Source organism: Bufo bufo, chromosome 1 (assembly GCF_905171765.1).
Source record: "Bufo bufo chromosome 1, aBufBuf1.1, whole genome shotgun sequence".
Taxonomy (NCBI): Eukaryota; Metazoa; Chordata; class Amphibia; order Anura; family Bufonidae; genus Bufo; species Bufo bufo.
This window is the reverse complement of record NC_053389.1, coordinates 799458562-799602740: the sequence shown is the minus strand read 5'-3', so window position 1 is coordinate 799602740 and position 144179 is coordinate 799458562. Positions and strand designations below refer to the sequence as shown.

The 144179-nt window shown below is 44.8% G+C and overlaps 1 protein-coding gene, 1 long non-coding RNA gene and 2 other non-coding genes across 7 annotated transcripts; all 4 read left to right on the top strand.

Moving 5' to 3' along the window:
- The first annotated feature begins 4699 nt into the window (after window positions 1-4699).
- Window positions 4700-4835, top strand: LOC120987445. The gene has a single exon (XR_005776046.1). It is a non-coding gene; the product is annotated as a U8 small nucleolar RNA (small nucleolar RNA).
- Window positions 4836-22986: 18151 nt separating this feature from the next.
- LOC120987458 lies at window positions 22987-23122 on the top strand. Its single transcript, XR_005776057.1, has one exon. It is a non-coding gene; the product is annotated as a U8 small nucleolar RNA (small nucleolar RNA).
- Window positions 23123-66203: 43081 nt separating this feature from the next.
- On the top strand, window positions 66204-111600 carry ACHE (acetylcholinesterase (Cartwright blood group)). Of its 4 annotated transcripts, none has more exons than XM_040415135.1 (4): window positions 66204-66400; window positions 102633-104165; window positions 104279-104448; window positions 109797-111600. In XM_040415135.1, the coding sequence occupies exons 2-4, from the start codon at window positions 102655-102657 to the stop codon at window positions 109916-109918; spliced, it is 1803 nt and encodes a 600-aa protein (XP_040271069.1). In that variant the 5' UTR covers window positions 66204-66400; window positions 102633-102654; the 3' UTR covers window positions 109919-111600. The 4 variants fall into 4 exon arrangements, with proteins under 4 accessions (XP_040271069.1, XP_040271068.1, XP_040271067.1 ...); XM_040415134.1 differs by lacking the exon at window positions 66204-66400 and adding an exon at window positions 96734-96836; XM_040415133.1 differs by lacking the exon at window positions 66204-66400 and adding an exon at window positions 102153-102266.
- LOC120986511 lies at window positions 107932-108865 on the top strand. The gene is made up of 2 exons (XR_005775690.1): window positions 107932-108705; window positions 108743-108865. It is a non-coding gene; the product is annotated as an uncharacterized LOC120986511 (long non-coding RNA).
- Window positions 111601-144179: the final 32579 nt, after the last annotated feature.

The window sequence follows — 144179 nt, the reverse complement described above, 5'->3', positions numbered from 1 at the left end:
GTGGGAGCTTCCTGAGAATCAGAAGGCGCTAATGCGTTTTTTGGGCTTTGCCAATTATTATTATAATTATTATTACAGGAAATTTATTTTGAATTATTCCTCTGTTGTTAAACCACTCACTGATATGACCAGAAAGGGGGTAGATTTTTCTTCCTGGTCGGTAGAGGCGCGTAAGGCCTTTTCTAATATCAAGGAGAGTTTTGCTTCCGCTCCCATCCTGGTACAACCTGATATTTCGTTACCCTTCATAGTTGAGGTTGATGCTTCTGAAGTAGGGGTGGGTGCGGTCTTGTCTCAGGGTTCCTCTCCTGCCAAATGGCAACCATGTGCCTTTTTCTCGAGGAAACTCTCCTCCGCAGAAAGAAATTATGATGTGGGAGATAGGGAATTGTTGGCCATCAAGTTGGCTTTTGAGGAATGGCGCCATTGGCTAGAGGGAGCCAGACACCCTATTACCGTGTTTACTGACCATAAAAATCTGGCCTACTTGGAGTCAGCCAAGCGTCTGAACCCGAGACAGGCCAGTTGGTCTTTGTTCTTTTCAAGGTTTAATTTTGTTGTCACGTTCCGCCCTGGGGTTAAGAATGTGAAGGCAGATGCCCTGTCACGTTGTTTTCCGGGAGGTGGGAATTTTGAAGACCCGGGTCCCATTTTGGCTGAAGGTGTGGTGGTCTCTGCTCTTTTTCCTGAATTGGAGGCAGAGGTGCAGGCAGCCCAGTCAGAGGCTCCTGATCTTTGTCCTCCTGGGAGGTTGTTTGTGCCTCTCGCTTTGAGACACAAGATTTTTAAGGAACACCACGATACGGTCCTTGCTGGGCACCCGGGGGCAAGAGCCACACTGGATCTCATCGCTCGGAGATTCTGGTGGCCTGCGCTTCGTAAGTCGGTTGAGAGTTTTGTGGCAGCTTGCGAGACTTGCGCTCGTGCCAAAGTCCCTCATTCACGGCCATCAGGTCCTCTCCTTCCCTTACCCATTCCTTCCCGTCCTTGGACACATCTGTCCATGGACTTCATAACGGACTTGCCTCGTTCCTCGGGGAAGACTGGGATTCTGGTGGTGGTGGACCGTTTTAGCAAAATGGTGCATTTCATCCCTTTTCCTGGTTTGCTAAGACGCTGGCGCAGGCATTTATTGACCACATTGTCAAATTGCATGGTATTCCTTCAGACATAGTCTCTGATAGGGGCACGCAGTTTGTTTCCAGATTCTGGAAGGCTTTCTGTTTTCGCTTGGGGGTTCGGTTGTCATTCTCTTCTGCTTTCCACCCGCAGTCGAATGGCCAGACAGAGCGCGTCAATCAGAATCTGGAGACATATCTGCGCTGTTTTGTGGCGGAGAATCAGGAGGATTGGTGTTCTTTTTTGTCCCTTGCTGAGTTTGCTTTAAATAACCGTCGTCAGGAGTCCTCTGATAAGTCACCATTTTTTGGTGCATATGGGTTTCATCCGCAGTTTGGGACTTTCTCGGGAGAGGGGTCTTCTGGTTTACCTGATGAGGACAGATTCTCCTCGTCTTTGTCATCTATTTGGCAAAAGATTCAGGATAATCTAAAGAGCATGAGTGAGAGATATAAGCGTGTGGCAGATAAGAGACGTGTGCCTGGTCCGGACCTGAATGTTGGTGATCTGGTGTGGTTGTCTACCAAGAATATCAAATTGAAGGTTCCCTCCTGGAAGTTGGGTCCTAGGTTTATTGGGCCTTACAAGATCCTGTCTGTCTTCAATCCTGTTGCCTACCGTCTTGATCTTCCTCAGACTTGGAAGATCCATAATGTTTTTCATAAGTCCTTATTGAAACCTTATGTTCAACCTATTGTACCCTCGCCTTTGCCTCCTCCTCCGATTATGGTTGATGGAAATCTTGATTTTCAGGTCTCTAGGATTGTGGATTCTCGTCTTGTCCGCGGTTCCCTCCAGTACCTCGTTCATTGGGAGGGTTATGGTCCTGAGGAGAGGATGTGGGTCCCAGTGACGGACATTAAGGCCACTCGTCTCATCAGGGCTTTCCATAGGTCCCATCCTGAGAAGGTGGGCCCTGAGTGTCCGGAGTCCACTCGTAGAGGGAGGGGTACTGTCACAACCAGACAGTTGAGAAGCTCTGACAGGAGCCTTTCAGATCCTCCTCCTTGAATTTCTTTGTTTTGGTTGAGTTCCTCATCTCGTTAGTCTATCTCAGCTGTCATGCAGTTGGACTGATTGCTGCCATTTAAGTTCCTCCCCAGAATGCAGTAGTGTGCGGCTTATACAACTTCCTGGAGTGTGTGTGCATGCTGTTCCTAGTTCTCAGTCCACAGTCCCCAGTCGTCTGCAAGATAAGTGCTGTTTATGTATTTATGATTTTCTGTTTTCTGTATCCAGCTGACCCTGACTCCCTCCGTGTCTGTGTAGGGAGCCGGTGGTCGTATCCCCTCACTATTGTAGGGTCTTCAGGTGTAAGATAGTCGAGGTACGTGGATATGCGCCCATCCACCTTTGGGGTGGTCGCATAGGCTGAGCAATAAGGGAGAGCGACAGGTCTCATGCAGGGGTCTCCCTTTTGTTCCTTAGTTGTGGATCCAGTGAGTCATTGTTTATATTGTATTGTCTTGTTTCCTGTACACCATCCGTGACAGGCACTATGTGGGCGCAGTTTGGCACTATGGCTGCAAATTTATACATATGTAAAAAGTGGAGATTTTTACTAGTGCAGGTTTTGAAAATCTGGCAAATTGCCCCTTTATTATCTCACACAAACTTCAGAGTGTTAGGCTGGGTTCACACGGGCGTTGCGGGAAAATGTGCTGGTGCGTTGCGGGAACACCCGCGATTTTTCCGCACGAGTGCAAAACATTGTAATGCGTTTTGCACTCGCGTGAGAAAAACGCGCATGTTTGGTACCCAAACCCGAACTTCTTCACAGAAGTTTGGGCTTGGGATCAGTGTTCTGTAGACAGTGTATAGCCAATATTATTTAATAATTATGTATAAATCAGGGATAATATCTGACACTGGAAAAGCTGGGTAATAACGCAATGTAGATCGTGAGTTATTACCCAGCTTTCCCAGTGTCAGATATTATTCTAGTGCAGATCGCGAATATTCTAATCGCGAATTTTCCATGCAAAAGGCTACACTAATAAGCTTGTCATAAGACTCAGTCTAATATTCTTGTCAGAAGACTATGAAACCAATAGAGGGCACTACTGAGTTATGAACAGTGCCCTCTATTGGTTTCATAGTCTTCTGACAAGAATATTTGTCTTGTCATAAGACTGTGAAACCAATAGAGGGCGCTGTTCATAACTCAATAGTGCCATCTATTGGTTTTCATAGTCTTATGACAGCTGAAAAACAAGGCAGATTCTGCTCATTTGCATGTCTTTCCCATATGTCCATGTTTATGCAAATTAGTTTATACATGACAAAACTGTATAGAAAGGTTATTGAGTATTATGTTAGGACAATCGGAAAACTTTTTGTCGCCCTAATGATATTGATCTAGGTGTGCAGGTCCACCCAAGCCATCCAACACATGCAAAATAGCTTTGAGGTTTACTGGCTCTCAGTCAGATGAGAGCTGGTTTGGAATATCTCATATTGCACAAGGCTGCCGTCTGTCTCATGGATAGCTGGATGGCTTACATATACCTGGCTTTTGGAACACAGCCTTTGGGTGGTTGTACGTAATAGGAGTCTAAGATGCATCCAGCCATTCTCTTAATGCTATTTCCAATTCCAAATGGGGTTTCCATCAATTTCTAACCTTGTTTTATAAACCAGACACTCTCTTCTCTTCTGAGCAGGGGGTGCCTGATTGACTTCCATTGTACTCGGGTGCTCTGCGGAGTACACTAATATAGCAATGTGTTTGGGCTGAACACCTGAATACTTTGGTGCTCGCTCATCACTAATAGTAATTAATTGTATCTGCTTTCTCTGTGGGGAGTCCAGACATTTAGAAACGTCCTTGAGGAGTCATATGTGAACCTACTAGCTGTCCTCAAATAGTTCAACATTACAATCATATATAGCCCCGAAATACATGTTTTTCTCTACAAATAACTGTGTATGCTTGTAAGGGGGTCAGACATTTTTGGCCCTTAGTGCTATGCTTGGCTCCCTATTATAGGACGGTATAAAACAAAGTGTTCTAGCTGGTCTTTGTGGGGTCCAGGAGTCAGAAAGTGAAAGTCGGCTACCCCTCTCCACTGTGGTACTCAGTTCTTTTTTGGACCTGAAGTGGGCACAATGAGGAAGGAGAACATCAGAAGAGACATCACTGAATGTAAGAGTTGTGTGGTGCTGTATTCTCCTGTATGACTAGTAGCATTGTATGTAATGTCCATCCAAATATGTATTTAGTAGGGCTGGGGGAGGAGATGGCTTGAGAATTTGGAGCAGCCCCATTTAAATTTTTGCTTTAGGCAGCAGACAATCTAGAAGAGAATCTGCCCTACCCTATCATTCATCAGCCAAATTGTTCATCTTTCCCTCATGGCTGATTTCCCATCATTCTGTGTGATGACCAGGCCCCGGAGATGATTTATCTTGGTGTCTTCACCGTATCGTCCAGAGGCTGCAGCAGGAGACATCACTATGGACGTTATACTGGAGACATGGAGCTCCCAGTACTGCCCAGTGTATAGTTATAGTATATATCACACGTCTCCCTAATGGTGCAGAGTCCCTCCATGTGTGCACCCCCAGCTCAGCCCATATCTCATCAGTGAGGTTACTCCTTACCTGTTCCTCCACATGGGGGCGCAGTACATGATGAATGGAGGAGGCTGAGTGTGTGATTATACAAGACTCCTGCACCCCTTGTCCTGACAGCTCAGGGGGTGTTATCTTCTGATACTGTGACCTCATCCATGTGAATATCTTTCTGTGTGTGATATAAAGTATTGAAAACCGTAATAAATTCAAGATTGGACTGTTTTATAGTGTGTTTAATTTTTTTTTCATGCAGTTATTTAAATAATTTTGAGGCTTAGTTTTGGTAAATGGGATTTTATTTGTGTACTTGGGAAAATATAAAAAGAAAAAAGGCTGTTTTTCATATTTTATAGCACAAATTATCTTCCTTTGTCATTCCAGTGGGCAGGTTTGGGGTGGCCTCAATGCTACACTGATACCATTGAGGTGTCACCATGTGTTGCTGCTCTCTGGGAGGACAGAAAGGTATGGTGCGCCACAATGGTAAATACTGTAAGTCCAGAGAGTCAGGGTCTGCAATAAACCAGTGTGCTTCATTACTGGAGGAACTCCAATGCACTGAGCTAGCTTCTCCAGTCTCCTCCCTGGCAGAAGAAGGGTTTGATGCTCAGAAAACGCCTGAGCTAGCTGTCCCTCTCTCGCTCTCATATGGCTGGTATTATGGTCAAATGCTGGTGATCCAGGGTCTGTGGCAGAGTATCCCAGTCTCAGCCTCTTCCTCTGGTCACTCACGTAGTCTGGCAGAGTCTCTTCTTCTAAGCAGTGATCCCTAACTGGGGACATCTAGAGGCTCTGACTGCTCTCCTTATACACATTTCTGGCTGAACTAGAATCTTCTAGTGGGAGGGGTAGAGTGGAAAAATACAGCCTAAATAGATACAATGTTACAATTTCCATCTGTCATAGACTTGCATTAGAACTTCAATAATAGTCAATGGGAATAACTAAGCAGTTTTGCTTGACAAAAAAAAGTCTACAGACAAAATAGCTAAAGAAGACATCCAAAAGGTCAGTCTGTCTGGTTTTGGTGGTAAACAAATTTGGCATTTTCCTTCCAAACATACTCTTCTTTACCCCTTATAGTAACTGTGGAAAATGAATAGCTTCTCATTATTTGCTAGAAAGTCCCAAAAAGTCTCTTAGTATTCATTAAAGGGTTTCTATCACTTCGTATGCCATAATTAGCTCTCAGACACTAGCGATCCGCTAGTGTCTGCTCTGGCCAACCATCCTAATATAACAGCTTTTGGGGCAGCCGTTTTGCTAAAAAAAGAACTTTTATAAATATGCTAATGAGCCTCTAGGTGCTATGTGGGCGTCATTAGCACCTAGAGGCTCCGTCTACCTTCATACACAGCCACCGCCCAGCGCGTCCCTCCAGCCCTCCCATCTCCTGCTGAATGCGATCCTCCGTGTGACGCAACTGACGAATTCTCGCGCATGCGCCGTGCACGGCTGTATTCGGCGCATGCGCAGAGAATGTCTGACCGCTTCCCTGCTCAGACATCTCCACTGCGCCTGTTCCTTGGAGCACTATGACGTCATCGGCGCAGGCGCAGTGGAGATGTCTGAGCAGGGAAGCGGTCAGACATTCTCTGCGCATGCGCCGAATACAGCCGCGCACGGCGCATGCGCGAGAATTCGTCCGTTGCGTCACACGGAGGATCGCATTCATCAGGAGATGGGCGGGCTGGAGGGACGCGCTGGGCGGTGGCTGTGTATGAAGGTAGACCGAGCCTCTAGGTGCTAATGACGCCCACATAGCACCTAGAGGCTCATTAGCATATTTATAAAAGTTCTTTTTTTTGCAAAACGGCTGCCCCAAAAGCTGCTATATTAGGATGGTTGGCCAGAGCAGACACTAGCGGATCGCTAGTGTCTGAGAGCTAATTATGGCATACGAAGTGATAGAAACCCTTTAAACCTTTCTACACTACAGTACAAATACAGTGCAAATGAACAGGATATATATCACAACATAAAAAATGCAGTTACACAGTAGTAAACAGTTAGTGTAAGTTAACCGTTTAAAGTGCAATAAAGAGTTGATGACTTTACATAGGAGAAATATGGGCAAATGTCACAAACATCCAGACCTCAAAGTACCCCTGCTCCAGGGCACTACATCATCACATTCATTTTTTTATATATAATATATAGCTTATGGTCACCGAAAAAGGGGCTTAAAGTTGCAGTGTGTCCAGCATCCTTTTACTTGTTTTCTTTGTTTGTGTTTTTTACACATTGTGCCCCCCATGAGTTCATACAAGACCTCTAGGGGCATATTACATTACATTTTTTTAATTGATGATTTATTGACATATTAGCCCTGGTTACAGGGGAATACAGCCTCAGAGACGTTACTGCAGAGCAGTGGCGGATTACAATAGGGAGGTTCAGGTCGGCAGCCCCAGGCCCAGCACCACTGATGGGCCCAACGCCGACCCGAACGCCCACATACTCCGGCGAGGCACGGGAGTGCATAGTTCCCTGCCCCTCCACCGTCACCGATCACCACCATAGGCTTCAGGCCTAGTAGGCCTGAGGCCTATGCGGTAGTGAAATCCCTGCGCAGGTGGGCGTGATGACATAATCGCGCGCCTGTGCCGGGACGCAGCACTGTGATGTGTGCGCGGCTGCCTCATCTCACCTTCCTCTGCGAGCGAGCGCCTGGCCCTAGACATAGGTAAGTATTTAGCTTTTAATATTTTTTCATTTATTTATTTATTTTATTTAATGTGCCTACTTTGTGTGGTCATGTGTGGTCATGTGTGGTCATGTGGGGTGGGGACACACAGGAGGACATATTAAGAGATATCGAGTACATTGGTTGGAAATTACTATATTGGGGCTTCTGTATGGGGCAAATTACTATGTGGGGGGAAATTATTATTGAAGGATTACTATTTGGGGGCTGTGTGGGGCCAAATTATTATGGGAGGGACTACTATGTGGGGCCAAATTATTATGGGAGGGACTACTATGTGGGGGCAAATTACTATGTGGGGCAGTGTGGGGGAAACTACTGTGTTGGGGCAGTGTGGAGGAAATTACTCTGCGGGGGCAAATTACTGTGTGGGGGCAAATTACTATGTGGGTAAGTGTGGGGGCAAATTACTATGTGGGGGCAGTGTGGGGAAACTACTGTGTGGGGGAAATTACTGTGCAGGGGCAGTGTGGGGGAAATTACTGTGCGGGGGCAGTGTGGGGGAAATTACTGTGCGGGGGCAGTTTAATGGAAATTACTATTTGGGGGAAATTGCTGTGTGGGGGAAACTAGTGTGTTAGGACAGTGTGGGGAAAATTACTATGTGGGGGCAATGTGGGAGAAATTACTGTGTGGGGGCAGTTTGGGGGAAAATACTGTGTGGGGGCAAATTACTATGGGTGAATTCTATGTGGGGGCAGTGTGGGGGAAATTACTATATGGGGCATTGCTATTGGGGAGGCACTGTAGGGGGTAATTGTATTATTTCTGGAGACACTATACAGGGATTATTGCCTGGAGCACAATATAGGGTGTTATTATTACTGGGGGCCCTCTAGGGGACAGTATAGCTGCTGTGGACACTATAGGGACATTTGGGGTAATTTATCAAACTGGTGTAAATTTGATCTGGCTTAGTTGCCCATAGCAGCCAATCAGGTCCGACCATTCATTTTTGACAGCTCTTTTTGGAATCCAATTCTACTTTACACCAGTTTGATAAATTACCCCAATTATGTCTATTAGGGTCACAATTTTTTAGCAGTATAGTTCCTGGGACATTGGGGAGCACAACAGGCATTTGAATTAGGAGTGGCAGCAGGATGAGGAGGTTGATGGAAAAATTGAGAAATCTAATGTGTCTGTATTACAATCTCTGTAGAGACGAGATGCGGCTGAAAGAATTTGCCATGGCGGTCTGGGTCAAGTGGAGGGGAAGAGGAAAGAGAAGGTCTACATGACAGAAGATGTCACTGGATGTAAGAGGTATGTGGTGATGTATTCTCCTTCATGTCTTTTTTATTATAATTATATGTATTGTAAATTTGGTGACCAAATTTTTCAGTTTAGGACCCAATTTGGAGTACTTTGGAGTTTGTTTTTTTTTGTCTCAAGATGTCCTATGAACTAGGAAGAGACTGTGGCGCTCACGAAGCACTGCAGCCTCTTCATACAAAAAAAATTAATAAACTAAAATGGAGGGAGGGGCCCAAGTTGGGTAGACAGCCCCGGGCCTATCATGCACTTAATCTGCTCCTGCTGCAGAGATGATCTGGGGTCTGCTAAGACCCAGCAGCTCCTGCTGTTACCTGGAACCCACCAATCACCTATTCACCAGGCTGGGAGCAGATAGCCCTTGCATGAGATACATGGCACTCGAGTGATGGGGAAGGGATGGTAATGAATCATCTCTGCCTTCTTTGTGAGGAGCCTGGCTGTTAATGACAACTGACTTCAAGGTTCTGCACAATGTCCGTGCAGCTGAAACTCAGCAAGGACATTTAGAAACGTCCTTGCAGAGTCATATGTGGACCCACTAGTGGTCCTCAAGTAGTTAATTATTACAATCATGTTTTTTCTACAAATAACTCTGTATGCTTGAAAGGGGGTCAGATCTTACAGGACAGGATCATTTTGGCCCTTAGTGGTATGGCATCCCACTCTAGGATTGCAGAAGGGAACAGTCGGACACAGGCATAAAATAAAATATTCTAGCTGGTATTTGTGGTTCCAACCTGGTGTAGAAATCTGGATGTACAAGTCCGATACTTACCTCCACTGTGGTTCTCAGTTTCTTTCTGGAGCTATGTCCTGAGGTGATGTGACATTGGGGAAACAACTCTCACCTCCACTTGCTAGCTAACTACATGCAGGGTTACACTGGTTTTCTCTCTCTCTCTCTCTCTCTCTCAAGCTCAGCAGTCTTTCAGCCTTTTCCCTCTCCCTGCTGCATGCTTCTGACTCTCAGTCTGCAGGGAATTGCTACTTATCATCTCGCAGGCACTTACTACAGCTCACAGACCTATATAAATACTGTAGGTCACTTGGTCAAAATGGTCCTCTGCCCCTGACAGCAAATTATACAATGGCAATAATGCAGTTAGTCTTTAGGTGGCAGCATAACCACAGCACTGTTTACTGCATACAAAAACTACAGGTATATGGTCAAAAGTATGAGCACACATGTCTTGATCATTGAATTCAGGTGTTTCTTCCAGTAGGCATGGCCCCTGGTCCCATTCATTTCTATAGGGCAGACGGAAATAGCCAAGCTAGCGCTCGGCTATTTTCAGCAGCCCCATAGAAATGAATGGAGGGCGGCTGCACATGTGCATGCGCCCTCCGTTCATTTCCCCGCTCTGTTCTCATTGTAGGTGTGGGTCCCAGAGGTGGGACCTGCACCTATCAGACAATGGGGGCATATTCTAGTGATAAGCCCCCATTGTCTGTGATGGGAATACCCCTTTAAGTCCCATGTAAATAACATCACTCCCTTTTTCAGCCGCCTTCAACACACAGTCCAATGTAAATAACATCACCCCCTCCCCAGCCACCTCCAACATTCAGTCCCATGTAAATAACATCCCTCACTCCCACAGCCGCTATGAATATACAGTCCCATATAAATAACATCCCTACCTTCAGCACTAACATACAGTCCCAGTAAATAACCACAACTCCCAGCATTGCTCTGCCTCTCCCTTCACTTACCTCTCCTCATGTAGCAGACCTTACCACAGCTTCTTCCCCACATTTCTCCTCTTCACTGCCGTCCTCTCCTGCACTGGTCACATGACTGTGACATCATCGCAGGTCCTCAATCACTGCCTGTTTTACTGGTTGACACGACCTGTGATGTCATCACAGGTCCTTCAGCTTTTCCAGTGCATTAGATTCAATTGTATGGCCGTCCTGAGGACTTACAGTTGAATCTAGCAAGCAGGCAGGACATTTGGGGCCTGGGACAAAACATCAGGGGCACAGGCCCCGAATGTTTCAACCTAGCAACGCCTCTGCTTGCAAGGTCTCAGTATCTGAAGATGACTTATTCTGCCACAGATGTACGTTAGGGAAGTCTCTGACTGGTTGTGAGTGGTAATCTCTGTACAAGCAATGGTAGACAGCTGAACTCACTAATATCCATTAGGTTGTGGTACCAGTTGCATGTGAAAATCCAGTGAGGAGGATACAATGGAAATGCTTTGGTAATTTATTGAGTTTACCTTGAGCAAAGACATATAGAGGACATTAGCGGTCAAAACGAATGCTCTCACCAGCTCTGAGTCTGCTGCAGAAAAGAAAGACACAGGACCAGAACAAACAGGATATGAAACCGAAAGGGAGGAGTAGACAGAAAACAAAGGCAATGGGATTTACATAATACATTCAGGAAACCCATAACAAGAATGACCATAGGGTGGCAGCATTACATAACATGGTAATGATAGGATAACACAAATAAAGCAATTTATCTTAAATGGAAGAAATAAATGCTGGGACAGCACATGACTCCTCCAGAGTTGTCAGGACAAGGGGCGCAGAGTCTTGTGTAATCACACACTCAGTCAATGGAGTTCAAGGAGTTCAACTGACCAAGGGAAATGGAGAAACGTACAAAAGGCGCCAATCCAAGCTGAGAGTGGGTGGAGAATGTAATGTCTCGGTCGTACAGTAGTACACAATAAAATAAAGGGAAGATTAAAACAGACAGACAATGGTCACTTCCAGCAACAGTAACAGCAGGAGATTAAAAACACGAGGTTAAAAACAACAGATAAAAGCATGAGATAAAATGGATGGGAAACATACAGTGAGGCACTTACTTCACTGGGGGGTCGTCAGCAGGATAAGCACATGACGCCTGTGACGGATCCCCCCTGGCCAGGATCGTGTGCAGAATCACAGTGAATGATGGCACAGAGCTTCTGATCAAATCACCTTTAATGTACAATATATGGCTTAACGCGTTTCGGGGATCAAGGATTCCCCTTCATCGGGAGCAAGTAAAATACAGTGGTACTGTTGGCATGTCAGGTCTATAAATACACAGATCAATTACAAATTTGGCGCGAAAAAGTCCGAAACCGGAAGTGGTGGGGTGACATTTCCGGTCGGTGGAACGCAGGCTGCGTTCCAAAGGGCGGAAATGAAGTGATCATATAAGACAAGTGATAGTAAAGTGCGGTATACTACAGTTAGGGTGTAATCTGATGGCAAGTGGATTACCCTAGTGGAGCGCTTGTAGTGGAATGTGCGGGCTATGGGGACGTGACAGAGGACAAATTCTGTAGCGGAGGGATGGAGCGATCCGATGTACTTCCTCCCCGTGGAACGCTTGGTGGAACGCACGTTGGGTGGGCGGGGCTTACTGATGGTTCCGTGCGCAAGTCTCTAGCCGGCATCATGGAGAGGCCGGTGGGTGTGTGAGGCACTGCCTGTGTGGTCATGTGATATTGGTCACATGACCGGGATCAAGCTAGGAAAAAATGCTGAGTGAACTTACGGAAAGTTGATATGTGAATCATTTTGCATGCTGTAGATAGTAGCAGGTAATTGATATACATAAAAATACATAAAAATTGATCGGTATATAGAAACATAAGGTCAAGTATATACATGAACATAGCGGGGGATAGAATATCTGATCTGAAACCCTAATATATATATATATAGTATATAGAATATACAATAAGGAATGATGAATATAAATATAAAATATAAAGATAAATATGAAAAAATAATAAATAAAATAAAAATAAAAAATATATTATATATATATATACACTCACCTAAAGAATTATTAGGAACACCATACTAATACGGTGTTGGACCCCCTTTTGCCTTCAGAACTGCCTTAATTCTACGTGGCATTGATTCAACAAGGTGCTGATAGCATTCTTTAGAAATGTTGGCCCATATTGATAGGATTGCATCTTGCAGTTGATGGAGATTTGAGGGATGCACATCCAGGGCACGAAGCTCCCGTTCCACCACATCCCAAAGATGCTCTATTGGGTTGAGATCTGGTGAATGTGGGGGCCATTTTAGTACAGTGAACTCATTGTCATGTTCAAGAAACCAATTTGAAATGATTCGAGCTTTGTGACATGGTGCATTATCCTGCTGGAAGTAGCCATCAGAGGATGGATACATGTTCTCATTCTGTTTACGCCAAATTCGGACTCTACCATTTGAATGTCTCAACAGAAATCGAGACTCATCAGACCAGGCAACATTTTTCCAGTCTTCAACAGTCCAATTTTGGTGAGCTCGTGCAAATTGTAGCCTCTTTTTCCTATTTGTAGTGGAGATGAGTGGTACCCGGTGGGGTCTTCTGCTGTTGTAGCCCATCCGCCTCAAGGTTGTGCGTGTTGTGGCTTCACAAATGCTTTGCTGCATACCTCGGTTGTAACGAGTGGTTATTTCAGTCAATGTTGCTCTTCTATCAGCTTGAATCAGTCGGCCCATTCTCCTCTGACCTCTAGCATCCACAAGGCATTTTTGCCCACATGACTGCCGCATACTGGATGTTTTTCCCTTTTCACACCATTCTTTGTAAACCCTAGAAATGGTTGTGCGTGAAAATCCCAGTAACTGAGCAGATTGTGAAATACTCAGACCGGCCCGTCTGGCACCAACAACCATGCCACGCTCAAAATTGCTTAAATCACCTTTCTTTCCCATTCTGACATTCAGTTTGGAGTTCAGGAGATTGTCTTGACCAGGACCACCCCCCTAAATGCATTGAAGCAACTGCCATGTGATTGGTTGACTAGATAATTGCATTAATGAGAAATAGAACAGGTGTTCCTAATAATTCTTTAGGTGAGTGTATATGTATATATATATATATATATATATATATATATGATGAATAAAAAATATATAATAAATAATATTGGAAATCATATATATATATATATATATATATATATATAAAATATTTTTATACACATATACATAAACACCACATATGATAAATTTAAAATTACAAGAATATATGTATATATATTTAAGATTATAATAAATATATAAGTGGTACTAAGTGTGAAACACTAGCAATGGCGTGAATCACTCAATAATTAATAATTAATAGTCAATCAGCAATTGTCAATCAAACATCAATTAACCATCAATCAGTTGGATGCATCAGAAACTTGATAGGAAAGCATAATTGGTAAAGAATAAGGATGAAGTTGAAAATATAAATATATAGATTTTAATGTAGATCAATACGTGTACCTGTAAATGATACTAGCAATGAATTGGATTACTTCCTAGGTCAAGTGGAGTAATTATATATACATCTGACTGTATGGAGTGTATGGAGTACATATGGAGTATGTATGGAGTGTATATGGAATCATTGTGGAATAATAGGATATACATCCAACTATATTCATGTATTGACAAACAACATATTTCGCACTCCAATCTAGAGTGTAAATATATATTTATATAAATATGTATACGCTGTTGGGGGGAGGAGAGGAGCTAATAGGGGTGAATGTTTTAAGAAGATTGTAAGTTATAAGAAGATTGTTTTACCACTCTAACTTACAATCTTCCTAAAACATTCACCCCTATTAGCTCCTCTCCTCCCTCCAACAGCGTATACATATTTATATAAATATATATTTACACTCCAGCTGTTGCAAAACTACAACTCCCACCATGCCCTGCTGCAGGCTAATAGCTGTAGGTAGCCTGGGCATTCTGGGAGTTATAGTTTTGCAACAGCTGGAGAGCATCAGGTTGGCCATCTCTGCCTTATAGTGACTGTGGAAATCTATTAGCTTCTCATTATTTACTAGAAAGTCCCAAAAGTCTCTCAGTATTCATTAACCCTTTCAACAGTGCAGTGCAAATTCAGTGCAAATGAACAGGATATGTATCACAACAAATATATAAAATGCCGTTACTGTCATGGGTAGTGGGGAGGGGATAACACCAGACAACACACAGAAGTAATAGACCGGAGTCTAGGCCTCAAAGCTAAGGGAGAGGGATGGTGACCTCCTAGGAATCCCTAGACCTCTCCCTGACCCCTGCCAGTATGAGTAGACCCTGAAGGTGGAAATACTCATACACCGGAACCTAAGCCCTGGAGACCCTGGAAGGCCCTAGGAGTGGTGGCAGGGAATGAGACTACTGGTTCCTCCCCAGATGAAGAAACCAGCGTCTCCCTGAGGCCTAGACAACAACACAAACAAGCGAAAAACAAAATGCACTAAGCTTAAAGATGAATGGAGAAGCAGGAGATCCAAAGGAACAACACACCAGCTCAACCAACTCCAGCAGGAAATATCAACCGCATGGTAAGCAGTGTGAGTCATAACTAAATAGAGCCTCAGTAATGACCACAAGCTGCACCTGACAAGAGGTATGGTCATTACAAAACAACAACACTGCAAGGAGAAAACAGAGAGACTGTCAGATACCCTCATGTGCCGCCAGTCTCTCAGATCTTCTCACCTCTGTCATGGGAGGGACGTGACAGTACCCCCCTCTACGGGTGAACTCTGGACACCCAGGGCCGACTTTATCAGGATGCACCCTGTGAAAGGCCTTTACAAGGCGACTGGCATTAACGTCAGTCGCAGGAACCCACATTCTTTCCTCTGGACCGTAACCTTTCCAGTGCACGAGATACTGAAGAGATAGACTGAGAATTTGTGAGTTAACTGTCCTGGCAATCTGAAATTCAAGATTGCCGTCCACCAATACAGGAGCAGGAGGTAAGGAGGACGATTCAGCAGGTTCAACATATCTTTTCAGTAATGATTTGTGAAAAACATTATGAATTTTTAAAGCCTGCGGAAGTTCAAGACGAAAAGCAACCGGATTAATAATGGCAGGGATCTTATATGGCCCAATAAACCTTGGCCCCAACTTCCAAGAAGGTACCTTCAACTTAATGTTTCTTGTGGACAGCCACACAGAATTACCCATTCTCAGGTCCGGAACATTCATACGTCTCTTGTCAGCCATATGTTTATACTTTTTGCCCATTTTTTTAAAATTGTTTTGAATTTTCCGCCAAATAGATGACAATGAAGAGGAAAATCTTTCCTCTTCCGGTATACCAGAAGTCTCAGTACCAGAAAATGTGCCAAACTGCGGATGGAACCCATATGCTCCGAAAAACGGCGACTTATCAGTCGACTCCTGCCTACGGTTATTTATGGCAAACTCAGCCAACGACAAAAATGAAGACCACTCCTCCGGATTCTCTGAGACAAAACATCTCAAATAAGTCTCCAGATTCTGATTAGTGCGCTCAGTCTGTCCGTTCGACTGAGGATGAAAAGCCGAAGAGAAGCACAATTGGACCACCCGTCGAGTACAGAACGCCTTCCAGAATCTGGAAACAAACTGATTCCCCCTATCAGACACCACATCAGAAGGGATACCATGTAGTTTCACGATGTTATCGACAAACATTTGTGCGAGAGTTTTAGCATTAGGTAGACCTGATAATGCTATAAAGTGCAACATCTTGCTGAAGCGATCAACAACCACCAGAATCACAGTTTTCCCTGAAGAATTAGACAAATGAATCCACGGTCGGGACGGGATAGACAAGGGAAGTAGAGATCCTGAAGGCCGAGTATGTCACGCGCATAAGTCTCACAAACTGACACATAGCCCTCAATACATTTACGCAATCCTGGCCACCAGAATCTCCGGGAAATTAGATCAACCGTGGATCTGCTCCCAGGGTGTCCCGTAAGAACAGTACAGTGATGTTCTTGAAACACCTTGTGCCGTAGTTCCGAAGGAACAAACAACTTCCCTGGAGGATAAGAATCAAGTGCATCTCCCTGGGCCTCCAACACCTCTGCCTCAAGTTTAGGATAAAGGGCAGATACAACCACCCCATCAGCTAATATAATATCGGGCCAGGATCCTCCGAATCACAAATCCACCCCCACACCCCTGCCGGGAAAGCTACGCTACAAAGCATCCACTTTGACGTTCTTAACCCTAGGGCGATAGGTGACAATTAAATAAAATCTGGTAAAAAACAACGACCATCTGGCCTGCCATGAGTTCAGACATTTAGCCGACTCGAGATGAGCCAGATCTTTGTGATCAGTAATTACCATAATGGGATGAATCGTCCTTCCAACCAATGACGCCATTCCTCAAAAGCCAACTTAATGGCCAGCAACTCTCTATTACCTACATAATAATTTATTTAAGAAGTAGAGAGTTTTTTTGTGAAAAAAGCACATGGGCGCCATTTGCTAGACTGCTCCAACCCCTACCTCGGATGCGTCAACTTCCACAATGAATGATTGTGACACATCAGGTTAGACCAGTATAGGAGCAGAAGCAAAACACTCCTTCACAGCTGAAAAGGCTTGTAATGCCTCATCAGACCAGACTGAAATATCCACACCTTTCTTAGTTATATCTGTTAATGGTTTAACAACAGTCAATTAATTCAAGATAAATTTACGGTAGTAGTCGATGAACCCCAAAAATCGCATGAGTGATTTCAGATTTTTGGGTCGATCCCAGTCCAACACAGCACAAACTTTTTCCGGATCCATACGAAAACCCAAAGATGAGAGTAGGTAACCCAGGAATTGCACTTCCGGAACCGCAAAAACACACTTCGCCATGTTAGCATAGAATTTATTCTCCCTTAGGATCTGTAAAACCTGTCTCATGTGATCCTGATGCTTCTCCGTGTCGGGGGAATAAATTAAAATATCATCCAGATAAGCCACCACAAACCTACCCACCAGATGATGAAAGATGTCATTGATGAAATGTTGAAAAACAGCAGGAGCATTGGTCAACCCAAAAGGCATGACCATATTCTCAAAATGACCTTCAGGGGTATTAAAGGCCGTCTTCCATTTGTCCCCATCCTTTATCCTTACCAGATGATATGCCCCCCTCAAATCCAACTTAGAGAACACCTTGGCACCGACAATCTGATTAAACAAATCTGGGATCAAAGGAAGGGGATAGGGATCACGGACAGTAATGCGATTAAGCTCACTGAAGTCCAAACATGGCCTAAGAGTTCCATCCTTTTTTTTTTACAAAGAAAAACCCTGCAGCCACTGGTGATTTGGATGGTCTAATATGACCTTTTGGGTGCTTTCACACTTGCATTTGTGGATTCCGGCAGGCAGTTCCGTCGCCAAAACTGCCTGCCGGATCCGGAAATCTGTATGCACATAAAAAGCTAAGTTTTTCTTAACCCTCTTAACCCTAACATTTTTATCACCAGGTCCAGGAGTGACTTCCCCCAACTGCATCGGCTCATCATCAGACCTGAGCTCAAGCGCCTCACTACCCAAAGTTTCCGAAGAGGCCGCTTCCCCATATGATAGTGCGTCCCGAGCGAGAGGAACCTTAGATCTCTCCCTCAGGCGTCTATCAATATGTACAGCCAGAGACATGGCTGCCTCCAATGACTCTGGATATTCGTGAAATGCCAAAGCGTCCTTCAGGGTCTCGGATAACCCTTGACAGAATTGACTACGGAGGGCTGGGTCATTCCACTAAGTATCAGTTGCCCATCTCGTAAATTCAGAGCAATAGGACTCCGCAGAACGCTCTCCCTGCGGTAAGTCATGCAACTTAGTCTCGGCCAGGGAGACCCAATCTGGGCCATCGTAGATAAGTCCCAGAGCTCTGAAAAATGTATCTACCGACCGGAGGGATTGTGATCCGGTTGGCAAGGAAAAAGCCCAAGACTGAGAGTCACCTTTCAGTAATGAAATAATAATCCCCACTCTTTGACTCCCGTACCCAGAAGAGTTTGGACGTGGTCTAAAATATAGTTTGCACGACTCCCTGAACCGAATAAAGTTGTCACTTCCCCCGGAAAACCTATCCGGGAGAGCGACCTTAAGTTCAGGACAGGCCTGGTTCCCTTTGCTGGAAGCCGCCGCCTGTGGTCTCTGAAACTGAGAGACGGCCGTGCGGAGGTCAGCCACCTCCAAAGACAGTCCCTGCATACGATCGACCAGTGCAGAAACAGTATCTATCGCTGCACTGCACAAACAAAATGACGGTTTTATAATGTCACGGGTAATGGGGAGGGGATAACACACAGAAGGAATAGATCGGAGTCTAGGCCTCAAAGGTAAGGGAGAGGGATGGTGACCTCCTAGGAGTCCCTAGACCTCTCCCTAACTCCTGCCAGTATGAGTAGACCCTGAAGGTGGAAATACTCATACACCGTAACCTAAGCCCTGGAGACCCTGGAAGGCCCTAGGAGTGGTGGCAGGGAATGAGACTACACAGATGAAGGAAGCAGCGTCTCCCTGAGCCGTAGACAATAAAACAGACAAGTGAACAACAAAATGCAAAACAAAATGAGCTTAGCTTAAAGATGAATGGAGGAGCAGGAGATCCAAAGGAACAACACACCAGGTCAACCAACTCCAGCAGGAAATATCAACCGCATGGTAAGCAGTGTGAGTCAGAACTAAATAGAGCCTCAGTATTGAGCACAAGCTGCACCTGACAAGAGGTGTGGTCATTACAAAACAACAGCACTGCAAGGAGAAAACAGAGAGACTGGCAGATGCCCTCACGTGCTGCCAGTCTCTCAGATCTTCTCACCTCTGTCATGGCAGGGACCGTGACAGTTACATAGTATTAAATAGTATCTCAGTTCAAGTTAACCCTTTAAATCTCTCTCTCTCTCTCTCTCTCTCTCTCTCTCTCTGTCTCTCTCTCTCTCTCTCTCTCTCTCTCGTCATATTGTGGTGCTCTAAAATACCCTACCCTACTTATGGGACCCAGGTGAGATCTGAAGCTATAAAACAGATGGAAACATTCATAAATGAAATCTTAACCTAACTTGTGAACAAGGTCTCAGTATCAGATGGTGACACCCCCTGAGGTGCCCAATCAAAAGATGCAGGTGTCTTTTGTCATCCCAGCGTAACTACCGGGGAAGCAGGGGAAGCGACTGCTTCGGGGCCCGCCACCCGACAGCGTGTCCTGTCTATCCCTGCAGAGCTGACAGACTGAGGCACATGCTCTGAGCTACGAGACCCTTGTATTTAAATCTCATTTACATGTCTTTCAGAAAAGTTTCTCCTGGGATTCTAACTCTAAGTATCATAGTGCCATCCTCGCCCCCTAATGTGCCAGTATCAAGTGCCTCTCTCCTCCCCCCTCCATGTGCCAGTATCATGGCGCCAATAGCCCATCCCCCGTGGCAGTAAAGTAACAGTCCGGTATTTAAAAAAAAAAAAAAAAAAAACTCTTTCATATCAGAGGCAAGGCATTTACCCACACAGCTATGACAGCTGTATAACCAGTTACTTAAAAAAAATTAAAAAAAATAAGACTTCTACTGTAGGTTACTTTGATACCTAGTGTACATACACATGACAGCTGCCCCAGCACACTGTGTATGGATGTAGCAGAGCTGGGTGTGTTGGGGCAACTGTCATGTGTATGGTTGTACACTAGGTATCAAAGTTATCTACAGTAGAAGTCTTATATATATATTTTTGTTTTTAAGTAACTAGCTGTACAGCTGTCATAGCTGTGTGGTTAGGGGCTTTGCTTCTGATACAGAAGGTCATGGGTTCAAATCCCATCTTAAACTTTTCTGAAAGACAGGCTAAATAGGAACACGAGCACCAAATCTTCAATACTAGAGGCTGCTGGGAATACCGGACTGTTACTTTACTGCCACGGGGGATGGGCTATTGGCGCCATGATACTGGCACATGGAGGGGGGAGGAGAGAGGCACTTGATACTGGCACATTAGGGGGCAGGGGGAGAGGATGGCACTATGATATTGGCACATGGGGGGGAGGAGAGAGGCACTTGATACTGGCACATTAGGGGGCGAGGATGGCACTATGATACTGGCACATGGAGGGGGAGGAGAGAGGCACTTAATACTGGCACATTAGGGGTCAGGGGGAGAGGATGGCACTATGATATTGGCACATGGGGGGGAGGAGAGAGGCACTTGATACTGGCACATTAGGGGGCGAGGATGGCACTATGATACTGGCACATGGAGGGGGGAGGAGAGAGGCACTTGATACTGGCACATTAGGGGGCAGGGGGAGAGGATGGCACTATGATATTGGCACATGGGGGGGGCAAGAAATGGACGAATCATGAGGGGCAGAAATTTTAAATTTGCCCAAATGTAGATTCGCTACCGGCCCTGGATAGGTGTATAGTGTGAATCCAGCACAGTAGTGTGTGTGGTGTATGTAGCAGAGCTGTATGCGACACAGGGATGTATAATGTGCACAGCAGAGCTGTGTGTGTAGCAGAGCTGTGTATGTAAAATGTGTAACACAGGGATATATAATGTGCCACGCAGAGCTGTGTATGTAAAATGTGCAACACGTTGATATATAATGCGCCACTCAGAGCTGTGTGTGTAGCAGAGCTCTGTATGTTCATTTTTACATTAGCCATAACCTTTTTATTTTTCCATTCACATAGTCATATGAGGGCTTTTTTTGCGTGGGACAAGATGCATTTTTTAAATGTCGCCACTTAATTTACCATGTCTTGTATCAGAAAGCAGGAAAAAAATAAATTCTTTGTGGGTTAAAAAAAAATAAAACAAAAAACACACACAATTCCGCCAAGGTTTTTGAGGTTTTGACATCACGGCGTTCACTAAAAATGACGTCTTTATTCTGCGGCTCAATACGATACAAAACTTGTATAGTTTTTATTTGGTTTAATTACTTTAAAAAATTACTTTTCTATATTTCGGTCTATGTGAGGGCTTGTTTTTGTGTAACGATCAGTAGTTTTCTTGGGGGGGGGAGGGGGCCCCATACAAAAATTTGCTATGGGGCCCAGTCACTTCTAGTTACGCCCCTGATAGAGACACTCCACAACATTAGGGAGACGTGTGATACATAATATAGTGTACTGCAGCAGTTTAAGGTGGAGCACTGCCGATCAGCCTCAGAAGCCGCTAGGCCAGAAGCACATGAGGCAGTAGAACAGCGCAAGCGGTAGCGATGACGTCATTGTGACCTCTTGCACCGGGTCTTAGGTGGCCCAATTACGTGGTCACAAATAGAGATGGCCAGTTTGCAGTGTTTGGCGCGAACACATGCGATCTGCCATCTTAACTGACAAGTCCGGCGAGGCACAGGTAAGTCCTTACCTGTGCCTGTGCGCGAGCCGGTCTGAAATGAAATGCGGTCTCCGGGAGCAGGCAGTTCCGAGAAGGGCCCCCGGAGGCTGTTCTCGGAACTGCCTGCTCCCGGAGACCGCATTTCATTTCAGACCGGCGCGCGCACAGGCACAGGTAAGGACTTACCTGTGCCTCGCCGGACTTGTCAGTTAAGATGGCAGATCGCATGTGTTTGCGGGCGAACACTGCGAACTGGCCATCACTGGTCGCAAACACTTGAGTCCTGGTATTTTAGTTTTTATTATATATGGGGGCAAAACAGGGAGAGGGGCATTATAGGGTGTTCTAAAAGGGTGCCTTCTAGATCGTCCTTAATAATACTAGGGTCAAAAGGAGTGCCTTATAGAGGGGCATTATTAATATTGGACACAATATGGAAGGCATTTCTAATAATGGGGGCACTCTTGAGGAGCATTATCGCTATTGGGGACACTATTACTAATGAGGGCACTCTGGGAGAGAATTATTACTATTGGTTGGGCTTTGGGGAGCAGTGTTATTATGGGGAAACTATCTGTACGGCACGGTTATTTCTGCAGTACAGTATTTGCCGCATTGGGGAGTACCAGGATAACACGAGGGGCACGAGGGAAGGGAGAATGATGGAAAAGTGAGGGACCTAAGATGTCTGAAAAAAGTTATCATGGCGGTCTGGTCCGAACTGAGAAGATGAGGAATGATAAAGTCTACATCAGAGGAGACATCACTGGGTGTAGGAGGTGTGTGGTGCTGTATTCTACTGTATGACTGGTAGCAGTGTATGTAATGTCCATCCAAATATGAATTTAGCAGTAGGGATGGGGGGAGGGGATGGATTGAGAATTTATCACGGGTGGTGGGGGGTTTGTCATATCAATTTTCGCCTCAGGAAGCAGATGAGCTGGATCAGCCCTACCCTATCATTCATCATCCACATTCTTCCTCTTTCTCTCATGATTGATTTCCCATCATTCTGTGTGATGACCGGGCCCTGGAGATGATTTGTCTTGGCATCTTCACCGTATCGTCCATAACATCACTAGACATGGAGCTCCCAGTACTGCCCAGTGTACAGATATATTATATATCACACGTCTCCCTAATGGTGCAGAGTCCCTCCATGTGTGCGCCCCCAGCTCAGCCCATCCCCCTGTATCATCAGTGAGGTTACTCCTTACCTGTTCCTCCACATGGGGGCGCAGTACATGATGAAAGGAGGAGGCTGATCGTGTGATTATACAAGACTCCTGCACCCCTTGTCCTGACAGCTCAGGGGGTGTTATCTTCTGATACTGAGATCTCATCCATGTGAATATATTTCAGTATATAATGTTGAAAGATTTAAGGCTAGCTTTTATTTATTTATTTATTTATTGGTTTTATTTTATGTTTCTATACCAGGGAACATATAAAAAAGTTTGTTTTTCCTGTTTTTTTTTTTTTTTTTTTACACATTGTGCCCCCCATAAGCTCATACAAGACCTCGGGGGGCATGTAACATTATATTTTTTCAATTGATGGTTTAGTGACATATTAGCCATGGTCAAAGGAGGAATACAGCCTCAGAGACCTCACTGCAGAAATGATCTGGGGTCTGCTAAGACCCAGCAGCTCCTGCAGTTACCCAGAACCCAATGATCACCAGATCAATGGGCTGGGAGCAGAAGGCCCTTTCCTGACCTGTATGGCACTCATTGAGTGATGGCCTTCTCTGTGGTGAGCCTGGCCATCACAGACAACTGAATCCAAGATTCTTCACAATCTCTGTATAGCTCCAAACTCAGCAAGGACATTTAGAAACAGCCTTGCAGAGTCATATGTGGACCTACTAGCGGTCCTCAAGTGGTTAAATACTGGCCTTACAGGAAAGGATCTTTTTCACTCTTTTGGACCATCCTAGTATGGTGGAAGGGAACTGTCGGACACAGGCATAAAACAGAGTGTTCTAGCTGGTCTTTTTGGTTTCAACCTTGTGCAGGAGTCAATAAATGGAAGTCAGCTACCCCTGCTTTAGCCTCCCCCTCTCCACTGTGGTGGATGATGTGGTATTGGGGAAACAACTCTCACCTCAACTTGCTAGCTAGCTACTCAAAGCTGTTTTTTTCTTTCTCCAGCTCAGCAGTCTTCCAGCCTTGTTCAGTTCCATTACCACAGGTGTATAAAATCCAGCCCCTGGCCATACAGTCTGCCTTTACAGACAATTGTGAATGACTGGCTCATTCTAAAGATCTCACTGAATTCTGGGGTGGTCCTGTAATAGGGTTCCACTGCTACCACAAGTCAATTCCTGAAATGTCTTCCCTCCTAGATATTTCTCCATCACCTGTGAGTGGTATTATTTTAAAGTGGAAAGAACCACAGCAACTCAGCCACGAAGTGGAGACCGCGTAAAGTTAGAGAGCGGGCCGCTGGGTGCTGAGGAGCATAGTGCATAAAAGTCACCAATAGTGTTGAGCGAGCATGTTTGGCCGAACACCACGTGTGCTCGAGCACAATGCTCGAGTCAGTGTATTTAAATCTAATTTAGCCTCTATTTCTATGTAGAAGATCGCTGTACAGTGAGGGAATCCCTCAGTGTGAGTCGACGGCTTAGGAGTCCCTGCTCTGACTCCATATATAGCTATGTCCATATATGGAGTCGGTACTTGGGGACACCCTAGTGTATGGGGACACCCCGAGTGTTGGACCCCCACCTATCAGATACCAATGACTTACTGATGACCTATCCAGATGTCAGCACCCTGCAATTGCATCAAGGCACCACTAGGATGACAGACGGTGTCCTCTCACTCTGTCTAACCACCTAGATGACACAGTTGGTATGGACAGCCGCATGTAGTGGGTTAAGCATTGTACAAGGTGTGCCGCGAAACAAAGAAACCTGTTTCCCTTGTGTGGTTTGTGCAGTACAGAAGCACTAGTGGTGTTGATCAGTTCACCATGTATAGAATTGTTGGAAGATGTCCATGTACCTTTAGCCAAGCACCAAATACCATTTTTTGGACTATGACTGTTGCAATGGTGGCCCTGCCTACCACTGTCTGACTCTTCCAAGCAGGCATGGGCGCCATGTGACTTACCCTGCTTCTCCTTCTGTCCCGGCGGTCCAGACCCGCTTTCCTTCTGTTGCCCACCAGCAGCAGATCTGGCTGCCGGCATCCAATGCGTCTTCTACAGGCCACAGCCTGCACTTCTTCCCAACTCTTAAATGGCAAGTGCACAAAGAAGTTTCCTCCAGCCAATGGCTGTACCTTTTGCTGCCTGACCTACTTGGACTAGTTTCATAGATTCACACAAGCTGCCTGCTCATACTGAAGGGTCAGTATTGCCTGACCCTTCAATGCTTGGCACCAGTGTATCTGACCCCCATGGGTTAGCTGGAACTATTCCAAGAGGTAGTTGCCCGGTGGCTCCCTGCAGTGAAGTCCAGATCCCTGTATAGGAGTTAAAGGGTATATAACAGGGGACTACCAAAAAAATGTCCTTAGGTCTAGCCTAAAGTCAAAACAGTTGATTGGCTCAGTGGTTCCACATCCACTGTCTGTAACAATGAAGTTGCTGTTGGTACGGCTCATATAAATTTTCTTTGTGCCAGAACCTATTGTTCACACCTCTATTAGATAGAAGCACACTTAATCATACATGATGTACCGGAATAGGTCCACAAGACCTACCATCATATCCACTCACCGCACACTTCTATTTATCCCCATCACCCTTCAGGTGAAGCGATTTTAGTGCACCTCCTGTGTTTCTGTGAAAAAGCTTTTGTTGAATCCAGGGGCATTGCTAGGTTAAAACATTCGGGACCTGGGCCCCTGATGTTTTGTCCCAGGCCCCGAATGTCCTGCCTGCCTGCTAGATACAACTGTAAGTCCTCGGGACGGCAATACAATTGAATCAAATGCACTGGAAGATCTGAAGGACCTGTGATGACATCACAGGTCATAGGTCATGTGACCAGTAAAACAGGCAGTGGTTGAGAAGGACCTGGGATGATGTCACTATAATGTGACCAGTGCAGGAGAGGACCGCAGTGAAGAGGAGATGGGGGAAGAAGCTGAGGCAGAGCAATGCTGGGAATTGTGGTTATTTAACTGGGACTGTATGTTAGGGCTGAAGGGAGGGATGGTATTTACATGGGACTGTATATTGATGGTGGCTGTGGGAGGGAGTGATGTTATTTACATAGGACTGTATGTTGATGGCGGCTGTGGGAGGGAGTGATGTTATTTACATGGGACTAAATGTTGGAGAGGGCTGGGGCAGGGTTATGTTATTTACATGGGACTGTATGTTGAAGGCGGCTGTGGGAGGGGGTGATGTTATTTACATGAGACTGTATGTTGATGGTGGCTGTGGGAGGGAGTGATGTTTTTTACATGGGACTGAATGTTGGAGGGGGCTGTGGCAGGGTTATGTTATTTACATGGGACTGTATGTTGAAGGTGGCTGTGGGAGGGGGTGATGTTATTTACATGGGACTGCATGTCGGAGGGGGCTAGGAGAGGCAATGATGTTATTTACATAGGACTGTATGTTGATGGTGGCTTTGGGAGGGAGTTATGTTATTTACATAGGACTAAATGTTACAGGGGTCTGAGGGAGAGAGTGATGTTATTTACATGGGACTGTATGTTGAAGGTAGCTGGTTGGGGGGAATGATGTTATTTACACGGGACTGAATGTTGAGGTGATGTTTAGAGTACATGGGATTGCATGTTGGAGGCGTCTTGGGAGGGGGTGATATTATTTACATGGGACTGTATTTTGGAGGGGGCTGTAGATAGAGAGGGATGTTATTTACATGGGACTGTATATTAGAGGGGGCTGGAGAGATGCTGTGATGTTGTTTACACGGAATTCTATGGCGGAGGGAGGGAAGTAGTGTTATTTACATGGGACTGTATATTGGAGTGGCTGAAGGCAGGGGAGTGATCAGGGCCGATCCTAGGGTCACAGGCGCCTGGGTGCAGAAATATTTCTGGCGCCCCCCACATGGGCATGGTTATCTTACTAACTCCTCCCCTTTACAATGTTTCTATGGCAACAACTTCAGCCCCCAACTTCAGCCCCACGAATCGGCGGCTCGGCTTAAAAAAAAAAAAGTCAAAAAAAAAAAAGTCCCGGCGGCTCGCTCGGCCAGGGCCGGACTGGGGATAAAAACCAGCCCTGGAAAAAGTTGCACACCAGCCCCACAGCATTGCGTCATTATTTACTTGTTTATAATAGGAGAAAGCATTCATTTTAAAACACGTGTGTAAACACGAATATGAACTTTGCCCCACGATAGCTCTTTTGTAGAACCCCCATAAAAACTTACAGTTACTTGACTTGGCCCTTGGGGATCTCGGACGCCACTTCAACACTTTGGCCGGGGGCTCGGCGGAGCTGATGTTGTGCTTTAACCTAATGAGAAAGATTTCATAATAAGGATTTGGAGAAAGGGCAGAGGGATAGCAGAGCAGGGAGAGGCTGGTGCTGCTACTAGGGGGTCATACCATGGGGGAGTAATAAAGCCCACCATAATGCCCCCCCAGTAGTAATAATTCTCCTTATAATATGCAAAACATTTGTAATGCCCCCAGTTGAGCTAATGTTCCCATAATGTGCCAATATAAAATACCCCTTCTCAGTGCCCCCGTAGATGACCCCCATAGTGCCCCCCCCCTTCCCCATAGTACCCACCATAATGTGTCCCAGTATAAAATGCCCCTATACAGAGCCCCCATATAAAATATCTTCTTTTTTAGCCTCAGTAGATGCCCCTATAGTGCCCCCCAATAATCTGCAGTAAGATGTGCCCCCATAGCTGCCCCCAATCATGTGCCAGTAATAAGAGCCCCCCCACCATCATGTGCCAGTAGCCAGAGCCCCCCCATATCATGTCAGTAGCCAGAGCCCCCCCATATCATGTGTCAGTAGCCAGAGCCCCCCATATCATGTGCCAGTAGCCAGAGTGCCCCCAATCATGTGCCAGAAATAAGAGCCCCCCCACCATCATGTGCCAGTAGCCAGAGCCCCCCATATCATATGCCAGTAGCCAGAGCCCCCCCATATCATGTGCCAGTAGCCCCCCTTATGTGCCAGTAGCCCCCCTATGTGCCAGTAGCCCTCCTTATCATGTGCCAGTAGCCCCCCTTATCATGTGCCAGTAGCCCCCTTATCATGTGCCAGTAGCCCCCTTATCATGTGCCAGTAGCCCCCCTTATCATGTGCCAGTAGCCCCCCATATCATGTGCCAGTAGCCAGAGCCCCCCCCCATATCATGTGCCAGTAGCCAGAGCCCCCCCCCCATATCATGTGCCAGTAGCCAGAGCCCCCCCATATCATGTGTCAGTAGCCAGAGCCCCCCATATCATGTGCCAGTAGCCAGAGTGCCCCCAATCATGTGCCAGAAATAAGAGCCCCCCACCATCATGTGCCAGTAGCCAGAGCCCCCCCATATCATGTGCCAGTAGCCAGAGCCCCCCATATCATGTGCCAGTAGCCCCCCTTATGTGCCAGTAGCCCCCCTATGTGCCAGTAGCCCCCCTTATCATGTGCCAGTAGACCCCCTTATCATGTGCCAGTAGCCCCCTTATCATGTGCCAGTAGCCCCCCTTATCATGTGCCAGTAGCCCCCCATATCATGTGCCAGTAGCCAGAGCCCCCCCCCCTTATCATGTGCCAGTAGCCAGAGCCCCCCCCCCATATCATGTGCCAGTAGCCAGATCCCCCCCATTATCATGTGCCAGTAGCCAGAGTGCCCCCATATCATGTGCCAGTAGCCAGAGTGCCCCCATATCATGTGCCAGTAGCCCCCCATATCATGTGCCAGTAGCCCCCCTTATCATGTGCCAGCCCAGTAGTCCCCCCTTATCATGTGCCAGCCCAGTAGTCCCCCCTTATCATGTGCCAGCCCAGTAGTCCCCCCTTATCATGTGCCAGCCCAGTAGCCCCCCTTATCATGTACCAGCCCAGCCCAGTAGTCCCCCCTTATGTGCCAGCCCAGTAGCCCCCCTTATGTGGCAGCCCAGTAGCCCCCCTTATCATGTGCCAGCCCAGTATTGTACCTATATAAAAAAAAAAAAAAAATAATACACTTATACTTACCTCCAGCAATGCGATGCGATGCAGGCCGCCTCTTCCGTCTGTGTCCCTCGCTATACGGCTCAGGCGACGCGATGACGTCATCGCGCCGCCTGCACCGGCCTCTGATAGGCTGCCAGCACTAAGCCGGCAGCCTATCAGAGGAACAGGAGGGGACACACCTCTCCCTCAGCACAGGCATCTGTATTGCCGTCCTGAGGACGGCAATACAGATGACTATGGAGATGAGCGCTTCCGCAATGGAGGCGCTCATCTCCTGCTCTGCCCTGCCGCCGGCCGCCCCCACTTGTCACCAGGGCCGCGGCCTTGCGGCACTCAGGCTTGCCGGCCCACCGGGAAATTTCCCGCTATCCCGGCAGGCCAGTCCGGCCCTGCGCTCGGCGCCTTTCGGGTGACAGCGCTGGGGTGCGGGGCACCCACTGCACCCCGTGTAGGATCGGCCCTGGGAGTGATGTTATTTACATAGGACTGTATTTTGGAAGGGGCAGGAGATATGGTGTGATGTTATTTACATGGGACTGTATGGTGGAGGGAGGAATATAACTACAGGGGGAACTGCAGGGGGCATTATAAACATTGGGGGTACTTCAGGGTGAGCATTATAACAGTAGGGGGCAGTATAAATACTGGGGGCATTGTAGGGGTATTATAAATCCAGGGGACATTATAGGCGTTCTTATTACTACTGGGGGCTCTATAGGAGGGACTTATAGATCCACCTTATTTCTACTAAGAGCACTATGGGGGGCCTTATTTCTACTGGGGGCTCTGTGAGGTTATTATTAATACTAGAGGGCTCTTCTACTAATGGGGGACCGTTATCACTGTTGGGGGCACTGTAGGGGGCAGTATTACTAATGGAGGCATTCTTGGGGAGTATTTTAATGGTTGGGGGCACTGTAGGGGGCAGTATTACTAATGAGGGCATTCTGGAAGGGAATTACTATTGGGACTATGAGGAGCACTATTACTATGGGGGGCACTCCTTTTTCTTCAGGATAGTATTTGGGGGTATTGGGGGGCACAGCGAGCAGCAGTATAACACAGTGGGGATTCCAGGTTGGGGGATGATGATAGAAAATGTGAGGAAGATAAGATGTCTGTGTGTCACACTCTGCAGAGACGAGGCGAGGCTGAGAGAAGTTATCCGGACCGAATTGAGAAGATGATGACAGAGAAGATCTACATCGGAGGAGACGTCACCTGGAGGCCCTGGATGTGAGAGGTACGTGCTGCTGTATAGCTGTATAGCAAAATGTGGTGTGTGGGGGGAGGGGGGACAACTTAGAGAACTGGGCCATATTCATTGGGGCTTGGGCCCCGGATCTTTTGAGACCCTAGCAACAGTGATGGCCAGCTCGCAGTGTTTGCCGACGAACACATGCGATCTGCCATCTTTATTCCCAAGCCCGATGATGCAGAGGTAAGTCCTTCAACTGCCTGCTCCCGGTGACCGCATGTGTTTCAGAGCGGCTCGCGGCGTAGGCACAGGTAAGGACTTACCTCTGCATCGCCGGGCTTGGGAATAAAGATGGCAGATCGCATGTGTTGTTCGGCGAACACTGCGAACTGGCCATCACTGCCTAGCAACGCCCCTGGTTGAATCAATGTATAATTTTAAAATCCATCTACCCAGAAGCAAGTGCACATGTGCCAGTGGGCTCCCACCCCCAGTGAGTTCAGGCACCCTAGGGTCACACTTCTGGGGCACCTCTGCACCTTGGGTTTTCAAACAACCCTACCCATGGCTTTTATCTGGAGGCTCTGGGTCACCTACAAGTAGCTAACGTGCATGCACCCAAAGCTTCCACTCCATCCGTACACCTGCTCCATACCAGCAGTAAACTGGCAAACCACTGAACATGTACTACATTTTATCTTAGCGTGATGTTGCATAGTGTACATGACTTACCATACTTTTGGGAATAAAAGATGCAATTTTTTAGCAAGAAAAAATCTTGCAAGAAGGTGTCGGCGTCTGAAGTCAGGGTGGTTCAGCATTGCTAGACCCTGATCCAGCAGAGCTCTCGTATAGTGCTCTGCTGGATCATTGAGAGAGGCGAGATCCTGCACTCTTCTCTCTCTCCCTGCTTGACCCCGATCTGTATGATCAGTGCAGGCAGCAGAGGACTGTCAGAGTAAAAAAATAATAATACAACCTTCATGTGAAGGTCTCTAAGCTCCAAACTGCAGCTTAAAGGGGTTGTCTCATCTTAGATAGATATCCTAGCGATATGAGAGAACCCCTTTAAAGCTTTCAAGATGTCACAGGTGGGCGGGGAGTGCAAAAAGTGAGCTTTTATAAAAAAAAATGACCCTATGTCTATGTGGGTGTGTTGCGGTGCTGTGTGTGTGCAAGTGCATGTAGCAGGGCAGTGTTTGCTGGGTGCATTTAGAGCTGTGTGTGTGTGCATGTAACAGACCTGTGTGTGTATGTAGCATAGCTGTGTTGTGTGCCTTTAGCAGACCCATGCATGTAGCAGAGTGTGTTGTGTGCATGTAGCAATGTAGCAGGGATGTGTTTGTTATGTGCATTTAACAGAGAAATATATATATTGTTTATTTCCTCTTGTCTAAACCTGGGGTGTGTCTTATAGTCTGAAAAATACGCTATGTCTGCACCTGCTAGAACCAGTCTTTGAGATATGGCGTTTGAACATGTTGGAGGCCTCCAAAAGGTCAAAGCTAGGGAGAAGCTCCTTTGAATATTAACCCCTTCCCGACCAGCACCGTACATGGGAAGGACTTTAAAGATGACGTCCGCTCAGGGGCGTGGTGGGAGCGCCACAGCCGCTGGACGCATGACTGCAAACTAATGTGTGTGATTGTCAAAAACGTTGATTGCATACATGTAACCCCTCAGATGCCGAGGTCAAGAGTGACCATGGCATCCGAGAGCCCAAAAAGCTGGAAGCACGCGCTTCCAGATGGTGAGAGCGGCAGCCTTGGTGCTATGGCAGGGGCAGCACTATGAAGTGCCTTTTGCGCTGTGGCATTAGAAGAATTTTGGTATCTCTGACTTTTAATCTAACCAGACTGTCTATTTCTCTGTAATTCCTCTAGCCCCGTTCTATGGAAACAGTAGGTTTAACCGCCTCCGGACCGCCTAATGCAGGATCGCGTTCCGGAGGCGGCAGCCTGGCGCAGAGTCACGCATATACGCGTCATCTCGCGAGACGCGAGATTTCCTGTGAACGTGCGCACACAGGCGCGCGCGTTCACAGGCTCGGAAGGTAAGCGAGTGGATCTCCAGCCTGCCAGCGGCGATCGTTCGCTGGCAGGCTGGAGATGTGATTTTTTTAACCCCTAACAGGTATATTAGACGCTGTTTTGATAACAGCGTCTAATATACCTGCTACCTGGTCCTCTGGTGGTCCCTTTTGTTTGGATCGACCACCAGAGGACACAGGCAGCTCTGTAAAGTAGCACCAAACACCACTACACTACACTACACCCCCCCCCCCCCCGTCACTTACTAACCCCTTATGAACCCCTGATCACCCCTGATCACCCCATATAGACTCCCTGATCACCCCCCTGTCATTGATCACCCCCCTGTAAGGCTCCATTCAGATGTCCGTATGATTTTTACGGATCCACTGATAGACTGATTGGATCCGCAAAACGCATACGGACGTCTGAATGGAGCCTTACAGGGGGGTGATCACCCCATATAGACTCCCTGATCACCCCCCTGTCATTGATCACCCCCCTGTCATTGATCACCCCCCTGTAAGGCTGCATTCAGATGTCCGTATGATTTTTACGGATCCACTGATACATGGATCGGATCCGCAAAACACATACGGACATCTGAATGGAGCCTTACAGGGGGGTGATCACCCCATATAGACTCCCTGATCACCCCCCTGTCATTGATCACCCCCCTGTAAGGCTGCATTCAGATGTCCGTATGATTTTTACGGATCCACTGATACATGGATCGGATCCGCAAAACAAATACGGACATCTGAATGGAGCCTTACAGGGGGGTGATCAATGACGGGGGTGATCACCCCATATAGACTCCCTGATCACCCCCCTGTAAGGCTGCATTCAGATGTCCGTATGATTTTTACGGATCCACTGATACATGGATCGGATCCGCAAAACACATACGGACATCTGAATGGAGCCTTACAGGGGGGTGATCAATGACGGGGGTGATCACCCCATATAGACTCCCTGATCACCCCCCTGTCATTGATCACCCCATATAGACTCCCTGATCACCCCCCTGTCATTGATCACCCCCCTGTAAGGCTCCATTCAGACATTTTTTTGGCCCAAGTTAGCAGAATTTTTTTTTTTTTTCTTACAAAGTCTCATATTCCACTAACTTGTGTCAAAAAATAAAATCTCACATGAACTCACCATACCCCTCACGGAATCCAAATGCGTAAAATTTTTTAGACATTTATATTCCAGACTTCTTCTCACGCTTTAGGGCCCCTAGAATGCCAGGGCAGTATAAATACCCCACATGTGACCCCATTTCGGAAAGAAGACACCCCAAGGTATTCGCTGAGGGGCATATTGAGTCCATGAAAGATTTAAATTTTTGTCCCAAGTTAGCGAAAAGGGAGACTTTGTGAGAAAAAAAAAAATATATATCAATTTCCGCTAACTTGTGCCAAAAAAAAAAAAAATTCTATGAACTCGCCATGCCCCTCATTGAATACCTTGGGGTGTCTTGTTTCCAAAATGGGGTCACATGTGGGGTATTTATACTACCCTGGCATTTTATACTGCCCTGGCAGTCTGGGATCCAAATGTCTAAAAATGCCCTCATAAAAGGAATGTGGGCCCCTTTGCGCATCTAGGCTGCAAAAAAGTGTCACACATCTGGTATCGCCGTACTCAGGAGAAGTTGGGCAATGTGTTTTGGGGTGTCATTTTACATATACCCATGCTGGGTGAGATAAATATCTTGGTCAAATGCCAACTTTGTATAAAAAATGGGAAAAGTTGTCTTTTGCCGAGATATTTCTCTCACACAGCATGAGTATATGTAAAAAGACACCCTAAAACACATTGCCCAACTTCTCCTGAATACGGCGATACCACATGTGTGACACTTTTTTGCAGCCTAGGTGGGCAAAGGGGCCCACATTCCAAAGAGCACCTTTCGGATTTCACAGGTCATTTACCTACTTACCACACATTAGGGCCCCTAGAATGCCAGGGCAGTATAACTACCCCACAAGTGACCCCATTTTGGAAAGAAGACACCCCAAGGTATTCCGTGAGGGGCATGGCGAGTTCCTAGAATTTTATATTTTTTGTCACAAGTTAGCGGAAAATGATGATTTTTTTTTTTTTTTTTTTTTTCCTTACAAAGTCTCATATTCCACTAACTTGTGACAAAAAATAAAAACTTCCATGAACTCACTATGCCCATCACGAAATACCTTGGGGTGTCTTCTTTCCAAAATGGGGGCACTTGTGGGGTAGTTATACTGCCCTGGCATTTTAGGGGCCGAATGCGTGAGAAGTGGTTTGAAATCAAAATCTGTAAAAAATGGCCGATGAAATCCGAAAGGTGCTCTTTGGAATGTGGGCCCCTTTGCCCACTTAGGCTGCAAAAAAGTGTCACACATCTGGTATCCCTGTACTCAGGAGAAGTTGGGCAATGTGTTTTGGGGTGTCATTTTACATATACCCATGCTGGGTGAGAGAAATATCTTGGCAAAAGACAACTTTTCCCATTTTTTTATACAAAGTTGGCATTTGACCGAGATATTTATCTCACCCAGCATGGGTATATGTAAAATGACACCCCAAAACACATTGCCCAACTTCTCCTGAGTACAGGGATACCAGATGTGTGACACTTTTTTGCAGCCTAAGTGGGCAAAGGGGCCCACATTCCAAAGAGCACCTTTCGGATTTCATCGGCCATTTTTTACAGATTTTGATTTCAAACTACTTACCACACATTAGGGCCCCTAGAATCCCAGGGCAGTATAACTACCCCACAAGTGACCCCATTTTGGAAAGAAGACACCCCAAGGTATTCACTGATGGGCATAGTGAGTTCATGGAAGTTTTTATTTTTTGTCACAAGTTAGTGGAATATGAGACTTTGTAAGAAAAAAAAAAAAAATCATCATTTTCCGCTAACTTGTGACAAAAAATAAAAAATTCTAGGAACTCGCCATGCCCCTCACGGAATACCTTGGGGTGTCTTCTTTCCAAAATGGGGTCACTTGTGGGGTAGTTATACTGCCCTGGCATTCTAGGGGCCCAAATGTGTGGTAAGTAGTTTGAAATCAAAATCTGTAAAAAATGGCCGGTGAAATCCGAAAGGTGCTCTTTGGAATGTGGGCCCCTTTGCCCACCTAGGCTGCAAAAAAGTGTCACACATGTGGTATCGCCGTACTCAGGAGAAGTTGGGCAATGTGTTTTGGGGTGTCATTTTACATATACCCATGCTGGGTGAGAGAAATATCTTGGTCAAATGCCAACTTTGTATAAAAAAATGGGAAAAGTTGTCTTTTGCCAAGATATTTCTCTCACCCAGCATGGGTATATGTAAAATTACACCCCAAAACACATTGCCCAACTTCTCCTGAGTACGGAGATACCACATGTGTGACACTTTTTTGCAGCCTATGTGGGCAAAGGGGCCCACATTCCAAAGAGCACCTTTCGGATTTCACCGGCCATTTTTTACAGATTTTGATTTCAAACTACTTACCACACATTTGGGCCCCTAGAATGCCAGGGCAGTATAACTACCCCACAAGTGACCCCATTTTGGAAAGAAGACACCCCAAGGTATTCGCTGATGGGCATAGTGAGTTCATAGAAGTTTTTATTTTTTGTCACAAGTTAGTGGAATATGAGACTTTGTAAGAAAAAAAAAAAAATCATCATTTTCCACTAACTTGTGACAAAAAATAAAAAGTTCTATGAACTCACTATGCCCATCAGCGAATACCTTAGGGTGTCTACTTACCCAAACATTTTTTTTTATCAAAGACATGTAGAACAATAAATTTAGAGAAAAATTTATATATGGATGTCGTTTTTTTGCAAAATTTTACAACTGAAAGGGAAAAATTTCATTATTTTGCAAAAAAAATCGTTAAATTTCGATTAATAACAAAAAAAGTAAAAATGTCAGCAGCAATGAAATACCACCAAATGAAAGCTCTATTAGTGAGAAGAAAAGGAGGTAAAATTCATTTGGGTGGTAAGTTGCATGACCGAGCAATAAACGGTTAAAATAGTGTAGGTCAGAAGTGTAAATAGTGGCCTGGTCATTAAGGGTGTTTAAGCTATGGGGGCTGAGGTGGTTAAAGAGCACACCAAATGCTTGAAATAACTTTTTTATTAACTTCAACTTTCCTTCATATATAACATTGCTGCCTCCGCAGCAGATAATCCTTGTACAAAACACGTGTTGAAAAGATATCACAAAATGGCGGTATGCATAAGATGGTGGTTCAACTTTTCAATCTTGTCATTCAACATAAAATGGTGGATATATTTCTCTCTTCAGTATCTGTACTCTCACTTTAAGTCATTTAAGCACTTTATGATCTCTCTGAGAGGTATATCTAAGGTCTAACTAATAGCTCTGCTTCTAGTATGCAGTTCGCAGTGACTTTTTGCAGATTGGTTGAGTATGATCTGGTATAATGGATAGGTAGAGAGAGACGCGGCACTCACCGGTGGTTATGCTGGTTGCTTTTATTGCAGTTCAAACGGCATGCTGCGCAGGCAGGGGAGCGGGATGGCCACGATGTGCGTCGGCGACGGCCGTTTCGTGCGGAACGTGTTCATTTTGTCATTTAAACTCCCAAGCTAAAAGTCTGTCTCTAGGGGGTGTTACATACAAGGTCACACAGTTTATCAACTGTCGCACTCCTTTCGTGGTATACGTCATTTCATGTAGTTGTAGCAGGTTCTATATTGGAAAGACAATCAGGCCCTTGCTTGAACGGGAGCGCGAGCACATTAATTCCATTCGTACCGGACGAGGTTCACTTCGCCTTATTGAACATGTTCGCTCATCTCATAATGGTGATCCCTCTGGCCTCTCCTTTGCTGGCATTGAGGCGGTGGGACCCATCCTTCTGGGAGGTGATAGCCACCGCCTCCTGCTGCAACGGGAGGCCAGATGGATCATCAGGACAAGTGCCATGGGACCCCATGGCCTTAATGATAAGAACGACATGGCTGTCTTTTTGTGACCCCAACACTCTGCAACTCACGCACGGCCGCCACCCTTGCAACTCCATTCTCTACATACTGGTTACTTATAGCATCTCCGGTCATTGTCCCATATTGTCTTTTTTCCACGCAAACCTCTTGCCTTTACGTGGCATCTATTTGTCTCTTTGTGCCTTTACACTGGTCTGGCACCTGGAATTTGTCGCCTATATTAAGAATTGTATATCGATTTTTTGCATTGACTGCAATTTGATATTCCATGTAATACTATTACTAATGTCTTGTGTCTCTCTCTGATTTGTTTTGCAGCTGCGCACAGGGGAGATTCGGGATCACCATGGTGATGTCCGGCAGTTTCCCTTTAAAAAGGTTGTTCGTGCGCCTGCACGTCATATCCGGTCTGAAGAAGCGCGACTTCCGCGCGAAATGGCCGTCACCGTCGCACATCGTGGCCATCTCGCTCCCCTGCCTGCGCAGCATGCCTTTGAACTGCAATAAAAGCAACCAGCATAACCACCGGTGAGTGCCGCGTCTCTCTCTACCTATCCATTTGATCACTAGTTATTACGCTGAGCACCGCCACCTTGGTTCTTAAAGACGGCTGCATGTCCTTGGATCCTTGACAGATGAAACATATCCACAGGTGAACTTACGTAGTGCCGCTGACTTTCCTGTTTCCTCTCATCCCTTGCTACATATGATCTGGTATAGTTGTATGCAATTTGTATTGCAATATGGAATCTGAATGCTTGCAATTTGTATTCACAATTTATATTTGCAATTGTATGGTTGCAATTGTATTTGAATTTGAATTGTATTTGATTTGAATTTGCAATTGGTGGAACTGTAAGTAAACACATATATATCTAGTTCAGTATACAGTTCTAAACACAATACTAACAATAGGAACAGTATATAACTGATTTAAATACCTATTTTTGCCTCTAGTGCGACATCCTAATTATTGTATTTTTGCCTCTTGTTCCCATAAAAACACAGCTCTCAGTGGAGTGAATGTCTCTTCAGCTCCTGTCTCTGGTGAATAATAATTCTAGCAGCTCCTGCTAGGGGAATTCCCAGACAGGCTGTGTGTGAGGCTGGCTGTGATTGGTGAAAACTCTTGCTGTGTGAGAAGCTGGCTGTGATTGGTCTAGACTTCTGCCCAGTAACAACAGATTATTACTATGCATTCTGTTGTTTCTGCTGTGTCACTGCTTACCTTACATTACAAAATGAATCTTAAAGGCATATTATCTTTTTCTGCTTCTGTGAACACAAAATATAACAGTTATATGACATCCAAAACATGATGTCACAGTAAATAACTCTGCTTTTGTCTTTAACACATAAACATAGGAACTGTATTAAGCTTATTAGTAGGATTAGCTGTATACACATATTAGCTATACTAGCAACCTTGGACAGGTCCTAGCTGGCCAGCTACACACCCACCAAAACTACCTATAATTCTATGTTCTTAGTGGTAGGACTTGAACATGAATTTAAGGAATTTTCCATCAGGTTCTCAACTTCCAAGTGTCTTTTATCATTCTCAAGTAGAACAACTAACTTCTGTATAGGACATTCCAACTTGAGTGGAGTAGTGAGACGGTTTCCTTTTTTTGTCAAGTTTTGAGTCTCCTATTTGTAACAACACTCTTCTTACTAGTTTGTCTTCATCCTTTTGAACTTCTAGAACTTTTGCCAATTTCCATTGACTTCTAGGTAAATCTTACTTTTTGACTAACACTATGTCACCAACTTGGACATTTCTTCTGGGTGTTTGCCATTTACTTCTTAGCATAAGATTGGCTAAGTACTCTTTCCTCCATCTATTCCAAAACTGTTCTGATAGATATTGAACTCTTCGCCATCTCCTTTTAGTATATAAATCCTCTTTGGTGAACTTGCCAGGTGGTGGCTGTATGTAATCAGACTTAAGGTGAAGTAGATGTTTGGGAGTTAAAGGGTCCAAACTTGTTGGATCGTTGATGTTATCAACTGTAAGTGGACGACTATTAACAATAGAAATTACTTCATAGAATAGGGTCCTAAGTGAAGCATCATCTATTCTTTCAGCATTCTTTTTCAACACTGAACTTAGCACATTTCTCACAGTTCTGATTTGTCTATCCCAAACTCCTCCTGTATGGCTTGCATGTGGAGCATTAATGTGAAAATCACACTGTTTCTCTAACAAATACTCAGTTGCTTTTTCTTTATCGGTCTCTTTCAGAGCTTTCTTCAATTCATTCTTTGCTCCGACAAAATTAGATCCTTGGTCAGATCTAAGCTCTCTGACAGTACCTCTAATGGCTATGAAACATCTCAAGGCGTTGATGAATGCGTCAGTTGACATATCTTCTAACATTTCTAGGTGAATTGCTCTGGAGCTTAGACATGTAAATATTAGTCCATATCTCTTGTACTACTTGCGGTTCTGTTTGGTGATGAATGGGCCAAAAAATCCATTCCGCTATAAAGAAATGGTGGTGATGGGTTTACACGATCTACTGGTAAATCTGCCATTCTTTGTTCTTCTGTAGGTCTACGTGCCTTTCTGCAGACTACACATTTACTTATATACTTTGCTATAACTTTGCTTCCTTTCACTATCCAGTTACCACCTTCTCTCAAACAGCTTTGGGTAAAGCTTCTTCCCTGATGTAAGGATATGTTGTGGTAGTGATCAATAATCAATCTTGTGAAGGTAGAGTTTTTGGGTAGAATTGCTGGATGTTTCACTCTGCTAGGTAACGATGCATTTTCCAGTCTCCCACCCACCTTCAGTATACCATCCTGCAGAACAAGATTGAGGTTGTACAATGGGTGGTTGTTTGGAAGCCTTTTAGGGTCTTGACTAAGTCTCTTCTACTCTTCACTGTAGAATCTCTGTTGAATGAGTCTTATGACTGTTTCTTTAGCTTTTATTCTTTCTTCTACATTCAACAATTCCTTCTATCTGATTCCCTTTGCCAAACGTTGAATTCGAGCTACTACGTTTATGACTGTATTCCATTTTAAACATCTGGCTAGTCTTTCAAGTATGTCATCTTGACACTTGGCAGCAGTGCTCAATGTTTGTACAACTTTTACTTCTGGATCACCCATAGGCAATTCTGTGTAACCTTTACTGGGCATGATTTCCTTTTCCCAAAGGAACTCTGGACCGGTGAACCAGTTAGAATTTTTCATTTCTGTTACATTCAGGCCTCTTGAAGCATGATCTGCTGGGTTATACTTTGCGTCAATGTGATGCCAATGTTCTGGATTTGTTATTTCCCGAATTTTCTCAACTCTGTTGGCGACAAAGATATAGAATCTTCGAGCTTCATTGTTCATGTATCTTAGGACAACTTGTGAGTCTGTACAAAAATATTCTTCATCTATTTTCAATTCCAATTCTTCTCTCAGAAACTTGCTTACTGATGCTGAAACTACGGGTGCTGTCAGTTCAAGTCTTGGTATAGTCTGAATACTGGTAGGTGCAACTCTGGCCTTCCCCATAACCAGGGCACAGTGTATCTTTTCTTCTCCTATTACTCTGATGTAGGAGCACTGACCATAACCATAACTACTGGCATCTGAAAAATGATGAAGTTCTATTTTCTTGTACTTTCCGAAATCATGAGGTACAAAACATCTGTATATTCGAACTTCTCTTAAGTTTTGCAAGTCTCTTATCCAACTCTCCCACCTTGGCCTGAAATTTCCAGGTATGGGCGCATCCAATCCCAACTTCTGTCTGCATAATTCTTGCATTATTTATTTTCCTCTGAGGATTACTGGGGCCAAGTATCCCAATGGATCAAATATAGAAGCCACTGTTCTCTACATTCCATCCCAATCCAAGTACGTTCTGAACTGGAAGATGATCATAATTGAGATCTACATTCTTCATTGTTGCTGCACGTTCAGAGTCACTGATGGATTCCAGTACCTCTCTGTTGTTTGAGATGAATTTGCGAAGGTTTCCTCTTGCGCATAACTCTTGGCTTTCTTTCACTAGTTTGATTGCAGATTCTGTGGACTCTAGACTTATGAGACCATCATCTATATAAAAGTTTTTCTTCAGAAAATTTGCTGCTGATGGGCAATCCTTTTCATTCTGATTAGCCAGGTACTTGATACCATAATTGGCGCAACCTGGAGATGATGCTGCTCCAAACAAGTGTACTTTCATTTTGTATTCTGCTGGCTCTGTATCTGTGGAACATCTTTTCAACGTCACACATGACCGCTATGGGATACTTTCTGAATCTACAGAGTACTCCAGGCAGAGTGTTTGTAAGATCTGGTCCTTTTAGTAGATGATCATTCAATGCAACACCATTGTACTTTGCTGAGCAATCAAATACTACTCTAATCTTAGGAAAACTGAGAAGAAAAGCAAAAGCAGGGCGGCACTCACCACTGTTGTAATGAAAAAATCCTTTATTCGCGTAGTTTCATAAAAACAGCAGACAGGAGCAGGTGTGCATCAGTACGGACATAGTTGTGGCAACGGCCGTTTCGCGCCAATCTGCGCTTCGTCTGGCCTCTGACCTCACTGCGCAAACATGCGTAAGTGCCTCTTAAACACTGCGTCCGGTTGTCAAGGCGACACCGACGCTCACAGGTTGCTCTTCCATATTAAAAACACATAGTTGCACATATACAAAGTATGCAATAGCAGACATAAAGTAACGAACTTAAATGAAAACACTCATATAATTTTTGTCGTTGAGTCCCAGGGGACCGAGAGCGGCTGCCTTGATGATCCACCTGGCTTCTCTCCTTAGGAGCGCCCTGTGTCTGTCACCCCCGCAGGGCATGACAGGCTCCAGTTCGATACCAGAGAATGTTAAACAGCGCGGATCACCACCATGCATGTTGCAAACATGCTCAATGAGCCTAGGGCAGCCTTTCCCGGTCTTCAGGGAATTGAGATGTTCCCTGAATCTCCCTCAAAGAGGGGGCGTATCGTCTTCCCAATGTAAAAGGCCCCGCATTTACATTTAACCAAGTAAACCACGTATGTACTCCTGCATGTCATAAACTGAGTGGTGTTATGCGAGACCCCTCCAAACATGAGATGTTTAAGCTGGTTGTTGAAGCTGCAAAAAGAACAAAAACCACACTTGTAGTTGCCGATGTATTTATGACTAGTTAACCAATTGCTGGCTGGTCTCGCCTGCATTCTACTACGGACTAATTTGTCCTTGATAGTATGGCAACGTCTAAAGGCAATTAGAGCTCACCATGGAGGACCTCACCTCTCTAGCATAACATTGGATTTCAATGGGCGGTGTGTAATTCCTAATTTCCCCTGTGGTGGCACTGTGGGGGAATTGAATCCTTTCTGCAAGCTGATCGCTTGGGGTCCCAACTATGGGACGTGTTATTATCTCCTTATTTTCAAGGGAAACAACTAATCTTGTAAATAGAGGTGAGAAGTTGAGGAGTCCTTTAACCCCTTAAGGACTCGGCCCTATTTCACCTTACGGACTTGGCCATTTTTTGCAAATCTGACCAGTGTCACTTTAAATGCTGATAACTTTAAAACGCTTTGACTTATCCAGGCCATTCTGAGACTGTTTTTTCGTCACATATTGTACTTCATGACACTGGTTTTTTATTTATAAAAAAATACCAAATTTACCAAAAATGTGTAAAAAATTGCAAATTTCCAAGTTTCAATTTCTCTACTTCTACAGGGAGTGCAGAATTATTAGACAAATGAGTATTTTGACCACATCATCCTCTTTATGCATGTTGTCTTACTCCAAGCTGTATAGGCTCGAAAGCCTACTACCAATTAAGCATATTAGGTGATGTGCATCTCTGTAATGAGAAGGGGTGTGGTCTAATGACATCAACACCCTATATTAGGTGTGCATAATTATTAGGCAACTTCCTTTCCTTTGGCAAAATGGGTCAAAAGAAGGACTTGACAGGCTCAGAAAAGTCAAAAATAGTGAGATATCTTGCAGAGGGATGCAGCACTCTTAAAATTGGAAAAGCTTCTGAAGCGTGATCATCGAACAATCAAGCGTTTCATTCAAAATAGTCAACAGGGTCGCAAGAAGCGTGTGGAAAAACCAAGGCGCAAAATAACTGCCCATGAACTGAGAAAAGTCAAGCGTGCAGCTGCCAAGATGCCACTTGCCACCAGTTTGGCCATATTTCAGAGCTGCAACATCACTGGAGTGCCCAAAAGCACAAGGTGTGCAATACTCAGAGACATGGCCAAGGTAAGAAAGGCTGAAAGACGACCACCACTGAACAAGACACACAAGCTGAAACGTCAAGACTGGGCCAAGAAATATCTCAAGACTGATTTTTCTAAGGTTTTATGGACTGATGAAATGAGAGTGAGTCTTGATGGGCCAGATGGATGGGCCCGTGGCTGGATTGGTAAAGGGCAGAGAGCTCCAGTCCGACTCAGACGCCAGCAAGGTGGAGGTGGAGTACTGGTTTGGGCTGGTATCATCAAAGATGAGCTTGTGGGGCCTTTTCGGGTTGAGGATGGAGTCAAGCTCAACTCCCAGTCCTACTGCCAGTTTCTGGAAGACACCTTCTTCAAGCAGTGGTACAGGAAGAATTCTGCATTCTTCAAGAAAAACATGATTTTCATGCAGGACAATGCTCCATCACACGCGTCCAAGTACTCCACAGCGTGGCTGGCAAGAAAGGGTATAAAAGAAGAAAATCTAATGACATGGTCTCCTTGTTCACCTGATCTGAACCCCATTGAGAACCTGTGGTCCATCATCAAATGTGAGATTTACAAGGAGGGAAAACAGTACACCTCTCTGAACAGTGTCTGGGAGGCTGTGGTTGCTGCTGCACGCAATGTTGATGGTGAACAGATCAAAACACTGACAGAATCCATGGATGGCAGGCTTTTGAGTGTCCTTGCAAAGAAAGGTGGCTATATTGGTCACTGATTTGTTTTTGTTTTGTTTTTGAATGTCAGAAATGTATATTTGTGAATGTTGAGATGTTATATTGGTTTCACTGGTAAAAATAAATAATTGAAATGGGTATATATTTGTTTTTTGTTAAGTTGCCTAATAATTATGCACAGTAATAGTCACCTGCACACACAGATATCCCCCTAAAATAGCTAAAACTAAAAACAAACTAAAAACTACTTCCAAAAATATTCAGCTTTGATATTAATGAGTTTTTTGGGTTCATTGAGAACATGGTTGTTGTTCAATAATAAAATGAATCCTCAAAAATACAACTTGCCTAATAATTCTGCACTCCCTGTATAATACATAGTAATACCTCCAAAAATAGTTAATAATTATTACTTTACATTCCCCATATGTCTACTTCATGTTTGGATCATTTTGGGAATGATATTTTATTTTTTGGGGATGTTACAAGGCTTAGAAGTTTAGAAGCAAATTTTGAAATATTTCAGAAATTTTCAAAAACCCAATTTTTAGGGACCAGTTCAGGTCTGAAGTCACTTTGCGAGGCTTACATAATAGAAACCACCCAAAAATGACCCCATTCTATAAACTACACACCTTAAGGTATTCAAAACTGATTTTACAAACTTTGTTAACCCTTTAGGTGTTCCACAAGAATTAATGGAAAATAGAGATACAATTTCAAAATTTCCCTTTTTTGGCAGATTTTCCATTTTAATATTTTTTTCCAGTTACAAAGCAAGGGTTAACAGCCAAACCAAACTCAATATTTATGGCCCTGATTCTGTAGTTTATAGAAACACCCCATATGTGGTCGTAAACCTCTGTACGGACACACGGCAAGGCGCAGAAGGAAAGGAATGCCATACGGTCTTTGGATGGCAGATTTTGTTGGACTGGTTTTTTTGACACCATGTCCCATTTGAATCCCCCCTGATGCACCCCTAGAGTAGAAACTCCAAAAAAGTGGCCCCATTTTAGAAACTACGGGATAGGGTGGCAGTATTGTTGGTACTAGTTTAGGGTACATATGATTTTTGGTTGCTCTATATTACACTTTTTGTGAGGCAAGATAACAAGAAATAGCTGTTTTGGCACCGGTTTTATTTTTTGTTATTTACAACATTCATCTGACAGGTTAGATCATGTGATATTTTTATAGACCAGGTTGTCACGGATGCGGCGATACCTAATATGTATACTTTTTTTTATTTATGTAAGTTTTACACAATGATTTCATTTTTGAAGCAAAAAAAATCATGTTTTAGTGTTTCCATAGACTGAGACATAATTTTTTCAGTTTTTGGGCGATTACCTTGGGTAGGGTATGATTTTTGCGGGATGAGATGACGGTTTTATTGCCACTATTTTGGGGTGCGTGTGACTTTTTGATCGCTTGCTATTACACTTTTTGTGATGTAAGGTGACAAAAAATCGTTTATTTAGCACAGTTTTTATTTTAAATTTTTTACGGTGTTCATCTGAGGGGTTAGGTCATGTGACATTTTTATAGATCTGGTCGATACAGACGCGGCGATACCTAATATGTATAAAAAAAAAATATTTATGTAAGTTTTACACAAAAAAAATGATGTTTTAGTGTCTCCATATTCTGAGCCATAGTTTTTTTATTTTTTGAGGCGATTGTCTTAGGTAGGGGCTCATTTTTTGCGGGATGAGGTGACGGTTAGATTGGTACTATTTTGGTGGGCAAACGCCTTTTTGATCGCTTGCTGTTGTACTTTTTGTGATGTAAGGTGAAAAAAAAATGCTTTATTTAGCACAGTTTTTATTTTTTATGGTGTTCATCTGAGGGGTTAGGTCATGTGATATGTTTATAGAGCCGGTCGATACGGACGCGGCGATACCTAATATGTATACTTTCTTTTTCCTATTTTTTACCAATTTTTTTTAACTTTATTTGGGGAAAATTACGTTTTTGTTTATTTTTACTTGAAACTTCAAATTTTTGGTGGGGAAAACGTTATTTTTTCAACTTTTTTTTTCACTTTCTTTTTTGTCCCACTTTGGGACTTGAACTTTTGGGGGTCTAATCCTTTACAATGCATTCCAATACTTCTGTATTGGAATGCATTGGCTGTGTGTATTAGAATGCATACTGTGTGTATAACTCATACAGCTTCCGGCCTGTGAGATCCAGGGGGCTGGATCTCACAGGCTCTTCACCGGAAGGCATCGCGCTGCCTTCCATGCCATCGGGTCCCCCCCACAGCCCCATGGGGACCCGATAGCACCGCCGACCACCGCCGCCGCACCAGGTAAAAGCCGCAAACTGCAGGTCTGAATTGACCTCCCGCGCATTTAGCCGTGGTGCCTGCACAATGATTTCAGCAGGCACCGTGTTCCGATCACCGCCCGCAGGTACGTCATTGGTCCTTAAGGACTCGGGAACCATGCCGTACCGGTACGTCATGTGTCCCTAAGGGGTTAAGTGGAAACCCCTTGTGATGTCCTCCATGCCTCTGTTACCAAGACTTACTGTACATCTGTTGTCTTCACATTGCTAAGAAACGTCTAAATAACCCTGATCCCCAATTCCCACTAAAATTACAATAGTTCAGTTGAAGGACTTCATATTTCTATTTTTGGCCTGGTGGGAACTCGTCATATTACTGCTAAAATTGGAAGAAATGACACTGTAGTTCCAAGCAAGGCTCTCGGCAATTCTCCTCATTATGAGTCCCAGCCCGTCCTCTGTTTATACTGGGGATAAGCTTCTGATAAGTCAGAAATAATATCCGGTGCGCTGACTGAAGATTTATGATTTTCCATACCCAGTGATCGCAAAGTCATAGAGATGTCAAGAAGTCTGTTCAGATTATTTGTGGTGGAATATGTCACCATCAGATATAATCCCTATGAGGTCAGAATTCATCTTCATGGTAAAAGTGCATTAGAAAATATGCCCAGGAAACATTCTGCAGGAGAGAGGTCTCTGCCCATAAGAGCTTACACTTTACAGAAGAGAGGACCCTGCCCATAAGAGCTTACACTCTACAGGAGAGAGGTCTCTGCCCATAAGAGTTTACACTCTACAGGAGGAGAGGTCTCTGTCCATAAGAGCTTACACTCTACAGGAGAGAGGTCCCTGTCCATAAGAGCTCACACTCTACAGGAGAGAGGTCCCTGTCCATAAGAGCTTACACTTTACAGAAGAGAGGACCCTGCCCATAAGAGCTTACACTCTACAGGAGAGAGGTCTCTGCCCATAAGAGCTCACACTCTACAGGAGAGAGGTCCCTGCCCATAAGAGCTTACACTCTACAGGAGAGAGGTCAATGTCCATAAGAGTTTACACTCTACAGGAGAGAGGTCCCTGTCCATAAGAGCTTACACTTTACAGAAGAGAGGACTCTGCCCATAAGAGCTCACACTCTACAGGAGAGAGGTCCCTGCCCATAAGAGCTTACACTATACAGGAGAGAGATCCCTGCCCATAAGAGCTCACACTCTACAGGATAGAGGGCCCTGCCCATAAGAGCTTACACTCTACCAGAGAGAGGTCCCTGCCCATAAGAGCTTACACTTTACAGTAGGAGAGGTCTCTGCCCATAAGAGCTTACACTCTACAGGAGAGAGGTCCCTGCCCATAAGAGCTTACACTCTACAGGAGGAGAGGTCTCTGCCCATAAGAGCTCACACTCTACAGGAGAGAGGACTCAGCCAAGCTTACACTCTACAGGAGAGAGGTCCCTGCCCATAAGAGCTTACACTCTACAGGAGAGAGGTCCCTGTCCATAAGAGTTTACACTCTACAGGAGAGAAATCCATGTCCATAAGAGCTTACACTCTACAGGAGAGAGGTCCCTGCCCATAAGAGCTTACACTCTACAGGAGGAGAGGTCTCTGCCCATAAGAGCTCACACTCTACAGGAGAGAGGACTCAGCCAAGCTTACACTCTACAGGAGAGAGGTCCCTGCCCATAAGAGCTTACACTATACAGGAGAGAGGTCCCTGCCCATAAGAGCTTACACTCTACAGGAGAGAGGGCCCTGCACATAAGAGCTTACACTCTACAGGAGAGAGGTCCCTGCCCATAAGAGCTTGCACTCTACGGGAGAGAGGTCCCTGCCCATAAGAGCTTACACTCTACAGGAGGAGAGGTCCCTGTCCATAAGAGCTTACACTCTACAGGAGGAGAGGTCCCTGTCCATAAGAGCTCACACTCTACAGGAGGAGAGGTCCCTGCCCATAAGAGCTTACACTCTACAGGAGGAGAGGTCTCTGCCCATAAGAGCTTACACTCTACGGGAGAGAGGTCTCTGTCCATAAGAGCTTACACTCTACAGGAGGAGAGGGCCTTGCCCATAAGAGCTTACACTCTACAGGAGGAGAGGTCCCTGCCCATAAGAGCTTACACTCTACAGTAGGAGAGGTCTCTGTCCATAAGAGCTTACACTCTACAGGAGGAGAGGTCCCTGCCCATAAGAGCTTACACTCTACAGGAGGAGAGGTCCCTACCCATAAGAGCTTACACTCTACAGGAGGAGAGGTCCCTACCCATAAGAGCTTACACTCTACAGGAGAGAGGACTCAGTCCATAAGAGCTTACACTCTACAGGAGAGAGGTCTCTGTCCATAAGAGCTCACACTCTACAGGAGAAAGGTCCCCGCCCATAAGAGCTTACACTCTACAGGAGGAGAGGTCTCTGTCCATAAGAGCTCACACTCTACAGGAGGAGAGTCCCTGTCCATAAGAGCTTACACTTTACAGAAGAGAGGACTCTGCCCATAAGAGCTTACACTCTACAGGAGAGAGGTCCCTGTCCATAACAGCTCACAATCTACGGGAGAGAGGTCCCTGCCCATAAGAGCTTACACTCTACAGGAGGAGAGGTCCCCGCCCATAAGAGCTTACACTCTACGGGAGAGAGGTCCCTGTCCATAAGAGCTCACACTCTACTGGAGGAGAGGTCCCTGCCCATAAGAGCTTACACTCTACAGGAGGAGAGGTCTCTGCCCATAAGAGCTTACACTCTACAGTAGGAGAGGTCTCTGTCCATAAAAGCTTACACTCTACAGGAGGAGAGGTCCCTGCCCATAAGAGCTTACACTCTACAGTAGGAGAGGTCTCTGTCCATAAGAGCTCACACTCTACAGGAGGAGAGGTCTCTGTCCATAAGAGCTTACACTCTACAGGAGGAGAGGTCCCTGCCCATAAGAGCTTACACTCTACAGGAGGAGAGGTCCCTGTCCATAAGAGCTTACACTCTACAGGAGGAGAGGTCCCTGTCCATAAGAGCTTACACTCTACAGGAGGAGAGGTCCCTGTCCATAAGAGCTTACACTCTACAGGAGGAGAGGTCTCTGCCCATAAGAGCTTACACTCTACAGGAGAGAGGACTCTGTCCATAAGAGCTTACACTCTACAGGAGGAGAGGTCCCTGTCCATAAGAGCTTACACTCTACAGTAGGAGAGGTCTCTGTCCATAAGAGCTTACACTCTACAGGAGAGAGGACTCAGCCCATAAGAGCTTACACTCTACAGGAGAGAAGTCTCTGTCCATAAGAGCTCACACTCTACAGGAGGAGAGGACTCTGCCCATAAGAACTCACACTCTACAGGAGGAGAGGTCCCTGTCCATAAGAGCTTACACTCTACAGGAGGAGAGGTCCCTGCCCATAAGAGCTTACACTCTACAGGAGAGAGGTCCCTGTCCATAAGAGCTTACACTCTACAGGAGGAGAGGTCCCTGCCCATAAGAGCTCACACTCTACAGGAGAGAGGTCCCTGCCCATAAGAGCTCACACTCTACAGGAGAGAGGTCCCTGTCCATAAGAGCTTACACTCTACAGGAGAGAGGTCCCTGTCCATAAGAGCTTACACTCTACAGGAGGAGAGGACTCAGTCCATAAGAGCTTACACTCTACAGGAGGAGAGGTCCCTGCCCATAAGAGCTTACACTTTACAGAAGAGAGGACTCTGCCCATAAGAGCTTACACTCTACAGTAGGAGAGGTCTCTGCCCATAAGAGCTTACACTCTACAGTAGGAGAGGTCTCTGTCCATAAGATCTTACACTCTACAGGAGGAGAGGTCTCTGCCCATAAGAGCTTACACTCTACAGTAGGATAGGTCTCTGTCCATAAGAGCTTACACTTTACAGAAGAGAGGACTCTGCCCAGGGGCGTACATAAAAATCACTGGGCCCCATAGCAGGAATCTAAATTGGGCCCCCATTCCCCTTTTATAGCCCCTCCTTTTGTTCCATGAACTATTCTTGCTGCTGCGTTTTATAATTTATGCCATCAGGGCCGGAATGGGATTACAAAACAGCCCTGGCACACAAAAGAGCTATAATAGATGCAGTGTGTACAGGTATATAGTATATACAGCAGTGTACTGATATGTGAGGTATAATAGATGCAATGTGTACAGATATATAGTATATACAGCAGTGTACTGATATGTGAGATACGGGGTATAATATATGCAGTGTGTATAGATATATAGTATATACAGCGGTGTACTGATATGTGAGGTAGGGGTATAATATATGCAGTGTGTACAGGTATATAGTAAATACAGCAGTGTATTGACACCTCGTACCTCACATATCAGTATACTGCTGTATATACTATATATCTATCACACTGCATCTATTATACCTCGTACCTCACATATCAGTACACTGCTGTATATACTATATACCTGTACACACTGCATCTATTATACCTCGTACCTCACATATCAGTGCACTGCTGTATATACTATATACCTGTACACACTGCATCTATTATACCTCGTACCTCACATATCAGTGCACTGCTGTATATACTATATATCTGTACATATTGCATCTATAATACTGTAATATATATATATACACAGAGCAGTGTATTGATGTGAGACATAGAAGGTATAATACTGTAGATGCAGTGTTTATAGAAATATGTGGTCAGTTATACATTATGGTCGCTGTGTGTGTGAGGTACATGAGGTAGTGGTCACTGTAACTGTCTGAAGTATTATACATGAGTGAGCAATGAGTAAAAACAGGGCATGGAGGGGGGGGGGGTAAATGATGAAAAGTGGAGGACCTCCTCTTACCACTCCATTCCAGTCTGTATGGATCAATGCAGAGCTGATTGTGAACTTCTAATACTTGCTGTTAGGGGTTAAAGGACCTGTGATGATGTCATCACAGGTCCTGGCAGATATACCTTTGAAACCTAGGAACTACACCATTTTTGGTGCAGTTCCTTTTACTAGATTCTGCAGGACCTGTGATGTTGAAGATGATGTCATCACAGGTCCTGGCAGATGCACTGTTCTAACCTGGGAACTACACTTTACACTGTGCAGTTCCCTTACAGGACCTGTGACGACATCATCAAAGATCCTTTAGCTTTAGAAAGATAAACAAGAGCAATTAGGGGGCGGGGCCTCTCCTCCACGTCGGGCCCCTCTTTCTCACGGGCCCCATAGCAGCTGCGTGGTCTGCCTATATGGTAGGTATGCCACTGACTCTGTCCATAAGAACTCACACTCTACAGGAGGAGAGATCCCTGTCCATAAGAGCTTACACTTTACAGAAGAGAGGTCCCTGCCCATAAGAGCTTACACTCTACAGGAGAGAGGTCCCTGTCCATAAGAGCTCACACTCTACAGCAGAGAGGTCCCTGTCCATAAGAGCTCACACTCTACAGGAGAGAGGTCCCTGTCCATAAGAGCTTACACTCTACAGAAGAGAGGTCACTGTCCATAAGAGCTTACGCTCTACAGGAGGAGAGGTCTCTGCCCATAAGAGCTTACACTCTACAGGAGGAGAGGTCTCTGCCCATAAGAGCTCACACTCTACAGGAGAGAGGTCCCTGTCCATAAGAGCTTACACTCTACAGGAGAGAGGACTCTGCCCATAAGAGCTCACACTCTACAGGAGAGAGGTCCCTGTTCATAAGAGCTTACACTCTACAGGAGAGAGGACTCTGCCCATAAGAGCTTACACTCTACAGGAACAGAGATCCCTGTCCATAAGAGCTTACACTCTACAGGAGGAGAGGTCTCTGCCCATAAGAGCTCACAGTCTACAGGAGAGAGGTCCCTGTCCATAAGAGCTTACACTCTACAGAAGAGAGGTCACTGTCCATAAGAGTTTACACTCTACAGGAGGAGAGGTCCCTGCCCATAAGAGCTTACACTCTACAGGAGAGAGGTCCCTGTCCATAAGAGCTCACACTCTACAGGAGGAGAGGTCTCTGCCCATAAGAGCTTACACTCTACAGGAGGAGAGATCCCTGCCCATAAGAGCTTACACTCTACAGGAGGAGAGGTCTCTGCCCATAAGAGCTTACACTCTACGGGAGAGAGGTCCCTGTCCATAAGAGCTCACACTCTACAGGAGGAGAGATCCCTGTCCATAAGAGCTTACACTCTACAGGAGAGAGGTCCCTGCCCATAAGAGCTTACACTCTACAGGAGAGAGGTCCCTGTCCATAAGAGCTCACACTCTACAGGAGGAGAGGTCTCTGCCCATAAGAGCTTACACTCTACAGAAGGAGAGATCCCTGCCCATAAGAGCTTACACTCTACAGGAGGAGAGGTCTCTGCCCATAAGAGCTTACACTCTACGGGAGAGAGGTCCCTGTCCATAAGAGCTCACACTCTACAGGAGGAGAGATCCCTGTACATAAGAGCTTACACTCTACAGGAGGAGAGGTCACTGTCCATAAGAGCTTACACTCTACAGGAGAGAGGTCCCTGCCCATAAGAGCTTACACTCTACAGGAGAGAGGTCCCTGTCCATAAGAGCTCACACTCTACAGGAGGAGAGGTCTCTGCCCATAAGAGTTTACACTCTACGGGAGAGAGGTCCCTGTCCTTAAGAGCTCACACTCTACAGGAGGAGAGGTCCCTGCCCATAAGAGCTTACACTCTACGGGAGAGAGGTCCCTGTCCATAAGAGCTCACACTCTACAGGAGGAGAGGACTCTGCCCATAAGAGCTTACACTCTACAGGAGGAGAGGTCTCTGCCCATAAGAGCTTACACTCTACGGGAGAGAGGTCCCTGTCCATAAGAGCTCACACTCTACAGGAGGAGAGATCCCTGTCCATAAGAGCTTACACTTTACAGAAGAGAGGTCCCTGGCCATAAGAGCTTACACTCTACAGGAGAGAGGTCACTGTTTATAAGAGCTCACACTCTACAGAAGGAGAGGTCCCCGCCCATAGAAGCTTACACTCTACAGGAGAGAGGTCCCTGCCCATAAGAGCTTACACTCTACAGGAGAGATGTCCAGAGGTCCCTGCCCATAAGAGCTAACACTCTACAAGAGAGAGCTCCCTGCTCATAAGAGCTTACACTCTACGGGAGAGAGGTCCCTGTCCATAAGAGCTTACACTCTACGGGAGAGAAGTCCTTGCCCATAGGAGCTTACACTCTACAGGAGAGAGATACTGCCCATAAGAGCTTACACTCTACAGGAGAGAGGACTCTGCCCATAAGAGCTTACACTTTATAGGAACAGAGATCCCTGTCCATAAGAGCTTACACTCTACAGGAGGAGAGGTCTCTGCCCATAAGAGCTCACACTCTATAGGAGAGAGGTCCCTGTCCATAAGAGCTTACACTCTACAGAAGAGAGATCACTGTCCATAAGAGCTTACACTCTACAGGAGGAGAGGTCTCTGCCCATAAGAGCTTACACTCTACAGGAGAGAGATCCCTGCCCATAAGAGCTTACACTCTACAGGAGAGAGGTCCCTGTCCATAAGAGCTCACACTCTACAGGAGAGAGGACTCTGCCCATAAGAGCTCACACTCTACAGGAGCAGAGGTCCCCGCCCATAAGAGCTTACACTCTACAGGAGGAGAGGTCTCTGTCCATAAGAGCTTACACTCTACAGGAGAGAGGTCCCTGTCTATAAGAGCTCACACTCTACAGGAGAGAGGACTCTGCCCATAAGAGCTCACACTCTACAGGAGCAGAGGTCCCCGCCCATAAGAGATCACACTCTACAGGAGAGAGGACTCTGCCCATAAGAGCTCACACTCTACAGGAGAGAGGTCCCTGTCCATAAGAGCTTACACTCTACAGGAGAGAGATCCCTGCCCATAAGAGCTCACACTCTACAGGAGGAGAGGTCCCTGCCCATAAGAGCTTACACTCTACAGGAGAGAGGTCCCTGCCCATAAGAGCTTACACTCTACAGGAGAGAGGTCCCTGCCCATAAGAGCTTACACTCTACAGGAGAATGGACTCTGCCCATAAGAGCTTACACTCTACAGCAGCGGTTCTCAACCTAGGGGTCGCGACCCCTTTGGGGGTCGATCGGCCCTTTCCGGGGGGTCGCCTGAGGCTTATCGTAAAAACTCAAATCCGATGGTATATTCTAACCCCCAGGCGTTCCCATGGTGACAGGGACGCTTGCCTGGGGGTTGGAATATACAGGGCCAAGCCGCTCACAGCAGTATATTTATAAACTAATCAGTAACTACTTTAACTTTAATCATTGCTCATTGCTGAGCTCTTTACTTGGATTATAATTTATTTGGATATGGGATATCTTACTTTGTCTTAGCTCCGGTAATAGCAGGCAGTGCGGGGGGCGGGGCTCACTCACTGACGTCACGTGCCTGCTCCTCCCACTAGGCGGCGCAGGCGCGTGACGTCAGTGAGTGAGCCCCGCCCCCCGCACTGCCTGCTATTACCGGAGCTAAGACAAAGTAAGATATCCCATATCCAAATAAATTATAATCCAAGTAAAGAGCTCAGCAATGAGCAATGATTAAAGTTAAAGTAGTTACTGATTAGTTTATAAATATACGGCTGTGAGCGTCGGGGAGAGGGATCTGTGGATGGCACTGTAGGGGGATCTGTGGATGGCACTGTAGGGGGATCTGTGGATGGCACTGTTTAGGGGGGATCTGTGGATGGCACTGTTTAGGGGGGAGATCTGTGGATGGCACTGTTTAGGGGGGAGATCTGTGGATGGCACTGTTTAGGGGAGGGGGATCTGTGGATGGCACTGTTTAGGGGGGATCTGTGGATGTCTTTGTGATTAATTACTCTGCTTTAATTATGTTCAATTTGTGGCAATAAAAATACATCCTGCATATCAGATATTTACATTACAATTCATAACAGTAGCAAAATTAGTTATGACGTAGCAAGGAAAAAAATTTAATGGTTGGGGGTCACCACAACATGAGGAACTGTATTAAGGGGACACGACTTTAGAAAGGTTGAGAACCACTGCTCTACAGGAACAGAGATCCCTGCCCATAAGAGCTTACACTCTACAGGAGAGAGGTCCCTGCCCGTAAGAGCTTAAACTCTACAGGAGAGAGGTCCTTACTCATAAGAGCTTACACCCTATAGGAGAGGTCCCTGCCCATAAGAGCTTACACTCTACAGGAGGAGATGTCCCTGCTCATAAGAGCTTAAACTCTACAGGAGAGAGGTCTCTGCCAATAAGAGCTTAAACTCTACAGGAGAGAGGTCCCTGCCCATAAGAGCTTACACTCTACAGGAGAAATCTGTCCATAACAGCTCACACTCTACAGGAGGAGATGTCCTTGCTCATAAGAGCTTACACTCTACAGGAGAAATCTGCCCATAAGAGCTTACACTTTACAGGAGGAGAGACCCCTGTCCATAACAGCTCACACTCTACAGGAGAGAGGTCCCTGTCCATTAGAGCTTACACTCTACAAGTAAAGATTTGTAAACCCATATTGTCGCCCATCCCATGGTATCAGTAATGTCGCCCACTTCCATCCTCGTCCATCGTCAGTTCCTCTTAAGAACGTCAGCGATCAGGACTTGCATCTGGATGCAGCACTGTCCTCTCACTATCCTCCATGTATAGGTCTCCGTCTGCATATACTGGTTGTCCTCATCAATGAAGCTGGGACCAGTTTCGGTGAGATGGGTAACCATCCTGGGAGCACTTGGTTTCCATCCTCTTCATTGTTTGGTTTAGCTGAGAAATTGAAAAATCATGAGGATATAAAAATGTGAATTACATCATAAACCGATAGTAAAACTGCTTTCTGTGCCATGTATTTACACTTGTGGAGTCACATAGTCTCATCATTTTCTGATCTAACTGTAAACAGTGCAGTCTAAAACCAACACAATCACTGATGGACTTATAATTTACCTGTAGGTAAGGGGGTGCCAGTCTTCCCACCCCTTACCAGTGTGAGGTTATGCTGCTTTAACTGTTTTCCCTGTTTTTTTCTGCTGATTTTGTCTGCAGGTAATCTGATGTATTGAATATATGTATGCATTTTTAAATTCTACCACTAGATGGCTCTATAGTATCATAAATAGGAAAAGTTATATAAAGAGTTGTAAAGCCAGAAGTGAGTCAGTGTGTGGCTGAACCTCGGGGAAGGCGGACTAATGTACAACCCCAATGCCAGAAAAGTTGGAACTGGGCCAGGTCTACCATTGTGTAGCATCCCCTCTTCTTTTAACAACAGCATTTAAACATCTGGGAAGTGAGGAGGAGTTTTGGGAGAGGAATCTTGTCCCATACTTGTCTGGTGTAGGATTCTAGCTGCTCACCAGTCCTGGGTCTTCTTTGCTGGAATTTCCATTTGATGATACGCCAAATGTTTTCGATTGCTGATAGGTCTGGACTGCAGGCAGCCAGTTCAGCACCCGCACTCTTCTGTGAAGCCATGCTGTTGTGAAGGATGCAGTATGTGCTTTAGCATTTTCTTGCTGAAATGGTGCAAGGCCTTCCCTGAAAGAGATGTCTGGATGGCAACATATGTTGTTCTAAAACCTCTCTATACTGTTCAGCATTGATAGTGTCTTTCTAGATATGTAAGCTGCCCACGCCATAGGCACTAATGAACCCTATATCAGAGATGCAGGGTTTTAAACTGCACAATGATAACAAGCTGGATGGTCCCTTTCCTCTTAAGTCTGCAGAGCACAGAGAAGAAGCTGGACGGTCCCTCTCTTAAGTCTGCAGAACACATAGAAGAAGGTGGACTATCCCTCTCTTCTTGGGTCTGAAGAACACATATAAGAAGCTGGATGGTCCCTCTCATCTTGACTCTGCAGAACACATAGAAGAAGGTGGACAATCCCTCTCTTCTTGGGTCTGAAGAACACATATAAGAAGCTGGATGGTCCCTCTCTTCTTGACTCTGCAGAACACATAGAAGAAGGTGGACAATCCCTTTCTTCTAGGGTCTGAAGAACACCTAGAAGAAGCTGGATAGTTCCTCTCTTCTTGGCTCTGCAGAACACATAGAAGAAACTGGATAGTTCCTCTTGTCTTGAGTCTGTGGACCACATAAAAGAAGAAAGCTTCAGCACTGCAGGGCGATCTCATAAAAGTAGTTTCTTCTTTATTGCAGCATCTCCACAAAGGTGCAGTACAAAATACAATGAACAAGAACTTGCTTCCTTGTTTTGGATTAAAAACATCCTTCATCAAAGCCAAAGTGTAGTACAAATAATGTGCTAATTTAATTGCCATGGGAAACCACATGATGCTGATCCCTCAGCTAGGAGGGGTCAGAACCAAGTCAAGCAAATTACCCTGGCACATGATTAAAAAGCAGATGGAAAGCAGATGAAAAAAACAAATGAATACCGTCATATAAATACAGTATAATAATAATATATACTGAAAACTCTTAATATCAAGAACAATGAAAAAGGTTGCGCTGACAATTCATTCAATAAGGTCTCATTCACACGGTCGGCCATATGTATTTTGGGGAACGTTTGCATTTTGTATTTTACAGAACGGAACAGCTAGCCCCTAATAGAACTGTAACGGATCTCCTGGCACCCCGACTGGGTACCTCCGTTGATGGATGCTCCTAGTGCTTCCCGAGGGCTCCAAGCACTCCACTTGACACCGTAAGCACTGCCGAACCCACAAACTGCCACAGCTTGGTTGGGGTCTCGTCGTCTTCTACCCACCCTGGACCTACGACAAGGCTTCCAGGTTCCAGTGGGTGAACCTCTCTTCCTTCAGAGAGCGATGCAGGAACAAGCTCCTAAAAGAGCTCAGGGATTATAGCCATGGGAGCATAGAGCATATAGCAATCCCCAGTGTAGATGCAGCCTTTTCACCACACACATGAGACGACGCTATATGTTGAGGGTAAAACAGGAACTCTTTAATGGGGCTACATGTCAGCCTTTCATGCAGGTCTTCCAGCAAGGGACACTCCCCCTGGGGACCTTGTGGAAGACTGAGACAGTTTTTATATTAGCCAATCACATGCATTTACAGTATGGAAACACTCCCAGCAATTGTACACAAACCCCCCACTCTGCCTGTGATACACTTACCAAACACAATGGGCTAACTTAATCATTCACAGGCAGAAAATACACATTTTTCCCCAAAACACAGAAAACACCCCAAAAACCCCACATATCCCCATAAATTATACATCCCTGGATAGCACTGATCTGGGCGAACATCATATCCAGAAATCACCCAGATCCGAGCAGGGGTTCCCGAATTCCATGGAAGTCACATTTGAGCGACCGCAAGCATGGCTTTCCTGCCCAAAACTGTTCCACAGATAGGGCTACATGCACAGGAACGTTGTTTGTTTCTGTGTCCGTTAGTTTTTTTTGCGGATAGGATGCGGACCCATTCATTTCTATGGGTCTGCAAAAAATGCGGAGAGCACACTGTGTGCTGTCCGCATCAGTATGTCCATTCCTTAGCCCCGCAAAAAAAATAGAATCTGTACTATTCTTGCCCGTTTTGTTACAATGGATCCACCCCAAAAAACGGATGGCATACGGATGTCATCCATTTTTTTTTGCGGATCTGCAATTTGTGGACCGCAAAACACATACAGTCGTGTGCATGTAGCCTTAGGGCTTGTTCACACGACTGTATGGCTTTTTCAGTGTTTTGCGGGCTCGGTTTTTCGGTTTTTCAGTTTTTTGTTTCAGTAGTGTTTCCGTTCCGTTTTTCTATATGGCATATACAGTATACAGTAATTACATAGAAAAAATTGGGCTGGCCATAATATTTTCAATAGATGGTTCCGCAAAAACGGAACGGATATGGAAGACATACGGAGTACATTCCGTATGTGTTCAGTTTTTATTTGCGGACCCATTGATTTGAATGGAGCCGCGGAACGTGATTTGTGGGCAATAATAGGACATGTTATATCTTTAAACAGAACGGAAAAACGGAAATACGGAAACGGAATGCATACGGAGTACATTCAGTTTTTTTTTTTTTGCGGAACCATTGAAATGAATGGTCCGTATACGGAACTCAAAAAACGGACCGTATACGGAACTCAAAAAACGTTCGTGTGAACGAGCCCTTGTGCTGTGCGGCCGGTCTACCTTCTCCTTCAAAGAGTGTACAAATTGCACGAACAGATCCGTTTGTGCATACTTTCGTTGACAGCGTCTTGTTCGGTAGTTTGTTTGGTAAATCAAGACACGAACAAGCCTTTCTACTGAGAGAAAACAAAGAAACCATAATCCTGAGGCAAAAGGATGGCAAACAGGCCACTCCAAAGCCCAGTGGCGAGGTTATTTTCGCCACAAGAATAGTCCTATCCTTGTCCGTAATGCGGACAACAATAGGACATGTTCTATTTTTTTGCGGAACGGAAATACGGACATATGGAGTAGCTTCCGTTTTTTTTTAAAGACCCATTGAAACAAATGGTTCCGCATACGGTCTGCAAAAAAAAACGGAATGGACACGGAAACACGGAAAAAAAAATACGTTCATGTGCATGAGGCCTTGGGCTGACTTGAATGCAATACAAAAATTCTCTTCCAAAATGTATTTTTTCTATGGTGGTTCCTTTCTTGGACTGGTCTGAACGCACATTCTAACCCCAGAACAAAGAAAAAGGACTCTCTAGCTTCCCCTTTAAACCCTTCAATCCCAGAGGATTTAGCTTTTTTTGCATTTTTGTTCTTTTACTCCTGGCCATAACTTTTTTTTAATTTTTTCCACATCTTGTTTTTGGCAGGACAAGTTGAACTTTAATAGCACCATTTACTATTGCATAAACAATGTAGTGGGTGAGCGAATCAAAGTATCCAAAGTCGACTTTGATCCGAAATTCAGGGAAAATTCCCTGAAGTGGCGGTAAAAATGTAAAAAAAAAAATCATACTCACCTCACGCATTTGAGCGCGAAGAGGCCGTCACGGCCATCTTGATTGAAGATCCCGCGCGATATCTCGTGCGCAGTGACGCATGACCTATACACGCCGCTCAGCGTGATGACGTCATCATGCACTGCGTGAGATTTCGTGATGGATCCTCAAGCAAGATGGATCCTCTTCGCGTTCAAATGGATAAGATGAGTATTTTTTTTTAACTGATTAACCCCTGAAAGCCCTCATTTTTCATCTCAGAGGCCGGCATCTGAAAGGTTCAACTAACGCGAGGAGGCGCAATCGCCGTTCCCTGTCATTGCACCCGCTATTTACTAAGAAATGCACTTTGTGAAAAATAATTTGTCACAAAGCAAATTTTTGTGAAATTCGGCAAAGCAGCCAAGTCGAATTTTTAGGAACTTCGCTCATCTCTTAGTAGTGGGAGGCTGAAAAAAAAATATGAAATTTTTATCAAGTGGAAGAAATGTTAATTAAATAAAAATTGTAATAAAAAAAAAAAAGTTGCCTTTGGCCACACCCACTGCTTCATTCTGAATAGCATATTCCTTAAGGTATTCACACCAGAAAACTGGCAAACATGCACTGATAAATCTCCTGCTTCTCTTCTATTTCAAAACTGCCTGCCTGCAGCCACCACTAGGGGGAGCTCAGTGCATAGGATTTGAATACAGGTTCAAGTTCCCGGGCCGCAGGTACTCCACTGCGCCTGGCATTACAGTGGTGGCCAGAGGAGCTCCCACTGTAGCTGCTCCATTATCTCCTAGCTTGTTCCAACCTGACTGCAGAGCTCCGTCGTGATGCGCTCTGCAGTCATGATACAGTTCGGAACCACAGCATCTCATTGTCCAGTAGAAGTCAATGGGAAAATAGGTCTCTGAGATAGACCTGGAGCTCTCTTGGGTGTGATGACCACACGTGAAACATGTCCTGCTGCTTGCGGCTGCTGGCCACATGGGTATACAGCAGCATGTATTTCATAAGCGCATCACGGTCGCGCCGAGTGGTCGTATCCTTAGAGAAATCCATGAGGGGGGGTACGTGTCCTCTTTCTCTGTTCTGGGGATAGAACGTGTGTTCAGACCAGTCTCTCGAGGGGGATCTCAAAAATAAAATAAAAATTTTGGAAGAGAATCATATTGGATGTTTCTACTGGACTCAAGATGGCCTTATGGAATGAATTAGCACCACGACCTTCACTGTTATTGATATTATGAATTTCCTGTGTATATTATTACATTTGTAGGTTTGTGTTCATGTGTGGCTTGTTTTCTTGTTTTTTGCTTTTTTTTAATCATGTTCCAGGGTAATTTGCACGACTTTGAACCCAACCCCTCCTGGGGAAGGGATCGGCATCATGTGATTTTCCATAGCTTTTAAATTGCACATTACTTGTACTAGACTGTGGCTATGATAAAGGATGTTTTTCCTGTTTTAGTACGCGTGTCGCAGCAAATAGCTCCGCCCAGTGCTCACATCTACACACCCCAGTCCCCTTGGGGCCCCCACACAGAAGTTATATCTACAGTAGTATACCCCACATTGTGTCCCTCTTTTAGTAGTATCACCTGGAAATAAAATTCCCCAAAAAAACTGTAAATACTTACCTGGGCATTCTCCCGATGATCAGAGCACATCCTGTGCTCCCCAGCAGGCACGATCCGGTCAAACAGGGCCCTGCTGGGCTGATTTCCAGGCCTACACTTTCCTCCTACATGGCCCAACAGCACAATGTAAGTGTGACCACATCGTGCCTGCTTGGGGACGCCGGCAGCTGAAGCAGGGAGCGCAGATTGCATCCTAAGGACACAGAGACAGTTGAGAGCTGGACTGCCTCCCGGAACCGCAGGACAGCCACTGACATCCAGGATGGTTGGAAGGTATGCCTTTGTGGAGATGCTGCAATAAAGAAGAAACTACTTTTATGAGATCGCCCTGCAGTGCTGAAGCTTTCTTCTTTTATGTGGTCTGCAGACTCAAGACAAGAGGAACTATCCGGCTTCTTCTATGTGTTCTGCAGACCCAAAAACAGAGGAACTATCCAGCTTCTTCTATGTGTTCTGCAGACCCAAGAAGAGAGGAACTATCCAGCTTCTTCTATGTGTTCTGCAGACCTAAGAAGAGAGGGATAGTCCACCTTCTTCTATGTGTTCTGCAGACTCAAGAAGAGAGGGATTGTCCACCTTCTTCTATGTGTTCTGCAGACTCAAGAAGAGAGGGACCATACAGCTTCTTCTATGTGTTCTGAAGACCCAAGAAGAGAGGAACTATCCAGCTTCTTCTGTGTGTTCTTCAGACTTAAGAAGAGAGGGATTGTCCACCTTCTTCTATGTGTTCTGCAGACTCAAGAAGAGAGGGACCATCCAGCTTCTTCTATGTGTTCTGCAGACCCAAGAAGAGAGGAACTATCCAGCTTCTTCTAGGTGTTCTTCAGACCTAAGAAGAGAGGGATTGTCCACCTTCTTCTATGTGTTCTGCAGACTCAAGAAGAGAGGGAACATCCAGCTTCTTCTCTTCCTTTGTGCAGATGAGACGCCTCCGCTTAAAGTGGCTGAGCTGACTAATTATTTTTTAGCCCGCAGGAGACAAAATACATCTGTGGTTTCCAAAAACGAGTTCAGATTTTGATTCATCTGACCACAGTTTTCTATTTTAAATGAGCTTTGGCCCAGGAAGATGGCAGTGTTTCTGGATCATGTTGACATACGGCTTCTTCTTTGCATGATGAAGAAGTTGTGTTCACAACAATGATTTCTAGAAGTGTTCCTGAGCCCATGCAGTGATTTCCAGTGCCTGTTTTTAATGCGGTGCCTCCTGAGGGCCTGTAGATCACGAGCATCTAACACTGCCCGTTGGCCTTGTCCCTTGGATTTCTCCAGATTCTCTGAATCTTTTGATGATATTATGTACTGTAGATGGTGGGATGTTCAAAGTCATCACAATTTTACAATGAGTAACATTTTTCTGAAATTCTTTCGCCGTGTTTTTTTTTGCAGATTGGTGAACCTCTGCTCATTTCTCTGCCCCTCTAACACACTCCAGTCATTCATACCCAATGTCCCGAGTTTTTGGGGAATTTGGGGTTGTATCATTCCTGGATGCCATCAAACAGGAAGAGGAGGTGTCCGATAAGGGTGTGTTTTTGCACTTTGTGTGCGTACAGTAAGTGCATGAGAGACCTGCTGAAAGCAAGAGCAGAGGCTCTAATTCCTGGGAAAGGTAGTGCTCTGGGACTACTCCAGGACCCTCAGAGGTGCCAGAGCCTCAACATACAAGAGGCTGTGATTAAAGGGGTTTCTGAGACTTTTATGCAGATGACTTATCCTCTAGTTAGGTCATCACTGTCTGATCGGTTGGGGTCCAACACCAGAAAACTGGCAAAAATGCATTGATAAATCTCCTGCTTCTCTTCTATTTCAAAACTGCCTGCCTCCAGCCACCACTAGGGGGAGCTCAGTGCATAGGAATTAATACAACTACCATGAAAGCTGTAATATTCTCTTAGCATAGAGGCGGCTGAATGAAAAAGCAGTGTTTTCACACAGGGAAGAGAAGAACAAGTTCCCCGGGCCTCTTTTGCAGGTACTCTACTGCGCCTGGCATTACAGTGGTGGCCAGAGAAGCTTCTACTCTAGATACTCTATTATCTCCTAGTTTGTTCCAACATGGCTGCCTACAGCACATCAGAATTTGTAGTCCATCCAGGAGAATGTACACTTTAGGGTACGACCACACGGCGTGGTTTTGATGCGGTCACAGGGTCAGACTAGTCCACCAGAGGATCTTCTGATGGGCCCAGGTCTAGGAGAAAACGGAGCTGCCTTTAGAGATAATCCTTGACCACTGGGGTCTATTTCTATGATTCAAAACTTATGAGCCATTATCGATGATACAAGGGTTGGGCCCCGAGAATAATTTCCTCTGGTGGGCCCCAGGAACCACCAGTCCCACACTGTGCAGTCATGATGCAGTTAGGGACCACAACATCTCATTTTCCTGTAGAAGTCAATGGGAAAATAGGTCTCTGGGTGTCAGACCGCTACCGATCAGATACTGATGATCTATCCTGAAGGCCCCTTTAAGGCCTAGACAGGGCAAGTAGGGCGTAGCGTCCTCTAGTCCCATAGCGGCAGAGAAGGTTTGGACAGAAGCGGTCAGTCATCTTGGTTGCTACCTGATCAGGTGGGAACAGCCAGAGCTATAAGAACCCTATTTACTGTATATACCCTAGTCGAGGCCAAGTGGCTTGTTGGTAGCACCCCCCCCATGTGCTAGTATCCAGCACCTGGGTCAAATGCCCTGCCACCGTCTATCTACCACATCTGTGTGCGTCCACTGCTCCAAGTCCTCCATAAATCAGTCAATTTAACATTAAAGGGGCGGTCTGGTGGTCCCCCCCTATCTCACAGGGACAGCAGTTCAGGATCCTCATCTATTAGGGTCCATTCACATATATTCACGCATATCGTGTGTGTTTTGCGGATCCACGGATCCGCAAAACACGGACACTGGCAATGTGCGTTCCGCATTTTGCGGACCGCACATTGCCGGCACTAATAGAATATGCCTATTATTGTCCGCAATCGCGGACAAGAATAGACCATGTTCTATTTTTTTCGGGAGCGGAAATGCGGACCCGGAAGTGCGGGTCCGCATATCGTGTGGCCCCACAGAAATGAATGGGTCCGCAATTCCGTTCCGCAAAATGCTGAACAGAATTGCGGACATGTGAATGGAGCCTTAATGTAAGGAACAACCACAAAGGAGCCGTCTCTGTGCGCTGTGGGCTGATTTCAGTGGGTGTAATACCTCATTTGCCCTGTGGTGGTGCTGTAGGGATAGTGAACACTCGCTCACAGATCAGAGGCGATCACTGGGGATCACAGTGACGGCGAACCTTTAAGGGACTGGGCGCCCAAACTGCAACCCAAAACCTACTTCATTATCTCAAAGTGCCAACAAGACGATTTAACCTGAATACTGAGAAATACCCTCCAAGTGTAGCTGTGGGGGCTTAGCATAGGCTCCAGTAAAATGAATGCCCCTGTTGGCGCCCCCTAGTATTAAAAATGTCCCATTAGTGACCCCCAGTATTAATAATGCCCCAGTAGTGGCCCCCAGTATTAATAAGGCCCCAATTATTGGCCCTCAGTATTAATAATTCCCCATGAGTGGCCCCCAGTATTACTAAGGCCCCCATTAGTGTCCCCCAGTATTACTAAGGTCCCCATTAGTGGCCCCTAGTATTAATAAGGCCCCCATTAGTGGCCCCCACTATTAATATTGCCCCATTAGTGGCCCCCTCAGTATTAATAGGGCCCCCATTAGTGGCCTCTAGTATTATTAATGCCCCAGTAGTGGCCCCCAGTATTAATAGGGTCCCTATTAAAATGAATGTCCCTATTAGTGCCCCCTAGTACTATTTTTCCTCTATTAGTGGCCCCCAGTATTAATAATGCCCCCATTAGTGGCCCCCAGTATTAATAATGCCCCCAATAGTGGCCCCCAGTATTAATAGGGCCCTCATTAGTGGCCTCCAGTATTACTAATGCCCCCCAGTAGTGGCCCCCAGTATTAATTAGTGCCCCCCAGTACTATTTTCCTCTATTAGTGGCCCCCAATATTAATAGGGCCCTCATTAGTGGCCTCCATTATTACTAATGCCCCATTAGTGGGCCCCCAGTATTATTATTGCCCCCTTCCCCCCTCTGGCGCACCTGCCACCGCTGCCCTATCATAACCCTAATTGTTGAGGAACAAGAAGAAAGGATTCAGTCCCCGTGGAGAACCCCTGTAAGTCCTGCTACAGGACTGCGCCGGAGGGGCCCTCAGGTAGACAGGACGTAGCTGTACCGGCGGAGCACAGCACCGAGGACACCTGGGACGTCTGGATCCACTGCAGGACACTTCACTCAGAGATCCCCCTACTTTCCCAAGGGAGTTGGTACAGTCCGAAAGTTTCTGATTGGCCGGAAAAGTTAGAGAAGTTTGTGTGAGCGGCAGAGCTGGTCAGCCGGATGGCGGCGGAGGAGGAGGCTGCCCCCGTGTGGGGGATGGGCTGGGGGACACCGGGGCCCTGCATGTAAGGTGAGAGGGGACCACTCAGCCTCTGCTGCTGCAGAACCTCTTCTCAGCGAGGAAGTTGCATGTCTGTCACTGTGTGAAGGAGGTGCCAAGGAGGAGGAAGTAAGGGACATAAGAAATGTGGATGAGGGGTCACTATCCTGCCAGCATCCAATAATCCGGAAATTCTGATAATCCAGCATTTATTTCCAACATAAACCTCTATAGTAATAGTGAGAAGGAGACCGGACTACAGGAATAGGGAACTTCTCGTAATCCGGCATCCAGTAATCCAGACATTCTGATAATCCAGCATTTATTTACAACATAAACCTGTATAGTAATAGTGAGGAGGATGCCGGACTACAGGAATAGGGAACTTCCACTAATCCGGCATCCAATAATCCAGAAATTCTCATAATCCAGCAGCTGTTTCCAACATAAACCTGTATAGTAATAGTAAGAAGGAGACCGGACTACAGGAATAGGGAACTTCTTATAATCCGGCATCCAATAATCCAGAAATTCTGGTAATCCAGCATTTATTCCCAACATAAACCTGTATAGTAATAGTAAGAAGGAGACCAGACTACAGGAATAGAGAACTTCCTTTAATCCGGCATCCAATAATCCAGAGATTTTGATAATCTCCCTCTAACATAAACCTAGTAATAGTTAAAATAAAACCAGACTATGGAAATAATTAGTGAACGTCCTTTAATCCAGCATCCAATAATCCAGAAATTCTGATAATCCGGCACATTATTGCAACATAAACCTGTATGATAATAGTGAATATAAAACTGTTTTAAGGAAGAGTGAACTTCCATTAATCCAGAAATTCTGATAATCCACCACTTGTTTCCGACATAAACCTGTGTGATTATAGTGAGAACGAGACCGGTCTACAGGACTAGGGAACTTCCTTTAATCCGGCAACCAATAATCCAGAGATTTTAATAGTCCCCTCCAACATAAACCTGTAGAGTAATAGTGAAAATAAGACCGGACTAAAGGAATAGTCAATCTCCTTTAATTCAGAAATTCCGATAATCCAGCACTTGTTTCCGACATAAACCTGTGTGATTATAGTGAGAATGAGACCGGTCTACAGGACTAGGGAACTTCCTTTAATCCGGCAACCAATAATCCAGAGATTTTAATAGTCCCCTCCAACATAAACCTGTACAGTAATAGTGAAAATAAGACCGGACTAAAGGAATAGTCAATCTCCTTTAATCCAGAAATTCCGATAATCCAGCACTTGTTTCCGACATAAACCTGTGTGATTATAGTGAGAATGAGACCGGTCTACAGGACTAGGGAACTTCCTTTAATCCGGCAACCAATAATCCAGAGATTTTAATAGTCCCCTCCAACATAAACCTGTAGAGTAATAGTGAAAATAAGACCGGACTAAAGGAATAGTCAATCTCCTTTAATTCAGAAATTCCGATAATCCAGCACTTGTTTCCGACATAAACCTGTGTGATTATAGTGAGAATGAGACCGGTCTACAGGACTAGGGAACTTCCTTTAATCCGGCAACCAATAATCCAGAGATTTTAATAGTCCCCTCCAACATAAACCTGTACAGTAATAGTGAAAATAAGACCGGACTAAAGGAATAGTCAATCTCCTTTAATCCAGAAATTCCGATAATCCAGCACTTGCTTCCAACAAAAACTTGTATGATAATCTTCCATTTCCCAAGCCCAAGCCCAGGTCCGTATTAAAGGAATCCTAAACTTCTTTTCATCTGGACAGTCCGGCGTCTCACGCCCCCGATCCTCATATCCTGTTGGTATGGACCCATAAATCGCTGTTAATATTGGATTATAGGACCTTTATACAGCTGTTTACAGTATATTGAAAGCTGCAGGTAGTGTTACACACTGCTTTACTCAGCAGATGGCGCCATTGAGCACCGCATCAAACTCCTCCCACTGTAGAAAGGAGTCCTGTCGGGAGACACATTCAGAATAATGGCAATGCTGCATAGAATATTATACTACAAAACTGACATGACTCTGCTGCTCCCGGGCGATGGCTGCGCCAATGGTATTAAAATGAGGTGCGGGTGGAGGTGCCCTTTAAATCGGGTTGTTCTCATCATATGCCCTGTATGAAGTCTTTGGACGAGAAGAGCTTTGTGTATTTATAGATATTTGTTTGGTCAAGCCTCTATGGCAGTGATTAATGCTGATCTGTCATGTGCGGGTTTATTTTCCTTTGTGTTGCTCAGACTTGTGGGAAGATTTCTGTTTTCCATTAATCCTCTGTGTAAGATTTTCGGTGATTTCCAGAAGCTTAAATCATAGGGTTTTGGTCTTGAGCCTCCTGGATTTCTTCTTCTCGTCTATTTCTGAAGTGACTGAGCGTCGACTATTCCTGTGCATTAGACGGTTAGAACCGTGAGGTTAACTGTTACTTGCTGTGCCTCGTGTACCAATGTGCATCATAACCGCCCTTCGTTTGCACGCACTGTACCTTTAAGAGTTCACTTCTGGTAGTGTTGCACGGTATTTGCAGCGCAGCAGCAGACGGTACAGTGTGACAGCCTGCAGATGACATGTGCACACTGATTCTCCTGAGGGTGAGAAAGGCCCTGGAGAATACTAGTGCTGTGACCGGAGGCCAAGGGGCCCCAACAAGGCCATTAAGAGCAGTTTCTTTTGGAGTCTAACAGACTGCAACCAATGTGCGGTGTGCCCTCAGAGAGACTGCAACCAATGTGCGGTGTGCCCTCTAAGAGAGACTGCAACCAATGTGCGGTGTGCCCTCTAAGAGAGACTGCAACCAATGTGCGGTGTGCCCTCTAAGAGAGACTGCAACCAATGTGCGGTGTGCCCTCTAAGAGAGACTGCAACCAATGTGCGGTGTGCCCTCTAAGAGAGACTGCAACCAATGTGCGGTGTGCCCTCTCTAATCTCTCTATCTAATCTCTCTCAACCTTTTTTTCATCTCTCTGTCTAATCCCTCACCTGCAGACACGTGGAGACTACAACCAGTATGTTATGTGGCCTCCATGAGTCTGTGTCCCCTGATGAGTGACAAGACTGCAACCAATACTCTGTGTGCCCTCAAAGAAAGATATTAACAGCAATCCAGAGGATTAAGGACTGAATGTATCATCACAACACCAGGGTGCTGGAGGGTGCACACTGATGACGGGGTGCTGGAGGGTGCACACTGATGACGGGGTGCTGGAGGGTGCACACTGATGACGGGGTGCTGGAGGGTGCACACTGATGACGGGGTGCTGGAGGGTGCACACTGATGACGGGGTGCTGGAGGGTGCACACTGGTGACGGGGTGCTGGAGGGTGCACACTAGTGACGGGGTGCTGGAGGGTGCACACTGGTGACGGGGTGCTGGAGGGTGCACACTGGTGACGGGGTGCTGGAGGGTGCACACTGGTGACGGGGTGCTGGAGGGTGCACACTGATGACGGGGTGCTGGAGGGTGCACACTGATGACGGGGTGCTGGAGGGTGCACACTGGTGACGGGGTGCTGGAGGGTGCACACTGATGATAGTGTGCTGGAGGGTGCACAGTGATGACGGGGTGCTGGAGGGTGCACACTGATGACGGGGTGCTGGAGGGTGCACACTGATGATAGTGTGCTGGAGGGTGCACACTGGTGACGGGGTGCTGGAGGGTGCACACTGGTGACGGGGTGCTGGAGGGTGCACACTGGTGACGGGGTGCTGGAGGGTGCACACTGGTGACGGGGTGCTGGAGGGTGCACACTGGTGACGGGGTGCTGGAGGGTGCACACTGGTGACGGGGTGCTGGAGGGTGCACACTGGTGACGGGGTGCTGGAGGGTGCACACTGGTGACGGGGTGCTGGAGGGTGCACACTGGGGACGGGGTGCTGGAGGGTGCACACTGGGGACGGGGTGCTGGAGGGTGCACACTGGGGACGGGGTGCTGGAAGGTGCACACTGGGGACGGGGTGCTGGAGGGTGCACACTGGCGACGGGGTGCTGGAGGGTGCACACTGGCGACGGGGTGCTGGAGGGTGCACACTGGCGACGGGGTGCTGGAGGGTGCACACTGGCGACGGGGTGCTGGAGGGTGCACACTGGCGACGGGGTGCTGGAGGGTGCACACTGGCGACGGGGTGCTGGAGGGTGCACACTGGCGACGGGGTGCTGGAGGGTGCACACTGGTGAGGTCTCATTGGCTGGACAGTCAGGTTGATCGGACATAGCCAGATGCCATCATTGACTTTGGTGGGAGCCCATGTGATGTTCTGACGCGGTTCAATCCTAATTCCATATGGAGGGGCTGCTCCTGATAATTAGTCAGTGGGATTTTGGAGAGGTGCCTTGTGATTTTGGGGCCCGGCCCGGCGTCTGCCTCTATATGATGGCTGCCTCTATGACTTATCACTAGCCTTTCTTTATCTGTAATCAATGAGTTAGTTTTGGCCCGGCCGTGTGTGCGGAGGGTGTTGTATACAAATACAGTTGTGTATACGGTATATATGCTGTGGCTGTAGAACAGGTGTGGAGCGTTGTGTTAGCCGTATCCCCCGTGTGGCTCATAGTGTGACCTTCCTGTCCTAAGCCCATTTCATCCTACCCCTTTATAATGGGTCGTGGTTCTCGGGGAGTTTATATATGCTCTGGGATCAAGGCCGAGCAAACGGAACAATACGGATATTTTCTCTCTTTCTCTGCCATCTTGGTGCGGTGCCAGTGCAGCATTCAGCATTCTGAGAAATGTAACTTCTTCTTCTGCTCCTCATCCTTCCTCTCAAAGCTTGCAGTCACAGAAAACTGCAGCTGCACCTCCACACATGAAGCTGGAAGCGTACCTGATCTTTCAAATTAAGTTTACATAATGGCTGTTCATCTTTGTACAATCATAACTGTAAAGGAACAGTTATATTTAGGCTTTTTCAGCCATATTATTCCCTCTTTCAACTGCACAGCTAGATGCATTTCTCTCACAAGCGGGAATGCCTTTCTTCTGTAGGATCTGCCAGCACTGTACTGCTGTGATACCCTTTCCCTTACTTTCCACTATGTTTGTTTTTAACTCCGAAGCTCACAGAACAGATAAAGAGGAGGACATCACCCTTCCTCTCAGCTGTCCTCTGTGTATTTGTTACTGAGGATGGATCTTGCCTGACAACAGGCGGTGGATGAAAGTGAGACCCCTAGTGGCCATGACATTACAGCTTTTTTTTCAGGTGGGTGCAGGAAGATACATTTTTTAAATGGAGTGATTCTAAATTTTCTAGTTACACCTCTATCTATTAAATGAGATAATGTGAAAGTCCAGGGACCTTAGAAGGGTAGAGATGATGGTGATATGGCTACATGCTGGAGACATTAGAGGACTTTATGGTGGCATTATGAGGTTGACAATCTGTACGTATATAGGAACAGTTGTGTCTTGCATGTTTTGGAATGTTTTTTGAGGAACGCCGGCACCCCCTTATGTGTAGAAATGTTTCGGATATTGGACAAGGTTCCTTAAGTGATCAGAACCTTGACCTTCACTTCATTTTGATGTGATATATCTGACTGATGTTTCTCTAAAGTGCACACACAAAAAATTATTACTACCCGGAAACCATAAACAAGCAGGATAGTTTCTGTTGATGGATCCTATTATGGTGATATTCTATTCCAATAGTCTTCGTAACACATCTGTAGTTGCACCTATCTTCCTTCAGAAGTAGCCAAGTGTCCAAGGTTCAGTTAATCAGGTTCCTTCCACAATTTCCCAAAATTTTGTGGCATCCCTTTTTGATGATGAAAAGCATCTTGGCGAACTGAAGGAGTTATACATCTCCTACTTTTCCTTCTCTCTTTACTTTTTTCTTTCCCTTATCCCACTCTTCTTCTTCCTCCTCCACATCCGTCTTCTCTCTTGCCTTGTCTTCTTCCTCCTTCTTGTACGCTTCCTTTTCTTCCTCCTACTGCTTGTACTTTACCATCTCATTCTCCCAGTTCTTTTTCTTCTCCTCTTTATACTTATTTTCTTTCTCTCTTCCCTCCTTCGTCTCCCTTTTCTTGTCCTTTTTCCCTTTTGCTTCTAAATTCTTTCCTTTTTTCCTTTTTCTTCTTTTTTCCTTTTCCTTCTCCATATTTTCCTTATCTGTTACCTCCTGCTTTTCTGCTTCTCCTTTTCCTTCTCCCTTTCTTCTCCTTCAGCTTCACCTCTTCCATCTGCTCTGTATTATTTTCGTTTTCCTATTCATTCTTTTTCTCTCTTTTGCTTCACATTCATTGTGAAGTCTTTCTTCTCCTTTTCCTCTTTCATCCTCTTAATTTCACCTTTTCCTGTTTTCTTCCCAATCTGTTCCCTTTCACCCCTTACCTATACCTTCTCTTCTCTTCCCTTTTCATCTTTTTCTCATTTTCTTCCCTCTTCTCTTAATCCTCATTTTCATGTTCTTTTCCTTCCCCTCTTCACCCTCCTTATCTTTCCTTTTCCTGTTTTACTTCTCAATCTTTTCTATTCCACCCTTTTCCAACACCTCCTCTTCTTCTTTTTCCTTTTCTTCCTCCCATTTCTTCCCTCTTCTCTTCATCCTTGTTTGCTTCTTCTTGTCCTTCTCCTCTTTCTTTTGCTCATTGTTCTCCTTTTTATCTACTTCCTTCTACTTTGTATTTTCCTTCTTACTTTTTTCTGTTGGATTTTCCATCGTCCTCCCCTTTTCCTCTTCCACTACTGGTCATAGTGTGGGTTCCTCCACAGTACGTGTTCCACCTCTTAGACCCTATGTACACATAGGCTTATCTTAGCAGCAGTTATATTAGAATATGTTTTTTCTTGAATGTATTTGGCTTTTTATGGTGGTTTTACCAGTGATAATCTGCGTGAACCTCCATACACATGGCTCAGTGATGGTCTGGGCTTAGGAGTCCGGACCATCAGCAGCAGGCGTCGGCGGGATGTTACCCCGGCCGCTAGCTATAGAGTCACCCTTAGTATAAAATGATCACGTTATTTTTCCAGTATAGTTGCTACTAGAGTTGTTGCGATACCAAAATTTTGATTCGGTTTCGATACCATAAAAAAGTATTGCGATACTCGATACCATTCGATACCACGCGAAAAAAAGAAAACAAAAAAGCCACGTGCATCCCGCATTTTAAAAAATGGCGAATCGCGCAGATTTTTTAAAAATATTTTAATAGTTTGGACTTTTCGGACGTGGCGATGTTTATTTATTGTTTATATATTTTATGAGTAAAATTGGGAAAGGGGGTGATTTATACGTAATATTATTTATTTATTTTTACAGTTTATTTAAAAACTATTTTGGGATCTTCTAATCCCTTGTCCTAATCACCCTGATAGAGCTCTATCAGGGTGAGTAGGACCTCACACTCTCCCTGCTGCCCTTGGCATTGTGCACACAGCAGCAGGGAGGTTACCATGGCAGACAGGGTTAAGTAGCATCCTGGCTGCCATGGTAACCGATCGGAGCCCCAGGATTACACTGCTGGGGCTCCGATCAGAAGCCACTGCCACCAATGAGGATGAGCGGAGGTGCCCTTTGGCCACTGCCACCAGGATTATAATACTGAAGGGGAGGGTGCACTGCGCCACCAATGATGATTAACCCTTATTACAGGAGGCGAGCACTGTCAGCAGATCAGCGGCAGTTAACCCCTCAGGTGCCGCACCTGAGGGGTTAACTGCCGCTGATCGCAGCTCCCTGTCAGAGGCAGGATGTCGGCTGTGCGATTCTGCTGCCGGCACCCGCCTCCTGTATTAAAAGTTAAAGACCACCTTATATGGGTCCAAACTTTAAGTATTAGGCTACACAGAGCGGCGCCCAGAGATGTCCCAGCACTTACTATTATTCCTGGGCGCCTCTCCATTCGCCCGCTGTGCCCCATTACTGTCTCCTGCTCCGTATGCTAATTACTATCGGAGCAATGGGGAGGAGACATCAGCTTCTCTAGTGGGCGTTCCTTCTCCCCTGGCTGTAGCGCTGTCCAATCGCAGCGCAGGGAGAAGGAACGCCCACTAGAGAAGCTGATGTCTCCTCCCCATTGCTCCGATAGTAATTAGCATACTGAGCAGGAGACAATAATGGGGCACAGGCGCACAGCGGGCGAACGTAGCGGCGCCTAGGAATAATAGTAAGTGCTGGGACATCTCTGGGCGCCGCTCTTTGTATCCTAATACTTAAAGTTCGGACCCATATAAGGTGGTCTTTAACTTTTAATACAGGAGGCAGGTGCCGGCAGCAGAATCGCATAGCCGACATCCTGCCTCTGACAGGGAGCTGCGATCAGTGGCAGTTAACCCCTCAGGTGCGGCACCTGAGGGGTTAACTGCCGCTGATCTGCTGCCAATGCCCGCCGGACCCATGAAAAGTCCTATCATTGGTGGCGCAGTGCACTCGCCCCTCCTCCGCCCCTCTCTCCCCATTGGTGTCAGCAGCAGCACAGGGAGAGGGAGAGACTGCTTCCTTCTCCCCTGTGCTGCTGAGAGTACATGAGCGCGCCAACAGCAGCGCGCTCATGTTCAGAGATACTAGACTGCGCAGCAGCGCAGGCCAGTATTGAAAAAATGAAAATCCCGGTATCGTATCGATTGGGTATCGAAATTTCGATACCCGCAACAACCCTAGTTGCTGCGAATGACTTATGGTGATCCAATTCGGAGAAACGGAATCAGTGCGGAGACTACTGGTGACAAAGTAGAGGGTACGTTACCAAGTGCCAAGTAGGGCGACCACATGGGTTACGATAAGTCATCATTTATGGACTGATTTATGGGCCTTCTGTGGAATATACGCCCTGTGGAGTAAAGCGGGTGACATGCCCCATTTGAATGGGAGCTGTGTAATACTTGACTTCCCCTGTGGGGGCACTGCAGAAAAACTGAAGACTTTCTTTCAGGTTTCCATAGATTACAGCTGATCGGTGGGGATCGCAGCAGATAAGACACTTTAGGATAATCTTCCTACTACGGGAGAACCCTTTGAATGGACAGTGTCCGAAGTGGGGGCTCCCTCCTGTAATGGATGTGGTCAAGAAATAGACAAGCCCTTTAAGCGTCCCTCTATGTCCATCTGAAATATTAGTAGCTACATTTCGAATGCACACCCATGTTGACTTTGAGGAGTTGCCCAGAATGGCTGGGCTCTTCGGGTCATACAATAAACCTGCACCATCCATGCTCGGTCGATGCAAACTTCAAAGTCGCCGCAAATCAGGGTGTGTTCTGGTGGATCTGAGCTGCTAAACGTGGTGTGGGACATACATGAAGAGTTCTACATTGCTGGACGTGAGAAAAGCGTGGGCAGAAGCGTGCACCCCATTTTTCTGCAGACACATACACAGTGCATGCTAGGATTCCCGTATAACCCCATGCACGCCTTGCAAGGCATGCTGGTCCTCCACCAGGAGCCGCGCTCCCGTGATTGGCAGGGCCTTGAGATTTTAGTGCCAGGAAGCTTGTCTGCAATGCTCTCTGGACTTGCATTATTCTTTCTTATATTGCAGAGAGGTAATCTGCAGTGCACTATGGTGCGGGTTTATTTTTTTTGCTGCCAGTCCTCAGGAATGACCCCTGCATTGCAGCTTCGGTAATAATTCCTCCACTTGGAGGTGAGCTCATTTGCAGAGCACTTTATTAGATTACTGCAGCAGAGAGCGGCCTTGTTGTGTGGCGTGGGGGAGGCTGGAAGAAAAGATGCAGGCCGTATAGTGAACGGTTTGATGCACATAGATAAATGAGGATGTCTATCAGCGGAGGGGGGGGGTGCTGTGCTACGGACGCCCCATGTCTCCATGTAGATATGGAATTCTGAAAACTGCTGCTCCCTGTAATAAGACAGATACAGGATTAGGGGCTATAATGTCTGAACAGTTCTTATAAACAGACACCAATACTGGCGGCAAATGGAAGATGTGTGAAAGGGAGGGTCATAGACCTATATACAACACATATACATAAAACACATACATAGTATATACAGCACATATATATATATATATATATATATATATATATATATATACAGTACAGACCAAAAGTTTGGACACACCTTCTCATTCAAAGAGTTTTCTTTATTTTCATGACTATGAAAATTGTAGATTCACACTGAAGGCATCAAAACTATGAATTAACACATGTGGAATTATATACATAACAAACAAGTGTGAAACAACTGAAAATATGTCATATTCTAGGTTCTTCAAAGTTGCCACCTTTTGCTTTGATTACTGCTTTGCACACTCTTGGCATTCTCTTGATGAGCTTCAAGAGGTAGTCCCCTGAAATGGTCTTCCAACAGTCTTGAAGGAGTTCCCAGAGATGCTTAGCACTTGTTGGCCCTTTTGCCTTCACTCTGCGGTCCAGCTCACCCCAAACCATCTCCATTGGGTTCAGGTCCGGTGACTGTGGAGGCCAGGTCATCTGGCGCAGCACCCCATCACTCTCCTTAATGGTCAAATAGCCCTTACTTTCAAAGTTTTCCCAATTTTTCGGCTGACTGACTGACCTTCATTTCTTAAAGTAATGATGGCCACTCGTTTTTCTTTACTTAGCTGCTTTTTTTCTTGCCATAATACAAATTCTAACAGTCTATTCAGTAGGACTATCAGCTGTGTATCCACCTGACTTCTCCTCAACGCAACTGATGGTCCCAACCCATTTATAAGGCAAGAAATCCCACTTATTAAACCTGACAGGGCACACCTGTGAAGTGAAAACCATTTCAGGGGACTACCTCTTGAAGCTCATCAAGAGAATGCCAAGAGTGTGCAAAGCAGTAATCAAAGCAAAAGGTGGCTACTTTGAAGAACCTAGAATATGACATATTTTCAGTTGTTTCACACTTGTTTGTTATGTATATAATTCCACATGTGTTAATTCATAGTTTTGATGCCTTCATAGTCATGAAAATAAAGAAAACTCTTTGAATGAGAAGGTGTGTCCAAACTTTTGGTCTGACTCTGTACTGTATATATATACATATATACATAAAACACATACATATATATAACACATATACATAAAACACATATAGTATATAAATGTCATGTTCAGGTGTGGGAGGGAAACACCACACCGAACATAGGAGGGAAAGGGGTGAGGGAATCAGGCCTGGAAACTAGGGAAAGGAGATGGACACCTCCTAGTAAAACCCTAATCAGTCCTGACTAAGGGCTCATGCACACTACCGTATGTATTTTGCGGTCTGAAAAAGAACGGATCCGCAAAAAATACGGATGACCTCCGTGTGCATTCCGTATGAACAGACCCCAGAGGTAGGTGAGCTCATACACTGGACACCTAGTGTCCTAACTCACCCTATAGGACCCTGGTACTAATGTCAGGACGGAGACACCCTGTTCCTCCAAAAGGAAGGACGAACAGGAGTCTCCTTCAGGCCTTAATACAAATGACAGGGAAATGCAACACACAAAATAACCCCAAACAAAATACAAAAGGTAAAGGAAACACTTAACCCTTTCAGTACCGGGCCAGAGCTCTATTAGGGTGAATAGGACAAGGGATTAAATGATCCCAGGTTGTAGCCCCTAAGGGGGGAAATAGTTATTAAATAAAAAGTAAAAAATAAAAGAAAAAGTTTAAAAAAGAAAAAACTAAATATTAAGTATAAATCACCCCCTTTCCCAATTTTACATATAAAAGATATGACCAATAAAAAAATAAACATATTACATATCGACACGTCCGAAAAGTCCAAACTATTAAAATTATATTTTTTAAAAGTCCTATGTGGTAAATACCGTAATACAGTGGTCCCCAACCTTTTTTGCACCAAGGACCAGTTTCATGCAAGACAATTTTCCCAGGGACCGGGTGGGGGGGAAGGGGGCGGGGGTTCTGGGGTGGGGCTTAGGGGTGCTAGTCGGCGCTGACTGATTCACGCGCATAACAAAACACAAGGTGCATAATAAAATATATAACACTATATAAACTGACTATGGTCTCTGCTGCACCTGGTCTCTGCTGCACCTGGTCTCTGCTGCACTGGTCTCTGCTGCACTGGTCTCTGCTGCATCGGACCGTATTTTTCGCCCTATAAGACGCACCTAGGTTTTAGAGGAGAACAATAAGAAAAAAATATTTTCCATTACACCTCAAGTCAGACCAGCAATCAGACCTCAGATCAGACCCCCAATGCCTCAGATCAGCCCCCCATGTCGGCCATCTATCAGCCCCCCATGTCGGCCATCAGGCCTTATGTCAGCCCCCAGCGTAAATAAAATAAAACACTTACCTCTCCTGCTCCTGGACGCCACCGCTCCTCACCATCGCGATCCTTTTCATCCTGACGGCTGTGTATCGCAGCGCACAGTGTGAGGTCACAGAGCGCGCTCACGCTGTGCGCAGCAGCCCTGCACAGCCGAGCCGAGGACCAGGAAGCGGTGAGTACAGATCCTTCACCGCTTCCTGGTCCTCCTGTACTAATGAAGCGCTTCCAATATGGAAGCGCTTCATTTGTACCGCATTAAAGACGGCCCTGATTGCCGTGGCCCGGCAAACAATCTTCCACGGCCCGGTCCTGGGGGCGCTGCCCAGCGGTTGGGGACCGCTGCCGTAACAGAATAAAATAAAAACTGCGCGATTCGCCTTTTTTCTTGTCACCTTATACCCCTCAAAAAATAAGATCGGACTGTTCTATTATGGGCTGGACGTTACATAAAATGCGGAATGTCCGCAGCTTTTTTTGGTGTTTTATTTTTTTCGCATGGTATCGAGTATCGCAATACTTTTTTATGGTATCGAAACTGAATCAAAATTTTGGTATTGAATTTGGTACCATTTTGGGGGTACATAAGACTTTTTGATCACTTGGTATTACACTTTTTGTGAGGCAAAGTGACCAGAAAATGGCTTTTTTGATACTTATATATTTTTTATTTTATTTTTTACTGCGTTTTTTATGGGTGGATTATGTGATATTTTTATAGAGCCGGTCGATATGGACGCGGCAATACCTAATATGTCTACTTTACTTTTCTTTTTTTCCCTATTTTTTTTCCTTTATTTTGAGAAAAGGATTTTTTATTTTTTTTTGTCCCACTCTGGGAATTCAACTTTTGGGGTCTGATACCTGTTACAATGCATTACAATACTTCTGTATTGTAAGGCATTGGCTGTAAGTGTATTACACAGTGTAATACACTTACAGCTTCCTGCCTATGAGATCCATTGAGTCCCCGTCACAGCAGCGCGGGGACCCGATGGCCACCCCGCACCCGGCAGGATACCGTACGTGCCGCGGTCAGCACTGACCGTGGCAGTGCAAGGGTTAATGCGCCGGGCCCCTGCAGCTGATTGGGCAGGCGCAGCTCCTGTGCTGGGATTTCTGTCCATGTACGGCGCTGGTATCCTACGGGTTAACTTCAAGTGGCTATGGCAGCACCAGGAACTCAGCCGAGATCCACACACCAGCTATCCACAACTCCAACAGAAGATATAAACTGCACAGCATTGTGGGAAAAACAACAATATATAGAGAAGGTTAAATGACCATAATAGCCACACCTGGGGAAAGAAGGTGCGACAAGCACCAGAAACAACACAGACGTCATTTGATCCAAAAGGAAAGCATGTCAGATCTAACCACGTGTTGCCAGTCTCACCGATCTCCTGCCACCTGTCGTGGGAACGTCCGTGACAATATATACATACACATATATACAACACACATATATATATAACAAATATACTTACATATATAACAAATACATAAATATGCATAAAACACATACAGTTGCAAGAAAAAGTATGTGAACCCTTTGGAATGTTATGGATTTCTGCACAAATTGGTCATAAAATGTGATCTGATCTTCATCTAAGTCACAACAATAGACAATCACAGTCTGCTTAAACTAATAACACACAAAGAACTAAATGTTACCATGTTTTTATTGAACACACCATGTAAACATTCACAGTGCAGGTGGAAAAAGTATGTGAACCCTTGGATTTAATAACTGGTTGAACCTCCTTTGGCAGCAATAACTTCAACCAAACGTTTCCTGTAGTTGCAGATCAGACGTGCACAACGGTCAGGAGTAATTCTTGACCATTCCTCTTTACAGAACTGTTTCAGTTCAGCAATATTCTTGGGATGTCTGGTGTGAATCGCTTTCTTGAGGTCATGCCACAGCAATCAAGGCGTATTTTCTTCTGTTTAGGCCATTCTGTTGTTGATTTACGTCTATGCTTTGGGTCGTTGTCCTGTTGCAGCACCCATCTTCTGTTGAGCTTCAGCTGGTGGACAGATGGCCTTAAGTTCTCCTACAAAAGGTCTTGATAAACTTGGGAATTCATTTTTCCTTTGATGATAGCAATCCGTCCAGACCCCGACGCAGCAAAGCAGCCCCAAACCATGATGCCCCCACCACCATACTTCACAGTTGGGATGAGTTATTATTATTATTATTTATTTATTTATTTATTTTTTAAAACCATCATTTTTATTTTATTATGATTTTTGATAGTAATCACATACAATGTGTGTTGATATATAATAGAATTATGCAAAAACATATCTGATACATATCAGGTAATTATGATCTTCTAGTAGTAGATATGAGATGATGTTAGAAACATATGTACATCTATCAAGGTATCATTTTCCTTTTATATCCGATTATAGGTCATAAGTTATGATTAATAGCTAAACAAAACATACTGGAAACTCCCTCCCCCCACCCCCCTTTTCCTGTTTATCTTACTCCTTGCCCGCCTAGCATCCAAGATTGCCTTTTGTTCTTAATGTAATATCTTAAGTTCTGTTACTTTTTTTTCCCCAAATATACATGTTATTTAGAAAAAAGTGTGTACCAAGGATCTGATGGTTCCAATTTTAGAAACCACTCCATGTACTTGAAAGGTCGTACAATTTCCTGGATCTCCTCTGTCTTAAGGAAATTTGAAATATATGGTCTCCATCTTCCAAAGAAAGATTTGGTGGATTTTAGATTTGCAGTATTCAGCTTCTGATTTCTCCAATATTAAACATCTTGTGGTCATTTGAAATGACTCCAGAAATGTGTGGGGTACTTGAGTTTAGCCAGTGCTTTAACAAACTCCTTTTTGGCCGCTAGCAAAATCACGTGAAACACTGGTGGAAACTTCACTTTACATGTTTCTCTCGGTGTATGAAATAAAAATAAAATCTGGTCTAAGGGAAGTGTTATAGGAGTTTTAGTTTCAATCAAAACTAGAAGAGAGTTCCAAAATAATTTTACCTTCGGACAAGCCCATAGACCATGTGTCATATCTGCGTTTGGCATTTCGGGCAATGCATTATTTTATTTTCATCAATTTTCGCGGGATTTCTAGGAACATGGAATCCATATATCGCTCTGTGTATAACTTTGAATTGCGTCTCCTTTCCATAATTAATTTCTTATACTATATCCCTCCAATATATCATCTGGTATGGACAGTTTCGGGAACTCCTTGCGCCAACCTCTCTAGAGTTTTTGAATATCTGCGTGTCTAATTAGGATCGGCAGTGTTTGCATAGGATATAGTAATTTGCCGAAACTCATCATTTTCAGAAGATGGCATGCGACCTAAAAATGAGAACGGTAAGTTTACCCATGATTTGAGCTCAGTTATAATTTTGATGAATATTGGAGGGTAATTAAGGGAATATAAGGATTCCGAAGTTTTGCCAATACGTATCCCTAGGTATTTTATGAAGAGTGGCGCAATAGAAACTGGGGTATCTCTCTTAAAGCAGTTTTGTTGAGAGTTTGGGCCGGGGACAAATGTAGTATTTCGCATTTGGTTAAGTTTACTTTGAAGCCGGATAATTTCTCGAAGCGTGATAATAGTTCGAAAACTGATGGAAGTTCTAATTGAGGTTGTGACAAGAATATAAGCAGATCATCTGCGACTAGGGCATGCGAAAGAGCGAGATTTCCTATTTTGATCCCTGGGATTGAATCAGATTTCGCAATCTGTTTGGAAAGCAGTTCCAGGGCCAGATTGAAGAGTAGGGGTGACAATGGGCACCCTTGTCTTATACCCTTCTGCAAGTTGAAGGGCTGTGATAAATGACCTGGAATAGCAATCCTAGCTGTAGGGGTGTTATATAAAGAGGAAATATATGTCCTAAAGTGGCCTGTAAATCCCATGGCATCTAATACCTTGTTGAGCCATACCCAACTAACATTGTCAAATGCGTTCTCCGCATCTATTGCGAGTAAAGCAGGGGATGGATGAAGATGCAGTGATAATTTGATGGGATCTAGAATTGCCAGTACCTTTCTTATGTTGTATACTGCCGATCTACCCTTAATGAAACCTGTCTGATGTTCTGACACAATTTTGGGCATTATCACTAATAATCTGTCTGCCATTATCTTTGAAAGGTATTTAAGATCGTTGTCAATTAGCGAGATCGGGCGATATGATGACGGCAAGGTATTATCTCTGCCTGGCTTCGGTAAAACTTTTATATAGGCTGTGTTCATATGTGAAGGTATCGAGAGTCCCTGTAAAATTTGGTTATAGAAAGATGTGAGAATTGGGGAAACTTTGGGCTAATATTTTGTAGAATTCATTTGTATATCCATCCGGACCTGGGGCTTTACCGTTTTTCAAGTTACGTATGACGTTTAGGACTTCTTCTTCCGTAATGGGCCGGTTTAATATCGCCAAATCTTCCTCTGTAACTCGCGTCAAAGACGTTAAATATTGACGTGAATCTATCCTTTGTTCATCTGGGGTGTTAGTGGTATAAATTTATATTTCCACTATCTCCTTTGGGTTGTGACATGCTTTTCCTTGGGGATTTTTTAGAGTGGAAATCATCGAAGTGTGTTTCTGTCCCTTTGCTAAGGAAGCTAGGAGTTTACCCGATTTATTCCCAAATTTGAAAAGATGGGCTTCTCTCTTCAAACCATAAAACTCCTCTTTTTGTTTTAGCCGACTTTCCTATTCTGACTTTGTTGCTACCCACTGTTGTATGGGTATGTTTGAAACTGGGTATAAGCACTTTGCAGTGCTTTCGATAAATCTTTATTTGGATGGATTTTTTTTTTTAAGCCTCTAGTGTATGCCAGTATCTGGGGATCACAACTTTGTGAGTTAGTGTCCCAATACTCAATACACCAGTGTAAGAGCTTCTCAGAAAATTGCTCATTTTTTGATAAGTCAGATGGAAATCTCCATAAAAAATCGATACCTTTCTTAACGGAGTCTAGGAGGTCTAATATGACTGGAGAGTGATCGGAGATGACCAAATCCCCTATGTCTATGGCAGCTATTTTCCGTAATGTTTCTTCTGAAACTAAGAAATAGTCAAGCCTCGACCAAGAATTGTGTGACGAGAAGAAATGTGTGAACTCCCTCCTTTCTGGATTAAAGTTACGCCATACATCAATCAATCCCAAACACGACAGTACTGTCTGCATTGTTTTGTCTCTGTCTGGGAGCTATAATTTTGTTCATGCTTGAGCAGCGATCTTCTGCATGTGACATAACCGTATTCATATCCCCTGCAACGATTTTGTTAGCTATCATATCTTTGAGTAACATCTCCCTTAACTCTCCAAAAAACTCAGTATTGGTGTCATTTGGACCATAAACATTATATATGCTCCAAGACTCCAACGATGAGCTTCGAAGTATGTGTAACAAACGTCCCTCCTTAAATTCTAAGTGTTGAACCTTCATATGGGGGAGCTTTTTATGTATTAAGATTAAGACCCCACCTTTTTTCCCCTGCTGTTGGAGAGCCCATAACCCTGCCCACCCATACCCTTTGCAAACGAGCATAATCTTCTGCATGAAGATGTGTTACCTGTAATAAAGCGATATATCCGCCCCAAGTCTCTTTAGATGTCTCAATATCATCAATCGTTTCTGTGGAGATTTCAGGCCCTTTACATTTCACGTGATAAACCTCAACATTTTACAAGCTCCTTAGGACATTTGTATAGGAGCAATCTCACATGATCATGCAGGCTAAATGGTTTGTGCGTTAGACAGACAGTTTCCCCACAACATGCTAAAATAAACTCCCTAACGTAACTGCAATATAACCAAATAAAGTCCCTATTGGAACAAAAATCACTGACTTCACTTCTTTCCAGCTTCCCAAACTTCCCCTCAGTACACACTTTGGTAAGAGTATCCGCCTGACTTGCTCTGACTGGGAAGAAGGTTGGGAATCGGCATGTCGTAATACATTTTGAAAACTCTTACTAAGCATGACGCCTTATAACATCTAAATTAGACGTGTACAAGAAAAGTGGTAAGTATGATGAATATGAGTATCCGAATATCTGAATATACGCTACCACATGTGGCATTCAAAAAGTTCAGGTTCCCGCTGGATTCTTCTGCCTTTTGCGGTATTCCCTGGATACCTGGTCTTCACTTTCGGTTCCTCTCGGCGTGAAATTCGAAGAAGACAGGTTCGATGCCGATCTGCGCCCGATGTTTCCTCGTTGTCCCGGATTTTCCCCCTCAAGAACGCCAACTTGGATCGCCGCTTTGGCCTCTTGCCGGGGACGCTGTCTGAGTGCTGGATGAGAAGTGGATTCCAGTTCTCCGTGATTTTGGACGGTCTGAGGTGCACCAATTCTGTGTGCTCTTTCCACCTTGCATGTAAAAGAGATATTAAGCGCTTCAGGGATGTCTTTTTCGCATAGGATCTTTAGGTCTTGCAATGGGATAGACTCTGGTAGACCCACCAGCCTTAGATGTCGCCGGGAGCGATTCTCAAGATCATCCAGTTTATCGCTTATTCTTTTATTTTCTTTGAGCAAGGTGTCATTGGTGTGTACGAGGTGGTATTGCTCATCTTTCAGTTTGATGATTCTGTCCTCCACCTCAGTTAGACGCCTGCCATGGTCTGTCAGCTCCTTTTGCAAATTTGATAAGGAGTCAGATACGGGTCTATCGGAGGAGCAGGGTCCGCCATCTTAGGTGGTTGCGCCTGCTGATTTGTGTTGATTCCCTTGGCGAGTTCTGATCCCTATATGTTTAATATACCGGTCCATATAGTCCGGCGTCTGTAAGTGTTGCCGTTTCGCCCAATACTGGGAAACTTGCCAGTGCTGGTCTGATGGGAGCAAAGTTTTTCGCAAGTCAGTGCAGCGGAGCTCTAACAAGCGTGACCGCTCATGCTGGCACCGGAACCAGAAATCGGGATGAGGTTTTGATGTTGGTGTGCTGTGCCTCTTTTTCTCCACACATAGTGTTGTGTGTTTCCAAACAACTCAACTTTGGTTTCGTCTGTCCACAGAATATTTTGCCAGTACAGCTGTGGAACATCCAGGTGCTCTTGTGCAAACTGTAAACGTGCAGCAATGTTTTTTTAGACAGCAGTGGCTTCCTCTGTGGTATCCTCTCATGAAATCCATTCTTTTTCAGTGTTTTACGTATCGTAGATTCGCTAACAGGGATGTTAGCATATGCCAGAGACTTTTGTAAGTCTTTAGCTGACACTCTAGGATTCTTCTTCACCTCATTGAGCAGTCTGCGCTGTGCTCTTGCAGTCCTCTTTACAGGACGGCCACTCCTAGGGAGAGTAGCAGCAGTGCTGAACTTTCTCCATTGATAGACAATTTGTCTTACCGTGGACTGATGAACAGCAAGGCTTTTGGAGATACTTTTATAACCCTTTCCAGCTTTATGCAAGTCATCAATTCTTAATCGTAGGTCTTCTGAGAGCTCTTTTGTGCAAGGCATCATTCACATCAGGCAATGCTTCTTGTGAAAAGCAAACCCAGAACTGGTGTGTGTTCTGTTTTTGTTTTATAGGGCAGCTGTAACCAACACCTCCAATCTCATCTCATTGATTGGACTCCAGTTGGCTGACACCTCACTCTAATTAGCTCTTGGAGATGTCATTAGTCTAGGGGTTCACATACTTTTTCCACCTGCACTGTGAATGTTTACATGGTGTGTTCAATAAAAACATGGTAACATTTAATTCTTTGTGTGTTATTTGTTTAAGCAGAATGTGATTGTCTATTGTTGTGACTTAGATGAAGATCAGATCACATTTTATGACCAATTTGTGCAGAAATCCATATCATTCCAAAGGGCTCACATACTTTTTCTTGCAACTGTACATAGTATATATAAAACACGTACATTTATATAAAACACATACATATATAAATGATATATAGATATATATTACATACATATACAGTATAACACTTACATGCAAATTTATGAACATCTACAAATATATAAATAGAAACATAAAAACACTATATACACTCACCTAAAGAATTATTAGTGCCCCCATACTAATACGGTGTTGGACCCCCTTTTGCCTTCAGAACTGCCTTAATTCTACGTGGCATTGATTCAACAAGGTGCTGATAGCATTCTTTAGAAATGTTGGCCCATATTGATAGGATAGCATCTTGCAGTTGATGGAGATTTGAGGGATGCACATCCAGGGCACGAAGCTACCGTTCCACCACATCCCAAAGATGCTCTATTGGGTTGAGATCTGGTGACTGTGGGGGCCATTTTAGTACAGTGAACTCATTGTCATGTTCAAGAAACCAATTTGAAATGATTCGAGCTTTGTGACATGGTGCATTATCCTGCTGGAAGTAGCCATCAGAGGATGGATACATGTTCTCATTCTGTTTACGCCAAATTCGGACTCTACCATTTGAATGTCTCAACAGAAATCGAGACTCATCAGACCAGGCAACATTTTTCCAGTCTTCAACAGTCCAATTTTGGTGAGCTCGTGCAAATTGTAGCCTCTTTTTCCTATTTGTAGTGGAGATGAGTGGTACCCGGTGGGGTCTTCTGCTGTTGTAGCCCATCCGCCTCAAGGTTGTGCGTGTTGTGGCTTCACAAATGCTTTGCTGCATACCTCGGTTGTAACGAGTGGTTATTTCAGTCAACGTTGCTCTTCTATCAGCTTGAATCAGTCGGCCCATTCTCCTCTGACCTCTAGCATCCACAAGGCATTTTTGCCCACAGTACTGCCGCATACTGGATGTTTTTCCCTTTTCACACCATTCTTTGTAAACCCTAGAAATGGTTGTGCGTGAAAATCCCAGTAAATGAGCAGATTGTGAAATACTCAGACCGGCCCGTCCGGCACCAACAACCATGCCACGCTCAAAATTACTTAAATCACCTTTCTTTCCCATTCTGGCATTCAGTTTGGAGTTCAGGAGATTGTCTTGACCAGGACCACCCCCCTAAATGCATTAAAGCAACTGCCATGTGATTGGTTAACTAGATAATTGCATTAATGAGAAATAGAACAGGTGTTCCTAATAATTCTTTAGGTGAGTGTATATATATATATTACACACAAATACATAGAACACATACATACATATGAACACGCATACAATGCATCCATCCATAGAAAGATACAAATCACATGCATACCTGCAGCACGTCTACTGTACATAGAAGCACACACATACAGTACATGTGTATATATATATATTTTTTTTTTTCATGCATGCTCAAAAATTGGCGGAGTCTAAGATGCACTATTTTGCGCAATAATTGTGGCACCATTCAGGTGTAAAAATCTGTCAATGTCTGGTATAGAGTCAGAGAAAAGTGTCTATCCCTGCGCCAGATTTATCCTCCAGCCTGAGCCCTGTGATACATATAAGCCGCTGTGCCTGTGGGGTGGTGGGGCCCAGTGCCGCGGAGACAGCCTGACTGCAGGGGAGTCTCGCCTAGTATTGCCACCTTTCCCAACAAAAAATACCGGCCAAGGTAAGCCACACCCCAAAGGGGTTGTGGGTGTGGCCTAGCACAGGGTGTTAAGTCGCTATATTATAATGTGACTCCCAGTATTAATAATGCCTCCAGGAATATTAATGCCCCCGTTAGTGCCCCCCAGTAATATGAATGTCCCATTACTGCCCCCAGAATTATTAATGCCCCATTACTGCCCCCAGAATTAATAATGCCCCATTAGTGCCCCTAGTAATAGTAATGCCCCAATTAGTGCCCCCAGAATTAATAATGCCCCATTAGTGCCCTGCTGAATTAATAATTCCCCCATGTCACCTCCTCCATTTGATCGTGCTCGGTGAACACTCACTGCTGACTGGAGGACAGGACCTGCCAGGCGTCATCACGCTGGAGTGCAGGTCCTGTCCTGAGCCTCCAGTCAGCAGCAAGTGGGGTAAAGGCAGTACTAATGAGTGCCCCACAGTGGAAGCCTTATCAGTAACAGTCCACACGGGAACATACCGGCAGTTATTATTGACGGTATAAAAAAAATTACCGGCAGGGACATTAACTTACCGGCCTAGTGACAACCCTGTGTTGTGACAGATGTGGTCACCGGGTGGCGCTGCACCTGTTTGGAGTAGGGCCCGCTCATTGGAGGCCACTTGACGTGGTGAATGGGCCGATGCATGTTGATCAAAACGTACACAAAGTGCAGCTAATCCGGTTTATGTATAACCCTGGGAGCCGATAGATCAGTCTGATAATCCGGCACTTCCTTCTAGTACAGGGAACCGAAGAGCGGTACAGTTTGTGTTCATGTAGATAGACGCACGCAATACACAGACGCACGCACATCTGGGGTCTTGTTAGGCTGGCTCCTCCATCGGTACACATAGACTATATATATACTCCCTTTCTCTATCCCATTATTCCTTATACCCCCTGTATACTCTATGTACCTCCTTCTTCTGCCACATTATTCCTCATACCCCCTGTATACTCTATATGCCACCTTGTTATACCTTATCAATTCTTATACCTCTTATATACTCCATGTACCGCCTTCCTCTGCCCCATTATTCCTCATACCCCCTGTATACTTTATATACCACCTCGTTATACCCTATTTTTCCTAATACCCCCTGTATCCTCTATGTACCCTTTTCCTCTGCCCTATTATTCCTTATACCCCCAGTATACCCTACCCTGTGGTACCCCCTTTTCTATAATCCATTATTTCTCATACCCCCTGTATACTCTATGTACCCCCATAATCTGCCCCATTAATAGCCCTACCCCCTGTATAATCTTCGTACCGCCTTCTTCTGACCCATAATTTCTCATACCCCCCTGTATACTCTATGTACACCTTCCTCTGCCCCATTATTCCTCATACCCCCAGTATACCTTATGTACCACCTTGTTATACCCTAATATTCCTAATCCCCCCCTGTATACCCTATATACCCCCTTTTCTCTACTCCGTTATTCCTCATACCGCCTGTATACTCTATATACCACCTTGTTATACCCTATCATTCCTTATAAACCCTGTATACTCCATGTACCGCCTTCCGCTACCCCATTATTCCTCATACCCCCTGTATACTCTATGTACCCTCTTATTCTGCCCCATTAATCCCCCTACCCCCTGTATAATCTTTGTACCCCCTTCTTCTGACCCATTATTCCTCATACCCCCTGTATACTCTATGTACCACCTTCCTCTACCCCATTATTACTCATTCTACCTGTATATTATATGTCCCCCTTCCTCTACCCCATTATTCCTCATACTTTCTGTATACTCTATGTACCACCTTCCTCTACCCCATTATTACTCATACCCCCTGTATATTATATGTCCCCCTTCCTCTACTCCATTATTCCTTGTACCCCCTTCTTCTGACCCATAATTTCTCATACCCCCTGTATACTTTATGTACCCCCTTTTTCTGCCTCATTACTCTCCAGGGCAGAACAGATCCACCAGGAAATCTATAAATATCTTTGTAGAGGAAGGAAATCTCCGGGAGAATCCGAGGGCAGCCATCACTATGTGTATATATAGAGCGATGAGGAATAACGGTCTGTGGGGACGGGGCTGATTCCTGGGTTACTATATATAGGGACCACTGATGCGCCTGTTGATTTTATAAAGCACCAGGAGCAAATGGAGCAAAGATGAACACAAGACTGAAATAGAGAAAACGAGGAGCTCGGCGTCTCTTCAGGGTCTGCACCGAGTCTGCAGCTCATCCTGGAAGTGCATTAGTGAATGGAGGATGTGACCCAGGCATGCAGCAAGTGAACCTGAAGAGCCAGGAGCCCCAGGGTCTATGTATATGCTGATAAATGTATGAAACAGGCAAATAGTGGAGGCAGGCGTCATACTGCTGGTACAATATCTGGAGACAGTGTACTGCTGGTACACTATCTGGAGGCAGTGTGCGGCTGGTACACTATCTGGAGGCAGTGTACTGCTGGTACAATATCTGGAGACAGTGTACTGCTGGTACACTATCTGGAGGCAGTGTGCTGCTGGTATACTATCTGGAGGCAGTGTACTGCTGGTACAATATCTGGAGACAGTGTACTGCTGGTACACTATCTGGAGGCAGTGTACTGCTGGTATACTATCTGGAGGCAGTGTACTGCTGGTACAATATCTGGAGACAGTGTGCGGCTGGTACAATATCTGGAGGCAGTGTGCGGCTGGTACAATATCTGGAGGCAGTGTACTGCTGGTATACTATCTGGAGGCAGTGTGCGGCTGGTACACTATCTGGAGGCAGTGTGCGGCTGGTATACTATCTGGAGGCAGTGTGCTGCTGGTACAATATCTGGAGGCAGTGTACTGCTGGTATACTATCTGGAGGCAGTGTGCTGCTGGTATACTATCTGGAGGCAGTGTGCTGCTGGTACAATATCTGGAGGCAGTGTACTGCTGGTACAATATCTGGAGGCAGTGTACTGCTGGTATACTATCTGGAGGCAGTGTGCTGCTGGTATACTATCTGGAGGCAGTGTGCTGCTGGTACAATATCTGGAGGCAGTGTACTGCTGGTACAATATCTGGAGGCAGTGTACTGCTGGTATACTATCTGGAGGCAGTGTACTGCTGGTACAATATCTGGAGGCAGTGTACTGCTGGTATATCTGGAGGCAGTGTGCTGCTGGTACAATATCTGGAGGCAGTGTACTGCTGGTACAATATCTGGAGGCAGTGTACTGCTGGTATACTATCTGGAGGCAGTGTACTGCTGGTACAATATCTGGAGGCAGTGTACTGCTGGTATACTATCTGGAGGCAGTGTGCTGCTGGTACAATATCTGGAGGCAGTGTACTGCTGGTACAATATCTGGAGGCAGTGTACTGCTGGTATACTATCTGGAGGCAGTGTGCTGCTGGTACAATATCTGGAGGCAGTGTGCTGCTGGTATACTATCTGGAGGCAGTGTGCTGCTGGTATACTATCTGGAGGCAGTGTGCTGCTGGTATACTATCTGGAGGCAGTGTGCTGCTGGTATACTATCTGGAGGCAGTGTGCTGCTGGTATACTATCTGGAGGCAGTGTGCTGCTGGTATACTATCTGGAGGCAGTGTGCTGCTGGTATACTATCTGGAGGCAGTGTGCTGCTGGTATACTATCTGGAGGCAGTGTGCTGCTGGTATACTATCTGGAGGCAGTGTGCTGCTGGTATACTATCTGGAGGCAGTGTGCTGCTGGTATACTATCTGGAGGCAGTGTGCTGCTGGTATACTATCTGGAGGCAGTGTGCTGCTGGTATACTATCTGGAGGCAGTGTGCTGCTGGTATACTATCTGGAGGCAGTGTGCTGCTGGTATACTATCTGGAGGCAGTGTGCTGCTGGTATACTATCTGGAGGCAGTGTGCTGCTGGTATACTATCTGGAGGCAGTGTGCTGCTGGTATACTATCTGGAGGCAGTGTGCTGCTGGTATACTATCTGGAGGCAGTGTGCTGCTGGTATACTATCTGGAGGCAGTGTGCGGCTGGTATACTATCTGGAGGCAGTGTGCGGCTGGTATACTATCTGGAGGCAGTGTGCGGCTGGTATACTATCTGGAGGCAGTGTGCGGCTGGTATACTATCTGGAGGCAGTGTGCTGCTGGTACACTATCTGGAGGCGAATGATAAAACCTATCACAGAACAACGGATAAACCGTAAAAGATTCTGTTCACCACTGGTATTCTAGATAGATACTGTAGATAAATAGATCATCTGGAGGTCAGCTGTGTTCCACAAACGGTTTCTGGTTCCTTCTAGAAGCTATGCAAGATAAGCTGTGGATTCATTGTGATTGACCTGCAGAAGTTTTGGTGGGAAGCTGTTCCTTAGTTATTCCAGTGCGCCAGTTGAAGCACCTCGCAGACCTCTCACAACATTATCAGCTCTCCTACACTCATCATACAGATAAATATTCTCCAGAGTGATCTTCTGGATACACTGAGAAGAAATCTGGTGGGGGGTGAATATTTTATTTGAGCAATGACTATATACAGTAGCGTTTCCTTAGTTTGTTCCTTCAGATGATGACAGTCTTCAATGTCCTCGACATTGCTCCTCTTGCAGAATTGATCCCATTACAGTAATTAGTTGCAGTGCAGTAACTGGACGAAGTCACATCAGCAGAAGAGATGCGGGAGAGAGCCTCCCTTTAAATCACCCGCCTGACATTGATGACATGACAAGTATGCTCCCGGTATTGACCATGCACCATCCTGACACTTCACTAATACCAGGCTGGGTGCAGGGAGTCTTCTCGTGTCTGAGGACAGGTTAATCAATTATAGGATTAGTTCTCTTGATTTACACCGCCCTTGTGGATACATCATTACTCCGAAATACAGTCCAGCTCCATTTTGTCTGATGCACTTTGTTGCCTTCACAAAATGCATTGACCATTTCCCCCTCTAGAATGTGTGATGGTACCTCACAGGCCAATGATGGCATACATAGACAAGAGAGTTGCCAGTGTAAGAACCAAAATTAGCCCTAATTCTTGGCTACAAACGCTATCCAAGAAAAAGGCCTTCTTCACTCTTACCCCCACCCCCTTAATATAGCCAGAGGCATATAAAGGCAAGAGGGTTACCAAAAACTAATCTTTGCATTCTACTAGGCTGCAAACTCCATCCAAAATTAATAGGGCCTTTCTCACTCCCACCATCACCCCTTCAGTGCCCTCAATGTAGCCAAAGGCATGCATAGAAGAGTGGATTCCCAGGGCAAGAACCAAAACTGGGTCATCCTGGCTACAATGCCCATCCAATAATAAGAGGTTCTTGTTCACTCGCACCTTACACCCCCTAATGTAGCCACAGGCATACATATAAGATAGGGTCCCCAGCAAAACCCTAACTTTGTGCCCCTTTCTTCTCTGCAAACTCCCCCCAGTGCCACTCTATGAAGCCACGGTCATATGTAGAAAAGAGGGTACATAATGCAAGAACAAAAATGGGCTTCAAAGACCACCCTTGAATAAGAGTGCCTTAGTCACTCCCTCTCCCTTCCATCTATTGTATTAAATGGATGTAGCCATCAGATTCTTGGTCCTTTTCTTTGGTTACTAATGTTGTATTGCCTGTGAAGAGTTGGAGCAGAAATTGGAGCAACCTAACCCACCTGTAACCACAGAACATCTAAAGATTGGCACCAGTTTAGGACACTGCACAGTTTTCCACAACAAATTTTCATTTGAATTTAAAGAACATAGTGAAGGTCCATAGTTATAGATGGTAGTCATTTCCAGAACATCTCACAGTCCTGGGGCACATCAACATTGCCCATTAGAAACATTTGATGGCAAGCAATCTAGTCTTAAGCCGGCTATGCACATGAAAAAATCTATCAGAATATCGCAAGAAATCAACTGTGTGATCATTAAACCATCCCAACTGCTACATAGCAGCCTAAACAGGCCAATCAAGGAGCCAGTATTTACACCAGTATTTTTGGCCAAGCTTAAATTTGCCAGCCGGTTGGATCACATTTTGAGCAGATCATTCACGTTTACGATGGTCCCTGACCTGGCCATAATCATCCATGTCTGTCGACTTCTACCACGTTCATGGGCAGCTTTAGCAACATAAGGAGTCACTTATAAAAAAAAGGTCATGGGAGTGGAGAAGAGCTAACTTGAGAGGCATCTTGGTGTTCAAGGTCCTGAGGACTCAAGGAGACTGGAAACTACTTTAGATGCTCGCTATGAGGCCTCAGGGGCTTTTACCCTTAATATAAGGTGACCAATTCTTCTGTATGTGGGCAGGATCATCATATCTCCTGACTACTTGGCCCTATCCTTTTCTTGTTGTAGAGTTGAGTTTGTTGTCATAATTAGTGTTTGGCTGGTTGGTCTTTCTGGAGCTGTTCCTGGTGCTGAATGCTCCCTATTTCTCCCAACCAAGTGTGTACAAACCTTAGCTATCCAAGATTCATGTATACCCCGTAGCTGGTTTCCTCCTGGATATCTCATATAGAGTGTTATCATGAGATAAGAAGTCCTCTTTGAACGTCGATCTATTATCCCCCTGACTGTTATCTCGGGCATTACTCATATTCTGGACAGCAGAAACAAAGTGCAAGAATGGTACATGATTCAGGATTACGCAGGTGAATGGCCAACGGCTATTTCTCATAACTCTCAATCTCTTCCGCTTGGCTAACCATGCATGCATCCTGAATGGAGAGTGAGAAAGCCGCTGGTTGACTCCTCTGGCAGCATCTTATCTCTCCAAGAACAAAAGGAATGGTCATTTCAACATCCAACTGCAAATATCAGTCAGATGGCCCCATGCACATTAGATGGTCAGCCAGTCCTGCTGAAATCGACAAGTTCGGATCACACTTATGGCAGCTTTAGAAGTTATGCCAGATCTTCTGATGGGTTGCAGACAGTGTTGCACTTTGGTTATTTAGTCCCACCACAGGAGATGAACCTGGGTGCTTACCCATGTAAATAGTAAATGGTGACATGGCACGACTACTCCTAACTGGTCAAATAAGTCATTTTTGTCTCAACCGAGGGGAAAAACACCCTATTAATTGGTTCCAAAATTGCCTCCAAATGGGGTTACCTTTGGGGCCCATTGGAGAAAGTTCTCAGTTGGAATAGTCTAAGCCTTATTTAAGTCCAGGGTGGTCTCTTCCTTAAGAATCGCATCAATGTATCATGTCATGAATACTCTCGAAACTTGAGGACTGAGCACTTGAGGTCCTACGTGGGGCTCCCAGCTGAGGGATGCAATAGCTAAGACTGAATCCTTTCTATAATGTCATTTGTCATTTCTGATTCCATCCTCTATGACCCCCTTTGCTAGGTACTGTCTCTTTAGCTGTCTCAGTGCTCCACAAGATTTATGGCTGCACTCAAGAGCCTTGGAACCATGACTCATTATTCATTTTGACATCACTCAATTGCTTTTGCTCACATTGATAGTGCCCAAGACAGTTCTATGATTGACAATGCAAGGAGCGCTCTCTCCTCTCATGTCTGTCTACAGCTGTCTACTGTGTCATTTACGCCCAGCAGTAGAGCAGTCTGTGAGGGAGCTATCTTATATGCTAGATCCATCTTTAGCTGTCTACTCATAGAAAACCCTAATTGACTACAGCAGTCTCTTATGTTTTCTCCGGCAGTAGGTGTCTCTCTGTCTTGTCTAGAGGTCTATAAGGGAGCACTTTCTAGTGTTGTGAACTGTCTCTTTTCTTATACCGGAGTTTTTTTTATACTGTGATGCTTGTTTCTAGCTATCTTGTAGCAGTCTCTGATTTGGTTCATAATGGAGCACTCTCTCTAATCCTTAGAATTTTATATCTGAAGTACTCTCGCTTTCTGTAATGGAGTCTCTCTATAGCAGTGAATCTATAGCTGTCTCACACTGTATCTGTAACTGTTTCTGTGATGTTTGACATAATGGAGGATGACTGTTGTCTCATTTATTGTATGGCAGGATGGCCCTCTCTCCTGTTATGTCTGTCTATAGCTGTCCATTAAGTAGGTCTCTTCGTCTATGCATTTATTGTTGTGTCCCTACTACATGCTGTCTCTCTGCTGTTCTCTCTGTCTAGTACAGAAAGTGGTGCGCTCTAGCTGTCTATATGACTACTGTCATGGTTGCTGTTCCATTATGTTAGTCTCAATTCTTCAAGATGTGTCCTAATATAGAAGTAGGTCACTCTACCTGTCTTAGTTGCTGTCTATCACTACTCTGCTGTCTATATTTTATTTTTTTCATGATGTGTCCTACTATAGAAGACGGTGCACTCTAGATATCTATTTCTGAGGAGGTCTCTATACTGTGGTCAGTGCTTTACCATGAGTCCTACTATTGAAGAAGGTGTACTCTAGCTCTCATTAGACTGTCACCGCAAGGGCTGTGTCTCTACTCTGCTGTCTACAACTGTATTGGCCTCAGTTCTAGATTATGTATTCTACAAAAGATATCTACCTCAGATCATGTCTCTGTTTTGACCTCAATTCTTTACGATGGGTCCTACATTAGAGGAAGGTGCACTCTAGCTGTCATTTAGACTGCTTTTCCAGATGCCAGCTCTCTACAACTGTATTGGCCTCAGTTCTAGATGATGTATCCTACTACAGAGAAAGATGAACGCAAGATGTCTACATGGCTGCTGTCTCTTTGGTGATATCTTTCTATAGATCTCTTCGTCTCAAACGATGATGTGTCCTACTACAGAAGAAGGTGCACTCTAGCTGTCTTTTTGGCTGCTGTCTCTGGTGCTGTCTCTCTAGCCCTGCTGCAGGGAGGGAGAGATGGAGACGAGAGGAGGAGTCATTCAGAGGCTGGAGAGAGTAAGAGACATTGAGATAAGCAGAGGGAGGGAGAGGGACACGGAGAGAGAGAGTGAATGCAGAGCTAGAGAACCATACACCGACAAGATCTGTTCAGATTGTCTCAGGTAAGAAACTGACGAGTCCGGGTTGATATGTGCATATGCATGAATGTATGTGAGAGGACACATATGTGCGTGCACAGGTATTGGGTGGACAGGAGCATACTTGTATTTTTAGATTGGAAGCTCTATAGGTAATGGCTTCTTCCATTGTCATGTAGAAGTCTTGGTCAGTATGTCTTGCCGTTGGTCATTTACGGCTTCCTATACAGTGCTGCGGTATATGTTGGCGACGTACAAATGCCCACAGTCATAATTGGGTTGTCCCCTTGACCCATGCACATTTGTTGTGTAATTGCCATGCACTCTAATCTGCTGGGTCCACGCACAAGTGTTTGTATGTTTCAAGATGTAGGTATCCACCATCGGTGGAAAGGTGCCTACATGATGCACCCAGGGGTGATGGTGCCCTGGATATCATGGGGGGGGGGGTTGTTCTGCTGTATCTGATCAAGCATCTGGTTGCCCTGATGCCCGCTGATGACATGCCCGGTCTGAAGTGACAGCGCTTGCATTGAGGTGGCAATGACATGCATTATTTGTGTGCCATGATGGACAGCTTCTGGGTGGAGGAGATGGCATGGATGCTGAATGTTGCCTCTCAGGTGACATTGATGGGCAGTGTTTCTGATTGAAGTGCCAGCGATTGCAGTGGTGTACAATATTTCACTGGAGATGTCGGCATGCGAGGCATAGGCGGAAGCGGCAGAGATGTTGGGTGGCGTTTTTAGTCATCTATGTTACGACATATGTGTCCTGGCACATAGGATCACCAAGGTGCTGAGACGTCAGTGCTCATTGGAGAGGACCATGATATGTCCAAAATGTAACGAGATGTGGTGGACGCGTTGCAATAAGATGGGGTGGTCCCAGTCGTGGACATTTATGGGATATAGGTCCCTTTTTGTAAAGAAGGTTATCGTGGAGTTCCTGGAATTGGAGGCCCCAACAATTGGATCCTGCTGGAGTTTTAATGAAGAAATGTCTGGGGATGCCTCCACCACCTCTTCATTGAAATCAATATGAATTATGCAACCCTACAAGGTTGGTAGACCTCTACCGATGTCACCCTTATGGCATGCCAGTCTTTAGGTACCGGTACCTCTTTTCCATGTGGGTGCCAAGTTGACTTAACCCATTATAAGTATGTAGTTTAACCGTGGTATATGGCCCTCGGAGTAAAGATATCCTTGGTTGTATCATATATATATATATATATATATATATATATATATATATCGTGAAAGCGGCCAGCTGTGTGCGATTGAATGTCACTGGCCGGAAGTCTTAAAGATTAGGTGACACAAGCCACACATTTTTAGGACTAGGTGACGGCTGTCCATGGTTAAGGTTAAGTTACTGCTGCTGGATGTGGCTGCAGTGCCTGGAAGTTGTCCCACCGCCTGTCAGGATTTCATGCTCCTTGTTAATAGAGGATTCTACTTGGAATTACCTTAGCAGAGTGGAGATTCCTTTTTAAAGGTGCTCTCCACTTTGGACAATCCTTAATAGTGAGAAGGGTTGTTTAACAATAGGCATATCAGAAAGTGTCTCCCTGCTGAGTCCCTGAGAGATCGGCTCTGATCTGTGGGTAGACCTGGCAGTAAGTGTTGCATTTTCCTGCAGCGCCACCACAGGAGGAAGTAAAGTATTACACAGTGCCCATTCACATTATTGGGTGGTCTGTGTAATCCAGGATAGATAGATAGATAGATAGATAGATGGATAGATATGAGATAGATAGATAGATAGATAGATAGATAAGTACTTGGGTAGACAGTAGTGATATATCAGTACACATCAGTGTCTGGGATTGGTTGACCACTATTGGCCAATGGTATTTTGGTTTGATTGAGTTTAGCTGGTCTTGTTTGATTATATCTTGCAGTCCTTACTATTATTAGTCCAAAAGGTCCAATCTCTGACTGGGAGGCAGGAATCCCCTCTACAGCGTTGTCCTCAAAGATAAGACTCCTCCTCCTTTTTATAAGCCCAACCCTTCATCCAGTTCCCACCAAAATGGAGAGGATTAGATGAGAGAGGGATCTCAGTTTTTTCTCTATGAAATTTCTGCAAGTTTGTTGATTTCTAGAGCTGACAGATTGGTAGATAGCCGAGCATGCTTAATATGTTCTCCTTGGTTCCAAAGTCTAGCCTCCCTTTAAGTATTGGCAGAGGGCATAAACTCCTGGGCTTCAATGCCAAATCTGTAACAAGTCCCCCAGCCAACTATATGCCAGTGTCTTCTTATGAGGTGATGGTCTTGAGACCCTTTAGACACCAGAATCTAGGTGCAACAACCTCTGCACCCCATATATGCCCTGAGTTATGAGCGTTGTAGTATATTTGAATATTCTAGTGGCCATGAGCTTCCATATGTCCTACTAGACTAAATAAGGGCAATGGTGACCTCTCTGAAAAGGACAGCTAGTCCACCAAGATGCTCATAGCTTCCAGGGTTTGGAGGGCAGTAGGCACCAGTTCTTAGGTTTAGTTTGCTATACCTGGGCGTTTTATTTTGATGGTGTCTGATGACGTGCGGTTGAGTTGTAGCACCATAGAGTAGATATGGAATGAAGCCCCCAGTTGAAGCTAAACCCAAGTGCTCCTTCTTGTCATTTCACCTTCATTACCTCCTCTGGAATGACACCCTGTCAATTCTTCTGCGTGGCTGTGTTTTTCCTCCCCTCCCGCTCATCCATGCTGTGTCTCTCCTCCCCCCCCCCCCCCTCCTCTTGCTCCCTGTCCAGCAATTTCATTCATTTCATTAGTCAAGCAGGGGACCTGCTACTCTTCCCTAATTAGTGATGCATTTGCAGAGGCCTCCATCTGACAGCTAGCTGCTCATATACACATCTCCAGCCTACAACACAACACAGATACCCTTTCCATGAGACAGCTTGTAGACCATGCAAGGTGATTTGACAAGCCTCATTCCTATCTGTGAATTATTTCCTGTTTCTTAACAAGCTGCTGTTTTCTATCATCTTGCTAATTGCCGTATGTCTACTGAGCAACAGTAGGCACTAATGACTCTTGTGCTTTTGCAATAGAAAGCTCAACATGCGTGCCTGGCTCTTGATGTATGACTGACAAGAAGGATTGATTGACCTATGAAGGATTGTGATAATTGTTTTGATCGTTTTTGCCCCTGTATGCGCTTCCAGGAGATGTGATCTAGGCCAGGAACTGTTAAGGACCCCAGTAGATACCAATCAAGGGACGCAATATAAATTTATTTATATGCTCCCAGTCAAATCAAATTAAAGGTGCCCTGGGACACCAGGGTGGAGAGGTGTTCTAGCTCCTTGGAGGGGCCAATGGCCTGTGTGCCTCAAAAGAAGACATCTTGGCACATCGTACATTGGAGGGTCTGGGACTCCATTTACGCCTCTGGATGACACCAGTCAAGGGAGTGGGTCTTACTTCTTCTTCTGCTCCTTTGAACATCATTTTAACAGGTGCCATTACACGCCTTTATATGCCCTAATCTAAAGGGAAGCTTCAATTGCCCCTGGGTTCTGATCCACCATTTTAACTTATCATCAGTAGGCCTCTATGATATCTATGATACTTCTATGATTTTTTCAACCTCTTCTTCTAAGATGCCCAAGGAGTGGCTCTTATGTCTTCTGTCCCTGAATGGCATTTGTATAAACCATTTATTTAGGGCAATTGCGCCCCCTAGATATCTCCGAAAATTTCCCTAGTGACAGCTTTCATGAATTCTGTACCACCTTCGAATGGCATACATGTAAATGACAATCCCGAACGACAAGGTCTGTACACTCGGCGAGCAGTGAGGCGTATACAGCGTTAGTGTATATATATGCATGTTTATTGAAACGTTATCTGCCAGCTCGCCCAAAATAGACAAGAGACAGCTGCAGGATATGTCTTGCTCCCGGTCTCTTTTTCTGTTTAGCCCCCTCCTACCACCACCAGCTGAAGCTGACAGCAAAAACATTCATGGGTAGCTGGGGGGTAACCTGGGTCAGTGCTTCTCAGAAATCACACACCGTGAAATGACCACTATTTGAGGACATCAAAGGGAGATTCCTGAGTAGTCAAGGGGGGGTGTCATGGATAATATGAAAGGATATGACCTGCCAAACTATTATTATTTGGATCTTGAAATCTTGGGATGTAAATTCCACTGATCTAAAATTCTTGATAGATGCAGGATCATCACATTTTCTGGATTATCAGACAAGAGCAGAGAATTTAGAGGAAGAAAGCCCAAATTAATATAATATCTGCCCTAAGCATCAACATCTCACCCACGTTTGAAATTCATGGGAAGCTTTATAAAAAAAAAGCAACGCTGAAAAAGAAGTGTGTAAAAGAGGCCTTTAAGAGGATGTCTACGACCACTTTACATATGGCCTGTTGGGTATATTTTTGTGCTAGAGTGGGAGACAATAAAGATGGCTGAAGATATTAGAGAAATATTGTCCAATTTTCACAGTTTCAGCTAACTAATGTGTATGGAAAGGGGGGTCTTTTGACTCTTCATTAACAGCAGACGTTGGAGGTCAATAGTAATTGGGTATGTTGAATGTTCTCGGGCATGATATGTCTGCCACAAAAGCGTTTCTTCCCCTCGCCCCATTGAAAAAACATGCACATTCAACATGTCGGACATTTATCTGACTGAACAAAACTTGCCCTGGCAAGGTTTCAGGAGCCAAACCCACATCATTCAATGGATCACCCATTATAAAAGACTGGTGTTGGTTTTGGTAGTTGAGGTTTTGTAGGATCCATCCCCAGTAGTATGCTACATGGACTCTCTCCATTTAAATTAAACTCTCCTCTGGCTCCTGGGTCTCCCACCAGGTAGACACTGTACACTTCACGTTGGGTGACGTAAAACAAACCATAACATTTGTAGGCTATCAGATGGTAGAGTATTTCATGGGCTGAGAAGGATCCATGTTGCACCCTATCTAAGGGTAGTGCTATGATGTGGAATTTGTTTGGTGTTTCCATGTTCACGTGAGTCCGGTCTCCTCCCATGGTGCAAAAATACAGCTTTAGACTAACAGGTCTGGGTAGTATGAGGTAGATAGACAGGGTCACTTTTAGCTCAAATATGCATCCAATATTTCATGATAAATCAACATCACATTCAACAGTGATGGAAAAGTGGACAACCTAACCATTACCATCTGTTCAAATTTTTTCCTGGACCTTGATAAAAGGGTACACCAGCCCTGTGAACTATGATAAGAGAGGCCCCTACATTCTCCTCCCTTTACGCTCCCCATCCACCCCCCCCCCCACCCCATCCCATTGCTCTCCATAAACCTTGTGTAGCTCCATTTCACATTGCCTGTTGATGGTGAGATCACAGCTGTTGCAGGGTTCCCGGGGCTAGAGAGACAGAAGGTGGAGGAGAAGAAGGTACAACAATCTTAAAGAAAGGACTAGAAGGTGAGAAAAGTGGAGGGAGAAGCATAGCTAGAGCTAAAGTCTTGGTCTCCTTCAGTTACATTTTTTGAATGTCTGATTATATTCATCATCTTGCCTTTGTCAGGGTTTTCTAAAGTTGTCCATCTTCATCTTGAACTTCTTGACACTGCTCCACTGCCTTATGTTCTCCCTTTTCCTTATCTATCAGCTTGCAACAAATTCCCCTTTCTTATCTCACGGCCTCTCGTGTTTTCTTAGAAATTGTCCGCTTTCCAAATCATAACAATTTTTTTTTTCTTGGTTCCTGTTCTGTTTTGTTTACATGTCGTCCTTTCATAACTTGAGTTGACGTAGATTCTTTGTGTTTTTCTTTTTCTTCTTTCTCAGGTAATTTCAGTGAGGACCAGTCATGCAGTTCTTGTCACTTACGCTGTTTGGTTTCTGCACCCTCTCTCTCCTCTTGTCTCATGTGCTCGGTCAAAGTGATTCGGAACTCCTGGTCACCACCCGTTCGGGTAAAGTGAGAGGTACCAGGATAGATGTCCTCTCCAGCCATGTCACCGGATTTCTAGGAATTCCATTTGCAGAACCACCACTTGGCAAGTTGAGATTTAGACGGACAGAACCAAAAAAGCCATGGAGTGATGTTTGGGATGCCACCAGCTATCCTAATGCATGTTACCAATACTTTGACACCTTGTATCCTGGTTTCTCAGGGATGGAAATGTGGAATCCTAATAGGCCCATGAGTGAGGACTGTTTGTATATTAATATCTGGGTTCCTTACCCGCGCCCTAAAAATGCAACTGTTATGGTCTGGATCTATGGTGGTGGCTTCTACAGTGGATCCTCTTCCCTTGATGTTTATGATGGTCGTTATCTATGTCACACAGAAAATGTCATAGTAGTTAGCATGAATTATCGTGTGGGAGCATTTGGTTTTCTGACACTGACACCAGGAAGTGCAGATGCTCCAGGCAATGTGGGCTTATTTGACCAACGCTTGGCACTTCAGTGGATCCAAGATAACATAGCATTTTTTGGTGGTGATGCTAGGACAGTCACTATCTTTGGAGAGAGTGCTGGGGGTGCCTCTGTTGGCATGCATGTACTCTCTCCAGGTAGCCATCATTTATTCTCTAAAGGTATACTGCAGAGTGGCTCACCAAACACACCATGGGCAACTGTTACACCCCAAGAGGCTCGGCGCCGGACTGAGCTGTTAGGGAAGCTGGTAGACTGTAAGCAGGGTAATGATACAGAACTTCTGAATTGTCTCCGGACAAAAACACCACAGACTCTCATTGACAATGAGTTTTCTGTCCTTCCAGCTCCGAGTGTCTTTCGCTTTGCTTTTGTTCCAGTGGCGGATGGAGACTTTTTCCCAGAAGCCCCTGAAACTTTAATAAACATGGGCCGGTTTAAGCCATGCCCACTGATTGTAGGTGTCAACCAGAATGAGGGTTCCTACTTCCTACTGTATGGAGCACCTGGCTTCAGCAAGAACAATGAGAGCTTGATCACTCGGGAGGAGTTCCTTGGCGGGGTGAGGATGAGTGTCCCTCATGCCAATGACATTGCTCTTGAAGCCGTCGTGATGCAATATACAGACTGGGCAGATGAACATGCTCCAGTTAAAAACAGGGACGCTATGGACCAGATAGTGGGAGACCACAATGTAGTTTGCCCCGTAACTTACTTTGGTGCAAAGGTGTCAGAGTTTGGGAACAGAGTATATGCATATTACTTCGACCAAAGAGCATCCAACCTTGCATGGCCGGAATGGATGGGTGTTCCACACGGCTACGAGATTGAGTTTGTATTTGGTCTTCCCCTGGATCCAAAACTAAAATACACCAAACAAGAGGCCGACTTTACTCGGCGGATGATGCGATACTGGGCCAACTTCGCACGGACTGGGTGAGCGTGAACACCATATAAATTTAGTGCAAAACTAAAACTAAAAATATTGAAGTAAGAAATAGTCATTCCGTTGTGTATGTGCAACCTAATTATTTTTATTTCCCTACCAGGGACCCTAATGATGATAGTAACTCCCGCCAAACAAAATGGCCTGTGTACACTTCAACAGAACAAAGGTACTTAACACTGAACCAAAAGCCTGCCCAGAACCTGCAGGGAATAAGAATCCAAATGTGTACCTTCTGGAACCGCTTCCTGCCCAAGCTCCTCAACATCACAGGTATGATAGAGTTTACGAACTTGGATCATCATATGTCCATGCCAGTCAATGAATGATGACATTGGCCATATACATTGAGCTATCCTCTAAGACGTGCTACAAGATAGTTGCTTAATTGACATAGACCTTCATCCCAACCACCAGTTGGAGATGGTATTTTCACTCAATTTGAGTGGACATCCACCTAAATTCATTCTTATGCTGGCCAAACCAACCCATTCCTCTGACTCCAACATGGAGCATGCATGACTTTTTAATGTAGACACTACCTTGCCTATGCTTTATGGCAGCTGCAATAAATAAGGCTAATTAACCTTAAATGGTCCCATAAGCTCATAGTGTTTCAAAAGATGAGATCTTTCGCTGAGCAGATGACATGAGAAGACTGTGAACAATATAGTAAGTAAATTCCGTCAAAACTAGAAGGATGTGTCTGACCAGCTTCCTGCATGTCTAGATAGCCTATGCTTTTGTCAGCTGTGCCTATCTAATCTCAGGCAGAACACAAAACCTGCACATAGAGTTCACAGATGCTAGCATATCTCCAAACCCTGCTTCTGCTATTGTCAGTAGTGTAGTCCTGCCTATCTAGTCTCAGGCAGCACACAAGACCTGCACACAACATTCATAGACACTAGATTATCTCAAAATCCTGTCTTTATTGCTGGGACCTGCCATCAAAACTCTAGTAGCCAGCTTGCAGTGTCTCTGCTTATCTCTGCTTTGGTCAGTAGTGTAGTCCAGCCTATCTAGTCTCAGGCAGTAAAACAAGACATTGGTGCGGGCTTGTGAAACATTTGATTATCTGTAAATTCTGTCAACAAAGGTCTAATGACTATGGCCATCTTACCATGTATAGAGATTTTCTTACCTTTTCACCTGTTAGTAGTGTGGTCTTGCCTATTTAGTCTCCAGCAGCACATAACTCGCAAGCGGTCCTGGCAGACGTTAGATGTTCTACAAACCCTGTCAAAATGGGTGGGATCCACCACCATAGCTCAATCGGCAAACTTCCTGTGTGTATATATACTGTGACCTCCTGTATCATCAGTGAGTTAACCTGCCTATTTAGTCTCCAGCAGTATAATAGAAAAGTAGTCCATGTATGATGATGAGATCCACTTAACCTGTACATAACATCTGTGTCTCGTGACTTTCATGGCTCTTGTGTACTAACCAAGTACTATCTAACATTTGTATCTTCTACCTTTCTTTCTTCTGACTGCTCAGATGACTGCTTTTTCTTAATACACTGCTTTATGGCTTGCTGCAAAGTCTGTCTCATCCACCATCTAACATCTCAAGAGGGTTCTCCTAAATTTCAAGCATATCATAACTGTCCAATGAGTTGATCTGGAAATGTTCCTCTATATAAAGCCAGAGCACACTTACCATAGGGGCAGCCTATGCAGCTGCTATGGGGCCCTTGAGAAACGGGGCCCGCCCCCCATTTGTTATGACGATGGCTCGAGCTGAACTTCATACCATTTGGAGGATGGGAAGGGTGTTGAGAAGGGGTGAAAGAGGCTCTGGGATCTCCTAGAGAGCAGAAATGACATCAACTAGAACAGTAAGGGGCCCCGTTGTGGATTTTGCTATAGGGAAGTCTCTTTGATGTGGTCGGCTCATGCATCTGAAGCCATCTCTACATCGTTCTCAAGACTTATGGGCACCAGACCCCACTAAGTTTGATATGCTATCCCCCTTACATCTCTCCACCATCTTGGAAAGTCATGTGTCATAATTGTCATGCTGGAACCTGTAGTCACTGAAGGTCTGGAGAACCTTCTACTTGGATTTGGTCTTCCCATTAGCCATCCCAATCTTTAACATCTGCTCTGACCCAAACACGGTTATAATTTATATATAATCATCCAAGATATTTTAGGAATCCACAGATGGTATCAGGTCGAGTCCTGGGATGGCATCACCTCAGGAATGCCCATTATCCCATAGTCCCTGTTATTTAAAGAGAAATTTCACCCTAAAGTATCAATTTTCCACTATTCACCTATTACTTTCCAGTAGCCTAAAATCCACCTAGGTGGATTAGGCTTAGGCTGCTGCTGTGTCCCCATGCTTTATACTGCAGCTCTGCTTTTCCAGCAAACAAATGAAACCAACAGTGAGTGAAAGAATGTTGTCAAGGAGATGACATCGGGGCAGCCCACTGCTGGGGCGTGGGTATAAGAACGTAGTACGATATACTGATTATTTTCATATTTTCTATAGATCACAGTGTAAACTATAAGAGAAATCTTGGATAAAGAAATATACTAGGGGATTATCCTTTCTGCTATAATATGTGTGTAGGTTCTTCTCCACTATAAAAGGAAATGTTTAAAAAGCCAAAAATTCTCAGCGCTTCTGGTGATGTGAAACAAAAAATTATTGTTAAATATAACGGTTCATGTTTTCATTGTGATTTCCTTCGACAAGCGGGAGGCTGTGATATGGATTTTTTTAATCTGACCTTTGACTTTCTCCCTTGTAGCGACCAGATGGCCCTGCTCGAACTGCTCCCGAAACAGCCCCTACCTGCTGCTGCTCACTCTCTGTCTGCTTACAGTGCAGCATTAAACGCCATAAAGCGAACCCCCACCTCTCACACCCCGAATGGACAGTCACTCCTCCTCATACAGTGAGACCAACACATGAAAAACTATTAACGCTACCTCCAACACCCAGATAACCTCTCTCCGCATGCTCCACTTCCTCATCCATCCATCTAACTGTTCTGCACCGCCTTCCATCGACCATTTCTCTATTTATACGTTGCAATAAATTCAGATTTTTTTTCTACATTTCACTTTTTTGCCTTTTATTTTTTATGTTAACCATTTCACTTTCTTTAAATAACTAAAACAATTCACTCAATCATCAATCTGCATGCCTTTTCCTTTAAGAGATAGTGATCTTAATTCCTTATATGGTCGGGCATCATGTTGTTTCTAAATTGCAGCGCCACCTAGTGGTGAGATAGTCGTGAAGCATGTTAAAGCGAGCTAGTCACTGATATTCTATTTTTTTTTTTATTACATCTAGAGGCTTAAATCCCACCTGACCTAGTCCTTTGTTAGTGTATCATCATAGGCAATCTTCAGCAGAAGATTAGGAGGGATTGTAAAACGCTAGATATAGATTAAAAAAATGTCCATTCACTGTGAGCAAACAGATATAATGGAGGAGCTGGACAGGAAGCTGCGATATGAGGAGATGGACAGGTAGCGGAGGAGATATGAGGAGCTGGACAGGTAGCGGAGGAGATATGAGGAGCTGGACAGGTAGCGGAGGAGATATGAGGAGCTGGACAGGTAGCGGAGGAGATATGAGGAGCTGGACAGGTAGCGGAGGAGATATGAGGAGCTGGACGGGTTGCGGAGGAGATATGAGGAGATGGACAGGTAGCGGAGGAGATATGAGGAGATGGACAGGTAGCGGAGGAGATATGAGGAGATGGACAGGTAGCGGAGGAGATATGAGGAGATGGACAGGTAGCGGAGGAGATATGAGGAGATGGACAGGTAGCGGAGGAGATATGAGGAGATGGACAGGTAGCGGAGGAGATATGAGGAGATGGACAGGTAGCGGAGGAGATATTTGGTCCTACTTGACCTACCTTTCCATTTTTCTGCCGTGTGATGAAGAGGATATGGTAGTCACCAAGGATTTTCTTTTCCTCAAAAATTAGCTACTCTGGTGGATCCAGGAGTCTAGAATAGATATTTTCTCAGGTTTAGTGGTGTTCTCAGGCCTGAGAACACAAATTAAAGGGCAATTATACCCTCATCATTGTATTTATACAGAGATGTAATCAGCATTTATGTATAGCTGAGGGATCGGGCCCATTTATTTATTTATTTATTTATCTATTTATTAGTTACCCCTAAAATCCTCTTTCCTGGTCCTCCAATGCAGCATGGCACTATAGTCTTGTAACCAGGGTGGGGCTTGCACCCAGGAGAGGTCTCCTATCATCTCTATAATGATAGCTATTATCCATAATGCACACAGGCTTTTAAGAGTGAGCTATCCCTTTTAAGATCCAGGGAATCCAGTACAGTATGGGCCTGGTAACTTAAATATCCCCAGTAAATGAAGATACCAAAAAAAATCCTGGGTGACAACCAATGACCTCCATTACATTGCCAGCTCTCCCAGACTCCTGAATGCCAGTTCCACCTAATTACACAGTAAAATATCTTTCAATAACATATTAACAAGCGGATTTGCCATGGCGGACTATACGAACGCTGGGTGACCCCCACGTTGGGGGGTCACCCAATTTTACCAGTAACTATTCACCGGGTGTTACTGTAAGTTTTTTTTATACTTTGGGTGGAAATGGCCTTTAAGTTAACAACATGCATGTTTAATATCCTATTCTTTCTCATCTGCTCTGTCCTTACACTAGTATCCCAATATATTTGCCTTTACCTCCACAAGCCATGACACAACATGTTTTGTTTAAAGGGTAACCCCAGAGACGCTATATAATAAGAAGCCACAGCCGATCACCGCACCCATAGGTCCTACAGGAGACCATAAATCGGCTCCTGTTGTCTGCTGACATTATCCGCATTACGCCCCTTCCCCACCAGAAATGTGTTTAACGAGATATAGGAAATCATAACTGCCAAACAAAGCACATTAACAGGCTTTTTTAAATAATTTCTGGACGATTCACGTAATTTCATCTAACCTTAAAAAAGATTCTTCACAAAAATCTGATTAATAATGCACCTTGACCTGTGAAATTTTAAAGAGACTGGTTGCTAAGGATGTTCTAGACTGTGGTCGTCAGGCATTGTATCTCTAGAAACCAGCTGTTCCGAGCGGCCTCACAGTAATCCCAACATTCCAATTCCCAGCTCAGCCTGCACTATTAATCAGATTTTTCTACAAAATTGATTTAGGAGGGGCAGCTGTGAGACTACATGTTCCATTATGTTAATGCTAATTAAAAGGCTGACTGTTGGAGTTCTCGGCTGCCGAAAGTCCATATACAGGTCCCCGCTAACGACCCAACCTTTTCATAAGTAAATACCCCCCCCCACTATCAGAGCCTTTAATATAGCCAAAATGTGGACCACTATTTTGTAGACTATTTAGGAGCAATTACAACTCTACTTTTCCAGAGTCCTGAATAACAAAAATCTGTTTAGTAGTGCAATGATACATCCCCTGCTCTAGTGCCGATGCCGAATTTACCCTTCGAGATTCTGGAAAACCAAGTTGACAATGGCGGGATACTCCCTCTTCTCTCAGCCATCTTTTTATGCCTTTCTTATGCTGTTTTTCCCCTCCCTTCTTCTCTCCGATTTCCTGCTGTCCTCCTCCTTTAACAGATAACATCGATGAAGCCGAGCGGCAGTGGAAGGTGGAATTCCATCGCTGGAGCGCCTACATGATGCGATGGAAGAACCAGTTTGACCATTACAGCAAGCAGGAGCGCTGCAGCGAGCTGTGACCTCACTATGACATTAGCGAATCAACTCCTCTGCTCTTCTAGCAAAAAATAAATAAACTGTGACATCACTATGACATCATCACAACGCCACTGCACAGATTCAGGGGTTTTGTAGACACTTGTGTCCTTACCGCCCCTTCTTGTGTGATGTCTTAAAGAGCAAGACACATGTAAGGACATTAATACGATACCACACACGCAAGTCACGTGATTGTTTCTGCCCCTTGTATGTACTGTATGTCTCCCAAAGTCCACCCCAACCCTGTGTGGTAGGGGGGGGGGGATATCCCTGTATGACACTGTGATCCCTCTTGTCCGCATGTCCATCTGTATATAGTGCTCGATGATATAAAGATATAAATATATATAAATATATAGAATATATACATATTTATAATATATATATGGAGGGAGATTTACATGTAAACTATTTATTCGTGATGCTGTGAACGTCGCCCCCTCTGCCAGGGCCCTGTGCCATGGGGCACCTGCCAGAAGAGGGCCAACGTGCCCCATCCCATAGAATATACTGTACTGCAGTTCTCACCTGTCATATCCCATTTGATGTGTGTCTACAATGCCTCTGCTGCCATTGTTAAAGGGGAAGTTCACTTTTACATCTGCCACACGCTGTGACAGAGACACCACCTTGAGTGCTACACATCCTCAGCCATACTACCTGAGATATGCTCTAGTCGTACAGTGGGAAACCTTCTAGCACTTCAGTTGATCAGCCTTATGAGCTCTAGTTGAAATGGACTTTCCCTTTAAGCCTCATCGCCCTCAGCTGGTTCCTGCAGAAATCCACAGGTTCCTTAGATCTGCTGGAAGCCATATGTAACGTATGGTCTAGCCCAACCTTTTATGCACTTAATTCCTCACTAGCGACATCATAAAGATCTAACCCTGGTTCTCCGGCTACAAGGGGACTACAAATCTAAGCATTTTTATGTCCGTACTGTATGTGCATTTCCACTATTTTATGTGCACATGATATTTTTATTTTGTTGTCTGCATTTTTGTTATTACACATCATCCACAGAAAAGAGACAAGGCCCTTTAAAATAACGGAGTGGGTTGATAAACACGCTCCCATAACATCCAATCAGATCTCAGCTTTCATTCTCTAAGATGTAACAATCATGCCATTTCCTTAAATGTAAAGGAGAATTACATCTAAATGTATGCCATCTCGATGAGCTGGGCTGTTACCAAAATTATGGGGCTGTAGTGTTCACTACATCAGTTTGATGTTTCTTGGATAATTTGAGAGGTTTCCTCACTGTTCCATATAAAATAATGACCTACATTCGTAATATATTCATAAGATATGCAGTATTATATTATATCACAGATGATAAAGATATATACATAGATTCCAAAACTATATTTATCTACAATGACTTCACCTCTACAATGGTTCCAGAAACCAGTCACGTTCTTGAAGACCAAAGCCCTTAGAACTTGGGTCCTCCAAGGCAAGTTTCAAAGGTGAATGGTTTGTCTGGAAAAGGGAAAGACTAAAAGTTTACAACTGACAGAGCCCAGATCCGGGAACCCAAAGCTATTGTATGACCCAGGTACTACTATTAAAAAGAAGAAAATGAGGCCTTCCCTTCAATGTGTGCTGATGAGGAACAAGCCTTGTATGTGCATCGTTCAATAAAGAACATTAAACCTTCTCCATTTTGTAAAACGTGTCATGTTTGTTTTTGTTTGGTATTTATAGTTTTTCTTCTCAATGTCTGGTAAATTTTCACCACTCTTCAGCTGTCTCCAACTTTCCTCCTCCCTATGTTGACCTTGCGCGTCCAATAGTCTTGTAAGCTTCATACTATGTTCTTCTTACTATTCCATTTGTCCATAACTTTCATCTATATACTTTTTACTCATCCAGTTGTCTTGTAACTTTCCTCTTCTCCATGTTCTTCTTACTCTTCCAATTGTCTTGTATGCTTCATCCTATGTTCTTACTCTTCCAGTTGTCTCATACAGTAACTTGTATCTATGTTCTTCTTACTCTTCCAATAGTCTAATGTATTTATTCCTCTCCATGGTCTTTTTACTCTTCCAATTGTCTCATAACTTTCTTCTCTTCCATGTTCTTCTTACTCCTCCAATTGTCTCATTTCTTTCCTCTCCGTGTTCTTTTTACTCCTCCAAATATCTAATAGCTTTCCTCCTGCTCCATGTTCTTCTTACTCTTCCAATTATCTAATAACTTTACTCCTCTCTATGTTCTTCTTACTCTTCCAATTATTTTGCATCTTTCCTCTTGTCTGTTTTCTTCTTAAAAGCCTTTTACACAGGGAGATTATTGGCTAAATGAATGTTCATAGGCACACTTGTTCCTGGTAACTGCCCCTTTTCAAATGTCATGCATTTTGCTGACAAATGAACATTTATCTGTGGCAATAAAAATTACTGTTTGCCAGCAGGGCATCACCCCATGTAAAAAACAATAATGTAAATTAACAACCGCACATAATGAACAATCATTCATGTGATTATTCATGCCCAGTGTAAAAGCTTTTTCTAACAAGTACTGACCAACTTCCTACAGTATATGGTCGCTCATTACAAAACTGTACTCTTCCAGGTGTCTCGTAACTTTCCACCTCTCCAGCTTCCCCTCTCCTTCTTTTTCTTACAGTTGCCTTGTGAGTCTCTCATGTTGACTTTCTCCATGATCTTTAACCTCTTCAGGACACTAGACGTACCGGTACGGCATGTTGTCCTGGTACTTAAGGACACATGACGTACCGGTACGGCATGTATAGTTCCGATCACTGCCGCCCGGCGGTGATCGGAACCCGGTGCCTGCTCAAATCATTGAGCAGGCACCTTGGCTAGATGCGCCGGGGGGTTCTGTAACCCCTTCGTGGGTGAACGCAGAAAACCGCATGTCAATTCAGACATGCGGTTTTCTGTGTTTCCGGGTTATTCGGGTCTCTGAGGACCTGATAACCCGGAACAGGATGGTGATCGGTGGTGTGATTTTACCCCACCAATCCCCATCCTGCGATCCTGAGAGGTGATGGTGACATCACCTCTCAGGATCGCCTCTGATTGGTAGGTGGGCGGGCGGGAGATTCAAATCTTGGCAGCGCTCCTCTCCTCCTTTTGTGTCCCGGAGCGGAGGAGAGAGGAGCGCTGCAGTGCACGTGTGGATCTGAGCCAGCATCACCCCATTTGTGCCCCAGCACCCATCATTGCCCCAGGACCCGATCTGTGCCCCAGAACCCCCCATCTGATCAACCAGGTAATTATGGAAAGGTTGGGCTAGGCAGGGATATAAAAGGGAAAGTTAGTGGGGAAAAAAACTTTGATTGCATCACCCTAAGGCCTCATGCACACGACCGTTGTTGGGTTCCATTCTGCAAAATGGGGTTCCGTTGATCCGTTTCCGTTTTTGTTTCCGTGTATCTTCCTTTATTTTTGGAGGATCACCAGATATGAAGGAAAGTAAAAAAAAAGTCTAAGGCTACTTTCACACTAGCCTTCGGGGCTCCGCTTGTGAGCTCCATTTGAAGGGTCTCACAAGCGTCCAGCCCTAATGCATTCTCAGTGGACGCGGATCCGCTCAGAATGCATCAGTTTGGCACCGTTTGTCCTCCGCTCAGCAGGCGGACCCCTGAACGCTGCTTGCAGCGTTCGGGTGTCCGCCTGGCCGTGCGGAGGCAAACGGATCCGTCCAGACTTACAATGTAAGTCAATGGGGACGGATCCGTTTGAAGTTGACACAGTATGGCTCAATTTTCAAACGGATCCGTCCCCCATTGACTTTCAATGTAAAGTCAAAACGGATCCGTTTGCATTATCCTGAACAAAAAAAAAAAAATTTTTTTTTTTTTTTTTTTTTGTTCATGGTAATGCAAACGGATCTAAGCGTTTGCATTATAGGTGCGGATCCGTCTGTGCAGATACCAGACGGATCCGCACCTAACGCAGGTGTGAAAGTAGCCTAAGTCAAGTTTGCCATGCAAATGATAGGAAAAAAAACTGACGCGGATGACAATCTTGTGTGCCTTCGCGTTTTTTCACGGTGCCATTGACTTGAATGGGTCCGCAAACTGTTTTCCGTGAAAAAAAAAAAAGGACAGGTTATATTTTTTTGACGGACTGGAACCACGGACACGGATGACAAATGGTGCATTAGCTGAGTTTTCAACGGACCCATTGAAAGTCAATGGGTCCGCAGAAAATCACGGAACAACGGACACGGAATAAAACAACGGTCGTGTGCATGAGGCCTAAGTAGGGTGTCTGGGGGCCACAGCACAGCTGTGTGACCCTAGACCCCCCAAAGGTGCTGCCGCTTGCCCCCCTGCTCCCCACACACATGCACACCAAATAAAGATTTACACGCACGCACATACACACGCAGACACACACTCCCCTATGGCCCGCCGGATGTTCTCGGCCGAGGAGGCATACGCCCAGCTTGCCTCAGAGTGTCCCAGTGAGGACGAGGATGACTACACTTTCCTGTTGTCATCTGCGTCCTCCTCATCATCTAGCGATGATGATGAGCCCCCAAGGCGGCAGAGCAAGGGGACCGCCATGCTAGGGACCCTGTGGCCCACCCTAGAACGAGCAGCTCTGGGGCTCGTACTAGTTTTCCGGCCCACCAGTTAAGTCCACCGGAGCCCCCTGCCGGTGAACTTGTCTGGTATACCCCAGAGCGTTATGAGCCTGTGATTCCTGATTTTGTAGGCCAACCAGGAATCCAGATTTCCACAGTGGTCTACACTGAATATTACTTTTTTAGTCATTTTTTTTCAGTGACCAACTGGTAAATCTAATGGTGGAGCAGACGAACCTGTACGCCCAACAGTTCGTTGCTCAACACCCGGCTCCTTTTTGGCTAGGCCCGGTGGCTGAATGCCGTTCAGTGCAGCCGAGATGAGGACATTTTGGGGCCTCGTGCTGCATATGGGCCTAGTCAAGAAACCTAGCGTCAGGGATTACTGGACTGGGGACGTCCTCTACCAGACCCCACTTTACAGTACGGCCATGACACGCTCCCGGTTTGAGGCCATCCAGAAATGCCTGCATTAGTCAGATAATGCAGCATGTCGTCGTCGTCGTCGTCCCCCCTCCCCCCGAGGTGATCCTGCCTATGACCGCCTGTAGAAAATCAGGCCAGTCATCGATCACTTTGGGGCCAAATTTGTACAGGCCTATGTACCTGGAAGGGAGGTCGCGGTTGATGAGTCTCTCATTGCGTTCAAGGGGAGACTCATTTTCCGCCAGTATGTTCCCTCAAAGCGGGCGAGGTATGGCGTAAGGCTGTACAAACTTTGTGAGAGTACCTCAGGGTACACTTACAAGTTCCGTGTGTTCGAGGGGCGAGATTCCCGTATTCAACCCCCAGAATGTCCCCCCACTCTGGGTGTTAGGGGGAAACTTGTGTGGGACCTTATGTACCCACTGCTAGATAAGGGTTACCACCTTTACATGGATAACTTTTATACCAGTATCCCCTTGTTCCAGTCCCTTGCTGCCAGATCCAGGGCCGGCCTTTGGGGTGTGCGGGCTGTGCGGCCGCACAGGGCGCCATAGTAACAGGGGCGCTGGGCGGCCGACAGCTCGCAATGTAATCTGCGGCAGGCGAGGCTGTACTTGTGTTCTCCATCTCCCCCTCCCCTGTCTGACCTGCCTGCTGCCGCCGCCTCCACCAATAAGAAGAGACGGGAGGAGGAGGGGAGGGGCTGTGGCCACTGCGCCACCAATGAAGAAAACTGACCTGAATACAAATACAGGAGGCGGGTGCCGGAATCAAATAGCCGGCACCCGACCTCTGTGACAGGGAGCTGCGATCAGCTGCAGTTGAGTTAACCCTTCAGGTGCGGTACCTGAGGGGTTAACTGCCGCTGATCGCAGCTCCCTGTCACAGTGGTCGGGTGCCGGCTATTTGATTCCGGCACCCGCCTCCTGTATTTCCATAAGAAACATTGGTGGCTCAGTGCGCCCCCCCCAGTATAATAAACGTTGGTGGCACAGTGCGCCCCCCCCCCCCCCCCCCCCCCAGTATAAGAAACATTGGTGGCTCAGTGGGCAGTGCCAATGAGGGTTAAAAAATAATTTGAAAAAATTAACTCACCTCCTCCAGTTGATCGCGTAGCTGCCGGTCTTTCTTCAGGACCTGTGGTGATGTCACTGAGCTCATCACATGACCCATTACCATGGTGATGGATCATGTGATGAGCACGGTGACATCACAGGTCCTTTGACAGGTCATGAAGAAAGAACAGAAGACGATCAATTGGAGGAGGTGAGTTAATTATTTTTTTATTTTTTAACCCTCATTGGCACTGCCCACTGCGCCACCAATGTTTATTATATTGAGGGGGGGCGCACTGCGCCACCAATGTTTATTATATTGAGGGGGGGCGCACTGCGCCACCAATGTTTATTATATTGAGGAGGGGCGCACTGCGCCACCAATGTTTATTATATTGAGGGGGGGCGCACTGCGCCACCAATGTTTATTATATTGAGGGGGGGCGCACTGCGCCACCAATGTTTATTATATTGAGGGGGGGCGCACTGCGCCACCAATGTTTATTATATTGAGGGGGGGCGCACTGCGCCACCAATGTTTATTATACTGGGGTGTTGGGGGGCGCACTGCGCCACCAATGTTTATTATACTGGGGTGTTGGGGGGGGGGGCGCACTGTGCCACCAATGTTTATTATACTGGGGTGTTGGGGGGGCGCACTGTGCCACCAATGTTTATTATATTGAGGGGGGGCGCACTGCGCCACCAATGTTTATTATATTGAGGGGGGGCGCACTGCGCCACCAATGTTTATTATATTGAGGGGGGGCGCACTGCGCCACCAATGTTTATTATACTGGGGTGTTGGGGGGGCGCACTGCGCCACCAATGTTTATTATACTGGGGTGTTGGGGGGGGGCGCACTGTGCCACCAATGTTTATTATACTGGGGTGTTGGGGGGGCGCACTGCGCCACCAATGTTTATTATACTGGGGTGTTGGGGGGGCGCACTGTGCCACCAATGTTTATTATATTGGGGGGGCGCACTGCGCACAACGATGGGTTAGGGAAATTTCACAGCAGAGTGCGCATGCACTGGGAGCCTCGCCGGCGGTTAGGGTAGGGAAAAATTATGGGCCAGTGCGCAGGTGCGGTGATCGGATGGATGTTCTCAGCAGGACACCGGCCGACACTGCGCATGCGCTGGGAGCCTCACCAGCGGTTAGGGTAGGGAAAAAGCACTGGCCCGTACGTAATTTTTCCCTTCCCTAACCGCTGGTGAGGCTCCCGGTGCATGCGCAGTGTCGGCCGGTGTTCAGCTGAGAACATCCATCCGATCACTGCGCCTGCGCACTGGCCCATAGTTTTTCCCTACCCTAACCGCCGGCGAGACTCCTGGCGCATGCGCACTCTGCTGTGAAACTTCCCTAACCTGACGTTATGCGCTGCACACCTCCTCACGTCATGTCCGGTGCGACCGGAAGTGACGAGGGTAGGGAAATCTCACAAAGTAGGGAAGTATAACATTACACCGGCCTTTGGGATGTGTGGGCTGGTAACTACTTGGTTGGATAGTCAGCCAGCCTATGCCATGATGCCAGCAACAAGCAGTGTTTTTTTTTTTTGGGGGGGGGGGGGGCGGGGCGCCACAAGGTTAGCTCGCACAGGGCGCCTGGACACCTAAGGCCGGCCCTGGCCAGATCCACGTTCGCTTGTGGGACCGTGCGGAAAAATCAACGCGGCCTCTCTGGCCACCCCCTCCAGGTACCTATCCCCAGGGGTGAGACCCGTGCCCTTACCCATGGAAACCTGTTGCTGGTCAGGTATAAGGACAAGAGGGATGTCCTTGTACTGTCCACAATTCATGGTAACGGGATCACCCCTGTCCCTGTGCGAGGTACCGCGGCAACGGTCCTCAAGCCCGATTGTATCGTCGACTACAATCGGTATATGGGAGGAGTCTGATCAAGTCCTCAGGCCATATAATGCCATGCGCAAAACCCAGGCATGGTACAAAAAAGTTGCGGTCTACTTGGTACAGGTTGCCTTGTAGAACTCTTTTGTGCTGTCCCGGAGCGCTGGCAGCACAGGGACATTCCTTCAGTTCTATGAGGCAGTCCTCAAGGGCCTGATCTTTTCGGACCGGGAAAGAGCAGGCAGGAATACCTAGGGAACTGGAGGCGCCCGGATCGTCCCTGGCCAACACTTTCCAGGTGTGGTCCCCCATACTGGAAAGAAGGGAAGGCCCCATATAAGGAAAAAAGGTGCAGAGTGTGTCACAGGAGGGGGATACGGAAGGACACCACTACTCAGTGTGACACGTGCCCTGATCATCCGGGCCTCTGGTTGCTTCAGGGAGTACCACACTTCCATGGAGTATTAAATTTATATCCCAATTTAGCCACTGACAATCGGATAAAAAAACTATGGTTCTCAGACTTGAGACACCCCAAATTTTTTTTAAAACTAAAACAATAAAAAAAAAGTATACAAATTAGGTATCTCCGCGTCGGTAAGAATCTCCTCTATAAAAATACCCCATGACCTAACCCCCCAGATTAACACGGTCCAAAAAAAAAACTGTGCAAAAAAAGAACTTTTTTTGTCACCTTACATAACAAAATGTTTAATAGCAAGCGATCAAAAAGTCATATAGCCCCCAAAATAGTGCCCATAAAACCGTCCTCTCATCCCGCCAAAAATGAGCCCCCACATAAGATATTCAGCTAAAAAACGAGAAAAAAAAAATGACTCTTAGACTTTAGAGATACGAAAAAAAAATTTGGTATCAAAACCTAAATAATTGTAAAAAAAAAGTAGACTTATTAGGTATCGCCGCGTCCGTAAGAATCTCCTCTATAAAAATACCCCATGACCTAACCCCCCAGATCAACACGGTCCAAAAAAATAAATAAAAAACTGTGCCAAAACAGCTATTTTTGCCACTTTTCCATTTCAATCCGTTTTTTCCGGTAACAAAGCAAGGGTTAACAACCAAACAAAACTTAATATTTATTACCCTGATTCTGTAGTTTGCAGAAACGCCACATTTGTGGTCGTAAGATGCTAAATCACTAAAAGGCAGGGCGCAAAAGGAAAGGACCGACATGGTTTCTGGAAGGCCGATTTTGATTGCCTTTTTTATTGACACCATGTCCCTTTTGAAGCCCCCCTGATGCCCCCCTAGAGTAAAAACTCCCTAAAAGTGACCCCATCTAAGAAACTACACCCCTCAAAGTATTCAAAACTGATTTTACAAACTTTATTAACCCTTTAGGTGTTCCTCAACAGTTAATGGAAAATGAAATTTCAGAATTTCAATTTTTGGTAACCTTACCTCACAAAAATGTAATATAGAGCAACCAAAAATCATATGTACCCTAAAAATAGTCACAACAAAACCGCCACCTTATCCCGTAGTTTCCAAAATAGGGTCACTTTTGGGGACTTTCTACTCCAGGGGTGCATCAGGGGGGTTGAAACAGAACACGGTGTAAATAAACCGGTCCATAAAAATCTAGCTTCCAAAAACCACACGGCGCTCCTTTCCCTCTACGCCCTACTGTGTGCCCATACAGTAGTGTACGACCACATATGGGGTGTTTCTGTAAACGGCAGAGTCAGGGCAATAAAGATACAGTCTTTTTTGGCTGTTAACCCTTGTTTTGTTAGTGGAAAAAATTGATTAAAATGGAAAATTTGGCAAAAAAATGAAATTCTCAAATTTCATCCCCATTTGCCAATAACTCTTGTGCAACACCTAAAGGGTTAACAAAGTTAGTAAAATCAGTTTTGAATACCTTGAGGGGTGTAGTTTCTTAGATGGGGTCACTTTTATGGAGTTTCTACTCTAGGGGTGCATCAGGGGGGCTTCAAATGGGACATGGTGTAAAAAAAAAACAGTCCAGCAAAACCTGCCTTCCAAAAACCATATGGCATTCCTTTCCCTCTACGCCCTGCCGTGTGCCCGTACAGTTGTTTACGGCCACATATGGGGTGTCTCTGCAAACTAAAGAATCAGGGCAATAAAGATTGTGTTTTGTTTGGCTGTTAACCCTTGCTTTGTTACTGGAAAAAATGGATTAAAATGGAAAATTTGCCAAAAAATCTAAATTCAGATATGTTATCTTCATTTGCCATTAACTCTTGTGGAACACCTAAAGGGTTAACGACGTTTGCAAAATCAGTTTTGAATAGCTTGAGGGGTGTAGTTTCTAGAATGGGGTGGTTTTGGGTGGTTTCTATTATGTAAGCATCGCAAAGTGACTTCAGACCTGAACTGGTCCCTAAAAATTGGGTTTTTGAAAATGTCTGAAAAATTTCAAGATTTGCTTCTAAACTTCTAAGCCTTGTAACATCCCCAAAAAATAAAATATCATTCCCAAAATGATCCAAACATGAAGTAGACATATGGGGAATGTAAAGTAATAACTATTTTTGGAGGTATTACTATGTATTATAGAAGTAGAGAAATTGAAACTTTGAAATTTGCTATTTTTTACAAATTTTTGGTAAATTTGGTAAATAAAAATTATTATTTTTTTACTTAATTTTACCAGTGTCATGAAGTACAACATGTGCCGAAAAAAAAAATCTCAGAATGGCCTGGATAAGTCAAAGCGTTTTAAAGTTATCACCACTTAAAGTGACACTGGTCAGATTTGCAAGGTGAAATAAGGCTGTGTCCCAAAGGGGTTAAGTTAGCTATCCAGGTCCCTTTACACTGCTAGATTTACGTTCCTTCTAGACAATCGCCTGCCCATCAGTGAAGGATCAGTGCCATCGCTCGTCCCCATACAGAATCGCAGAGCGTGTTTAGACGGCACAATCTGCTGCAAGCAGTGATTTTTGTGACCACGTGAAAGATGCGATTACCAGATGAACAAGAGTTTTGCTTGTTCATCGGGTAATCGTCGGCACCAATATAGGCAGATAATCGCTAACGAGCGTTCCTATGAACACTTGTTATCAAAAATCTGTCTGATTCTCAGCTACTGTAAGGGGGCCTTAACGCTCCTCCTTTGCTGACCTTTTCCTATTCAGTTTATTAAAGAGCTTCATTATCCTAGCTTAGAGGAACCTGCCCAACCAAATATGGTATTGCTTAGAAGCCATGAAACTAGTCCAGAGGAACTGGTGTCTTGCAGCGCTGGGTCCTTGGTTCGAATCCGATCAAGGACAACATCTGCATGGAGTTTGTATGTTCTCCTAGTATTTGCACGGGTTTCCTCCGGGTTTCCTCCCACTGTCGAAATACTGATAGGGAACTTAGATTGTGAACCCCACTGGGGACAACCTGATGCTAATGTCTGTAAAGCGTTGTGGAATATGTCAGCGTTATATAAGTGAGCAAAATAAATAAATAATACAAGAAAAAATAAGTCCTCCATATGAATTCTCCTGTGCACTTGTATTGGTGTTCTGTACCATCTTGCCATGATTTAGTATCTGTTTTCATAGATCTTACACGATTTTGAGACTTTGTGTGTAACCTGAAGACCAAGTCCATTGCCCAAGCATCTATAAATGAAGGGGAGGAGGATGCCAGCTCTTCTGAGCACAAGCCATAGTTCATGGAGTTTAAATGAGAAGGAATATCAGAGTTCACACATAAGCTCTCAAAGATCAGCAAAGTTCTTCTTTTATTGTGTTCTCTGCGCTTGTCTTTTTTCATGTTCTTCTTCCCATCTTCTGATCTCTTTTCCCAATTACTTCTGGTATTGTATTTCCTTATCCAGTCACCCCATTGTCCATTTGTCTGCTAAATGCTAATTTTTCTTCTTCTTCTTCTTCTTGTCATTTGCTTTTCCTTTATCATTTTTCCTTGGCATGAGGCTAATTCTCTCCATTAGCCATCTTTTTTCTTAAAATATCTTCTCCAGTCACTATTTTTCATTTGTCCGTCTACTCTATCTCCAGTTTCTTCTACTCTGTTCCTTTTATTATTCTATGTCCTTCTCTAGTTTATTGTCTTATGTTCTCCATCCATGGCCGTATGTACCATGAGGCAAGATGAGATTTCACCTCAGGTGGCAGCCAACCTGTCTCTATGGGGGAGGCAGTTGGTGGAGAACGGCAGCCTATGACTTCCGTCCCCATGGTTCTACCTTATTGGCTTCAGGCCACTAGGGTGGAAACCTCTGAAGCAGTAGAACAGTGCAAAGCGTCAAAATGACATCATCGTGACCTCCTGCGCAGTGTCACAGGCTGTGCAATCATATGGTCCTGCATCCTGACACAAGCATTCATAATCATACTGCCTGAGACCCAGCACAGGAATTTGTGGTCATATCACGACCGCCAGTCAGGCGAGTATTTTAATTGTTTGTTAATATATGGGAGCACTAAAATCTGGAGCACTACAGAGGACATTACAGGCCAGAGCAGTGGCGTATATAGAGAAGTAAGGTCCCCATAGCAAGGATCAAACCAGGCCCCCACACAGGACAGAAGGGTTTCTGCTTAAACCCCTTTGAATGACCCTTGTGCCATTTTTTCCATTGCCTGATTTGCTAAAAGTTGTTCCTTTAGAGGGTAGAGTCCTGACCAAGTTTTAACCCACAGTAGAAGAGAGGATGATCCCAACTGGGCCCCCTCTTGCCTTGGGCCGCATGGTCTGCCGCTATGGTAGTTACGCCCCTGGGCCAGAGGTATATATAGAAGTTTTACAGGCTGGATCACTACAGGGGGGCATGGCTGGAGCACTACGGGGTGGCAACATAATACAGCGAGCACTATAGAAGGATTATAATTAGTGATGAGTGAAGCGAGCTTCAGCTCCAAGATACATCTACGTACAGCATTAAAACGTACAGCCTAAGATGAGGCAAAGTCAGTTATTAACTTCAGTATTTTATTTTTAAACTGGAAAACCACTTTATAACTTGGATCCGAACTCTGCTTTGGTTCCAACTGGTACCTCAGAAGTTTAGTATTTGTGGGCATTGGGGAGAAGTCATCAAGGTGGTCTGCATCCAATGGAGAAAAGAGAACATGTACATTATAGGAAATGAAGGTATCCCTGGATGTAAGAGGTGGGCTACTGCTGTGTGTAATGTCCATCCAAATCTGTCTAACGTTAGGGGGAGGGGGCTGGATTCAGAATTTAGCATGGGGGAGGGGGCGGCACCATTAAAATTTTTGCCTCAGGCATAAGAGCATAAGAGAGGCTGGGTGCACCCCGTCTACATCTTGTGCTGGATCTATATATGCTCTTCTCTTTCATACTGTGGCTTTTGGCTACTCTTTCCTTCAGTTGTTTGATGACCCTTCACATCACCTCTTCACTCTTCCACTCCTCAACACTCCCTAAGGTCTCCCGTAGATCCCAAAAAATCTCTGAAACAAAGTCTGGTGGAAACACCAGATATTTTTAACAATGTATGGGGCAGAAGCCAATATTCGCCAGTGATTTCCATGCTGTTGCTGTCTTCTCAAGTAGGGTTGAGCGAATTGAGCTTCAGATCACAGATCCAAAGTCGATTTGTTCAAAATCTTCGGACCAAAGTCGGCTTTTTTACCGAGGTACCCGCCAGTTCCGAAGCCGACTTTGGATTCCTATTTTAAAATGTTTTCAAATACGTAGATAGGAATATCAAAGTCATTTACCGAGGTCTCGCGCAACTTTGGCCGAGAGAAAGTTTTCCTACACGGAGCACATACATTTTAGTGATGTACCGAAACTTCATCACCAACGATGGGGCATATTTATTAAGACCGGCGATTTAGACTCCAGTCTTAATAACCCCTTGCCCTGGCGGTGGATCTGCCGAAGTTATGTAGAGACGCCGGTTGTATTATATCGAAAATGAACATGGTGGATCTGACATCAAAAACCATTGTAAGTCAATGGGCACCAGATCCATTTTTTTCATGTCCAAAAAAAAATGGATCCTGCACTATTGACTAACAATGGTTTTAGATATTGATGGGCTGTTCTCAGGATAGTTCATTTATATCAAATCGGTGGGGTTTGACACCCCACACCCCCACCAATGAGCTGTTTCAAGCAGACCAGAGATTATACAGTGGCCAGATCCAGAAGCAGAAGCTTCCATCCGTTGTGGAGTAACCACGTTGGAGTACTTCAACTCACTTCCCATTCAAGTCTGTTGTACCTCATGATTTAAACAACAGTACTACAGACAGATAATCTGCTTACATAGCATCTACAGTACATTTAAGGGACTGAAGACTGGACACAGCACCCCTGGTGGCTAGGAGGATTTACAAACCATACATTAGTATGAACATGCATTTTCGGTCACATCTCCATGTAATCACACTCGCATACCAATTAGATAGGGAAATGAAATAGGATCAACCTGGAAGGAGACCCAGATGTTCAAGTTACTTTCCGTAAGAGCTCTGCTCATAATCCCAGAAAAAACATCAAAGGAAAGGAGCTGTAAGGTGATATGTCACATAAAAGAATGAGACAGCTGAGTACCAAATCAGTCCTCATATGCAGATACTTACCATGTGGTGGTGTCATCATACTCCGCTCTGCTAGCGGCATTAACACAATATTTTATCTGCCCTCATATGCGTAATTGTAAGAACCTACCACCAACAAAACCTGTTTCTGATTTATCAATAGCACCAAAAATGCACCAGTAGAATAGATATGGAGGGTCGTGGTCAACCCCACCATGGTGTCTCAGGAGTCAAAAACTAACTAGGTATGGGAGCACTGAGGCATCTATTAGAGATGATGAACCAGGGCCCATAAGATTATTATTATCTTCTCTATGACACAGAGGGAGTTAAGAGTTTTCCAGTTATTTAGGACAATCATGCTTCCAGTGTGTCCACCACCGAGGAGAATAGAAATCCCTAGAGAAGCAGCTTACATTTCTAACCTCCAGAAGGTATGTAGGCTGTCGTGTGGATGTTCCAAGTATACTAAAGTAGTCACAGGAAAAAGACTATGGGACTGCCATGCACACAGCTAGATTAAGGTTGGTGATGGCTCTCATTCCACCTTTAGAACCATGACCACCATGTTAACCCCAATAGCACCCAGATATAGGAGAGCTGATCAGATAGATAGATAGATAATAAATAGATAGATATAAGACAGATACTATATTTATTGGAATATAAGACACACTTTTTAAAAAAAAATGGGGGGAAGTGGCAGTGCATCTTATAGTCTGAAAGATAATGACCGCTTTCATTATGGAAGTGGTCATTAGCATGCAGGAGGCACGGGGAGATTCGAGCAGTGCTGCACTGGCTGGACTCACCTTCCCAGGTCTTCTTCCTGCATGAAGCGATGGAGCAGTGAGTCCTGGATATGCGGCGCCGTCCGAAACAAGCGAGGTACGTTTTTTTGTTTTTTTAAACGTCTGATCTGTGGCTGAGTGGGGCTGGGGATAGGGTGCGATCAGAGGCTGATCTGGTCTGAATGGTCTGAGTCTGAGTCTGAGTTGGGCTGGGGGGATTTGAGCTGAGGCTGAGTGGGGCTGGGGGGTCTGATCTGAGGCTAATAAGGTCTGATTGGTGGTCTGATCTAAGTCTGGGGGCTGAGCTGAGGCTCATGGGGGCTGTGGAGTCCCATCTGAGGCTGATCGGGGCTGGGGGGTCTCATCTGAGACTAGGGGGTCTGATGGCAGCTGGGGTTTCTGATCTGAGGCTGATGGAGGTTGATGGGTCTGACTGAGGCTGATGGAGATTGTGGGTCTGATTTGGGGGTCTGATCTGAGGTCTGATGAAGAATGTGGGTCTTATTTAGGGGTCTGATAAGGGCCTGATCTGAGGTCTGATACAGAATGGGGGTCTGATTTGGGGGTCTGCTCTGAGGTCTGATGGAAAATATTTTTTTCTTATTTTGCTCCCACAAATCCTAGGTGCATCTTATAGTCCAAAAATACTGTAGATAAATAGATAGATAGAAGATAAATGATATGCGATAAAGTGCCTTGAAAAATTATTCATACCCATTGAACTTTTCCACATTTTTCACGTTACACCCACAATCATAAATGTATTTTATTAGGATTTTATGTGGTGATACAATGATACATGGTTTTCAAAAATGTGAATTAATAAAAATATGGAAAGTGTGGCATGCATTTATATTCAGCCCCCCTGAGTCAGTACTTTGTAGGACCACCTTTCACTGTAATTCCATCTGCAGTCTTTTGGGGATGTCTCTTCCAGCTTTGCACATCTAGAGGCTGAAATTTTTGCCCATTCTTCTTTGTACAATAGCTCGCGCTCACTCAGATTGGATGGAGAACGTCTGTGAGCAGCAATTCTCAAGTCTTGTCCCAGATTCTCAATGTGATTTAGGTCTGGACTGTGACTGGGCCATTCTAACACAGGAATCTGCTTTGATGTAAACCCTTCCATTGTAGCTCTGGCTGGATGTTTAGGGTTGTTGTCCTGCTGGAAGGTGAACCTCCTTTTTTTACGGCGTTCACCGTAGGGGATAATTTATATGATATTTATGTAGTCCAGGTCGTTAAGGATTACAGCAATACCAAACATATGGGGAAGATTATTTTTTTTAATTTTTTTTATTGAAAAGCGTATTTTCAATGGGGGAAAAAAGCTTAATTTTTATGGGATTTTTTAATTGAATAAATGAGTTTTTTTTTTACCACTTAATAGTACCACAAGGGGACTATAACAGACAGCTTTTTCATTGCTTTTAAAATTCAATGCACTATCCCTATAGCGCATTGCATTTTAATGGCAATGCTATTCTGACATTGACCAGCAGGCTGCGCCAGAGAGGCGCAGCCTGCTGGAAATTACTGATGGCTGGTCTGTGGCCTACATCAGACCCCAGGCAGCCTTCACACACATCGGCACCCCGTGATAGTATTTGCGGAGTGCCGATGGGAGACAGAGGGAGTCTGCTCCCTCTGTCAGCACTTTACATGCGGCGGGCGCCATTGTCCACGGCATGTAAAGTGTTAAACAGCCCAGATCGGCACTCCTGCCGGTCCAGGCTGTTAGAGCAGGGCCGCGGCTCTCATGTGAGAGCCAAGTCCCTGAACACGGGGAACCCGTGCAGTGCTTAGACTGGACCGCCATAAAAAAGTGTCAGCCCAGCCTAAGGCCCCTTAGTGAACACCGTAAAAACACCTTTGGGTGGTCACTAAGGGGTTAAGATCCCTCTGTCTATGGCCTGACTCTATGACTCTTCCTACATTCATAGTTCCCTGTTATTCTCCAGACCCACACTGCACTGCGACCTGACGTCCCACAGCATCAGGTCATAGTGCATGCACTACGTCCTGACATTGTACGCAGTCAGGACACTGCAGTGTGGCACCCAGAAGAAGACCAGAGAGCGGTGACTACAGACAGAGCTTCACTCACCACCCCGAGTCCCTACTGCATACTAGTGAGCACTTGCATAATGACAGTGCTCAGCAGAATCCACTTTATTAGACGCACTGCCATTTTCCCCCAACTTTGGGGGGGGGGAGTGCGTCTTACAAAGTGAAAAATCCGGTAACCACTGAAGCATTTTCTAGCCAATCATGGTGGGTGACACTGCGTTTGACCTGCCCACGAGCACGGCGCAGCTCACACCTCGCTTTGACAGGGCATTGGGGGCATGTGCTTTGTGCGCCTGCGCTAATCTACGTAACAACCCCTTCAATGTCTACTTACAGAGATGCCAAGCTCCAGGAGAGTTTCTACACAGCACATGTTCAGATAACCCTTGTAGGTGACTATCTACAGCATCTAGACAGATGTCATTTATGTGTTTTATGTGTCTGCACTTGATAACCCTTTACTTATGGCGCATTGATCACATAGCGGATGGTCTGCATTTTATGACTGTAATTCTGATGATTATTATATTTAAATGATTAACGTATTTTTCGCCTTATACGACGCAGGTTTGGGAGGTGGTAAATCTGAAAATATATATTCTTCATCAAATTAAAGATCAGACACCCAATATGAGACCTCAGATCAGACCCCCCTATCAGACCTCAGATCAGACCTCGCTATGAAAGCTTGGATCAGACCCCCTTATTAGACATTGGATGAGACCACCATATCAGACTTCAGATCAGACCCCGTTATCAGGCTTCAGATCAGACCCCCTATCAGACCTCAGATTAGGACCCCCTATCAGACCTCAAATCAGACCCTCCTATCAGACTTCGGATCAGACCCCGTTATCAGGCATCAGATCAGACCCCCTATCAGACCTCAGATTAGGACCCCCTATCAGAGCTCAAATCAGACCCTCCTATCAGACTTCGGATCAGGCCCCCTTATCAGACATTAGATCAGACCCCCAGATCAGACCAAAATAACTAAATGAACTTATCTTTCCAGATGGCATCGCCATTCTGCACATCCAGCCGCTCTTCCTCTATTCAGCATTCCCTTTCTTCTCTGGGCCTACGTCCCACAGCATCAGGTCATAGTGCATGCACTACGTCCTGGCGCTGTACGCAGTCAGGACAGTGCAATTTGGCACCAAGAAGAAGAACAGAGAGCGGTGAGTACAGACAGAGCTTCACTCACCGCACCTACTGCATACTAGTGAGCACTACACTAAATGACAGCTCTCGGTAGTATTCACTTTATGAGACGCACCGCCATTTTCCCCCCACTTTTGGGGAAACAAGATTGTCTTACCAAGTGAAACATCTGGTAATTACTGAAGCATCTTCTAGCCAATTATGGTGGGCGACACTGTGTTCGACCCGCCCATGAGCACTACGTTGCTTGCACCTCGCTTTGACAGGGCAGTGGGGTCATGTGCTCTGTGCACCTGTGCCAATCAACTTAACAACCCCTGCACTATCTAGTAGCAGAGATGCCACGCTCCAGGAGTGGAGCACATGTTCAGATGAACCTTGTAGGTGACTATCTACAGCACCTAGACAGATGTAATGTATGTGCTTTATGTGTCTGCACTTGATAACCCTTTACTTATGGCACATTAATTACATAGCGGATGGTCTGAACTATATGACTGTAATTATGATGATTATTACATTTAATTTAAAAAGTTCGATCAGCACTCAAACAATAAAATTCAATTGCCAATTTTCACACTAAAAACAATTATACGCTAAAAGCAAAATACACAAAAATCCAAACATGCGTATGGTTAACCTAGTATGTGCTTGTATACACACCAGAGTCCTGTATAGAACGAATATGACACTGCAAAATGATCAATGAAGAAATCAATCCAAAAAATCGCATCGGGATGGTATTGTAGTTCATCCGATTTTGTTGCGATTATTTTACGGCGGTTATTTTGCAATTGATGATTGCGATTTTTTTCCCCCCAATATATATTTGTATCGATGCACCCTGTTTCTGTATTAAGGGTGGACTTAAATCCTATATTGGTATACCACTGATGAAGGAGCAAGTGTAACAAAGCTCCGAAACGCGTCTGGTTACCATTGGAAAATACCTCATCATCTACAAGAAGATCAACTACAATATGCCGGCATAGATGTTTTCTTTTATCGAACTTTGAAGCGATTTTTTGACTTTAAACCAACAAGAACTTTCCACTCCATAACGGTGGAGCAAACAGAGGAAATTCAATTGTGAAATGTCCAATTAAGCTACACACCTGTGGTAAACTCACAAGATATATTGGGATCTCAGAGGTAAGCGTACACCGGCTGCTTTACACGTGGGACACCACACAGCACGGATAAACACCCAGAGAAACTCATCTACCAGTGAGTACCATATACAGTACAGACCAAAAGTTTGGACACACCTTCTCATTCAAAGAGTTTTCTTTATTTTCATGACTATGAAGGCATCAAAACTATGAATTAACACATGTGGAATTATATACATAACAAACAAGTGTGAAACAACTGAAAATATGTCATATTCTAGGTTCTTCAAAGTAGCCACCTTTTGCTTTGATTACTGCTTTGCACACTCTTGGCATTCTCTTGATGAGCTTCAAGAGGTAGTCCCCTGAAATGGTCTTCCAACAGTCTTGAAGGAGTTCCCAGAGATGCTTAGCACTTGTTGGCCCTTTTGCCTTCACTCTGCGGTCCAGCTCACCCCAAACCATCTCGATTGTGTTCAGGTCCGGTGACTGTGGAGGCCAGGTCATCTGGCGCAGCACCCCATCACTCTCCTTCATGGTCAAATAGACCTTACTTTCAAAGTTTCCCAATTTTTCGGCTGACTGACTGACCTTCATTTCTTAAAGTAATGATGGCCACTCGTTTTTCTTTACTTAGCTGCTTTTTTCTTGCCATAATACAAATTCTAACAGTCTATTCAGTAGGACTATCAGCTGTGTATCCACCTGACTTCTCCTCAACGCCACTGATGGTCCCAACCCCATTTATAAGGCAAGAAATCCCACTTATTAAACCTGACAGGGCACACCTGTGAAGTGAAAACCATTTCAGGGGACTACCTCTTGAAGCTCACCAAGAGAATGCCAAGAGTGTGCAAAGCAGTAATCAAAGCAAAAGGTGGCTACTTTGAAGAGCCTAGAATATGACATATTTTCAGTTGTTTCACACTTGTTTGTTATGTATATAATGCCACATGTGTCAATTCATAGTTTTGATGCCTTCAGTGTGAATCTACAATTTTCATAGTCATGAAAATAACGCCACTGATGGTCCCAACCCCATTTATAAGGCAAGAAATCCCACTTATTAAACCTGACAGGGCACACCTGTGAAGTGAAAACCATTTCAGGGGACTACCTCTTGAAGCTCACCAAGAGAATGCCAAGAGTGTGCAAAGCAGTAATCAAAGCAAAAGGTGGCTACTTTGAAGAACCTAGAATATGACATATTTTCAGTTGTTTCACACTTGTTTGTTATGTATATAATTCCACATGTGTTAATTCATAGTTTTGATGCCTTCATAGTCATGAAAATAAAGAAAACTCTTTGAATGAGAAGGTGTGTCAAAACTTTTGGTCTGTACTGTATATACGAGAGTTTAAAGTGGTAAAATCGAAATCCGCAGAGATCCTGAAAACATAGGTTGGGATAATCCTCGAACAACCTTACGAAAATTGTGGATTTAATAATACTCAAATCGTGTGTTAATATGATGAACATTATGAACAATCTGATGTGACTTTGTCGAGTAACCATCGTATAATTCCAATATAGAATTTAAGTCCACCCTTAATACAGAAACAGGGTGCATCGATAATTGTTTTTAGTGTGAAAATTGGCAATTGAATTTGATTGAATTTGATTGTTTTATTGTTTATTAAAATGCTGGCAGCTTGGAACAGATATTGAGTGCAGATCGAACTTTTTTAATACATAACTTTCTCACGAGATTGGAGGTATCATATCGATCAGAGCACCTACTATTATCTCTGGGTTAGTTGTGCAACTCTTAAATATATCTATATTCTATTAAATTGATTAGCGTATTTTTCGCATTATAGGATGCAGGTTTTGGAGGTGGTAAATCTGAAAAAAATCTATTTTTAATCAGATTAAAGATCAGACCCCCATATGAAACCTCAGATCAGAACCCCTATCAGGCATCAGATCAGACCTCCCTAGCAGAGCTTGGATCAGATCCCCATATTAGACCTCGGATGAGACCACCATATCAGACCTCCTTATCAGACCTCAGATCAGAGCCCATATCAGACATCAGATCAGACCCCCAGATCAGACCATAATAACTAAATGAACTTACCTTTCCGGATGAGGTCGCCACTCTGCACATCCAGCCTCTCTTCCTACATTCTGTGTTCCCTTTCTTCTCTGAGCCTGCACTGTGCTGTGACCTGACGTCCCACAGCATTAGGTCATAGTGCATGCGCTACGTCCTGACGCTGTATGCAGTCAGGACAGTGCAATGTGGCACCAAGAAGAAGACCAGAGAGCGGTGACTACAGACGAAGCTTCACTCACCGCACGCCGCACCTACTGCATACTAGTTAGCACTATCCTAATGACAGCGCTCCGTAGTATTCGCTTTATGAGACGCACTGCCATTTTCCCACCACTTTTGGGGGAAAAAATTTGTCTTACAAAGTGAAAAATCCGGTAACTGCTGAAGCATCTTCTAGCCAATCATGGTGGGCGACTCTGTGTTCGACCTGTCCACGAGCATGGCGCTGCTCGAACCTCGCTTTGAAAGGGCAGTCGGGCATGTGCTGGACTGATTAAAGTAACGACCCCTGCATTGTCTAGTTGCAGAGATGCCAAGCTCCAGGACTGTGCCTACACAGCACATGTTCAGATGAACCTTGTAGGTGACTATCTACAGCATCTAGACAGATGTCATTTATGTATTTTATGTACTATAGATTAGTGAGACGCACAGGACTGAAGAAAAATTAGGACGAGGTGCTGCCAGTAAAAGAGGATCCGCCCTTCCTCTCAAGTGAATAAATAATGTTAAAATATATACTGGGCACACTCACTTATGTAGACTCATATAATTTATTTGTAGTGTAAAATACAATCAATTATTCTAAAACACATATAATACAATCAATTATTCTAAAACACATATAATACAATCAAGCAATATAAAAACACATTAGTACAGTAAAACCCATAAGTATAGAATAAATAGTAGGACCAGTGATGAATAGGATGGAGATGGTATATATCAGTCCATACAAAAGTTAGAAAAATAAATGAATAGAAAAAATGGAAGTATATCTCCACTGATAGCTGGAGCTAGTGTGGTGGCTGGCTCCACAAAGTGCTACCAGGGTCACAGTCCTGATTCGCTGGAAGAAAATAATGCAGCTATAGTCAAACAGAGTTCACTTGAGTGGGTATACTTGCGGCGTCCCGCTACTACTCACTGTTCAGTGCGATTCCTTGTGCAGGTAAAATTGGAAACAAATTGTCTTTATCAGTTGCTACTGCAAAGCCTGAAAGATACTGTGTCTTTTCTCTGTGCCTTTACGGTCCTCTGACTGCCGCTCCGTGGTAACAAGAAGTCGGTCAGCATTGGGACTCAAGAATGCTTTTTCCCTCGTCGGTTTAATGTGCGACACACTCCTCGTGTGTTTGCACTTGTAGATCCCGGCGTCTCAGGGGTTTAGTCAGGCACGGAGTTCACAAAGACTTCAAATTGCCGCACGGCTCTGGATAATACAAGCACGTACTCCTTGGGGTTGTTCCAGGGGGCTCCTCACCAAACGCGTTTCGGGGTACTTGCCCCTTCTTCAGTGGTACAGGTTCCCCCACAACTGCCTGTTTTTATAGTGTCTTACAAATGGTAATTGTTCAAACACATGATGAACTTCCTCATTTAGCTCAAAAGCTGGTACGGAGTCAGGAGTCCCTTCCATTCACCTCCACCCAATTATCCACACATAAAAACTTGAAATTCAAACAATATACTATTTAGTACACATTATAATTGTCCGATTCCTATAGATACTAATACAATCTCTTCCCATCTCTACATGTTATATTAATTTCGTCTCTTTCCCCATCAAATAGATTTATTTGTACACTTCATTAAATCTATTCAACTTCCAAAAATTGCGGTATCTATGCGATTTTGGTTATTAATCTCAGGGTTATAGCTAAATAACAAACATTCCCTACAGTCCCCTGTCATTCATATATGGCTACAATTACAAATAAATAGAACTAAAAATATATACTTAAAATATATAAATAACAATTCTTCAAAAAAGCTTTTTTTTAAAAAAAAAAATTTGTGTATAAAATTTCATTCTTTGTACATAAAAAATACTAATAGGTTGAAATATACAGATATATATATAAAAACTTTTTATTTCATGCATTGTTAAAAGTGTATAATTTATTACAAATACTTCCATTTTTCTTCATATTTTGTACACCAGGGTAGATTGTGGCACCCCACTGGGGTTAAGATGTTGGGTGGAGGCCCCCCATGAAGGGCCGAACCCCCCAGAATGTTACATAATCTGCAGGGGTTTTGCCGTCCATAGGGGACATCCACCAATTTACAAGAATCCGAATAGCTCGAATTCTGCATTCAATCCCCCCGGCATCAAAGTGTTCAGTTCATAAATACGTTGGGATTCTAATCTGGACATTTTACTAATGTGGTCTCCCCCTCTCCATCCTTTCTCTATTTTGTCAATTGCCGCAAATCTTAAACCTGTCGGGTTTTTGTCGTGCATCAGTTTAAAATGTTTGGACAGGGTATGGGTTTCTAGGCCCTTTTTAATGTTGGTGATGTGCTCTGAGATGCGTTTTTTTAAAAGTCTTTTCGTTCTCCCAACATATTGGCGTCCACATGGGCACTCAATGATGTAAATGACATTGTCAGAGTTGCACGTTAAAAAGTCCTTTATCGTATGTTTGTACTTATTGACCGTTGAAACAATTTTATGTGTCTGCACTTGATAACCCTTTACTTATGGCGCATTGATCACATTGCGGATGGTCGGCACTTCCAAATAACCACTTTGGATATATTCGCATACTGTCTATGTATATACTCACTATGGATATATACATTTGAAGGATATTTACACTGTATATTTTGATTACATTATGATTATCATATTTATTAATTGATTATAATATTTTTCACTTTACAAGACACAAGTTCTCGAGGAGGAAAATCTGAAAATAATATTCACAGTATAAACAGAATTTAGATCAGACCCCCCCATATCCCTGAATCCATACCCCCCTCCTCTCTGACGGACACAATGTATAATATCTTAAGACGGCTGGTGCAAGAGGAGGAAGCTCCCCTGAAAGCAAATTATATGCAAAATCTTAAACTTTCAAAGCCAAGATGCCATCCTGAAGAAAGCTAGGAAATCCCCGACGTCACTTTGGAGGACGCTCAGATAACTCTTTATCAAGATATCTCTTCAGTGACTCTCCATAAGCACCGATGACTAAAGCCATCACTGATGTGCTGAGGAGCGAGAGGGTTCCATATTTTGGTTATTTTCTTTTGGTCTGTCCTTTACCCTCCATGAATTTAACAAGGTTATTCGCTCTCCTGATGACCTTCCATACATCTAAGAAGAACTGAGTCTAGATCCTACCACTGTCTCATCCTGGCTTCAATTCTCAGACGGATCTCCCTAGCCTGCCTGTGATCCGACCCTGACAATCCGGAAGGTGGTCCCACTTCAAGAAGAGACTAGCCCTGCCTACAGACAGATGAGTATATTGGGACTTCCTTCTTTAATCTCAATTATTTTATTGAGCTTTATATTTATATTTTTCAGTTGCATTCATAGAGTTAGGAGTTACCAGTTGTGGCTGTTGTCATTGGGGTGAATGGGCACATCTGGATTGCCCATCTCAGTGGATGACGGCTCTGTCTCACCCTTCTTCTTTTCAACGGCTTTCATTAGAAACATAGAAACATAGAATGTGTATGCAGATAAGAACCATTTGGCCCATCTAGTCTGCCCAATATACTGAGTACTATGGATAGCCCCTGGCCCTATCTTATATGAAGGATGGCCTTATGCCTATCCCATGCATGCTTAAACTCCTCCACTGTATTTGCAGCTACCACTTTGCAGGAAGGCTATTCCATGCATCCACTACTCTCTCAGTAAAGTAATACTTCCTGATATTACTTTTAAACCTTTGCCCCTCTAATTCAAAACTATGTCCTCTTGTAGCAGTTTTTCTTCTTTTAAATATTCTCTCCTCTTTTACCTTGTTGATTCCCTTTATGTATTTAAAAGTTTCTATCATATCCCCTCTGTCTCGTCTTTCTTCCAAGCTATACATGTTAAGGTCCTTTAATCTTTCCTGGTAAGTTTTATCCTGCAATCCATGTACTAGTTTAGTAGCTCTTCTCTGAACTCTCTCCAAAGTATCAATATCCTTCTGGAGATATGGTCTCCAGTACTGAGCACAATACTCCAAATGAGGTCTCACTAGTCATTCTGCTAGCATTTCCTGCTGCTCTTTGACATTGTCTGCCTACCTTTAAGTCTTCTGAATTAATGACCCCTAAATCCCTTTCCTCACATACTGTCACGGATGAAGTTACAGATAGCTGGAAGTTATGAATAAACGTCCGACTGGCTTGATCCCAAACTAAGGAGCATATAGGTGACCCCTATAAAACTCTAAGAGCTCACCCTGACTGCTAAGCACATACAAGGGTCTCAAAGGTACACGATTGTATGCCCTGTACCTAAGACTTTGTGACACCTGAAAACCCTATAATAGTGAGGGGACACGACCACCGGCTCCCTGCACTTCATACGGAGGGAGTCAGGGTCACCTAGAATCAAGCCAGCAAGGAAACATAATACATGAAAGGACTTATCTGAACAAGCAGCAGCAGAAGACTCCAGCAGTGAAAGTGAGGCAGTATGGGAGGGAATATAAAGGAAAGAGGATTAGTCTAAATAGGTGACACCTGGGAGAAGAAAATGAGATGAGAAAGTGAAACCAAAACAAACAACATCATGCAAGAGGTAGAGAAGGACGTCTGTCAGACCTTCTCACAGAAGTGGCGGTGACAATACCCCTCCCTCTACGGGTGGACTCCGGACACTCAGAACCCACCTTCTCAGGATGAGACCTATGGAAAGCCTTGATGAGACGAGTGGTCTTAATGTCCGCCACTGGGACCCACATCCTCTCCTCAGGACCATAACCCTCCCAATGAACAAGGTACTGGAGAGAACCGTGGACAATGCGAGAATCCACAATCCTAGAGACCTGGAATTCAAGATTACCATCAACAAAAATCGGAGGAGGAGGCAAAGAGGAGGGTACAGTGGGTTGGAAATAAGGTTTTAATAGGGACCTGTGAAAAACATTATGGCTCTTCCAAGTCTGAGGAAGATCAAGACGGAAGGCAACGGGATTGATGATGGACAAGATCTTGTAAGGCCCAATAAACTTAGGACCCAACTTCCAGGAGGGGACCTTCAGTTTGATATTCTTTGTAGACAACCACACCAGATCCCCCACATTCAGGTCCGGACCAGGCACACGTCTCTTATCCGCCACACGCTTATATCTCTCACTCATCCTCTTCAGATTACCCTGAATCTTTTGCCAAATGAATGACAAAGACAAGGAAAATCTCTCCTCATCAGGTAAACCAGAAGACCCCTCTCCAGAGAATGTCCCAAACTGCGGATGAAACCCATATGCACCAAAAAATGGTGACTTATCAGAGGACTCCTGGCGACGGTTATTTAAAGCAAACTCAGCAAGGGACAAAAAAGAACACCAATCCTCCTGATTCTCCGCCACAAAACAGCGCAGATATGTCTCCAGATTCTGATTTACGCGTTCGGTCTGACCTTTCGACTGCGGAGGAAAAGCAGAAGAAAATGACAACTGAATCCCCAAGCGAGAACAGAAGGCCTTCCAGAATCTGGAAACAAATTGCGTGCCCCTATCAGAAACAATGTCTGAAGGAATGCCATGCAATTTAACAATGTGTTCAACAAACGCTTGCGCCAACGTCTTAGTATTGGGTAACCCAGGAAAGGGAATGAAATGCGCCATTTTGCTAAAACGGTCCACTACCACCAGAATCACAGTCTTCCCCGAGGAACGAGGCAGGTCCGTAATGAAGTCCATGGACAGATGCGTCCAAGGACGGGAAGGAATGGGTAACGGGAGGAGAGAACCCGATGGCTGTGAATGAGGGACCTTGGCACGAGCGCAGGTCTCGCAGGCTGCCACAAAACCCTCAACCGTCTTACAAAGAGCCAGCCACCAAAATCTCTGAGCAATGAGATCTACTGTGGCTCTACTCCCCGGGTGCCCAGCAAAGACAGTATCATGGTGCTCCTTAAAAACCTTGTGTCGTAAAGCGAGAGGCACAAACAACCTCCCAGGAGGACAAAGATCAGGAGCCTCTGCCTGGGCTGCCTGAACCTCTGCCTCCAAATCAGGAAAAAGAGCAGAGACGACCACCCCTTCAGCCAAAATGGGACCCGGATCTTCAAAGTTCCCCCCTCTCGGAAAACAACGTGACAGGGCATCCGCCTTCACATTTTTAACCCCAGGGCGGAACGTGACAACAAAATTAAACCTAGAAAAGAACAAAGACCATCTGGCCTGTCTCGGGTTCAGACGCTTGGCTGATTCCAAGTAGGCCAGATTCTTATGGTCAGTAAACACGGTAATAGGGTGTCTGGCTCCCTCTAACCAATGGCGCCATTCCTCAAAAGCTAATTTGATGGCCAACAACTCCCTATCTCCCACATCATAATTTCTCTCTGCAGAGGAGAGTTTTCTTGAGAAAAAGGCACACGGTCGCCATTTGGCAGGAGAGGGACCTTGAGATAAGACCGCACCCACACCCACCTCAGAAGCGTCCACCTCAACAATGAAAGGCAGAGAGACATCAGGTTGTACCAAAATGGGAGCGAAAGCAAAACTCTCTTTGATACTAGAAAAGGCCTTAAGCGCATCTACCGACCAGGAGGAAAAATCTACCCCCTTTTTAGTCATATCAGTGAGTGGCTTAACAACAGAGGAATAATTCAAAATGAACTTTCTGTAATAATTGGCAAAACCCAAAAACCGCATCAGCGCCTTCTGATTCTCAGAAAGCTCCCAATCAAGCACAGCGTGGACCTTCTCAGGGTCCATGCGAAAACCAGAAGCGGAGAGAAGAAAACCAAGAAATGGAACCGCAAACACACATTTTTCCAGTTTAGCGTACAATTTATTCTCCCGCAGAATCAGCAAGACCTGACATAGGTGGTCCCTATGAGTTTTGAAATTAGGTGAAAAAATCAAAATGTCATCTAGATACACCAGTACAAATTTCCCCATTAAATGATAAAGAATGCTGTTCACAAAATGTTGGAAGATGGCCGGAGCATTCATCAAACCAAAGGGCATAACCGAATTCTCGAAATGACCCTCAGGGGTATTGAAGGCTGTCTTCCATTCGTCCCCTTCCCTGACCCTGACTAGGTTGTATGCCCCTCTTAAATCCAACTTAGAAAAAACCTTACCCCCAACAATCTAGTTAAACAGGTCCGGGATCAGAGGAAGCGGATATGGGTCACAAATTGTGATACAGTTTAGCTCCCTGAAATCCAGACAAGGTCTTAAAGAAGCATCTTTTTTCTTAACAAAAAAAAAAACAGCTGCAACAGGTGACTTCGAGGGTCGGATGTGTCCCTTTCTCAGGCTCTCAGAGATATAAGTATGCATAGCGACTCTTTCAGGTTGGGAGAGATTGTATAAACGTGTTGGGATGAGATTAATAGGGCAAGCGTACTCCCGGTGAGTGGGCAACTCCTGGACACCACTCTCGGAAAACACATCCGAAACTTCAGGGGAAAAGATGGTACAGTCTTGGTAGAAACCTCTGAAAGAGACGCCGTGAGGCAATTCTCTCTGCAAAACTCACTCCAACCATTTATTTGCCTTGCTTGCCAATCAATGGTGGAGTTATGTTTAGTGAGCCAGGGTAGCCCCAACACTAGAGTAGGTAATCTGCTTAGGACAAAACATGACATATCCTCAACATGAGCATCACCCACAGCTAACGGATATTGTGAACTATGCCCTTTAACGATCTTTGAGAAAGTGGAGCGGAATCGATAGCAAAAACAGGTATATCCTTTTCCAAAGTGCATACCTGGAAACCATGCGTTATAGCAAATTGATTATCAATGAGATTGACAGCTGCTCCACTATCTACAAAAATCTCACAAACAATGTTCTTGCTGTCTAGCGCCACACTGGCAGGTAGGAGAAAACGGGAACTACAAGCAAATGGCAAACCTTCAATTTCCACATCAACCTTGCCAATAGTAGCAAATGGAAAGTTTTTAGAGGTTTTTTTTTATTTTTGTTTCTTTTTTATTAGCCTTAAAAAACATTAGCCAAATGATTTATACCCCCACAACAGAAACAAACCCTCCTCTGAGAGCTGAATCCTCTACTATCAGAGGCAAGCAAACCCAGCTGCATGGCCTCCTGCTCAGAGGGGATTGAGACCCCTGCGTACTGAATGAGACAGCCCCACTGTCCTTGGGCTGAATATGACAGGAAGGAGTGGTCTCTCCTCTCTCTCTAAGATGCCTGTCAATACGAACAGCTAGAGACATGGCAGACTCCAACGAGGCAGGTCTCTCATGAAAAGCAAGTGAGTCAGGGTCACCTAGAATCAAGCCAGCAAGGAAACACAATACATGAAAGGACTTATCTGAACAAGCAGCAGCAGAAGACTCCAGCAGTGACCCTTCAATCCAGGAAGTAGTATAAACCGCAAAGTGAGGCAGTATGGGAGGGAATATAAAGGAAAGAGGATTAGTCTAAATAGGTGACACCTGGGAGAAGAAAATGAGATGAGAAAGTGAAACCAAAACAAACAACATCATGCAAGAGGTAGAGAAGGACGTCTGTCAGACCTTCTCACAGAAGTGGCGGTGACAGATACTGAGGTTAGGACTGTATCACTGATTTTATATTCTGCTCTTGGATTTTTACGCCCCAGGTGCATTATCTTGCACTTATCAACATTAAATTTTAGTTGCCAGATTTTTGACATTTCCTCTAGTTTTCCTAAATCCTTTTCCATTTGGTGTATCCCTCCAGGAACATCAACCCTGTTACAAATCTTTGGGTCATCAGCAAAAAGACACACCTTACCATTGAGGCTTTCTGCAATTTCGCTGATAAAGATATTAAACAATATGGGTCCCAGAACAGATCCCTGAGGTACCCCACTGGTAGCAAGACCATGGTCTGAATATACTCCATTGACTACAACCCTCTGTTGCCTGTCCCTCAGCCACTGCCTAATCCATTCAACAATATGGGAGTCCAAGCCCAAAGACTGCAATTTATTGATAAGCCTTCTATGTGGGACAGTATCAAAAGCCTTACTAAAGTCTAGATAAGCGATGTCTACTGCACCTCCTCCATCTATTATTTTAGTCACCCAATCAAAAAAATCAATAAGATTAGTTTGACATGATCTCCCTGAAGTAAACCCATGCTGTTTTTCAGCTTTCAATCCATAGGATTTTAGATGTTCCACAATCCTCTCCTTAAGTATGGTTCCCATTAATTTCCCCACTATTGATGTCAGGCTTACTGGCCTATAGTTGGCCGATTCCTCCCTACTACCTTTCTTGTGAATGGGCACAACATTTGCTAATTTCCAATCTTCTGGGACGACTCCTGTTGCCAGTGATTGGTTAAATAAATCTGTTAATGATTTTGCTAGTTCACCGCTGAGCTCTTTTAATAGCTTTGGGTGTATCCCATCAGGCCCCTGTGACTTATTTGCATTAATTTTAGACAGCTGACTTAGAACCTTTTCCTCTGTAAAGACACATGAATCAAAAGATTTATTAGTCTTCTTTCCTAACTAAGGTCCTTTTCCTTCATTTTTCTTTGTAAAAACTGAACAGAAGTATTCATTGAGGCAGTCAGCTAGTTCTTTATCTTCTTCCATATACCTTCCTTCTTTTGTTTTTAATTTGGTAATTCCTTGTTTTAGTTTCCTTTTTTCATTTATGTATCTGAAGAATGCCTTATCGGTTTCTTTCCCTGACTGAGCTAATTTCTCTTCTGCCTGTGCTTTAGAAGCTCTTATAACTTGTTTGGCCTCTCTCTGCCTAATCTTATAAATTTGCCTGTCATCCTCGTTTTTTTTTTTTTTATAATTCCTAAATGCTATCTTTTTGTTTTTAATGATTTTGGCCACTTCTGCTGAGTACCACAGTGGTCTCTTCCTTTTTTTGCTTTTACTGACAAGCCTAATGCAATTTTATGTTGCCTTCAATAGTGCCACTTTTAAGTAGTCCCATTTCTCCGGGACTCCAATGAAACTGTTCCAATCTGATAGGGATAAAACTTTTGTTTTTGTGTGGTGTGACTCAGTCACTGTACTTATAGTAAACCACACTGACTGGTGATCACTAGATCCCAAGCTTTCCCCTACAGTAATATCATATACCAAATTCCCATTTGTGAATACTAAATCTAAAATGGCCTACTTCCGGGTTGGCTCCTCAACTACTTGCTGTATAGATAATCCCAGTAGGGAATTTAGAATATCTGTACTCCTGGCAGAACTAGCTATTTTGGTTTTCCAGTTTACATCAGGAAGATTGAAGTCTCCCATAATGATAACTTCCCCCTTCAATGTCATTTTAGCTATTTCCTCAACTAGTAGATCATCTAATTCTTTGACTTGGCTAGGTGGTCTATATATCACACCTACACGAGTTACCTTATGATTATCAAGCTGCAAGGTAACCAAAACTGACTCTAAATTGTTCTCGCTAACTTGTATCAAATTAGATTTTATGCTATCTTTCACATACAGGGCCACCCCTCCCACTTCTTGCCTTCTCTGTCTTTCCTGTATAGAGAGAACCCTGGTATTTTTATATCCCAGTCATTACTCCCCTTGAACCACATCTCAGTTAAAGCCACTACATCTATATTCTCAGATGCCATTATAGCCTCAAGTTCATTGATCTTATTCCCTAAACTGCGAGCATTTGTAGACAAGAATCTGAGCTTTTCATTTCTTAACCTTTGTGCTACTGGCATCTTCTGGCATTGTTCCGGGGGGCATTTGAACTGCTGGATTATCACTCTTTTGCCCCCCTTTCCTAGTTTAAATGCTCCTTAGCAAATACTTGGAACTGTTCACCGAGGACATTCGTTCCCTTGAGAGAAAGATGCAAACCATCTTTCTTGTACAGTTCTTTTCCATTCCAACAAGAGCTAACATGAGACACAAAGCCAAACCCTTGGTTCAGACACCATTCACCAAGCCATACATTGAATTCCTTAATGCGCATCTTCCTGTCATTCTGAAGGTTATGCACAGGCAAAACTGCAGAGAATGAAACAGTTGATGCAACCTCCCGCATATCCTTTCCAAGTGTGTGAAAAGCTTCTTTCACCTTTGAAACCTCATTGCAAGCCAGATCGTTTGTCCCAAGATGGACAATAACATCCACTTCCCTTTCCTGCTTTGCTTGCCTAACAATATTAAGGATCCGTCGTCTATCCCTGCTAGCAGTAGCACTAGGGAGACATCTCACAACACCATTCTCCTCAAACTTCACACCTCTTATGATGGAATCGCCCACCAACAACTGCTTACTATCAATCCTCACCTTCTCCTTTTTGTCTTTGGCTGCAGTCTTGCATACTTTAGAAATAATAAATAAGCCTCAAAAAAGTACGTTGCTTAGTGTCGTTGCAGGTCCCAATGGTGATGTGGGTACAGTTCACACAGGTGAAAGCGTTTCTTTTGATTGGACCGCGCTGCCTCAGAAGTCACAGAAAATCCACAATCGAAGCCAGCAAGATAATCACGGACATGGGGAAGCAAACAGGCCAGTCAAAGCCTCTCCTCCTCTCCTTTCCAGGCTTCTATGGAACACCAAAATTGCATCCAATAGTGAAGTACCGTCATGCAAATTGGAGTAAAAAATGGTTTTATTATACTCACAATGTACAAGTATATACAGGCAGTATACAATAGATCAATGGATCAATCACTTGCATGATGGTACTTCACTATTGGATGCAATTTTGGTGTTCCATAGAAGCCTGGAAAGGAGAGGAGGAGAGGCTTTGACTGGCCTGTTTGCTTCCCCATGTCCGTGATTATCTTGCTGGCTTCAATTGTGGATTTTCTGTGACTTCTGAGGAAGCGCGGTCCAATCAAAAGTAACGCTTGCATACTTTAGGCATGGGAGATGATGGTTTCTCACCCACTGTGCTTGAGCCATCCTCCATGTTGCTCTTGCACTCTGAAAGTGCTGCAAATGAATTATTGAGAGCCACAGACTGTGGGACATGTCTTCTATCCACAACTCTCAGTCTGCCAGAACCTACAGTAACCCATCTTCCATTTCTAGGGGGCCTCTGTGGCAGTGGCATTGCAATAATATAGTATGTACTAGCCATTTTTCTTTTGCTTAGTAGGTGTGCACCCCCTCCTCTATATGAGTACAGGGGGTACCTTACTCTTTCTTTCCCTATAGGGATTATTCTTTAAAAGTCTACCTTACCTGGTTAGAATCCTAACAATTGTTTTTCAGCTATGTCTACTGTTAATGTAATTTCGTGGAATGTTCATGGCCTGAATTCTCTGACAAAGAGATCCAGAGTCTTCCAATTGCTCAGAACGTGAAACCCATTCCTGTTCTCTGCCTAAGATCAGGGAAGTCTCCATAGCTTTAAAAAAATCGGTCCCTTTCTCTGTATCTTCTAGTTTAACTGACCCACGTGGCAGATTCTTGTTCTTGAAGAGCACTATTGCCAATACCACTATATCCATTGTGGGTATATACAGTATGCTTCAAATGTCAACCATGTCCGA

What these genes read in the sequence shown, in the direction of transcription:
- ACHE (XM_040415135.1), top strand. Translation starts at nt 102,655, where the DNA reads ATGCAGTTCTTGTCACTTACGCTGTTTGGTTTCTGCACCCTCTCTCTC. An exon ending in GCCAACTTCGCACGGACTGG is followed by an intron (nt 104,166 to 104,278) that starts GTGAGCGTGAAC and finishes TTTCCCTACCAG; the next exon opens with GGACCCTAATGATGATAGTA. An exon ending in CAAGCTCCTCAACATCACAG is followed by an intron (nt 104,449 to 109,796) that starts GTATGATAGAGT and finishes CTCCTTTAACAG; the next exon opens with ATAACATCGATGAAGCCGAG.